Raw genomic sequence first — 144,179 nt, forward strand, 5'->3', positions numbered from 1 at the left:
TCTCTTTGACACAGGTGTCTTCCTAAGCCCACTTGCATCGGATTCATCAGGGTCGGTGTTCTTCAACAGACGGTCATAATATTAATGTGTACCCGCATCATTGGATACACGCTTCCGACTTCCGATGTTGAAATTCAACAAATAACTATGAACAACCGAAGTTTTTAATATCTTGCCACAATAATTTCAAGAAAAACGTAAAAGACAAAACCTGTTGCCCTCATGTTATTGACCCCAATCGTGTTTATTTCGTAATCTATCAATGAGATCGTTTAGAGGTTATGTGCCTCTTGGAGGTTGATGTACTTCCTTACAAATAATTATACGGTACTTTGAAATATCCTGTTTTTGTTTTCACAGTATTCTTTGTGGAAGTACAGTATTTGTATATCTTTAACGGTGAAAATCATCATGAAAAAATTATAATCACCATGAAGAAAATAATAATCTTTAACTTGATGTCTTTGAATGATAGAATTAGTTTCATGATGATTCCAATGATTGACTCCTCTCAACTATGTTTTTCAATAGATATTCTGGTACTCGATGGTACAATCTGTCATTGAAAATACAAGAGAGCTAATTTCATATATTAAGAGAATAATAATTAACTTTTAAATGGGACATTGGTGATTAATCATTGTTATTGTCACGTTTTATAACTTGAAACATCCAAATAACTATTAATTTATGAACTAATGTGATTAATTTCACAAGAATTCATAAGAGTATCACAATCACACTGTGAAATACAATGTAACTTTTCATGGGATTCACGAATTTTTCATAAGTCTTGTCTTCTGAAAATGAGATCAACTAGATTCTAAAGAAATACGATTATTCTTGATTTACTGAAGCATAATACTGAAGAACTAGGAACTCAAATTTGTAGAGCATACCATACACTGTGTTTAAAACCCTGCTCGCTGCTCCAAATTATTTATTATTATTACTCCTATATACCCTCCTCACCACACACAAATTCTTCAGTTTGATCATTCATAATTCTACTAGGACAATATAAGAATAGTCTGTAAACTTGATAGTCTATATTGGATAATAGCCTTCAATGTATGATTGGAAATTGAAATCGTATTATAATTGGATTTGAAATCAGATAGAAAAATAAAAATCCATCAATTCCAGCATCAATAAAAAATATGTGGCTTATTGGGTATGGAGTAGCCTACTCAGTACTCATATAACATGTTAAATATGGAAGAATCTGGCCATAAGAATAGGAGATTACATCGTTGAAAATAAGAATACTAATTACTAAAATCCAATTGAAAAACGTATCTACGTTTTAGCATAGTAACTATAAATACATGTTTCTCTATGTCTACGATTATTGTCTTTGTAACTGAATCCAATATGGGAAAATGCACTGTTTAATATTATAATACACAACAACATAGAAGATGGGGCGGGCTATCACGAAGCAGTGGTATTTATCTACTAGTGCTAGTGTTGGCAACTCGTCCCATCATCAAACTTCATAATTGGCTTCAAAATCAGAACAGTTCAGTTGTTTTCATTTCAGTTTGCAGTGTCCCTATTATTTTTATTGCAGTATTATCGAATTGAGAATGGCAGCGTCAGCTACGCAATCCAATGACCTAAATCAACATCTACAAAGCGCTTCTAACGACTTGTGTTTGTGTTTAATGCTGAGGAATTAATTATTCCCAGCTAAAATACCGTTCCGTGTAAGTGCATGATATTTTATTAGGTTTGGCCTATTAGGTCAATGACTAATATCTGGAAATAGATCCAGAAAGTGGGACACAAGTGTGTGGATAGATAAGAGAAAGTGAGAGATAATGAGTTTTTCTGTCATTTTGTAAATAGACAGTTTGATAGTATAGAAGGATTAATCACTGATAGTGGCAAATCATTGTAGCATGAAATAATGCAACTATGACCTATATGCAGTAGACCTGTTGTGATATAGATTTCCACATTCGTATCAGATGCTATATTGAAGAGTTTAGCGCGTGGTGTATTAATGCTGTCGTTTATCTGTCAGATTTAAATCTTGTGTAAGAATATTGATGTTGTCACTAGACAAGCTATTAGTAATGTGTCAACTACTAAGATTTTGGGTTTAGGCTAATTATATAGATTGATTTGGCATTCCCTATAAGATATTGATATTCTCTAGTTTTTCTAATATTGATTGTTTCCACTATCATCTTATTGATTGCATTACTATTAGGCTAATTTTTCGCCTGAAGTTCTAATAAATTTATTACAGTATGATATTCCATTTCAGATGACAATAAATTATACGGAAATACCACATATAATAAATTGCCAATGGATTGAAAATTGATTCTAACCTGTTTTTATCATTCAAAGTATGTAACAATACAATTAACAATAAAAATATAAAGAAAATAAAAATCTCAGTACCCTTTTTTTTGAAATATTTTATCACTGATAAAATAACGTACAAGTAGCCCTATACAGAAAAGAGATTTATGATATTCCACTTCATATATGATGTGCAATCAATTCAAGATGTGTATCAATTTATTACAGAATCTAGAAAAATTCAAAAATACAAGTTTTGCTTGAGCTAGAGGCGCCTTAAGCTGTCATCAATTTCAATTACTGTATTTGTAATGATTAAAAATCACTCTCTTTCCCATAAACATAAATTCGTTAATATTTTGATGAAGTTGATCAGTCAGTCATTCCTTCATTTCACATTGAAGTATTATGATATGCGTTCAACCTTCAACTCATAGGGAAAAATATACCAGGCCCATATAATCAATTTAAAATCCTACATAATAAGATAATTATCATCAATACAGTATGAGCCAAAAAATATCTTGTACACGAGTCCGCTAATATCACAACTTCTTTTCACTTGGACAAATACACAAGTCAGTTGACCAGTCAACTTTATAATAGGTTGGCGGGAAGCTCTGTGATTGGCCAGCGTGGCACCAAGCCTCAAGTTGTTGTTTGTTGTTCTTTCTTTTCTTCTTATTATTATTATTATTCAATGTTTAATAACGTTGTGCACGTATATAGCGGTAAGCAAGCTTCCCTTTCCCCCTTAAGATCCCCCCGATTGCCCCTTTCCAATCTAGCTGCTCGTAACCAGTTTTGTAGAGGTTAATAACCTTGGACCCAGTGTCGTTCATCTGGCGATTTTTGTCTCCTTCTCTCTCCCTTTTACTCGCTTACTACAAGACTGTTTTTCCACAGTATTATTACTTGGAGGCTCGTAGATTCGTGCATCGAGAAGTATCAAGTTCAATAACAAGTTTCGGATATCTACTATTGGTACTGATGTGATAAACTGTTTTCAAGAAAAATTATTATTAAAAATGCTTTATTGTTCTTACCAACTTGTTTGTTGCTCTTGATGTGAAGGTAATAATGTTGCGATGTTTCTCTCAATCCATCACGAACCACGGTGATGTTTTATAAGTTTTTCAACTTTGCAATGAAGACTTGCAAACATTGTAAACATCTATAATGACTTCAACTGGCAATACTGGCATGATAATGACTGTCACAAAGTCGTGATTGGACAGTATGAGAAAATTCAGTTTTCAAGTGATAAAATGATGGTAAAAATACAAATTTTTAATTATATATTCAATCGAATTGTTATTTGAAAAAAATCTGTAAGAAAATGTCAAGATCATGGATTGGATTGTGACCACAGGACAAATTGATAATAATTTATGATAATTATATAAGCTTCAAAGACTATAAAGTTCTTCTATGATAAGTATTATCATGGACTAATTGATGTAGAATTCATAACAAACTACTTGCTTTCTTGGTTGCGATCTCAATGTAATAATGTTATATGTTCATGAGCTATCAATTAACTGCAATCCAGCTCAATCTGAATCTGGATTAAAATGAGAGAAATTATTCAATTGATTCATTAAAACCTTGTAATAGCCGCTCCATCATTAATCGGCTTCTTGAATCAGTGGACAGTATAAAAATAAAGTCCTTATTAATTCATCAGTTACAGTTCTGAATTTTTCTGTAAGAAAATTTAAAATGCTTTTTTAGAGTATAAGTTCATGACAATACAATCCCTTTCATATTTCACATGAATTTGATATTGTGTCAAAGAGGAATAAAACTTTTAACGTCAATGCTTTGACAATACAAAGTTGTTATTGTATCACATACTGTGACATTTAATGATGTTTATGGCAATGTGTAATGATACTATGCCCATATATAAATACTATGATAAACGATTATACATCCACAATAAATCAACTTTTCATCAACGGTTTCTTATACATCGGATATAATTATGTGAACAAATAGACGGGTTGAAAGAAAAACAATAATGAAGATGTAGTGGTGTGCAGACATTATTATTGATAGAGGAACAATTCAAAGTACACCTGACCAGGTTTGTTGTTGTTTTGAGATGTACTGAAATTGAAAACGTTTCCTAAAGAAAACAGATACAGCATGTCATGATGAGAGGGGGGAGGGGTTCGTTGAACCGACATTGGCTTGACTAGCAAACAAATAAACAAACGGCAAGCAGCAAGAACCTGAGGGAGTGCGAGAGTGAGAAACTGAGTACTGAGTAGGAAAGAGTTGTGGTGTGAGCGAGAGCGATGATTATAGATGGTGTATAGTATAGATGGTGTTGAGGGGATCAAAAGAGGAGAGGAGAATGTTGATAGTATGATGAAGAAGAAGAGAAAACTGATGTAGGAAACGTTGAAGATCAGTAAAGAGAGAGAAGAACAGAAGATAAGACGTGCGCGAGGAAGGAAAAGATAGGACGCGAATTCTCAGAACTGAGAAAAAGATAGATGCAGGACTGGGAAAACACAGTACACAAACACAAAAAAAGGAATTTTTTAAATAAAAGTAGGAATGATACATTTGGAGTCTAGTCCACCTGTTCCACTTGTTTGTTTCTTTCATCTTAATTTATAATAATAGATTTTATACTATGATATTTAACCCTTCAAATTTTAATAAATTGAAGAATTATTAAATAATCAAAATTAAAAAATGATTTTAAATGAACTGGAATTGAATTCTGACGAAGACTCTCTCAAATATTCATTTAATAGTTTCAATGTTTGATTCTCCAATGTGGTAGATTCACAAATAAACTTTTCTATTTGTATCAATATAAGTTGTCCTAACTAAAGTAAAAATTATTCATCTCAGATTTTTATTTTAAATAGCAAAAAGCTGGATTTCAACTCTGTTCCGGAAAAGTTTTGAATAAACTCGAAAACAACATGAAATAGAAAATATGATATATATTTATGGATTGAAATAATATATTATTAGGCATTAAAAATAATATAAATACGAGGTATTGAAAAGGAGAGCCCAAGTTCTAAACAATAGTTCACCCTCCTAGATCTATAGTATAATCATTTTTGTATTTTCTTTATTTGAATATTTTTTCAAGTATGTAGTTTATGGACAACATGGTTTGTATGAGTGGCATTAGATTGACCTATATATGAATATCTAATATCTAATTAAAAGTGTCTGGACACAGAGATTAAATATTATCAATGTCCAGTCCATGAACACTTCATAGAAAGCAGCATATAAATGTCATTCGTTTGTTACTGTACTCAAAGAAGCAAGTCATTCTAATTTATGACTGTTCCATAAAGTTCAATGGAAATGAATCAGGCATTGGGAGCTGACATTGTTGCAATAGATACCAGGTGAGATGCTGATCATGACTACCAATATATCTCTAATAAGCTTTGTTGAGTGGGTGATATTTGCTCATGAGTTCATGACATTTCCAGATAACTGTCAATTATTGTGTCACGACCTTGCTCTATGTGGTAAGATTTCGCACTTTATTAATTTCCTATATTGAAGGGGTCGGTTATGCAGAGTACTTGACAAATGATTAGAAAGTAGGAATGAGTTACATATTTTGAAATGTCATACAGCATGAGTTTTCATCACTCTTTCTCTATTCAAATAGATTTTGCTACAGTATGAAATAGTCTACTTGAATACATCCTATACATTCATAGGCGCCGACTTGTCAAAATTAATGGGGGGGGGGGATGGTCCTGGCGTAGCCCCCCGGAAATATTTTGAATTTATAAAACCTAGAAATGCTTCATTTGACTACGCAGTACATAGAACATAGGCACACAAAAATCACATTTTACTCTCTTAGACACTATATTAAACTAAAAATGTACAAAACTAAAAAGAACATAAAGACTAAGGTATAAAATATTATTATTATTATTCAAAAAGTCAAATTTTTGGAAGAAAAAAGCCTACGTCTACTTATTAAAAATACAGAGAGTATGAAGAATAAATTACTGTATTCAAGCCAATATGATATATACATAGACCTATTGATTGGGTGTCCCTAAATCATAGACAAATATGACCTAGAAATGACGTATTAAGTTCGTAAAAGCATAACACAGTATGACATTGTGTTGAGAATAATTGGTTTGGTAAACTGTTCAAAGAGTTTAAAGTAACATATCACGAAATGCTTTAAACTTACAAGCACAATGAAATTATCCTTCTCGACCAATTTTTTTTTGGGGGGGGGGGTTCTCGAGCCCCTAGGGCATCATGGAGTCGGCGCCTATGTATACTATGTAGTTTAGCATGTCTGATAGATTCTTTTCTCCACAAAATGCACTAAAATTGAATATAGAAATTCTTATATCTAACCAAAATCAATTATATTTATTGAGTGTTTCTCATTTTTCATTATGTGTAGTACTGGATAATGGGAACAGATTTATGTAGCCAGGGAAAACGGGAAAGGTGTTGGCGTAGTAATCAACCCAAAATTATATCATGTCTGAATGGATTATTTTGATGTCATTTATGACCAATTATATCTATGACCAAACCTCTTGAAATTGTCCAGTAAACAATATTATATTGTTAGAATGATATTGGCATCAATTATCAAGTATATTGATGATCTGATTTCAATCAGATTGCATATCCAGGTTACATCTTGCAAACTATAAAACTTCTTTCATATAAAACCATCCTTCAAACTTGAAACTGATTCGATTTTTGATTTCATACAGGCCATCAGACAACAAATTTTGAAGGCTGAAAAGTCAATGCTCCTCACTACGGCATCCAAAGCTCTCATACTAATTTCAGTAGCCTATAACCCATCAGACAGTTCTTCCACAATATTTTCTTCCCTCTACAAATAAAACAGATCTCTCACGTTGTGGATGATAGAGGGTGTTGTGAAAAGACCATGACCTGGCCAGCTAACAGATTACAAAATCGGTTTGCACTCTGTTAAACCCCAAACAGGGTTTCAAGGACAGGAGATGCTTTTTTCGCTTTGCAGACCGCAGGTGCAACTGATGCTGATCATGATGATTATGGTGATAACTATCCCAGTTCTTTTCTGTTGGATCCCAGACAGGGTAGATACATATATAGGCATTTACATATAGAGACATATTGAATGTACATATAGATCTATAGGTACATACAGACACAGTATCCCCGGTAGGTTGACTAGGAAGGCCTATTATTTCACCAAGGTGATTCGCCAGCCCTTCTACATTGAGATCGATGGGCTCACCGAAGGGTCCACATGAGGGTGGATTAGGCAACAAAGCAATGACAGGTGCTTCAAGGTTCACCCCAAGTCCTAACTTCACCACCGTGTCGACCTTTGACGCAGCCCCCATGCGTTTCATCCTCGGATATCAAGCAACAAACCAAAGTTGTACAGTATAGTTCCATAGGAAACATCTATATATGTGTATTATTCACTGATCTTTGCAACAACCCAAACTCCCCCAACAAAAGTAAACTTCGAAATATGAATGCACAACAATTTCACAACTTCATCCATTCAGTGACAGAAACGGTAGTACATCAATTGGTAGTTAACTAGGCGTAAAGTTCTGGCAACTTTCTGCTCCTCGTAACGGTGCTTCCCATGGATCTTCAGTGGGAGGATACAATCAGCGAATCATGCCTTGATTTCAGTTTGGAACGTTTGTATGATCATCAGGCCACAACGTTATTTCTCATGAGAGATTCTCACCGCACGAATAAAAATTGTTACTGTATAAGTTTAATACTGTAATATTGACAGCTAGTTCAGCAAAGTCCTTACAGTTCGTGCTCTTGCTCTATCAAACAGATAGTAAAATTATTATAATTCATAATGAAAATTTATAAAGTATACGAGTATACTATCTCCTATAAATCAAATTGTGCATAATTCCTGTTTTGTTACTCATAGGTTGAAACAACTGGAATGAAATACCATGAAATTGAATCAGCTTTATCGACAGCTTAAGAATCGCTATTTAATGCATTTTTCCATGCATTGTCTATGGTCTATTGTCTAATTGTCTATTTGACTATTGCATAATTCGAATGTATTGGTAAATATATTATATAATTAATCTTTATTTGTTTGTTTGACTTTGAACGAATCTGGAAGAAGCTTTGAATAGTTATGGATTGATTGATCACATTTTTATAGTGCGGAGAAAATCATCTTGATCATCTCCCTTCAAAGTTGGATTCATCTGAAGTCAGTAGCTCAAAAACTCACTCTTCGGATAATCGTTTCGAAAAAAAAACTGTTTCTCCAAAACCAGAATCTAGTCTCAAGTTGTTGAGAGTTACTTATCTCAAAAAGATTTATTCAGTCGATAATTCCTGAGGTGTTCTCCACTTATTTTTTTATTGTTTGGGGAATAATTCATGCAATTTCATATTTTATATTTCTTCAGAAGAAAATGGAAATTAATGTGAACAGCTTGATGTAATCTGCAGATGAATTCACATCTTGTTCACTTCATTACAATTAATGAGAGCATCGAGTTCACATAGGAGATGGAGGTTGCTGAATTTAATGAAATGAAAAATGAGGAGCGAACTGGCTGGTCGATCGTAAATCATCAAATGCTATCTGAATTATCATTTTAAACGAGAAAATATCAAGCGCATTTTACGTATGATTGTAATGAGGATGCAACGTAAATTTTGAGTGCTTGTTCTGTTGGCATGTTTATAATTTGAAAATGATTCCTTGTTTCTCACCAAGGGCTACTTGGGGCTACCGTAGCAAGTGACGCTCGAAAGCCGCGGGGTTCTAACAAGATGCTACGAACAGAGAAGAGAAAAGGGAGAGGGATTGATAGAGTGTGGGGGAAGATTGAGAGAGACGTCTGTACAACTTCCAGGCTTACGTGTTCTAAGGCTCCCGTTTTGAATTCATTAATATAAACGTGCACTTACATCTCGTGACTCCTGAAATAGCGTCTAAAATGACGTTCAACAGAGTGCGATGAAATTTGAAAGTAATTTTCGCAGTCAAACGGGAGCCAAAAATTGGAGAAGTGGTGTGTATGTTATTATAGATTTCTCCCTGGAATACTCTCATTTGATGAACAATGAATCTGACAGTTTGTTGAATTACATACACGCAAAATATCAAAGGAACTGGTCCATTTGATTGGATGAAGTCGTTGGATTATTGGAGGAGATAATAATTTAAACTGATTTCTTAAAATATTGAATTTATAAATTTTGTAATTTGTATAATGGCATTCGTGACATGCAGATCCAAGCTTCAGTAAGAGCGTCTTCCTGATTTTTCGAAGCTATTGCAATGCCTAGTCAATCGACTTCGATAAGTTTGGGATTTTGAAAAGTTTCTCAAAGTAACGAAAAGTTTGTATGAATGAATTAATTTATTACTGTACCACCTATATTTCCAATAGATTTGTACACCGATAATATGATATACTATAATTGATTTGAATATTATTAATATATTAATGAATCCATTATACACATGAACTCATTCCATTCTCATTGAAACTCGACCACTAAAATTATTCCTCTTCTCATCTAATCAGCATCACTATTATCTCTTACGATTATCAATTTCATCAATAAGAAATAGAAAATTTAAACTTCGATGACACTTTCCAAGTAACTTGTTCAGATGGTTGAGAAATGAACAACAGTTGATAGTTTGGTAGAACAGTAGGACTAAGGAAAGAAGGAGTAAAATATTGGATAGTCTTGGAGGGATGTTATTGATATTAGAATCCAACATTCAATTTATTAGGAATCAAAAATGGTGGTGAACAATTGGGAATTTACTGGCCAAATTGTTGAGAATTTAGGTTTTGGAAACTTGGGATTCATTTAGAACATCATTTCCATCCTATATCATCCGTTTATTCAATGGGTCGAACTTTGTAAATAGTGTGTTGATAATGATTGAAGAAATGATTCTTTCATCCTGTCGACTTTTTATGACAATTTTTCAGTAGCTCACTCTGTTGGTTGGGGAGTTGAAATTAGAAGAGCTTATAGTTGGTAAATAGTTAGGTTAGAAGGAAGAAAATGAAGAAGAGTAGGATTGAGAAAAGGGGAAAACAAGGAAAAAAATAATATGGTTCGAAGGAGACGGCAGAAGATCAAGATGGAGAGAAGGAGATTTCCGAAAGGTCAGCCCAAGAAGAGATAACAGACTAATTGAATGTAACTGGCTGTCTTGTTTATTGAGGCTGGGTTCTTCTCAGCTATTACCCAAGCATAAATACATTTCCTACATTATGCGGATTCTATCCTTCTATTACGACCTGTAATTAAGCTGGTCTCAAAGAGCAGTTTCCTCAAGATGGCGTGAATATTTAGAGACCCAAGTATCTGACGTTTTCCACAACTCTTTAGAATCTGCAATATTTCTAGGCACTTCTGTGGCGCCAATGATAAATATCATCTATCTTTTTTCCTCAAATTATCATACTTTTACCTCTTGTCATGATGGACATTTGCAACAGTTTTTGATTGAAATCAATAAAAATCCATCTTTCCCGCCCAACTACTGCCTGGCATCATGTAATTAACTCTTTAAAAATTGAACACTGCATTTAATTACAATTTAAATTGTAGGCTAATTGTGAAAATGATGGGAGGGATTGTCGGCGTCTTCAGTCGCATCTTTACAAAGCGAGTAAAAATATGGTCGCTTTCTCTGGGCTTATTAGAAGGCGCATGAACTAGACGGTATTTGATGGAAAAAAATGTTGACGATTTAAATATTTTTGTCATGCTTACTCAATTTCAGCTGAGATCACATGTTCTCTTTACAGCCGAGTATGTTAGGACTCTACTGAGTCCTAATAACATCTGAGTAATTAATATACCAACTCAAATAATTAAAGAACTCATTTAAGGAGTTTCAAGATATAAGAACTCATCTGAAATCTTATAATTTGGGCCCTTATTTGAGCTCGAAGGTTCTGTCTGTTATGAACTAGGCGCTACGGGCTAGGTCATGTTTATAGAATGCAGTAGCTCGAGCAGCAGCAGGTAATGGTCTCTGTTTCTCAGCAATATTATTCTTTCTCAGATAAGTATGACAAAAAATATTGTACGAAACTTGTACGGTAACGTATTTACCGCATTCGTATGATAATTCTGCCCTCAACTACGTTTCGGGCAGAAACAATCATACTTAAGCGGTAAATTATTGTTACCGGACTTGATACGTAAAGTACTACTTGTGTCCTTGTTGATCTGTGGAAGCGAACAGAGCATTTTGACAGCATGTCATCAGTGATAGTCCAGGCGCTGGCTTACATTGAGCATACATGAGAGAGGCAGAGAATTTGACTTCGGATTATTGTTAGGGGGTCTTTAGTGTATATGAAACTCGATGTCGTCACGTCCCAGGGTGGTCGACAGCTTGGGGGGGAGGGGGGTAAGTTGTAAAAAACGCGCGTTTATAAAATCGCCTGTCCTGCAGTTACTATTCATAGTACAGCTTTTAATTTTTTCTCAATATCATGTACACATAACTGGCTTTCAATGTGGTCCCATACATTTTTGCGATAAACCGCATAGTTTTTCCGTAAAAAAATAAAATATCTCGAAAAATGTATTTTTTTATTATGGACTTTTTGTTATTTCTCGAATATTCAAGTAATTAGCCGACTTAGAGGAAAAGGCTCCCAATAAACGTTATAGGCCGTTTCTTGCTGAATCCAATGATATATATAGTTTGGGGGTTACGATCATAGATGCGGCGGTGGGAGGAGGATAAGTAGCACTGTTACGCTGCGGCGCGGTCCTCCCCCATGATTAATGCGCGTAATGGCCTGTCTATCGCATCGCTCCTACTAGTCTATGCATTCAAATTATGTATTTCAGGAACGCTATCTTATGTATTTTCGGTTGCTGAACACGATTTTTCAACTCTCAAGCCTTAATAATTGATAATTCTCATCATAATATACTAATTATGGTCAAAATTACAAACTTCATCTCATTATCATTATTTATGATTACATTTTAATGATAAACCATCCTGTTAGGAATCCTATATGTGTTTCTCAGTCGATAAAAAACTGATATTCCATTAAGAGAGAATAATTATTCGATTTAGTTCAATGATCACTTTGGAATTGCGAAAGTCAAGTAATGGAGTAAGTTAAACAAATAATATAGGCTACCCCATATAGAGCACCGTGTAACAGGAGTAAAATATTTTCTTAATATAAATTTACAGTTGAATCACAAATAATGCTAATTACTCCCATGTGATATGACTGAATATTTGATTACAAAGGAAATACAACTCTAAAGCTGCGTTTACACCAACGTTATTAAGGAGATGTTAATATAACTTAATCTTTATAGATACTATTAGATTGAACATAACTTATCATACATATGATGGACTTATGTGTTTGCCAAGTTCCGTTCAATCTAATAGAATCTATAAAGATTAAGTTATTAACATTTTGTTAATAACTTTGGTGTAAACGCAGCTTTATCAACTGATTTCTGTAACTTATATCTACGAATAGATACTTTTCATCTGGCTGAGTTTGACTGATTGTCTTGGGGTGGTAATTGAATGAATGTGGAATAAGAGATATCTTTGTTGAATTTGAAATATTTGGAGAGAATACTGTTGGAAATCTATTGAGGGGAGATCAGTATAATTAAGGTGTGAGAGCAAGCAATCAATTCAATGAAACAACTACAAGGACTCATGAACGGTTCAAATATGAGAGATTGTCAAAGTATATTTGAAAGAAGTCAGAAGCTATTTGTGGAGTTTTATTAGAATCAAAATCGATGACTACTTGAAATTTATGACTGATTATTGTAACATAGTTTAAATTATCTTAAATCGTATTCATGCTCATAAGGAAGGACTCTGGTATTGCACATAGAAACTGTACGAGAAAAAAACCCATACTTTTTTCATTCAATCACACAAACTATGTTTTAAAGTCTGTGTTATATCTAGAAAATATAAAAAAAAACCAAAGAAGTAGAAAATAATTTCCAATAAGGAAACATTAACTCTATACAGTCAATACATTGACTCTCTGAAAATTTAATAAATGTGACAACCGATCATGCTTTGGAGCAAACCCTCATTCGATCATCCAAAACAGTGATTGGAATAGCTAGTTCTTCAAAGGCTTTCCTAAAATGGCTGCTACTATATAAATAAATCTTCCCTCAAAGATATTCTTTTCAAGTTTGTTGATATCATTGTGGATAGTGAAGTCTCACACCACTGGAGATTGTGAAGAAAGTCATCTAATGAAGTAAAACAAGAATAATGAGAGATGAGAATGATCTCCAGAAGCATAATCTTCTCAAGAGAACATAACATTTTTCTTCAAGACTCTGATGGACAATAGAATCTGCATAATGTTATCAATGGTCTGGAAGCAAGTGAAGAAGTGTGTGATTCTCTTTTGAACGTATAGAAAGAAATAGTTATTCGGTCTCCAACGATTTTTATCTGAACATAGTTGTAACAAATTGTAAAAGTGTATTCCCACCTATAAAAAGAAACAGAGTTCTTTCATTCTCCACGATTCAATCAAACAAAAATCCTAGTCTTAGTTAATTCTAGAACAAAAAGATCTGATCTCTGTATTTTAACTAGGTAGCTGTTTAAAGATAATTCAGCATTGAAGTTTTAGTGCAGCATGCATTTCTACAATAACCGCAATCTCTGTCAACATCTGATGGATATTTGAAAAAAACTCTTAATCTCACTTGGCCCATGAAATTGTAAGTGAAACTAGTTGTGGATTTGACTAAATCCCTAAATATCGTTGACAAATTCGCATAATGATGACATGGCTCTCCTGAATTCAACTCCTACTTCACTTTTCAAAACTTCAATACGCTGCAAGATAATGGAAACTTTGTGATGAGAAGAGTTATGAAAATTCTCAATAAAGATGAAGTGATACAGGTGGACATAGCTTTTCATGTCTATGGTCTAAAATCAAACAAAGGTAGTGAACATATTAGAAGCAGCAGAGTAAAAGAATCACTTCAATAATATGCACTCCAAACCATCGAGACTTGATTTCTAAATCTGTGACAGAGATTTATCAATGTGACATCCAAGAATCTATTGTGATGTACCAATGATCGTACAGTCCTCAAAATACAAAATAAATTTGTTCATAGGCTAGTACAAGAACGGAATAGCTTCTATCACCGTAGAAACATATAATCTTTTCTGAGGTCGATAGACTATCGCTATCTTACTTACCAGGCAAGAAATAAATAAATCTGTAATTGTATGCCTTCCAAATAATTAGTCAATGGAAAAAAACCATATATGTTTATATGCCAATGGATTAGAACGGTAAAGTTATATTTGAAGGTTAGTTTCAAAATGTAAACATAACCCCGAAACAAACCAAGGCTAGCTCAGTAACAAGTAGCAAATTGAGAAGGCAGTTCAGCTAAACATCGATCAAAGAAATAATATATTATAAAATTTTTCATTTTATACTTTCGTTTCTAGGCCAAATAAGCCCGAATATTTATTTAGTTTAAACTACAAAGAAAATATACTTGTTAAAAAATATATGAACAAACTAGCTTAGCCATATATAACGTTTGAGGGTCGATATACTAGCGTATAAAAAACAATATAAACAAAAAAAAAAAAATAGGAAGAAATATTTATTTATTATGTTATTCGTTATTGTTATAAACATATATATCTTTGTCTACTGTATCTTATACTAGCATGTCTATGTTTTATAATCATTAGCTGTTCATTGAAACCAATTTAAAAGTATATCATCATAGACGAATTCTATTATTTATGTATTATTATAATTATAAAAAACTATCTGATAATTTGGAACAACTTCAAACCAGGAATTTCACCATATTTAAAGCTTCAAAGTTGGACACAGTGACACCACCCATTCGGCGTATTGGTTACGTCACAGGATCGGACCAATCCCGAATTAATATGTAAATTTGGCAAGATAAAATTTGGAGAAGAAATTGAAGTGAAAATTGGAAGAGGAAGACTCGAGGCCATTTTGCAAGGATCATCGGTAGGATGCAGACCTAGTCCACGTACCTAATTGTTTAAAAGCTTTAATTTCTGTTTCATGTAACTTAATCTTCGTTTTCTGTTTTTTAAAAAGTTGTTTCAAAGTTCCTATAATAATTGTGATATTAAGATTTTAAATTTCATTTAAATAAACCCTGAAATTATATCAGTGAAGTCTGTTCAACATTTTTCGCCACGTGGAAGGACCCAGCCGGAACGATATATTCTACGGCCGAATATATTTCGAAAAACCAAAAAACGGAAACAAAAGTCTACGTAAGTTGTTCGAATATAAAAGGGGATCCCCATAAATCTGCGAAAATTGTACCGCGCATAAATTCGTTCAGTTAGAAAAGTCATGACTATAGTTTTAAGGGTACAAAACTTATCATAATTAATTTTTATAATATTAAATATTTAACTATCCACGCTGTACTTAGCTAAAAGGTCTATTTTCCTTAGGCGAAACCACACCCTGAGAATAATTTCAATTGTTAATTATTTCTATTTTCTGAATCACTATTTCATATTAACTTGTTTTTTCTTGTTGAGCTAATTCAGTTTATGACCCCTTCCAAGGGCTATTATCCATTTCATTTTGTTTAATTGAAGAATACCGAACTTTCTATATAATATTTATAAATTAAAGATTCAAATCTACTATCAACCAATATTTATTTTGTATCTATCGAAAATTATTATTCACATAATTTGTTCATTAATTTATTCCATATTTGCTGTAACAGTTTATCTATCAGAATATATCCATATTACCGTTTTGTTAAACTGGATTTACTTCATTTTACCTCCAAATTCGTTCTTTCTCGACTGACACACATTGATCATTCAGGACACGTCCTGTTTTGCAATAGTCAGACAGTAGCGAGTATAGTATCTATCATTAGACTATTATCTATTCTGGTGGTAAGTGGTGGTCGTTTTTCTTATCAAGTAATAAATTCTGTCATTGGGAGTATCCCACAGAATCAAATAGTAAATCGACTCTCACCGGCCTGCTACACCGAGGTGAAGTGAATCCCGCATCATCAGCCGATCAACGTTGAAAAGAGAGGTAATAGATCGTATAGACAACGTTAGAATTAAACTCGGTGCTCGAAATATTTACTATTTTGGTCCAGCACTTCGCTACATAACCTATAGTATTTATCAGAGACCTGGTTCGCATGGATTTGCCATTCTACCTGTTGTTTCATACGGTCTAATATCTTTCCAAATTACGGCACAAGTATTGGATTCTGGATATATTGGTCATCACTTGGAGAAAAGGTTCACTCCAAAGTTACTATCTCTGTTTGATCATAGTGACAACAGGATTTATTTTCAGCAGATTCAAGTTGCACTGTATTTTATTATTAAAGTGAATTTAATTCCACCTCACTATATTATAGCCACCTACCATATTTAGAAATTCAGTCCCTAGTCCCTTACTTCGGCTACCTTTGTAGACCGACAAACCCTCTGTGTGCAAATTAACTTTTTCAATCTGTCCCATCCATATATTAGTCATTCTGCTTCAATACATCGACTTAAGTGATATCGACAATTCGATTAAACAAACATCAACCGATCTAACCTACAAATACTATCATTGAATCATAACCTCAAATATTACAACCGTTTAATTATCTTATTTAATCAGACTATTCTAATCATAAATCACTTATTCATTTTGCGTCCTCTTCTTTCTACGGAACAAAACAGTGGGGCATTAAACGTTGAGAATATTGCCCATGGTTTATGATTGTAGTTGGTTTAATTGGTAAGAGTTTATAATTATCAATTTTAGTGCATGTTCATGCCCCTCCCAGGAGCAGAACTTGACACATGACGCTCAACGTGAGGCCGATATTTGACACTATGAAGTAATAACCATACGTTACTACGTGCAGGAATACATACATTCATTCATTCATTTGTGGATAAAATTACAAATCATATGAATACTGTGTGGGAAAGAAATAAGGGCATGGCTCAAAACCGATTCGAATCCCAATTTGATACTGAATAACTTGTTACCATTTCAGAACAGTCTGAACGGGATACCATAATGGATGAATCAATCAAAAGTTAGTGAAATATCATTATAATAATACTGTTAGAATAATATGAAGAATATTTAAATTTTCATTTATTTTGATTGACACATATCTATTATTATATTGGATATAATTTATCAAAAGTTCACGACAAACTGAAGATTCACGAAAGATTACATTTCATACTAACATAATCATTATGATAATGAATGAATGATGAATTCCATTTCCACCATGAAGAACTAAGAAATTCCACAAATATTTCTTGGAAATTAACTGACCACTATATCAAGTAAGCGTGGCCAGTGTGCAATTAATAATATAATTAGGCTGCAGCGCATCACAATAAATTAATTTGAGATAAAAACAATAGAACATAAACATATATAAATATTATCTTTATTCTATCCTAATATATTTCTTGAAACCCAAGTTTCGTTTATTTCAAACAGTCATTTCCTAGTTTCCTTGCAGAATGAGATGAAGCTTGTAATTTTGACCATAATTAGTATATTATGATGAGAATTATCAATTATTAAGCCTTGAGAGATGAAAAATCGTGTTCAGCGACCGAAAATACATAAGATAGCGTTCCTGAAATACATAATTTGAATGCATAGACTAGTAGGAGCGATGCGATAGACAGGCCATTACACGCATTAATCATGGGGGAGGACCGCGCCGCAGCGTAACAGTGCTACCGCCGCATCTATGATCGTAACCCCCAAACTATATATATATCATTGGATTCAGCAAGAAACGGCCTATAACGTTTATTGGGAGCCTTTTCCTCTAAGTCGGCTAATTACTTGAATATTCGAGAAATAACAAAAAGTCCATAATAAAAAAATACATTTTTCGAGATATTTTATTTTTTTACGGAAAAACTATGCGGTTTATCGCAAAAATGTATGGACCACATTGAAAGCCAGTTATGTGTACATGATATGAGAAAAAATTAAAAGCTGTACTATGAATAGTAACTGCAGACAGGCGATTTTATAAACGCGCGTTTTTTACAACTTACCCCCCTCCCCCCCAGCTGTCGACCACCCTGGGACGTGACGACATCAAGTTTCATATACACTAAAGACCCCCTAACAATAATCCGAAGTCAAATTCTCTGCCTCTCTCATGTATGCTCAATGTAAGCCAGCGCCTGGACTATGACGTTTGTTTGGACAGAGCTTGGCGGTGTTTTATAGAAAAACTTTATTTAACGATTTTAGTGTGATCTTTTAGTAAGAGCACTGTTCAGTATGTGTTTTCAATGTAAGTGTTGATTATCTTTCCATTATCCCAAAATCTCTTCGTCTTGGAATAAACCAACCAACAACTATAGACAAATATAATTAAAATATTCATCTTCTTAGCATAAAATTCACCATTCAATAATGATTATGCTCCGTTATTGTAATTCTTCAAATTATATGTTTACATTTATTTTTCCTTTTTATTCATGTTATGCTTCTTATTATTTTCATTGATATTGATACTCGCTGTCAGCACTCAAACTTCGGTTATGCATGCAGCGTATTTGAATACAAAAGTATTTGCCCGTTTAATGGGATTTGATTATTCTTTCTTCGGAGGTCAGGTTTCACATGTTAAGTATAATATAGTGTCTTATACTAGTTTGCAGCTGGTTATAGTAAATAGTTTATATACTTCATATGGCCGTTGAAAACTACTATTCAAGACTTGTTGAAGTTTTATTCCAACACTTTTGGCATCAACAGCAAAAATCATTGTAGCGCAGGCTGATAGAAACCATCAACTATACGTTCCGTTCTCTTTGAAGCAATAAAACACTGGCGGAGCAGACTTGCTTTAATTATGGTTTGAGCGAGCTAAAATTTTAGACGTTGTGCATATCTTCCTATATTTCCAGTGGCTACTGTAATTATTGCTATAACTACTGGAGTTCTTCTGGTCTATCTGCTGTGTTACTTTTACATTTTTTGCATTTTTTTGTTGTTTTACTAAAATGAGAAGCACGTGCGGCCTGTTGGCAATTATGCGCTCGTGTCCGGTCACGCGCGTATGCGCATGCGTAGGTTACCAGTAGACAGTGGTCAATTGCTTTCGTAAAAGTAAAGCACTGAATAGCTCAACTTTTCTTATATGGTGTGCGGTAAAAAGAAATGTATAAACGTAATAATATTGGTAATTTATCACGGTTATGTACCGTGTAAGTATAAGTGTGAGTATGAGTATAAGTGTGAGTATAACTGTATACTTGAAGTTTGATCTTATAGCACTGCATTTATATTATGTACCACGACCATTACATATAATTTACCTACTTATAGGGTCTAGGCTTATAGGGATTGAATGTATTCTTTAGCACACTAGTTCATAAGTGTCTTTTTAAGTCTGTCTACCTCGAGAAATCGTATCAGAACTGTTTGTTAGTTTTTACAGAACTGTTAGTGCGCTTTTCCATGCGACGTATTTAAAAAAAATTCCATAATTTAATAGGTGAATTTCAGGTAAAAACTTTTTTCTGGTAACCTCCAACTGAGTTGTAATTTCAGTGCAATTTCAGAAAAGACCTACACTTTCTAATCTATCTTCCTAGCTCTATTCGAATTGGAAACATTCAATTGATTTCATTTTCGATTGATCCTATTATTCTCATTGTCACTATTCCATTGCATTCAAATTGAATGAGTATTTAATCTGATTTTTCATTTTCAAGGTAAAGGAAGAAAACAATTTTATTCCTTTTTCCATCAGGCTTTCTCTCCAACATTGGATTGAAGTAAATGAACAAAATTAGAAACATTGGAACTCAATTATATTCGATAACTACCATCCTAATCTCAGATCATCGGCAGCAGAATCTGACAGATCAGAACTGACTGGTGCGAAGGGAATAAATAGTCGCGGTGATGATCGATGCTAAAACTGCAAAATGTAAACAGCTAAATGATGTTACTTTGAAAACAGTTGAATGATGAAAAAAATCATTGATATAGATGTAAAAAAACGTTCTTTTCTGTATGTACATAACTGAGTATGTTTTACAGTCGTCATTTTAACAATGAATCCCACAATAGCAGCATACAATGTATCACAAAGAAACATAGATATTACGTTAAATTAATAAACTTATTTCTGGAACACAGCATTAATAATTTCCACCTCTTGATTCAAAATGTTCTGTAACACTGTAGAAGCACTTTACGAGCAGCCAGTCTCGTAAACAAACAATTTATCTCTAAACAAAGTTTTTCTCTCTATTGCTAGTAAGCTTCTTGGCAGTCAGTTCAAAATTATTGATATAGAATAATTTTAGCGAGCTGAAATGTACTAACAATAATCGAGACATTTCACACGAGGACCATGATTTAACACAAGGACTAATATTTTCAGCAAATTTCATAAAGAGACAGATGATCAACTCGAAGTACACAGCACCAATATAGCATAGCCTACGACCAAAGATGGAGAATTAGGTAAAAAGTTTACCTAATAAAATGGTGATAAATTCTCCTGCGCTCACCGTGGTACGTTAGGCATAACATCAGTCATCTGATAACCTGATAATTATTCGTTATTCACGAGACAAGTCGTGAAACGCGTACAATATTTTGATGACATTTTTTTTCAAAAAGAATCACCAACATATTACTATCAACCGATATCGTTATAAGTTATCTGATTTCCACACCTGGGCACTCCGTCACGGAGACCGATTATAGCGAACATCGATTTTGGATGAGGTTTCAATATGCGGTCGCCACTCCCCTAGCTCCCGATTTTTTCAACAACTCGAGAGTGCTTAGACGGTGTAATCAAAACCTCGTGAAAATCACGCTTATACCGGTTGTTGTTCATATAGGCCTACACGGTCGGTGAAGATGATACCTATAGTAGGCCTACTTCGGATGATACATGATATTGCATATAGATATAATGAGGATAAGAGTGGCTATTGATAACATAGATGGTTACATATACGTTTATAGATATAATGCTGATGAAAGTAGCTTTTGGTAACATAGGTGGCTGGTTAAATGTAAAGTGTTTTTTACATAGTGTTTCGAGGGACAATATGCTTACTTCTCCAGTGAGTAGTTCCTAGTTAAGCGATAAGAGTAAAATGATACTGATCCCTTTCCATGCTGAATGCATTCAAGTTGAGAAATTTGAAGAGTCCTTGATATCTGTTTATGTGTAAGTGTTAGGGGAATCTCGTCCAATAGTATTACGTCTAGCCACCTGTCTGGTAGGTAGGCATACTCGCCTACTAGTTAACGTTTCATCCACCCACGCATCAACGCATGATAATATGAGGACATCGGATTTTGTAAAGAGAATGAGACCTATAAAAACGGTCTCTCAGTCGACGCATTCAGTTTCGTTTTTTATTAACAATCACTGGGGTTGGCTGCAATTTAGGGATTCTTTTTTCTCGAGAAGCAGGTCTGTCTGATTTGCATGGGAGCTTAGCAACAAGTAATGCGACGTGTGGCCCTCCCTTCCCCATCCACACCGAAGTAAGGTGCGCCCAAAATCAGGGGTTCGAGGAATAAAAAATACCTCGTCGACCATTGTGCTTCCGTACAACAATTTGGCAGCGAATGTCGATAAGCAATTTGTAAGCGACCTCTCACGGAAAGAAGCACAATTCAGGGCTGTCGAGTATTTATGCGGATAGTGGGAAACCCTTATACCCCAAGTCACAACACACAACTACAAAGAACAAAAACACATCCACTTGAAACCGTCATTTCTTAATTCACTCAGCTTCAAAGTGTTTTAGCAAAGTAATTTCTCTCCCTTGTTTTATTTCACCCGAATCTCTCGAGAACGGGTTATCTTTTTTTATACCCCTTCAAGTTCACCTAATCTCTGAAAAGGGTTACAAACAGTCCACTCCCCCCCTGATCTAGAATTCCAGAGCTCCAATTAAGTGCCTGAATGTTAAAAAATTAACTCTTTAATCAGTCTAAGAAGAAACAGGAGTGTTTCTTTGAGTCGTTCTAGAGAAGTTTCAGACGTTGAATTTAGAGCCATGGAATTGAATTTTAGGAGTGTTGTAGGTAGGTTTGGAAGAATTGAGCAGCGTTTGGCTCAGTAATCGCGCTGTCCAATTATCCAATTCCTCAGATTTGGTAAGAGATGTGCGTCAGCTACGACAAATGATCACATCAGCTTCAAAATAGATCTCTGGTTGGTTGTTCGAAACCCATCCAGAACTATAGGTTGTTCAAACATCGTAATTCCTCCAGCTTCTAAGTTGGAAGTGGACATAACCATTAGCAAAATATATAATATTATGCGAAATATGAATGAAAAAAAGATGCTGGTCATTTATATTGCATTCAAAAAACTACTAAACCTTGACACATAAGCTCAAACAAATAAAATAGTTGTAATGAATTATTTTAATTGATAAAGTTTGAACATTGAATAAAATAATCTTATTGTTTTTATAACCAATCGTATAAGTTTTCTCTGGTTTGAACTCAATCCTAATCAATATCATAGCAGCTAGTAAATCTTATGTTGATGAGAGTGTAAACAGAGAAAATTTATACTTGACCAATCACTAATAACACATTTTAGATGAATGTCCATCAACTCGATCTCCAAAAATGGTATAAAAATAACAGGTATAAAAATGTAGAGTTTCAAGAAATCTTCTTCAAATGAGAATGGAAATGACATATTTATCAAGAAAAAAATATCATAGAGAATGAAATTTTTCTTTTGATTACACATAATTGAAGAAATACAAATCAAAATTATTTATCATTGAAGTAGACATTAATTTTTTTGTCTATTATCATTAAACATTATCATGTTTGCCCATGATAATTGGTCAACATGGTACTCTATAATATGATTGTCTTCCGAAATGACATCACAGCTTTCGGTATGACTAATGACTGAAAATTGTGGCACAATGTTTGGCCGTGAACTCTTCCTCACCTCGCAAACAGAAAAATTATTACTATTTGCTTGACGCCGGGTGCCAGCTTAATTATTTCGGCTGTCGCCGGTAGAAAGAGACAACAGTTGAAGGGAAAGAAAGAGTAGTAGTAAGAAGGAATGAGATAGACTGAGAAGGAGTTGATGAGACGTGAAAGAGGAGAAGAGAGACTAGATATCGTGTAGAATTAGTCACCTAATGAGATTTGTAGGCTTTGAAAAGAACGTCAGCTTCCCAGAACTAACAAAATTTATTAGAAATAATTCAGTAGTTATCTTCTGAAAACGCAGTTCTGTTTTTCGAATACAATAATTGGATTTCGTTGAATTTATAATGATATCTGTTAATTACTCACGTTTATTTGCTTTGTTTCTAACGTTTAAATGTTTCATAGAGACTGCAAAACATGATTAACTAGTGATAACGAATGGCCATGGCCAAATAATATATTGTGGATGCTGATTGACTATATTTCTTCGTGTTATTATCAACAACCACATAGTAAAAGTGCTAAGACAAGTACAGCATGTGGTTTCTGGTTATTATCTATAACTTTGGAAATTGAATATCACGTGCTGTTCTGAAAAACAGAGAGCAATCATCGTTTTGAAATGACCGATAAGCAAAGGACACTACTGTACTCAAGTTTGAAACGGATTATTGCTTCCGGATCTAAAACGTAATTGTCTTCGACTTCTCTAAATGTATAATGTTTTAAAAATTTACATTTGTTACTTGCGTGACAGAAACTGCTTTAAAGAAGCAGTCATGAAGTAAATGAGTCAAAAAGTCTCACCAGATCTTGAACGACATACTAGGCTGTTAAAAATTAATATAATTTTTAATGAAAGAATAATAATTATAATGTTTTGAGTTTCATGTTATAGATATTTGAGATACTGTATTATTTGGTAAAGTTACAGGTATTCAGTATCATAGATATTACATAATTCAGTTTACTCAAAAACGAGTAGTGATAAACTACTTCCAATTTCAATAAATTATAATGAACAAATAGTCAGTGTGAAATAACTAAGGACTTAGCGAAGAATTACTACCGTAGCTTTTGGTTTAACTGTAAATCTGAATCATATTTCAATATCTGAACACCCACATTCCATCCAGGCAGTGATGAGAGCTACAATAAATTATAATACTAATTGAAAAAAATCAATCAATTCTCATTGGATGAAATGCATTTAGTCAATAAATTACTCGATTTAATAAATCAATTAAATACTTACTCTGGTTGATAACTTTCTCACTGAGCTAAAATCTTGTTGTGTTTGAGAGTGAGAGATCCTAATGCACTTTCTCACACGAGGCTACATTATTCCCGTGGAGTGAGTTCAGCTAAATAGTCTACTGAGAGCTTTCCGATAAATTTATACGTTCCGCGATTTGAGGATCAACTCGACGAGCGTTGAGACTCCCTTTCTACGCCCCAATCTATTCAATAAGATAGAAAGGCATCTGCTCGCTTGGGCCCCAGGGAAGTTTCAACGATGGAAATTTCAATTTGGCCAAGACGCTTCAAGACGTTCAATTCTCTTCAGAACTATCGTCATGTCTACATAGAAATGTTCGTTTGCGACTCATATGGTTAGTCTGAAAAGTGGGGTGTTTGTTTATATGGAAGCGACTAAGGCAGCATTACCTCGATATACCGTACTACTCATCCGCATTGTTTCGCTTGCTTCTCATCAATTTTCCCCAAAGGATTTCTCAAGCTTCAGTTTCGAGAAAAGCCCACCAACTGCATCCCATATATGAACTCCTTGATACGCGTCTGAAGTTATTTGCTAGATTAGACAGTTTCCTTGAGCCCGGCTTTGTTGTTTATATGCTAAGGCTTTCAAGAAGATTCGATTTTGCAAGAGATTCGTTGAAGCTCATGATATACTGCAAAATAGACACGCCAAATATGACTTTCTATACATATTAAGCTTCCATCATCACTGTGAAATGAAATTGAATTAATTTTGTAGCATGTAATAGCATATTTAGTGTTGGAGATTTTTTATATTTTTTGTATAGGCTATTCATCTCTTCTTCTGTTAATTCACAAGTCTCCCATAACATGAGACAAAATCAATATTGGAAATTCTTTTAAGTACGGTAGTGAAGATTAGTCGAATTAAGTCGGATTCATTCATAAATAAGCAGAACACATAAAGTATTCACTTATTTCAAAATACAATTTCAATGAAAACAGTATACATATATTTCAATCCCTCTATAGCTATTTGAGGGATATTGAAAAAATACACAGCAAAACAAAATTGTAAATTTTCGAGTGTAGAACAAAAAATCAAAATGACTTCTGGCTATGAGCATCTACTAATCTACACTCTGCCTGATAATCATCGGAAATCAACCCATCGAATATGCCACAATTCAACACATGAATTATAATAAAGGATTAGTATATAAGAGTCCATTTATAACTTGTTATACCTTTATTGTGGGGTTTTCTTTCTATTTGGTGGTTGAAGTATTAACTTCAGTATCATACACATCTTAATGAACATTTCTCGATCTCAAAAAAAGATTATTTATATAAATGACAGATATGATAGAAGAGCCGAAATGTCAAGAATGATAAAAATTCCAATACAGGTTTGATAAATTATCGACGAATCCCTATCTGCTTTCATGTAAACAAATTATTTATGGACTCTAGAGGAATGCTATCAGCTCGATGTGAATCAACTCAATGGTTATGCACTTAATCTCCGATCTCAATTGAAAGCTTTTTTAAATTGAATTAGAAATCCCCTCACCTACATGCTCAGTGACTCCCGATGGAAAATATAGTCTACTAGGAATGAGTTATTATCAATAGAAAAATCAATTGGGCATCATAAAAGTTTTGTTAACTATTGCAATTATCATAATAATAATTTATCATAATAATTTGCATTATCATTATATATATATATATAATCATAATATCGGGGCACCGAGCTTCGCTCCTTATTTATTTATTGATAAACAGAACACAGTTCTTTAAAATGATTGGGGAAGGACATGCACAGCACAAAACTGTTTCTTCCCCGAATTTTGATTTATACACTATAAATATTCCAAAAAGTACGTAATGTTCCACACACTTGAATTCAGGTCCAATTTTCAGTCCAAACATTCGAAAACAGAAAAGTTCCAATTTAGATTGTTCACAAACCAAATTGAATAACAAAATAGCACTCACTAATCACATAAATCTGTAGAATAATTATTAGATTTGAAAATTATGATATACTTTAATTTAGAATGATATACCATGTCATGTCAACAAATCAGATTATTTTGATCAAGTCGATTAAAATTTCTAGATAACTTTTCTCGTGAGATAAGCTGATTAATTGCAAATAGTTTAACAGCTGAACATAATAATTCTGTTTCTCTCCCATCTTCCGTTATCATTAGACGATTGAGTCTGATCCCTAGGGTCTCAGCCCTGTTTTCCCAGGGATGAATAATTATTATCCTATTCATGTCTTTCAGCGAGTTTTCCCAGGGATGAGACCTAGTGCAATCGAATTTTCATATTGTAAACCTACTATGTTCCAAATTCCGTGAAAATCGTTGGAGCCTTTTCGAGATCCGTTGAGCATAAATAACCAGATAACCAGATAGAGAAATAACCACATATCAAAATAACCACATATAAAAATAGCTAGATATAAAATAACCAGATAAATATATATTCGGAATTGCTGGCTTAATATAATAGGATTGGTCCTGGCTATCCAATATTTGAATATGAAATCAGTATGAGATGCTCCATCTCCCTCACTATTAACCATGGCTGGAGTACACGCTAACTGTTTAGTGTGATACTGGAGCATCAGTGTTATATTAGGCGAGAATCTATTCTAGAAGTCTACATAATCACTGGTTGTTGAGCTAACCAACCATAAACACTTGCCACCTCTAAAACCCACTGCTGTCATATCAATGAAGGTTATAGCTGCTATCAAATTATACCATAAGCTGATAGGATATAATGACTGTAATGATTAGGAATGACCGTAAAACCCGCAACCGAATCGGTTGTTGACTACTCTATTATGTGTTGATTAACATAGAAGTGATGTTTCTGTCACGAATATCCCAACGCTATGAACAATGATTGAGAAATCTTCATTTCCTGGGGTAAAGGAAATTGAATTTTCATGAATAGTATGAATGACTTGCATTCGGGTTGCACGCAAAATTTTCTTCAATTTCCTTCTGAGGAGCACATTGTGATTATTGAAGAATAATGCGTAATACGTACTTTCCCACGGTGAATGGTCAAGTAGTTGAGTAAAGCAGGGAAGGTCATGTCATCGCCTTTCCAGTTTCCATCAGAGGAAGAGGATAATATTATAGACTATTATATAGAGAATACAATATATGACATCCTATAATATTATAGACTATTGAAAATACAATATTATGACATTTATTAATATATCTCATCGATGACTTGAATTTGAATAAACGTGGTCTAAAGATGAATATTCAAATTTCTTGAACAATAAAACTCTATAGATGTCAATATTTCTGAGAAATTTGAATATCACAAAATAATTCATTCAAATATCTCAAACCAAATGTCCAGCTAATTTGAATGCATACGGTATGTGATGAAAACACAATATTAACCATCCATCAAGTCATAACCTAATACTGTAGGCAAGTTTATCGGCAAAGTTATCGAGTTTTTGCTTTTCTCTTCCCTTTTCCCTCTGATATAAAGACTCAGAATGAATATGTAATAATTGGATAATAATTCTCTCTAAATAACAAACAAATAGAAATTCGAATACTCACTATAATAATTTATACAATGCTCAATTAAAATCATGTTTAACTATGACTACTGATATATTTGTTACTTCCGGTTTGAATTTAGCCATGAATAGCAGCTTTCAACATTCTACATTCTTGCTGTGACCATGAGTAAGAAACGTACTCAAACACTCACCTCCAGCTAAGTATTTTTCCTGAAGTTATAGACGACTGAAGGCAAATCACCAGGGAAATAGAATTTAATTTATGATGACTTATCACTTGCAACTGTTAACTCGTTGACATTCTTGAGTGGCTTTGAAACGCAAATATTTTGTCACACTCATATTTCTTCCTACAAGTAGGAACCAAACCAGGAGGTGAGAAAAAAATTAATAAAAATCCAATGATAGTGTGGTCGATTAGGGTAACGTTTGTGAAAGGGGTTATTATGCCGCTCAATTGATTTCTTGAAAAATATGCGCTTTAGCCATTTGTTAATGGAGGGGTAAAATCGGTGAATGGATGTAGAGTTTTTTTACAGGAATGTAATGAATGTGGACTCCACCACAGTGACAATGAGTATAATAAACAGTAATAATGGAGAAAGAATGGTAATGCTATCGCTGAAAGGTATCGGATGTAAGCCGTGGGTAAGAGAAAGGTCTGTTTTCCAGTTCGGTGGGCTGTCAGTCTTTTCACCTACCCTTCCGTAACCATCAACTTCACAGCTGAAGCTTCATCAATAACTTTGTTGAATGTTTCATTGGACTGATATAATGCGTGAACGTTTGGTTGCTTATTAACGCTGAAGTCAGACCTTTCTGAGTGTCAGTTGTCAAATTGTTTTTTTATTAAGATTAGCTAGCTCTCATCATTCCCACGTTGAGGGGGAAGTATTTGATTTCATCAGGATGAGAATCGAGTGTTATGTTAACGGAAAATGCAAACTTACGATTTCATTTTATTATGATGTGAGTAAATTTACGGTGAATCATAATATTGAACAACATTATAAACGCAAGTATATTGTTCCATACCGGGAATTATATCACAATGCAATTTGCAGGAATGTACAAAGCTTTTGGACGCAAAGATACGGAATCTTTTTCATTATTATGTCAACAGAATCAAAACTAGAGCATTGACCACGTGATAATTTTATTGAATAATTATTCTTATCCACTTGAATAGATGTTGAATTTCATTATTCCTATAGTTTTGTGGTTTCTAATACACGAGGATGATAATTTCAGACATATAGCATGGGCAATCAATAATATGGGGAATCATAAAAAATAGCAGGAATCAAGTGCATGTTTTCATCCAGTTAGGTATCTACTCAAACAAAAAGAGGTGTTCAACCGCATGATGCACATTGGGCGTTGGCAACGGAGAAAGATCACGCAAAAACAAGCGTTGGTCATATGGGAAACGGAAATAAAGAAGGAAGACAAGGAGTACAGGAGGAAAGGAAAAGAAAAGAGTTTCCCTCTTAGCCGAATCGCTCATCCCAATTTACGAGAGCCGTAAATCAGGTATTCATGGAAGAAGGAGGTTCAGCAAGGAGCAAGCAGATGAGTTTAGAAAGGCCTTGATCGAGTTGAAGCCATTAACCGGAAGCTGTCCAAAGGGAAGCGATTTTATGATGTCCATCAAGGGTCTCCTGCAAAGGGCGAGTCTGCCAGAAATAGGGTTAAAGACACTGTGTTATAAAGGGCGCTGTTTGACCCCCGTGGGCATTGGGATAGTGGTAGACCTGGCGCCTCGCTAGATCGTAAAATCGCAAGACGCTGAGTGGATTTTTCAGCTGATAGCCGAAAGTGCGCGTCGTCTGTCTTATCAGCTATTGCACCTGTTGAGCCACTGTATAATATGGTGATGGCAGTGAGTGATTGGATGGTGGTAGCCTGAGATGAGGTCTCGTGATGATCACCCATCTGAGGCTCTGTTGGCCTGAAAAAACATGGATATAAACAAATATAATCTCAGTATAATCAGAACTTGCATAAACACTAGCAAGCGCAATTGCAAATTAAATGACAGAATACTGGAAGATCAAGGAGAATATAACGTAGCTTGTGTAGTTTTTGATGATTGAGAATTGAGTTGAGATGTTCTATTGAAGTTCATATTAATGACCGAGCAGTGGCGCCATTTCACCAAACTGCTAGGGGGGGGGGCAAAAACCAAGAGGTATGCGGGGGGGGGGGGAGGAATACGCCCAAAGGATAGTGGGTCCTGGGTTTCCCCATAAATGTTACATTCTAAGATGTTTTATATGCTTCATTTTCTCCAGTTTTATACAAATGTGGTTGAAGTATCAATGCAAGCTTATAGGCCTACATTATTAGTTAATCATGGAGTATTTATTAGAAATATAGGCCTACAGAGAGGCTCTGAAGTAGGAATACACTGAAACAGATTTCTTAAAAATCATGGAAAAAGATAAATTTTTCTTTTACAATGACAATTTCAACAATTTCATTGGGGGATCGTATTCTAATTGGAAAATAACTTTCAGTTAGAAAGCTAAAGAAACATTAAGCTGTTCCCATAATTCTCACCAACTCTGTACATACATTATTGATTGTCTGATTGTGCCCTTTCTTTTCACTGTGACATCTTGCAACTTGTTAATTCTCACGTTGAAATTTATGCAATGAGCCCAATGACTCACTTATTGTGCCCTCATCAATAATTGTACTCATTCTATATTTGAGCTTCAACTATACCAAAGAGAAAAATATATTCCTTATTACTCCATACCCATACTTTCAAGGCAATTTTGCTACATTATTGATACTGTAGAAGGAATTATACTACTGCTGTTTAAAAAAGTATTAAATCAGTATGAGATTCTAAGGAGTCGTGTAGATAGACCCACATTTACATTATTCATCTGATCCTTGGGGGGGGGGCCTAGACCCCCCCACCCCTGCACCCCTAAATGGCGCCCCTGGTAGTGAGGCCTATGTTTCAACTCGATTTGCTTTTGTTTGTCTGTATGTAACGCGATTACGGTCAAACGCGTTGTATTGATAGAATTCGATGAGATTTGGCAGGAATATTCCTTTTTCAACTGCACGTCGATGTATACACAAGGTTTTTTGAAATTTTGCATTTTAAGGAATTCCTCTATACTTCGATATCACTATATTATTTATCATCTACTTTGAAGATAGGATTAATCAGACTATAGATATTATTCATTATCAATCAGCTGACAAGTGGATTACACAGATGGCTGGAGTGACACAAGAGAAATGCACCGTTTAACGGCGCATGCGCTTTGTATTCAATCGTACTTCATAGACGCTCTTTCATGAGCTGTAACATGCTCTCATAAATATACAGCGCGAATTCGAACGTGTATGGGGCATTCCTATTGCTTTCTCTCTTGAATAAATGAGTCTTTCTCAATTTGAATAGGCTAATAATAATTATTGTACCTGATAAACTGAAAATTCAGTTGAAAAATAACTGATAATTCTGAATAAAAGAAATTGGAGATTAAAGAAATATTTATGATGTTAAATATTGTCTACAACTAAAATAGTTGTTGATTTATTAGTTGATTAATTTTCATGATGATAAATATTGTCCATAGAAATAATTAAATGAAAATTAAAAATTAAATAAATGAAAATAAATAAATTAATAAGAATTGAATGAACTAAATTATAATGGAGAAATTATAATATTTTTGACTGAGAAAAAAATTATCAAATATTTGAGGAATATTTTCATCAGATGGAAAGATTATCACGGAAATGGATGAATACAGATTCAAACGTGAACTGAGTTTGTTAATATTTCAAACAGGTGACATTGAATACTACTTGTGGATGAGAAAACTGCGTGAGGTCTACTGTTCACAGAACTACTTGTGTGAAAGTATTTTGTATCTAATCTAGCCGATGTCTTGTCCTTTGATTCAAAACAATACATTTTCATAGAAGTGATTATATAAAATTGATATTAGTATCTTATTGTATACGGTTTAATATAGTGGCAATGATTCTTAATCTGTAAAAAATTGTTTGATATAATTTCCATGTAAGGTTACCTGCCTTTATTAGGTGTTCATCAAGCTTCAAAGTACATAATCCTTATGAGCTTAATAATTAGTGGACTTTGAACTCTTAATTCAAGTTCCAGTTTTGAAAATATACAGGAATTGAATTTGGTACGTAAATATGGAAACATTAGTTTTGAATTCACCAAGATTTAACGATGACAAATGACTCTTCGCCAAATAAATCTGTTCGAACAAATGGAAAAATCAAAACTCAAATCAAATCAAAATGGAACTGTTTCAAAAATCAATACAATGCAATTTTAAACGAAGAGAATCCATCCAATTGAATAAATTGGATGAATTATTACAATATTATAAGAATATTGAATTCAAGTGTATTTTTACATCTTTCATAATGTTATGTGAAATCTTTTGTATTGTAACCTTCAAAACAGGATATAAGTTTCCAAGAAGCATTAGACAATTACACAAAATCCCCGCATGATTATTATTATATCTGAATACAAATTCTTGTCAAGCTTGAGGTAGCATGTGCCCAGAGTTATTTGGCTCTTAGCTGCAACATGGGACGGAATAATGTGAGCCTCTTATAAAAAGCAGTTGAATGTCGGAAATGTTAACTCTGCCTTGAGCTCTTTTATCTTTGGAATCTCTAGTGAGCGGAATTCTACGATTATGCGTTAACGAATCTCCGCAAAGCTGGTAATACATGAAAACTCTTTTATCCTACATCTTGTACTAATTGCTCAAGCTGTGTAATAATCAAGAATGTTGACGAAACGAAATTTTCATCCTTTGAAGGTTATCACTGTTTATGCATTGTTGATAGAAATTTCAAGTTGGTAGTTGATGAAAGGTCAAAAATGTGATTAGTGTTTTGCATAATGAACTTTAAGTTTGAGTGAATAACTGTTTTCAGTGTAATTCTGAAATCGGCCCTATTTTAGAATGTGTAAATGTGTAGTTACCAGCACTACTGTATGCGTATCTGTATTTGTATCTCTCTTTTACGATTTACACAATTTCAATAGAGGATATGCTGAAAATTCAATTCCTTGGCGTTATAGTGTTATTAAAGTTTAAAAAATCCAATTCAACAATCTTTGGAATGAATTATATGGAAAACTATTTATGCTAATCACATTTTAAAGATAGCACAAAGAATGCTTTTTTTATTTGAATAATAAAGTTTAAATGCAGATATTATTCATGATGCCTTGAAATGCCTTATTTATGAAATCATGACTTTCAATGATAATTTTATAGGAATAAACCTCATTTTTCGTGATAAACAGAACTTTCAAGTAAGACTTCCAAAACTGATCAATATGAAAACAGAAGATTAAAAGAGTAGTATTCATCATGATTTGGTACAACTTGAATACCTTTCTCAATGTGAGGAATATTTTAAATTATACAAATTCTACAGTTCCTAGATAAAATTAGACCCGTGTATGAACAAACATTCAATATTTGAGTTTTGTAGACAATCGAATCATTTTTGAAGCCGACGTTTACTAGAATTCGAATTCACGATTCAGACAAATCCTGACTTTTCAAACATTCATGGTATAGCCAAGTGAAAATCAACTATCTCTTGCTAGGGAGAGAAAATGGATTGCTCCATATCCAAATATATTCAATCCAGCCCTACCAATCTTCAAATCAATTATTCATGTTTGGGCGTGTTACAAACAAGAATCATTTTTGCTATTACTGTGTGATTAGTAGGCTCCATATTACTGTTGCATATCTGAGAGACATTTGCTGAAAAAGTAGAAGAGCGTGTAATTATTCCGAAAGATTGTTGAATAATTTGTCTCCACAGATGAAAACGGAAGAAAATTGCTGAAGAGTTTTTCCAACATTCCATTCAACGGAGAGGTGGATAATGGGTACCATTAATTTCGGGAAAGTCGTACGATACTGTGGACACGCCTGATCGATGGAAAATTATAAGGCATCGGGGAAAATGAGAAAAGACTCAGTTTGAATATTGAAGTAACCGTAATCGTTCAGTTTTTCTGGCTCAATTACAGACCAGACAGTTCAGATCATGTTAGTTAGTTCCATCAAAGACAAACAATGAAAACTCGTCCATATTTTGATCTTCATTCCTCATATAACTCATTGAAACTTCAGTTTGATAGAGTTTTAAGTCGCATGATATTATAAGGGTACATGGAATTTTGATTTCGACTGAGACTACTTGAAATGTTGAATTTATGATTGTAAATCAATGACAATTCTGCATTGTTCTTTCAAAAGTGCTTACTCTAGAAATCTAAATTAACATTAAGCAAGTTATCAAATTGATGGTTTCTGGATAGTACATTCTAGAAAATCTAGTGAAATGGATGAAAGCGTAACCTTATTCTAAACTAAAATGTTACATTACTCGTTTGACAATTTTGAGATAGAAACACTTTCATCAACTTCTAGTTGTTTCTCTGTCAACCATTATCAGCATTCTTGAATTATCACATCCTTAAAATAGCTTGTCAAAAAGATTCTATTAGTTGCTGAAGGTTCTGAAGGTTGCCATCCTGTGATGAATGTAATGATATATAAACTATTGAGGCGTGCCGAACGTAGGTGTAGGCGTACCGGTACTACACTATTCATTACACACGTCTATTAATTAATGAGATCAGTTGGCCAGGGGTAGAATCGTGAGAACAAGGGCATTAAAGGGGATGATTTCTGACCGCACCACCCCCTGTTGCTAATCGTAACAGAGCGTAACGCCTACAAGAAACTCGAATCAACAGAACCGATTAGTATATCCCAATGTGCTTCGGGTGTTGGTTATAATAAAATAATATACCTCCAAGGTGTTCATTCCCCTTTGGATGACAATACATTAATGTATATATACATATATTTATGATTCACTGACGATGCTCTCTAATGTTCTCCGGAAACATGTTATTTGTTGCACGTGCATTTTTATGACTGGTAGATAGCAGACACGGAATGGAGATCCATTCAGAAGACAAGTAATTTCTGCTAGTTTCGATATGGTTTGAAATCATTATCTCGGAGGACTGACTCTGGGAACGTATAGTTTAGCATCATAAATATCACAGTGTGACAAGCAGAATGATTTTCAGCCATAATAGTGCTTCATACTAGCCATACTAATGGTACAATTATTATTACAATCAGAACTATCTAACAATCTAGCTTAATTTTTCCACCACAAATCTCAGTGATTCCAATCAGAATTAGAAAATGAAGAACTTAATGAAGACAGAATTTGAATCAAGTTCAATAAAATGGAAGTAAAACGAAATTTTACTTCTTCAAAAATTTAAATAAAAAAACAAAGTGTATTAAGAGAATAATTTTCTCAAACCATTGCTGGCTCCAAATACAATCATCTCGAAATTCTACACCTCTTTAAAAACTTTCTATACCTCTGTGAAACTAAGCTTGTTATAAGTAGTGCGGTAATCTTGCAATTCAGGATTGATAGCAGTAAACGAATTTTTTCACATCGTAGACTACTGATTCAATGATCAATAACTGCTGTAGGTCTTCCGATTTGAATAGGCTACTATTTAATAAGTATACATACAAACGACTCAATTTATCCATTACAATAGTCAGTAATTATCGTCTACAGCTATCCGGATATTAATAGAGCGGAAGTTAGGGAATTAGGTGTAGGGTTGTTTACAATGAGCACCATTCAATATTAATGATATTCGCCTAGTTAAATCAGGAAGCTTATTGTGATCCTTCCTATCAACTATTAATGATGGTTTTTTGGTGTTCAAGTACTTGAGATTTTTGGTCACACAGGAGATCCTTTGTCAACCACACCTGTTATGTTTAACTCCAACCTTGGTGTTCCCATATTCAATAATAACATGCACGCAGATATGGTACGGATTTTTCAAGTGATAGGGTGAATAGTGGATGAGCATTGTTGATGGTATTGATGTACGTTGTTTTCTCACAGTCAATATGATTGATAGATAATTCATTTATTGTTGGCGACACTATTCAAATTGCTGTCACAATATCATTTATGATGGAAAATTGTAAATCAGAATATTGAAATGAGGAATAATTCAAATATTCATGGTAATAAAATGACAAATATTAGATCAACATTTGATGTGAGTGATTCTGATTCAACGCACGCACTGATATTAAAGTAATAATACTTTATTTAAAGAATAATCGAAAATTTAAAAATGATTTTTTTTTCATTTAATTAAAGCTTTGGGTTTGTTCTGAACAACCAAAGAAACTATTAAGGAATAATTCAAATATTCATTGTAATAAAATGACAAATATTAGATCAACATCTGATGTGAGTGATTCTGATTCAACGCACGCACTGATATTAAAGTAATAATACTTTCTTTAAAGAATAATCGAAAATTGAAAAATGATTTTTTTCCATCTAATTAAAGCTTTGGGTTTGTTCTGAACAACCAATTCAAACCCATGAACAAACACTAGGAGACTGAGTTAGGTAGTCAACCAAAGTAGCAGACTTATGTCTCTTAACTTTTCGGGGTTTGAAGTTCTATCTTGACTTCGGACACAAGCGTTTCTCTAATCGATTCATCCTTATTCCTATTTCCTATTATTGTTTATAACATAATAGAACTGATTTATTAAAGATTATGAGATTTTTAATCATTATCTATTCAATAACGTATTGAAATGTTTTTTTTTGTAAAGCAATTAATTTTCAATACCTATTATGTTCGTCGTTTCTTTTACTATGTAAGTAGATTTTGAGTGGATAAGATGGAACGAAACATAGTTTATTTTTTGATCATATTCTGTTAGAAGATATACAAGAATATATGTTATTTCTCTCTCCGAATCCTTCATCCTTTTAACGAATATGAATATTTCTCATCTTAGGAAACGTTTAGTTCAAGATTGAAAATACGTATTAAGAATACGATAATACTAAGAAGTTGAATACTGTGCTTTGTGAGTATTTTCAACATTTTCTGAAATAACTTAATTTATTCAATGTGCGGTGATAATAGAGTAGAATATTTGATCATAATTTGGTGTTTTAATCCGACTTGATTCAAAATTTCTAGCTTATATCTAATTTTGAGCGAAAATTGAACTTGAACTTTCAACAGTTAAACATAACCAATTTTTTTGGACATGTTATTCATTATCAAAATTGGAAATAGAATAGTTTTTTACCAGGCCTGTTGTTCTTTCTCAATTATATTAATATGATTTGTAATTATTATATCCATGAATGAATCGAAAAGTCATAAATGATAAAGAATCTAATAACTAACTGTATTTTTCGACCTCGGAATCACAAAAAACTTATTGATGGTCCTAAAGCCTAAAACTCTTCCGTGTTTCCATCATCTGAATCTAATAAGTGTTCACCAAACCCTTTCCCCACTGGTCCGTTAACATGAACCTAAATTTGGCACACACAATTTAATCAAGATAAAAAACATACATTTCAAAAATCAGCTAACAATGGACACCAGCGGGTAAATCTCACACACCATTTAATATAACCGGTACATCAGCTAACAAACGAATTTATGTTTGTGTTATTAGTAAGTTATATTTGCTAATGTACATGAATGGGTTGAGGTTTGGTGAATAAGGGAAAAGAATAGGAACCTCTCACTCGTTAAACCGACTGAATTAGGAGTTGACAACAATGTGGAAAGAGGGTTAGATATCGCAGTAATAGGGGTAGCTTGTCACACAGTAACATGTATTACTACTACCCACAATGAGTGACAAAATACTACACCAAGTTTCTAATTCCTTCTTTCACAAAATCAGTCAATAATGCTAGCCAGGTAAGTCTCAACTGGGGTTGATATCAGCCTGCTTAAAAGTTCAAAAGCACCCCAAGGGTTTGCTTTATCTGATTCCATAGATCGCCTATTGTAGGAGAAGACACAAAGCGTCAGATTAGTATCAAACCACAACTAAAACCTTGTCTGGGCTTGTAATCACAAAAAATCCGTAGGAAAAGAATGTTCAGATCTCCAAAGTTTTAGTTAAAAGTGAAATTAATTGAAAGAATAATTTGTTTTTGGATTAAAAAATAATGTGTTGGATTATATTCTTTGAAATTATGTATTAACCATTTATTTTGAGGTACAATAAATAGTTTCTCCAACTGAACTCAATCAAATGTTATGAATTAAACAGGTTCTGCCACGGAAACACGTTTCACAATAAAGGCGTTCCACAAATGACCAATATTTCTCTATTTTATGGCGAAATAGTTATTTGCGCAACTAGTGCGCAAAGTGACAGTTTGCTGCACCGAAAGAAACGTTTACGCCCGAGCCGTAGGCGAGGGCGGAATGGTTTCTTGAGTGCAGCAGAGGAACTTTGCGCACTAGTTGCGCAAATAACTATTTCGCCATAAAATAGAGAAATATTGGTCATTTGTGGAACGCCTTTATTGTGAAACGTGTTTCCGTGGCAGAACCTGTTTAATTCATAACATTTGATTGAGTTCAGTTGGAGAAACTATTTATTGTACCTCAAAATAAATGGTTAATACATAATTTCAAAGAATATAATCCAACACATTATTTTTTAATCCAAAAACAAATTATTCTTTCAATTCATTTACCATTTAATATGAAAAGTGGGTAATTATTGGTAAAATTCCCTGAAATCCATCAAATGCTTTTCTGTGTAATTTTATTATTAATAAAAACCTTAATTTATTTTAAATTGAATAATGTAGTAGTAAATTAATGAAGGCGGCTATCACTCATGTGGTGGCTGTCGCTGTCATCCACAGTTGTCCACTGCCTTCATATTATTATAACCACTGTGCACCACAACACTATACCACACTATACCACAGTTACCAACTTAATTTTGATTTTGCTGCACTGGTGCTCCATATGACCTACTAACTATTTTGCGTTGCCATGTTGCAAATCTGGAGTGCAGAAAAAATTTTTCCCGCACTAGAGCGGAAAAGTGATTCTTTGCGTTCTGTAATCAGTGCAGGAATGGCCACTTTTAAAGGTAACTGTAGGAAAAAAGTATTTTTTTGTCAGAAATGAGATCCTAATATTCAATTTGATTCATCTTTGTACAAAAAATGATATCGTCGAGATGGTGACCATTTAACGCTGACAAATCAACGTTGAGTTATACTCTGAAGTTAGCCTTCTATTCTCCAACGGTGGCGATTGATCTGACCAAGTTTGTGATCTTTCGATGAGATGAGTGTTTTTCAATGTGGGTTTACATGAAACTAAACCTTGTACATTGCCCGAGCTGCGACAAGCGTTATTAGAAAATCGCTCATATCGATGGCCAGTTATTAGAAGGAAAGGAAAGGTTCATCCTTTCAAAACGTTACTTCAAGTGATGGGAGTCACTCCAACCAAAAAACCAGAGACTCAATTTTAATTTGTTTTTCAAATTTCATATATGTATTCCTGAATAAAGGAAGTTAATTTTAAATTTGATGAGATTTGAAGATTGGAAATATCCAATTACAGATCTTCAAATCTTCAAATTGGAACAAAAAACATTATATGCTTTGCAGCCACACTTGAAAATAAGAATATATGTCTCACAGAAAATTGCAGATATTTTTACATCTAATTATAACGACAGTTTAGTTATTATCAATCTGAAGATCCAATTACCAGACTACAGCTACAAGCAACGGAACTAAAAAGATAAATTTTTATTTTCTTTGAAACGAATCAAAAAACATTCATAAGAAAAGTGCAGCAGAGCTCTCTGTATAGACTGAAGCCGTCTAGATAAAACATGCTTAATTCCTTTAATGACGAAGAAATGCACCTTGTTAAAAATGCATCTGCATCGACACCGGAAAGGCTGTTACCTTATTTGCAGCAGTTTATGCTTACAATCTATATATTTATACTGTACTGCGATTCGTTCGCGTGGAAAAAATGTCAATTTATTAGCTTGTTACCTACCATCTTTGGTTGAACGGAGATGCGGAATACTTCGAGTTTGATCCATTGCTGAAGATCTACTCCTGTAGACTGTACACTTTTTCAACTTCCTGTAGTTTTCACAGATCATGGTAATTTGAGGGGTTCTGAGAATTGTTAATTGATTGAACGAGAATATAATGATCTACATAATCCGGTTCTCTGATAGATAGTATTGATTTATTATTGAGTAGTTCAAAACTGTGATTCATAAGTTCTGTGCTCTAATATCTGCTATAATACCTTCTTGATATCAGTTACTTGTAATCTATTGAGTCTTTATGATTAGCGAGTAATGCATGAGCAATGAAAATACAGTAAGCTTACTGTATCAACATTTTTATACTTTTTATTGTACATTATTCCATGACATATGTACATGAATATTATTGTAACAATTGGGAACATGAAGATAAAATTATAATCTAAACATAAATTCGAACGATGATAACTTCAAGCTTGGAAATTTATATAAAACACAATAATAGACTAATAGAAGGAGCCTAGTATAATCGTTTCTCAGTTTCCGATAAAGGAAACCTTACTGTTGAAAATAATAATCAAATTCAGTCACGTTTTAGAGTTTCATTATAACTCCCTATTATCATTTCCAATAATGACACACTCAAAAGCAAAAGGGTTTCAACACCCTTATGAACGGAATGTTAATAACTCTTCACACTCATATGTATGGGTGTTATTTGGGCAAGTCTTTGAGATCAAAGGGTTGATATCCAGCAAATATATGGATGACACTTACAAAATAGGAGCAACAGATTGCTGGTATTAATTTAATCCTCATAAAGATATTTTGGTCTCTATACGTTCTGTATTGCAGATTACATGCTAAGGCTTCTATGTATAGCTCTGTCTCTATTATCTGTCTTTTCTTGACGCATTCTTTCTCTGTCACACCCCTTGTCACAGTGGGGGTTCAGGGCTAATTAGAGCTGAGTGAAGAATTTTTCCATCCGTTTCAGCTCGGGGGGTGAGTTAGTAATTAAGGGAGTCACTAGAGCACAAAGTATGAGGCTTTCTTCTGAGGAGGAACCCCCTTCAACTGTAGCAGTCCACCAAAGACGGTGGCTGCAACATTCAAGGGGATGAGCTGCGGTAATTAGGAATTATACGCATCACAAAGAGAGCCAACGAAAGAAACGAAGAAAGAATGGAACGATAAGAAAAATAATTAGCAACTGTTAAGAGGGTGGAGTCTGACGAGGTGGCGCGAAAAAGCTGATTACATTGTTTCCTTGGTGCGGATTATGCCGACTTTAAAGAGCAATAGGTTTACCACCCCTTCAATGACTATTCTATCCCCACCTTTTTTCACCCTGGTACATCCGATTGATTAGGTTTCTCTAATCAGAATGCAAGGATTCTTGGATTAAAAAATCAGTCCAAGTATTGTAGTTGTATTTTTGTTTCCTTGTTATCAAATCAAATCTTTATTTCGCCAAAATACAAACTACAAAATCACTAGAGAAAAATAAAATCAATTATTACTTCCCATCGATTAGGAAGAGCTTTCATAATTATCAATAACAGATCAACTTAGGGTAGAAACGTTGATGTATTATTCTGTAAATAAAAGTACGTTGATGTATAATACTGTAATAGAATACACTTGCTTTTCACTTTCACTGAAGAAAATCAAAGTAAAACTATCAGCATAATCAAGCAGAGGTTGATGAACGTTGTCAACTAAGCAATTGATCTACCAATAAATTATTTTGATAGGGATAGGCACCAGTGTTTAATTTTTAAAAAATCGGTAGTCCCCTTCTTATATTTTAAAAACATGATAAATTTAAAATTCGAATTTATCATCATTGATTAATGGAAGATTGACAATTAACAAATATGACCAACTATCTCATTGTTCCTAATATATCACGAGAATTACATCTATCTTCAGAAATTTTTCAGGAATAATTGTTGGTTATTGTTATGATTGAACATTTTTGTATCAAATTATTCTCGAAGATTGCTCGAAACTGGTGGTGTTTTCATAAGATAAAACAAGGGTACTAGTGATTTTCTATAATTAGTTTAATCTAAATATGCTTCATTAGAATTTCTAAATACTAGCTTGGAGTATTATAACTTTCAGCGAGAAATAAATAACATTTTGTGAAGCTCTTCTTGGGGAATTACTATCGCCTCCAAGGTTAGGTCGACACACGTATAACGAATCTTGCACTGAGTCACCAATATTGAGGTTAGGAATTTGAAAATGCGTGCGTGGACGCTGAGTGAACACCAGACTGACTGAGTCACTACAAGATTCGATAAAATCGTCTGAATCGCGGGAGGCATAAACACTCGCTCACCCTTGATTCTTCTTATGACTGATTGTATAATGATAAAAATTTCAGAGGAAGTGTAGCGGTCGCTTAACACTGAGTACAGATATCTTAAAACTATTACCTGTGATGAAACAGCATATAAAATCATACAGGTCGAGAAAAAATCCCGATGTAGATAATCTACGGGACTGCGGGACTGCGTCACTAATAAGTTCCGAAGGATTAAGATAGGGTACTAAGGACCAGAGATCATTCGGAATATACTTCGAGAACAGAGTCTGGTCGGGCCTTATGCTCTATTGTAGGAAATTATATTATCTCCAGCTGCATCTGCCATACGGTCGAAAAATTCGCTCCCAAGCCGAAGTTGGTAACAGATAAAAGCTGATATATGAGCAGGTAAGGACAGAGAATAGGTAATCTCGATCTGACCCCACACACTACATCCACTTAGATCTGTTCCAATATCCAGGTTGAATCAATTATTTCAATGATCGTACTTGATCGGTTCTTGATAATATAGAACGTGTCAGACACAATAATTGACAGGCTTAAGAAATAATCGAACTCAGAAAACGAAATGACAAAGTGGAAATATAATATAATAAAATATATGATTTGACAGTGCAGATTTAAAGCTTGGATTACAGATTAAAAATAGTTTAACATCGACAAAATAACTAGAAATTTGCTTGTGCTCGCATGATACCATGCACGATCCAACAGAATTTTATAATTGATAAATATAACAGTTTTTAAAAAATAATAAAAACAAATTATAAAAGATTTTTAAAATTACTCAAGGTCGTGGTTCTGGCAGCGGAGGTTAGTTAATCAACTACAAGTTCTTATAAATTCTATACCAGATAAAATCTAGGATCTTAATGGTTATAAGCGCTTGTTGGCGTGGCCATTACTTTAACAAAGAAAATTTTTTATTTTTCTGCACTGTATTTTCTTTTTTGAAGCGAAGATTGGGGCCCCAAAATATAAAACTCACGTGAATCCTCTTGGCGGTCGTGGTTCTTTAGATCTTTAGATTTTGTATTATCGGTGGCTGGTCCAGGCTTCGGTCTTAGCACATGTGGAATTTTAATTAAATATTTCCTTCACCAATTGAATTAGGGAATAATCAAATTAGAATTTCTAGAACAATCAATTGATGAATAAATTTACAAAATAATAGATAAATTGGCCTAAGATATTGGCTCACAGATAAAAAATACAAAAATCGAATAAAAATTCCACTAATAGGTCTTTGGTAACTTTTCAACAAAGTCTTAACGGTGATGATTTTAAAAGGGAAGTGTCTTGCCTTCTTCTAAGCCTTTGGCTAGAACCTTTTTCTGAGAATCTCTGTGTAATTAATTTGCATGAAAATTCGCCATTGGTAGAATGGTTATGACTTAAGAGTGATAATGCATAGAGGGAGAAGATTTCCATCTCGAACACTATTCTTGACTTTGAAAATTATGCCATTGAGCCATTTATATGTTTTTAGAGTTCTCCGAATATTTTATATGAGAAGTGGTAATATTGGTGTGGAAGCGAATATCTATAGCCAATCCCTGAGAACAACGAACCAATTTAAAGTACCAAGACCTTACAAGGAGTCCTTCCGTAGATCTTTTCCATATTGGCACCAAAACTGTTCAATTGTTACCACCTTATTGTCTTTTATCCCACTCATTATACATATTGCAGAGAAAAGTGAAAGAGTGGCTTCAATCATTGAATAGTGTGGAGGTTATGCTTTGTTAGAAAAATATTATTATGATTATTATTTTACTATTTTTGTAAATATATAAAGAATAACTCCTTCTTGTTTTATCGAGGTATATATTGCCTATGTGTATCATTTGTAAAACTCTTGCAATATCTAATGTCAAAGCGAACAAAATAGTGCCCCCCAATCGGACCTTTTTTTTTTACTTCCAAAAAATGTAAAAAATAATAATGTATGGCTGCCCCAATACAGGTTTTTTTAAAAACAACCTCAGGAGCAGCCTATTCCACATAACCAGGATGGTATATTATGTTATTACAAATGTCTTACTATGTTTTATTATTACTTATAATTTTGTAGTTTCTATATATTTTTTGAAATAGTATGGTCTAAGTTATTATGTAGAGATGTAATTTGTATTTTGTATTTTGAACTTGTATTTTGTATTGTTTGAATTATGTGGAAATAGACTTATTTATTTATTTATTTATTTATTTATTTACTTGGGCTTGACGTCAGTGGCAAGCAGTAAAATATAATTCCTTTGATTACAATAATAACTTAATTTGTATAATTTTGTAAATTGCTCAATTCTCTAGATACAGTTCCCCTATACAGAGTACATGCACTAGCATTATGATAAAGCAAATTTACTGGCTGATAACAAATTAATATATGATGCTTTCAAACGATCATCCCTTCTGGTGCCATTTCTATGACATATGATTGGCTTAGACTTACCAAAGAGATTTATTCACCATGTGACTCATTTGAAACAATAATTTATAATTTAATATTTCTATAATATTCTTATTATATTCGAGACTGTTATACTTAATTTTGCTGCTCTTATCAATGATACAATATTCATGCTATGATCTAGTTCGTTACAACAACATTCGACATTATAATGTAATTTCGTGAGTAATAAATAATTTTAACAATAATACATACATTTTTTTTATTTGAAATTCTTTATCCTTTTCCAATAGTTCTTAATTTTAGAAATAATATTTATTATTATTAATAAAAATAAATAACTTGCATGACATTTATAATATATTGAGTCAGTCAGCTGTGTCTGAGCTGCTACAAAAACATCTGATCATTGTAAACAAGAGTGTAACCTCCAAAAGTTCAATGAGCAATATTCATAAATGATTTGTACTTAATTGGCAAAATAATTATAATTTTATTAAATAATTCTTTGAAAAAAATGCGTAGTACAAAACAGTACTCTTATCTTATACTCAGCTGTTGATAAGGAAGCTTTATCGCTCGGGTGCTAACTGTTCGTTTGGCAAACCTTTAATTTTATAATTTTTCTAGTTAATTCTCTCCTTTCATGAGGTTTACTCAAAAAATTCATCACAATTTATATCACTTACAGCATCTTTCTTTCAATTACCGAACTAAGATATTTTCTATCCTCATCCATAACGATTCGCAATATAATAATGTTTAATTTCATTTTTTACTTCTATTCGCCACTGTAGCAGAGCTTCTAAAGCTCCAAACAACTTTTCATCCTGCTATAGACGCTGTACGCTATAAGTGAGAAGCAATGAACAGGAGGGCCTGCACTCTGAATGTGTTTATTACATAAGTTATGGACTCACAATGAAGATTTTTATCATCATCCCACTTCGTTAGCTGGAGAAATGTCTCGAAGAAGCTGCTACTTCTTCAGAAGCAACAAGTCAGGCTCAGGCAGGCCAGCACATCTGTACCACTAATAACATTTAACATTTTAAGAGGTTAATACCAGTAGCTGACTGCTGGGTGATGATAGCGATGATTACAGCCATGATGCTGATGATGATGTTGATGATAATGATGATGGTGATGTTGATGTTAATGATGTATGGACCAAAGAAGTTCTCTTCAGGTTTACATCCAACTTCTCCTTCTCAAGCTCAACACGCGTTCTTCATCATGTTTCTTTTTCAATGTGTCTTTTTGTGTTCTCTCCTCTCTCCTTATTTCTTTCTTCATCTTCCTCCAATCTTATATTTTTCTTTTTTCTGTCTGAAGCATCCCTACGCTCACGCAATCTGTTTCGGGTGCTGAGTTTATTTCAATTCATTTTCCTGTTCTGCCTACATTAATAATAATTACTATCGGGTGTGTTTTTTCTTTAGAATTATTCTTCAATTGCAGCTGTATGAATGCTTATATTTTAAACCACACTTTTGAGTGAAAAGAATCATTTTTATAGTTATTGCAATAATAATCTGATAACATAATCATGAACACATCATCTATAATTAATTAATACATTAATAATCAATCTGCCTACATTTATAATACTATCGGGCATGATCTTAAAAAATTATTCTTCAATTATTGCAGCTGTATAAATGCTTATATTTAAAGCCACACTTTTGAGTGAAAAGAATCATTTTTATAGTTATTGCAATAATAATCTGATAACATAATCATGAAAACCTCATCTAATATCAATAAATGTGTATATTATTTCATTCCATTTGGACATATTTTGTTGACATTCCCAATCAAACAATACATTGAAACTCTGAACAGGCATATTGGTAGAATGATACTATTGCAATGCTGAATGTTTGAGTAGAAGTTTTAATTTATTACTATTAGTACAGTAGTAGACTGGAAGTCACTGAAGTTGTTTATAGTAGTACATGTTACAACATTACGTTCACAGAATCATCGTAAAATATACGTAAAAAATAAATGCGTACTTTATGAAAGATATTATTTCTAGGTCTTGAACCTAGGCTCCCAGGGTATTGTTCCTACAAAAAAAAAGAAGAAATTTCTGAATTGATATGCACTCAATGTGTCCCCTTTAGTAGGCTACTGACCACCCTGATTTCTTAATTAGGAAATCCTCCCTCGTCCTCACCCTTGTTTGACAGCATGATCCACACCTATATTTGAATTTAGTCAATCCTCCCTTCGACATCACGTAAAAACTCTTCCCTTCTCTCTTCTTCCTCTGTTCGGTTCGCGCCAGATGTGTCCGTGCGCTGCAGATGCAAATCAAGTGGCCAGGTTAATTAAATTTTCATGGCGGATCTGGTTGCTCAATTTTGGTGTATTTTAATTAGCGCAAGCAAATGTTGCTTCCACCCTTGCTCAGACAAATTTATTGGTGATCGAAAATTGAAAAAAGTAATGAAGATTGTTTCGTTCGCTTGAAGAAGCAGTAGATAGGCCTACTATGATATCAATCACTGAAAGTGGGTTTTCATAGCTCTGAGCTGAAATAAGATAGGTTTCCTGTTAAATCATTCTTCTTTGATTAAGGAAGTTTTATTTTATTGCAGAATTTAGAATACTTTTTCCTTGCATAAGCTCCAGGCTTCATAAGCTTCCATACGGGTTTTTCGAATTGAATATTATTGATTACTAAAATATTGACAACTAATGATAAAATGATCAACTATTTTATTGTTAATAATAGCTTACGAGAATTAATTTCATCTCCTGACATTCTTCAGAGAGAATTGTTGGATTGTGTTATAATTGTAAAAATCAACATTATATTTTGTTATTATTATTGCAAATTTTGAATTGGCATTAATTGATTCATCATACATTGAATAAATCATAGTTAATGATCTGTTTCTTTGAATTTCCTATGTAATAAGGTTTTTTCTTTTTTCAAATAGATTCTAAAGAATTAATTTCAAGGAAATAGATTCATCAATTCATTTTCATAATTTGAAAATATACATGATTTTTTTAGATAATTCAAGATGCCAAGAAGACCCAAGAATATGAATTGAGTAGACACTTTTCTAAAGTCTAATATGAGATATTAAATCATACCCATGGCTGAATTTTTTATAATATAGTATTGTGATATTTTTATCACTCCAGTGCGTGTTCAATCCAGCAGTGGAAAAGGTGAAGTGATCTGTTCATCCACTGCATAGCATAGTACATACTATGGAAAACGCTTCCATTTATACTCGACCCCACTGCAGACATGCTAACAACAATAAAGTACACTCAATTTTTCATGTCATCACATTCTCACAATAGGAAATCATAGTGAAGACTCATCATTAAAGCTATTTTTTTCGTCCTCATAATAAAATAGGGGGGCAATTTTGGTTTGTTTCCCATCAACTCCGTTAAGTTTACAAAACAAAATAAAGGATGAATTGGATACTGCAAAACTGTAATTCTAAAACAATCAATCAAGACTTCTTAGTTTACTACTATTGTATCATTGACGGAAAAAATTATATGTTTGTTGTTGAGATTGATTATTTGATCACAATGTGTCTCTATGCAGATGAATACCACAATAATACTAGACCAATCAATCAAAACAAATCAGTTGGAGAATAGAATTCAGTTTTTCTGTTACTTTGAGAAGATTGATTCATCATTTTTTGTTGGTGTTTATAGTTGGTGAGTGAAGATAGTTGAATCATACAGGTTTCGTTTGATGAAGGAAGATTAATTCTATGTTTTTTTTGTAGAGTTTGATCTCTTGATACAGTTGAATACCACACTTATACCATATACCTCTATGACAATCAATCAAAACAATTGCTATTCTTGAAGAATATGTAATAAAAAATTTTGACTATTGAAAACAATACAGATAGATAGTGAATGTTATATGATAGATGGTGAATGATAGATAGTGATAGATAGTGAATACAGTTGGATAGTGATGTTTAGAAAGATTAATTACGGTACTTATTTTTTTTTTTTGGTAGTAGAGTAAGAGAGTATAATTTAGGTTTATGTTACTAGCAAGAGATTAATTTTCTGTTTTTTGTTTGAGATGATTGTTGACGAAGGTCAGTTAGCGTCGCAGACGGGACCGTGGAGTGGGGCTCTTGAGAGGGTGTCAAAATCTGGTTTCTGCTTGGTTGGGCTGAGCAGGTGCTGGTTACATGCAAATCAGCTGCAGCAGCTCTGAGCCCCTTCCTAGTTGGGTTAGCCGATCGGCAATCGGCAAGAGTGTACGCGGATGAGGCACGTTTATCCGCTCATTACTTATGTATGCACGGAGAGATTGATAGCGGCAATCATTATTGCTATCTACCCGATGATTTCAATGATGGTTTCCATGCTGTTACAATGATTCCAAGGCTATGACGACTATGAAGATGATTAAGATTATGATGATGATGGCATGATGATGATGATGTTGAGGATTCTCTCAATGATGATCACACTGATGATAATGATGGTTGCTGATGACGAAATCCGTTGACCAGGTGTGCATCTATGCAGTGGCTAATTATTGTTATGACCATATCTCCAGCTCGGTAATTGTGTAAACCACGTGCACATCAAAGTTTGTTTCATTGTATTGATTATTACTGTCGCAGTTCACGGAATGTAAGATCGAGGAAAATTTCATGAATAGTTTTTTTTGAAGATATTAATATATAATGATATATTATGCATAATAATAATATATATCCTGCATTATGGTTGCTACTCATCAATTCAGATACAAAATAATTACGATGTATATCGTATTAAAAGATTTGTGTTATTTTTCACCGGTTTTATCCCATTCCGAATATTAATATTTTACATTATCAATACACTTGTTTTCTATTTTAAATCTCTAATAATTTGGTAGCCTATCTTTATAGAAATGTTTATTTTAGTGTCTTTCTTGTCCTTTTTTGGAATTAATTCAGATACTATGAAGTTGTCGCTGGGTGTTAGTGGGATAAGTTTGTTTGTGGGATTTGTTTCATGATTGGCGAGTTAACTAATATAGTTTGTGGAAGATTGAATTCTTTAACTTGAAAACAAACTGATGGTTCTAGAATATCAACAGTAGAGATATAAGCGTTCGTATATAATCATATAGACAAGTGCTGATTGAAAAATAATGGATGCACAACTTTCTTTTTAAGGAAATTTTCTTTTTAGTAGGCTACAATTTTAGACTAGTGGTGCAATGTTCATTTCATATTGACATTCTACAATTGAGTGATAAATATCTGCATGGGATGATTATTCAGTTAAAATCAGAAAATCATCACAGGATCTTCTACCGTCATTTCAAGGAAATATCACTTGACTTCTGAGAAGTCAATTCAATTTTTTTATTTGAACTTCAATTATTAATACGCTGCAAAATACACGAGCACGTTAAGCAGTTTTTTTGTATTTATGCTGGAAGTAAAGTAATGTATGATATATCTGACATTACTCTATTCTCTATCGAAGCCTTGATAGAACCGGGTGCTTTGAACTTTTTGAGTGCAAACGCGATTTTCACGTTGGACATATTCCACTTTAGCAAGTAAAACGTGCGTAGAAAATATACAACTATCATTTCATTGGTTAAGCCTACCATATAGAAATAATGATGCTTTAGGTGCTAGAGCAAAGTACTGTGTCTTCTTTGGCAAGCTTATTCTTATCATTTGCAAGCTCTTAATAGCTTAGTTGTGTTCCAAGACTAGTGTCTTAAAAGATGACCTTATGAAACGTGTAAGCACCTGTATTTATTTTTATAGTTGAAAGCGGTTCACATCATTGAACTTCGATATTTTCACTCGAGATATCCTCGCGTGTAATCTTTGGAAGTACATTGAACCAAGAAATATTACTTCCCTGTACATAAATCCCAGAACCTGCATCTTCAAGTATAAGCACTGCACTGCACTTTTCTGCACTTTAGGACGTTTATAAGGTCATGTATCTGGTACATTAGCTCTTTGGAATGCACTTTAACTTGTTTATCTTATTGAAATATGAAATATGACTACTCGAACATCCATCAAGAGTATCGAGGTCCATTTTCAGAGTATTACATGTCATAGTGAATAATAACATCTTTCAGAGATTAAAGATCACTTTAGTTCTGTCAGAAAAATCAAAATGCTCTATTTCTGATACTAACACATTCCTTACAAGCGACTTTTGCAAACGTTTCCATTATGAAAAAGCTTCATGGATTATATCACAAATAATACATGAATTCCTCTTTGAACATGCTATATATTGTACTATGATAAGATCAATGTGTTCTATTACTTGTTTTCATAAAAATTAGGTTATTTAACGAATAAACAAAAAATTTCGAATCTAATTCGAAAATCATGTTGAATGAATTCAATACTTGTAATTTTTTCACCAAGCAGAAATTGATCATTTTTATTGCGTATAGTTGATTTATGAGTAGCAGCTGTGTTGCAGAGAATACATTATAATACAAAATACATTCTCTAGTTGCTGCTCTGTTGCTAAATGGATTCATTTTCATGAGGATAGTGAATGATTGTTTTTTTTTGGAATTTTGAAATTTTATTGTTGCGTTCTGGAATAAAGATTTCATCGCTCAAATAAAAGCTAACTTGGATGGATGTTGATCCATCTTTATTGCTTAGCTTTAAAGTTCAATACGATAGAAAGACCTTTCCCTCTAATATTTGAAATTTTGTGGAATACATTCAAAAATAATAAAACATTGAATATAACCGGTACGACATGGAATGCTGTATAATTATTCTCATATCACTCCCATGCGTAATGTAAATCGCCTCCCATTTTCAATAAAGGACAAATAAAATTTTAAAATTATGTGTCAATTCCCCTTTTGCCTATTCTGTCAGAAGAGTATTTTGATTGAATAATCGCACTTAGAGGCTGATACTCATAATATCAGCTCAAGTACTGAGAAACTGATTTAACCCTCCCAGGAAATCACGCTCCTTGTTATAATAATACGGTGGCCTACTATAATCAAAAACAAAGCATCATCATTTGAACATTTTCTCGTTATCTAAAACACGGCCAGATATTTTACTTGGAATCTTATGATATGGACTTTATCCTATATATCTGTGAAGGGGTAGTCAACCGAATATATGACCTGATGAATAATAAAAAATGTATAAAATTAAATGGCTCTACCATTGCAATGGTGAGCTTCAAGAATTTGTCTAGCCGAAGATATTTATTTATGAAAAGGCGACTTGGCTTCCTCTGACACCGGAAGTCCCTGGAAGAGAAAAAAGAGAAAGGGAGAGAGAGAGATTGATTGATTGATTGAGTACTTTATTTATGTAGATTACAATATATACTGGCTTATACACTTATATACAATAGCTTACAATACAGCAAAGTTATAGATGAATTTACATAATATAGACTAAGAAAATAACTATTGAACTGTATATGACATGAAAAAGCAATTTGTAATATAATAACTATAGATAATAATCATATTGTTATGCATCTCCATAAATTGGCGGAGCTTTGGACATATCAATGTCCATTCTTTGGGAAGAATATTAAAAATATCCTCCCCACTAACTCTCTACCAAAACGTTAATTTCGTTATTTAAACTAAGGATTTATTTATTAATGGAAATATTGTAAAAGTTTTAATCAATATGAATATTGAAGAGAAAAAAAAACAGTAAATTGATAAAGTAAAATAATTATATAGGTAGATAAGATCAAATAATTGATTATTAAAATGAAGTAGGCTGAAAGTAGATCAGGGTTATCAAATTTCAGTAATATACAGCAGTATGCAGTGGATAATTGAAATAACATGAGTTTATATAATATATATATATACAATTCGTTCTATAACATGGTTTAAAGGTTTATATTGGTGGAATGGGTGAGGGATGGTTGTCATGTGATCGTTCTAGGGCCGGACAGTTTCAGTCATTTGTTCCAAAATATGTTTTTTTAAAGTCAGGTTGAAGCTCGCTCGGCTCTCGATAGACCTGATAGAAACAGGAAGTGTATTCCATGCACGACAGGCACTGACTAAGAAGGATTTTGTGAAAATAGTAGTTCGATGATTGGGTATCCTTAAAGTACTTTCTCCGGAGACAAATTTGAAATCATCTTTAAAATAGTTCGGATTACCGTATTTCAAGATATCTCTAACAAGCTTGACTATTCGAAAAAGCCTCTGATCGGGAAGCTTCAATGTTGAACTAGCAATGTGGGCTGGGGTGATATGATCATGGAATTGGAGAGAGTAGACGAAACGTAGACAATAATTTTGGCAACGCTGTAGTTTATCATTCAGAGTGACTTGCATATCATTAAGAACAGAATTACAATACATTAAATGTGGGAAGATGAGAGATTGAACCAATAATAATTTAATGTTTCTAGGGAGGATATCGTGCATTTTCTTCAATGCATGCATGGCTGAGAATACCTTTTTACAAGTTTTGTTCACTTGTTCTGACCAGTCAAGAGTATTATTCATAATAATGCCTAAATTTTTAACTGAGCTACAGTAAGGAATGTCATTACCGTCTACACTAATTTTGTGAGAGAGAGAGAGAAAGAGAGTTAGAGAGTGAGGTTTCTAGTCGGACGAACGATAAAAACATTGGCTTTCAATGGCTTGAAAGGCAGAGGAGGAAAATGCGAATCATGAAGGGAAGAAAGACACCATTAGCAAAGGGTGGAGCCGGGTTGGAAAATTTAGAAAGGAAAGCGCAAATAAAACGCAATGGTTGAGATTCGTCGTTGTAGAGAGGAAACGCTCGTCAGAAGTCTTATGGTGGTACATGGACTGTGGCGATAGTGCTAATAAGAAAAGGCAGTGGCAGGAAAATGGGTGAGGAAAGTCATGTCGGCGGCAAATGTGGCCATCTTCCTTCGCTTCGGATTCGAAACGTTGAACAAACCTCTAGACAACAACCCCCGCAATGATTGACAGCTTCTCCCAAAACGGCTAAACGTCTTTTTTCGTCTCCCTTTTATCAGTATCTTGGAACGACCTCCTGGTACTGTGCTACCCAAACGACTGTGCAGCTCCAACCAAACAACGGAAACGTATTCAGAGCACCCCACACATCAGCATGGATTATCTCCAACTGGTGTGAATTAGTGTCCTGATAACGAAGCTTGGTGACATTAGATTCAGACGATGTCACCCAATGTACACACTCTGCAATGATCTGTTTGCCAGGGTAACAGCAGAACGAGACTTATTTGCGACTGAACCTGCTGATGAGCTGCTAACTATTAAGCGAGAATCTTTGAGGTTTCACTTGACTTGAGTTTGCAAGCCTTGAGTTCCGTAACCAAAAAACCATAACTTAGAATATGAACAATATGATTGGAAAGTATAATTCAAATAGTTGACGAATTTCAGTTAGCATAGTTTAGCAAGTTCAATGAAGTAATGAGAAATTCAATACAGGTGGATGTAGAAATATTATGATATATAGCCTACATGCATTATAATGTAGCATCTTCTATATAATAAGAGAGAGTAGGGTTGTGTTTGTTCGTTTGTTCGCATCAAAACATGTCAACTTGTGGATTGTATACCGGAAAAACGGGAATGATTTAGATCTCCAAATTTTGCACATGGATTCTAAAAATATCAAACTCGTGCACCTGGATGCCCAAATTTCAATTTTCATTCTAGATTTTTCAGAATTAATGTTCAAATTTCATTAATGGTACATACGATTTCATAAAAAACCACCAAATCATATGGTCGAAATTAAAAAAGGAACATCTGTTTCTATTATTGCTTTTCACCTGATACCATTAAACCTCAATAATATTGTTCTGATAATTGATACATATTTTTAATAATAATGATGATATTTTTATAATAATAATAATAATAATAATAATAATAATAATAATAATAATATAATAATAATAATATTGTTTGATAATTAATAAAAATTTTCATTTTCACAAACTCTATAATAATAAATGGTGAATGTGAAACAGCTGCATCAAAGAAATTATCTCAAAAACATCTGTTTAGAAAAAACTTTCCCCAGTTGCACGAACGTCGGTTAACGTTTAATCGCGATAAAATGCTATACTTTAATAATTGCAATAAAATGCTATACTTAAATCGAGATTAGCGCTATGGTTGCACAAAGAAGAAATTTCAAGCGATAACGCCGATTGAACTAACTGGTGTAAAAAAAAATTAATTCTGATTGGTTGGCACCATTTTAACGGCGATTAGCTGAAATGAAAATTTGGTTGCACAAGGTAAAATCGAAAAATAACGCCGGTTAAACTAATTGACGAAATAGTATATTTCGCACCTAGGGCCGAAAATGAGACTTTTCCGGCTCGAAATCGGTTTTCAAGTCCGAGGCGGTAGGCCGAGGACTAGAAAACATTGAGAGCCAGAAAAACATTTTTGCCCATGGTGAGAACGTTATTTTTCGTCACACAGAAAAATAAACAATATAAATATGAGAATAATTGTTTATTAGGCACTTCCGAAAGCAAAACAGGAAGGTCATAGCTCTAGAAAATCTGAGGTAATCTGAATATCAGGAAATTGTCCAAGTATTTTTTTTTTTATTCTGATTTGTCTAAATAACCTAAAAGATTATATCAATTATGTAAGAGGTTGAGTTTATACTTCTTATTCTTCCAAATGACAATAAGATGATATTATTATAAATGTTTTGATTCTTGAATAATAAACACAAATAATGAAAAGTTTTTTGGTCAGCTGTTTTAGCACACTTGAAATTTGGCCAATCTGAATGTCAACGTCAACAATGCTTGTTGTCATTGACTTCGGAAGTTCAGGTTAGAAGTTCTTTCCTACTCTGAAAATCGAATTTGAATAGTTTATAATATATATCTTATCTGTATTTTATTCATCCAAATAAAATGATAGTATCTTATTGCAGAATACTTATTCAATTCTAGAAGCATAAACTGATTCCGTTTCATAAACCATTTTGTAAACACGTTCAAATCAAATCAGATCAGCTGACTTCAAGGTTATTTTACAGCCCTAGGGCCGTAAAACTTTTACTAGCCTGGTCAGAAAACAATCATTTTCGGCCTCCATATGATGCATGAAAACCAGCTCATTACATCCAAGTGGGGCGAAAATAGTATATTTCACACCTAGAGCAGAAAATGAGATTTTTCCGGCTCAAAATCGGTTTTCAAGTCCGAGGCCTTAGGCCGAGGACTAGAAAAGATTGAGAGCCAGAAAAACATTTTTGCCCGTGGTGCAAACGATATTTTTAGCCACATTACAGGTATTGCTGACAAAATGAATAAAGAATACTCGTTAAGTTATTGTTACCTGTCTCTTAATTTTAGTGGTAGAAGATTGTCAGTCAGGATTTCAGATTCTTTTAAAATTTCACTTAGAATATCATGGGCGTCGTCATCTTCTAGCATTTTTGAAAATTTGGAATGCGCTAATCAACAATAAATAATTGAATAAAAATGGTTGCAAAGCTGAATTAGTTTGATTCGAAACTCGAACTGAAATAATTGCAACTTCAGATGAAGAATGTTGACACTCGCCCGATCTAGCGGATGACTTATTAACTACGGACTTCCATGTTAACGGCTAGAAAGAGTACGTTTTCTGGTCTAGGCCTGAAAGAAACCCTTTTCTGACGTCAACAGAGAGTCAGACGAGAGTCGTCTGCAAACAAGGTCTTTCAGATCTAAGTAGGGACTGGAAAACAGCTGCTTTCTGTGCAGTGTGGTGAAATAGTATATTTTGCACCTAGGGCCGAAAATGAGACTTTTCTGGCTCGAAATCGGTTTTCAAGTCCGAGGCCGTAGGCCGAGGACTAGAAAAGATTGAGAGCCGGAAAAACATTTTTGCCCATGGTGAGAACGTTATTTTTCGCCACACAGAAAAATAAACAATATATATATTATATATATATATATATATATATATATATATATATATATATATATATATATATATATATATATATATATATATATATATATGCTTTCTGTGCAGTGTGGTGAAATAGTATATTTCGCACCTAGGGCCGAAAATGAGACTTTTCTGGCTCGAAATCGGTTTTCAAGTCCGAGGCCGTAGGCCGAGGACTAGAAAAGATTGAGAGCCGGAAAAACATTTTTGCCCATGGTGAGAACGTTATTTTTCGCCACACAGAAAAATAAACAATATATATATATATATATATATATGAGAATAATTGTCTATTATAAGCACTTCCAAAAGCAAAAGTGGAAGGTCATAGCTCTAGCAAATCTGAGGTAGGCTAATCTGAATATCAAGAAATTGTCCAAGTATTTTTATTTTTTATTCTGATTTGTCTAAAAGATTATGTTCAATTATGTAAGAGGTTGTTGAGTTTATACTTTTTCGCCCCACTTGGATGTAATGAGCTGGTTTACGTGCGTCATATGGAGGCCGAAAGTGATTGTTTTCTGACCAGGCCGGTAAAATTTTTACGGCCCTAGGGCTGTAAAATAACCTTGAAGTCAGCTGATTCTGATTTGATGTGAACGTGTTTACAAAATAGTTTATGAAACGGAATCAGTTTATGCTTCTAGAATTGAATAAAGTTTTTGCAATAAGATACTATCATTTTATTTGGATGAATGAAATACAAATGAGATATTATAAACTATTCAAATTCAATTTTCAGAGTATAATAGAATCTAACCTCAAACCTCCTAGTAAAGCGTTTATCACGGAACATGGTGGATAAACGGAATCATTTCATGCTTCTAGAATTCAAGAAAGTATTCTGTAATAATATACTATCATTTTATTTAAATGAATAAAATACAGATAAGATATATATTATAAACTATTCAAATAATTCGATTTGCATAGAAGAATAGAACTTCTAACCTTAACTTCCATTGACATTCAGATTCAGATCACATCAGATTGGCCGAGTTTCAAGTGTGCTAAAACAGCTGATCAAAAACTTTTTCAAGTGTGATAAACCAGCTGATCAAAAACTTTTTCAAGTGTGATAAACCAGCTGATCAAAAACTTTTCATTATTTGTGTTTATCATTCAATAATTAAAGCATTTATAATAATATCATCTTATTGTCATTTGGAAGAATAAAAAGTATAAACTCAACCTCTTACATAATTGAACATAATCTTTTAGGTTATTTAGACAAATCAGAATAAAAAATAAAAATACTTGGACAATTTCTTGATATTCAGATTTGCTAGAGCTATGACCTTCCACTTTTGCTTTCGGAAGTGCTTATAATAGACAATGAGAATAATTATTATTCTCATATATATATTGTTTATTTTTCTGTGTGGCGAAAAATTACGTTCTCACCATGGGCAAAAATGTTTTTCCGGCTCTCAATCTTTTCTAGTCCTCGGCCTACGGCCTCGGACTTGAAAACCGATTTCGAGCCAGAAAAGTCTCATTTTCGGCCCTAGGTGCGAAATATACTATTTATTCTTCCAAATGACAATAAGATGATATTATTATTAATGTTTTAATTATTGAATGATAAACACAAATGATGAAAAGTTTTTGATCAGCTGTTTTAGCACACTTGAAATTTGGCCAATCTGAATGTCAACGGAAGTTTAGGTTAGAAGTTCTATCCTACTCTGAAAATCGAATTATTTGAATAGTTTATAATAGACTATATATCTTATCTGTATTTTATTTATCCAAATAAAATGATAGTATATTATTGCAGAATACTTTATTGAATTCTAGAAGCATAAAATGATTCCGTTTATCCACCATGTTCCGTGATAAACGCTGTAACTAGGAGGTTTGAGGTTAGATTCTATTATACCCTGAAAATTGAATTTGAATAGTTTATAATATCTCATTTGTATTTCATTCATCCAAATAAAATGATAGTATCTTATTGCAAAAACTTTATTCAATTCTAGAAGCATAAACTGATTCCGTTTCATAAACTATTTTGTAAACACGTTCACATCAAATCAGAATCAGCTGACTTCAAGGTTATTTTACAGCCCTAGGGCCGTAAAAATTTTACCGGCCTGGTCAGAAAACAATCACTTCCGGCCTCCATATGACGCACGTAAACCAGCTCATTACATCCAAGTGGGGCGAAAAAATTTTAACAGTCCATTCACGGGGAAATAAATCCAACTAACGCCGATAGTTGGATTACCTACTGATAGCTGTCTTCCCATTAGTTTTTGGTAAAAAAAAACTACAGAATTCAAAGTATGAGCTGAATATATGAATGAATTTCATACGTTGATAGAATAGAAAAGAGTATTTAGCTGATATTAGCATTCAAAATTAGCTTCTGATTTTTGAGGTTAGTTTTTGATCTGGTTCGTCTGCAGATATTATGACACTGGCGACAGAAAGAACATTTTTATGGCACATCCGTAATGAATAGTCACCGCTTCAATAACATTACCACACTTTTTTGCCATTTGTTTAGAATAATAATTCTAATAACATCACTGTCGCAATGTCGGAAAAATTACAGTGTTGCCGAATTGTGAAACCGTAAAAATCTTGGTTAGTTAACCAGAAAACTTAATCGGAATTAAAAACTAACCGATCTTTGTGGAACAGAAATGAATCCGTAAAACTAACGCTAATTTGTTGATCGGCGTTTGTCCATATTTAACGACGTACGTGCAACTGGCCCATAGCTTCGTTTTCCTGATGCAATTAGTATAGCACCTGAAGCTTTAGACCTTGCATAAAATTTTCTCAGGTTTATTTAAAACTTTTTGTAGTTAAAATGTTTTGTTAGTATGTTTTAAGTATTCGCTATATATTTTAAGGGTGGGGACTCTCCCCCCGTGGGGCGGTAACCCCCCCCATAAGCCTTAACCGGAAAATAAAAAAAAATAACGGAATCGTATTTTACATATTATTTGAAGAAAAAACTTTCTTACGACTTTTCCTGAAGATGCTTTCCCTTGGAGTTACAGCGGTTTGAAAATTTGAATTTTCACCCCTCAAATCCACGGTTTTCCCTTAATAAATCGAAAAGTACACGTCAGAAAATGAAGTTTAATGGCTTAAAAGAAAGCTAATTGAAACTGGAAAAAATCAGCTTTTTTTGCGGCTATTGGGAAAATAGTTACAGTTCATCAAAGATGGCGCTGTCACTGACAACTCTCATTTTTCACTCTTTACCCCCAATTTTCTCAGAAATGGCAATTTGTACACAAAAAATTGTAAGGACCTTTTTTTTAAATATTTAAATTTGCTACAATTTGAGACCAGTTAGAGGTCTCTAACATTCTTCAAAGGAAAGTTATGACCAAAAAAAAATAATTTTTTTTTGGCCGGAAGAAAATGACCTGTGGAAAGCGAGGGAAATTTCCGAACTGAAAATCCAAATCGCAGGTGCTCAAACATATAATTTCACATACTCACACAAATTTTGATGTACTTGCTAAGTACACTTTTTGATCCAGACAATTTTATTCTTCTTATATAACTGGTGTTATAAGAAATACTATCAGAGGAAGCTTGAAACTAGAATCTTTAATACCAACTGAAGATGCTTGCTTACAACATTTTAAGCGAACATATTTACAGGTTCAAACGTGGTTAGGACAGAATCTAGACCCTACCCAATGGGGTTGGGAAATGAAAAACTCTTTACTGCTTCCAATTCCAATGGAAAAAGCTGCAGCTCCTGATGAACTACTGAGAACTTTATTTTGCAATTGTGAGACAGGATGTGGATCCAGATGCGGGTGTAGAAAGGGAGGTGTACACTGTTCACCAGCTTGCTTAAAATGCAGAGAATTTGGTTGTACAAACAATCCACAACCAATCCTCAACAACAACGCTGACATTCTAGAACAACAATTAGCAACTACTATGGGAGACGATAATACTGTTTAAATATTTTAAATAATGTAACTTTTTAAACAATTTAAAAAAATTGTAAAAATATTTTATTTATTAATAAAGTGTACTTCGGTTGCATTAATTATTGTTTCAAATTATTTTTTATATCGGTACCCTTTAAAATAATAAAAAAAAAATTTCATGAAAATCGAATGCAATTTAGCACTTTTGCCCTTAAGGGTTGCCCTTTGACCCATAAAATTGCAGGGGAAATTAAATTTATAAAATTTTTGTTCTAATTCTTTAAGTTGCTTCCCATTAAAACAACATTCAAATAAATTTTTATGATAATTTAACGCTACATACACATTTTGCCCTTAAGGGCTGCCCTTTGGGTTTTGGATGATGGAATATATAAGTTTCAAACATTTCAATTCATTTTTTAAATCGCTGCCCTTTTAAACACACGCAGTAAAAATTTTATTGAAATATAACGAAAGTTACCAAATGTTGCCCATAAATGTGCCCTTTTTAACCCTTACGTTGGGCTCATTTTGTATCTCACATTGGTATTTAACTAATTTTTAATATTTCAAAAAAATTTGGGCCTTTAATTAATTATTTTCGCATTTTTTTTCGAAATTTTATAACTTTTTTTTATTTTACCCATTTTTACCCCTTTTTCAACCCTTAAAGGGTTAAATTCAATTTTCGCCCTGAAAACTTATAGCGTTTTTTCTACACATCCTAACGAACAATTTGAGCTATTAAAGATTAAAATCGAGGCTGTGGTTTTTTTTTGTTTCACTTTTCGATATTTACGGTTTCAGGTGCTATACTAAATGTTTAGGCCTACACGTGGCATGCATTATTAATTTTTCAGCTGGAATAGCTTTTTGGGACAAAGTGCTAAATAAACGTGTACAGTTTCATCAATGCTTTATCGGCAATATGAAAACGCATGCAGTTAATATGTCTTTGAATGAAGGTGTTGATATTTACATCAAAAAACTATTCTCTTCACTTTTTATTTAATTAAAATTTCAAAATTATTCGAGCCCTGATAGAATGACTGACTCACTGTACAGTCAGTCGAAAATTTTAATATTGGAATGAGGGGTATTTTGGCAAGCTGAGCAAAAAAATAACGTCATATGCACCTTTTCGTTGTTTCTTCAAATGAAAAATGAGTTTCGTGGGTTGTCAAAACTCCATCTGAAAGGGAAACTATTCAACTTATTCTATCTTTTAGTAAAATAACAATGATCATCCATCCATCTATTATCTTCTATACTATAATAAAGGAAAGAACTGGATTATACACATATACAGGTGTAAAGTATAGGAAAATTATGTTTGACGCATCATCACGTCTGAACTACTGGACTGATTAACTTGTATTTTTGCGTATAGATTCTTCCTTAACCGAGGATGGTTATAAACCTATTTTAAATTCTTCAAGAATTTATTACATCAAGTTTTCAATTATTTGTCATGCTTCCAGTTTGTATGGGAAGCAGCAGAACATTTCTCTTAAAAGGGAAATTAGAAGAAAGGTATGATTGGGGATCCTTTTCGAATGATAAAAACAGGGTTTCCTCTGCAGCCAAATTTTTTCCGCCATTTTGAATCCAACTTTTTTTTTTTAATTGAAAGGTGGTCATACTGATTCACTTGAAATGCTGTTTATAAATTCTTAATCACCTGAGGATTCTTATAGGCCTATTTTGAATTCTTATTCTATTCGTATGATAAAAACAGGTTTTCCGTCTCACCCAAATTTTTTCCGCTATTTTGAATCCATTTTCTTTTAATTGAAAGGTGGTCATACTGATTTACTTGAAATGCTGCATATAAATTCTTAATCAACCAAGGTTTCTTATAGACCTATTTTGAATTCTTCTAGATTTGATTACGACAAGTTTCAAAAAAGACCCTTGTGAAGCACGGGTTACCTGCTAGTATTATATAATATAGGTGAAGTTCTTGTAGAGAACGGAGAGGAGAGTGGGAACCTAGGGTATGATTATATTATTTATCAATGAAAGACAGCAATAGTGAAGCTATTAATTACTAGCTTCAGCAAATTTGTTTGATGTCTCGCATTGTGAATGAACGATGAAGTATTGTAAGAAAAGAATAGAGGTAAATAAATGAATGATTTATATCAGTGTCACTGCTAGTGAAAACAGAGACTGAAGTGTCAAATCTATCAAAATCTCAATATGAGCTTTATTTTAAACACAAACTAATAATTGTATGGTCATATCCTCCATTGTATCAATTCAATGTATAATATAAATATAAATCAATGTATTCATTGCAGTTCTTAGAGAAAACTTGATACTTGAGGCCATCATATTGTGGCTGGCAATGGTCCGACCAATCTTTGAAACTGAGCTTACATGCGTTTGTCATGTTTACATGTATATGCAAATTCAATTCTAAATATTCATGAAGCTCCACCGTAACAGATTGTCTGGAACCACAAGATATTTAATTGCTGCATTAAATCATGCATACGTTTTGTTCTTATCTTAATACGTCTTATAGGAAGAGAGTGTGAGAGGAAGTCAGTGGAGAAGTAGATGGAAGAGAAGAGAAATGGATGAAACATTGAACAAAGATGAAAACCGGGCGTTGTAGGTCAGTTATGCAGGTAACTGATGAAATATAATCTATTATCGTCTTTGCAAACAAATGGTCTATCATTGGTTTATTATTCCATTCAGGCTGTTCTATAAAAGGCAATAAAGATTGAGGACTGTTTATGATAACACATAAAACGTCTTTAAATAAACAGAAATGAAGTTCTTTTTCTGGAGATTTGCCAAACCGTTAATTCCAGATACTGTACTTCAGATTTATGGACCACTGTCAATTTTATACGGTTCACGGTAATTTGTGTCACATTCATAGCGCTCTATGTCACTCTGTACAAATCGTAACCTTCGCAAAGTGCTTATGTAATTTTTTCATATTGTATCAAGAGACACACGAAACAAATTAAAGTTAAAGTCTTGTTCAAAGTTCAGTCTGTTGTTGTCTTGGAGGAAATTGAATGTTTTCAGCATTCAACTATTGGAGGATATTGGTGGAATTATTTACTCACTTTTACAATTCAATGATTTGAATTTAGTATTTCAATTAAATTGAGTTTCAATCAATGATGCTCTGGTTGATAATGTTAAAATAATTGAAAAGTCTCAGGAATCTCAAAACAGTGTCTTCATTATATTAAAGCTGCAAATAATGACAAAAAATTCACAGCCAATACGGCTTTTTGTCTCTGGTTATTTTATTAGCCTTGACTTGGAACTTTACTGCTGAAAATAATTCTTAGTCAAATCAATTATTATTCAAGTAAAGAATTTGCTGTACACGTTTCGTAATTCATATTTGTTCAAATATAACAAAGGATAAAAAAATCATGTCATTAGATTTATTAAGGAAGCAGCCTTGAACATTTTTTCATGTTCTCACTATGTATATGTACCGGAACGGTTTTTAATAAAAGAATCAAAACTGACCACCCGCATGAGTTCTAATCATAGTAGTTGATAGTTCTTTGTGATTGATAACAAGGAAACCAGACTAAATTTTACCAGTTACAAATAAACTTTATCTTCACTCTATGATTTTACTTTATTACTCATCGATTGAATTATTGGAATAATCCACACATTGTAGGCCTACTATTCAAATTTATATTACCATGCTGTCTTGCGAAGAATCCATGGAGAATATGAATTTCATATGGAAGCTAAACGAGGAACTATTCATGTCATGGAATATTGAAAACCTCAATATTGTCAATGAATTGTGATTACTCGCTTTTCATGATCAAAGTATGTTATGCTCATAAATTTATCCAAGCAATGTATTCTCATTGTATTTCCATTCACTCATTCCTATTTCAGAAGAATTGCATGAGCTTGAAAATATTATTGTATACTGTTTAACTGGATTATGCCCATATTCATTCATAAATTCTGCTCGTGTGTGGGTGATGGGATAAATGATCAAGCAACCCCAATGCCTAGGTGGGTCTTGAACCCACGACTCGGCCCAGCGATAGCAGTATCAGTAGTTACGACTTTTCAGACTAACCCTTCGCAAAGCTGGCAGTAATATTGCAGTTTTTAATATCGAAGTGAAAATTGTTGGAATAGATAATGAATTGAATATTGTTTTTGATGTTTATCACAATAAAAGGTTTTATCAAATTCTTTTGAATCTCAATGAATCACAAAAGTTCTTTGCATGTTTGTAAACCCACGTCTATTCATTTCTCATAAACATTATCATCTTTACCATTCTACGTACAAACCTGAGGTTGAATACTTCATTGATGTTGAATGCTTTCATTATTATAACTTGTCAAACAAATTGTCAAGTTCTCAGATTCATCCTAGTGGAATTATAAGGAATAAGTTCCCGGGCTGACAACAATTTTTTTAATAGTCATTATTTCATCGAAATTCCATCTAGCTGTTCACCCTGTTGTCAATATTTGCAGTAGCAGAAGTCTTCGGGGTGAATTAAAGAATTTTATTCGGATTTTCGTTCAATAATAATAATTAAAGAATAAGTAGTCTAAATCCTATATAAAAATATAAATCCAATAAAACTTGTTTCGGAATAAATTTCAACTACATGGAAATCTCAGTAAAATCTTAGCACAAATAGTATAGAACTATTTCCTCTTTCCTCTTTCCCAGAACTATTGGAAACTGTACATCAGACGCCTTCTACATAATGAGGTCATAGACAGTTGATGTCAGTGCACCGACGTTTGCTTTTACGACTGTTTCACCCCAACTGACCATACTCATAACTTACCACACCTCACCCCTCGTCTTCATCACATCCCCTTGATTTGCTGCTGCTTCAATCAAATATCTTAGCGGTTGCATCCTTTTCAACGGCTCAAACGTTATCGTGAGTCTATAGATTATACTGATCGACTCATTCAGTGGTGCTTATTGATAAGAGATACAAGTCTGCAGAATGATATATAAAGCTATAGAAGAGGTGCTATGTATACTCTTATATCAATATATATCATGTTGTACATACCAAGTTGATGATACAGTATGTATGTTATAGTATTTTCTCTTAACATTTCAACTAGGCTGAGTGGATGATAGCAATTTGGGTGGAAAAATCATTTACTCCAATTCATTCATTCATTTTAATCGATAAAACTGATGTTGATTGTTCCTTATACATATTTCACAATATTAATAATCCTTGCTTGTAATTTTATGTCTTATTTCATCTCATTAGAAACATTAAGAAATAAGATGCAGTTATTATTGTCACATAAAAGTGAAAATTGAAAACAAGAGTATGGTACCTAACTTATTTTTGTCTTCGAACCAATCAATTAAATTGAAACCTTTTTCGCTAAGGCTGCTAACTATTCTACATAACTTCGCGTCTTGTACGTAGGCTATGTGAAGTCTAATGATGATGATGATGATGGTATTGAATGAACTCACATTGTTATAGATGTGTTTCAGATATGACTGGTTCAATTTTACTCCATCTAGTGAGTTGATATTCAATGTATTTGATTCGGCTATTACAAATATTAATATCATGCTATTCATGGTAGATGTTCAAAAATAGTGAAGGTACAGTATAGACATAGATTATGGACAAGACGAAATGTATAAAGGATACAATCTCGTCATAAAACAATAATAGTATAAGCCAGGAAGTAGATACTGTACTTTATCTCCATGCAAGGATGATTTCCCCAGAAATGCCTTGAAAGGAGGGTTCACTCTCTTTCTTTTAAGTCTACGTTCTTGGATGTGAGGGATACACAGGCTCATTTTTGAATCTTACTTTACAATTCATTATTGACTGCAATCTAATCATAAATGGATGAATAATTTTCAAACGTGGATGAAACAAGGTCGGCTGGTTCATGCTATACCACAGATCAATCATCAATGTTTACCAATACAACATGTATGGAATAATAGAGAGCAACCGACTTGAAGAGAGATAGAGACAGCACGCCGTCAGACAAAGTGTCCAAGGGGTCGTAATTAAACACGTGTCACCACCAACACGTGTGTGTGAGTGTGTGTGCTCTCCCTGACCAGGAGGCCATGTTTTCCACAAGAGAACGGCGATTTTCTAAATGCAGTTACGTCATGCTGTTGCTATCTTTTGTTTGATGACCCTTGTGGGGGAAGAGAGTGGGAGAGGAAAGATATACCACTGTATAGGTGGGAGAGGGATGATGTGGGATGTTGTAGGAGAGGGCGAGTGGAAATTAGGGTGTGGAGAATTATGAGAGAAGATGAAAGACGGGAAAGTGGATCAGGGAAATTTGACATGGGGGAAAGATGAGATGAAAAATTAAGAAAGAGTTTTAGTTGAAGGAAAATTGAAGAGAATAGTAAATTCACTATATAAGATGATCTTCACTTTTCGAGTTCTCTGTAATATAAATACGATTGTGTTATATAATAATTGTTGAAGTGTTGAATAATAATGTAATGATTATCCTCAATCCATTCAGTTTGATTGTGCATTATAACTCTTACTAGTTAGGAATAGAAGAATTATTAATACTATTATTGTTCAATTTATTATTTTTTAGTGAGGAATGTTCTTTATTTGAGTTGATTGTGATGCATTGCATTTGTATTTTATAGTTAAATGTTTGTACCCACTTTGTGAAAATAAATTTGAATTTGAAGCAAAATGTAATGGAAATATGGGGATTGGAAAAAAACCTTGACTTGAATATGAAATTGATTGAAGTCAATAAATTTTCTGAACACGAGAAGTTTCTTTACTTTCTTCAGTTTTGATATAATATTTGGATGAAATAAGAGTAAGAGAGTGGAAGTAGAAAGCGAGATAGCCTGTAGGAGATAGAGTATCTTTGAAAGAAGCATAGGGCAACGATTGTGAAAAATAAAATGAGTTTATGGAATGAGGAAACAAGAATGTGTAGGTGGAAACAGTAGGCCTACCCACAATCCTGGATGAATAATTGATTACACTTATTATAACGTGGAATAACTCTAATAATAATATTATTATCCATAGAACTCTTGAAAAAAGACTCCGAGTTTTGATTTGTGGTTGTTGAGGTACGTACAGATTAAATTCGCACATAAATTAACACAGATTATATATTCGCACACAACTTTGACAGTGGACAGTGAAAATATAATTCACATGAGTTCTAATTGGACTATTCCCATTAAGCCCGACGGAGAGAGTATGAAAAATCCCATTTGAACTTGAAGAAGTTATATTTTCACTTTTCACTGTCACTGCAGTTGTGTGCGAGTCCAGCTTACATCGCCACGGACATGCGCATATTCATTTTCATCAGCTGATGTTATGCTTACTATACACATAATATTTGTACAGAAACAGTAATATACGGATATAATAAGCATCAGCTGATAAAAAGCGAAATGCGCGTCTTCGTGACGCATATGTCTGTACGTACCATAAACATTTTATCTTGTTTCTCTCAATGGATAGGGAATAAATTATTGAGTTCGATAAACATAAAATAATCGTGGATGAAAATCCTCAACTTCCTGTGAATCGTGAAGAACAACTCATTTGCTCGTATTCCTACTTGAAGTTACTCTCAGTGCTTCACCCTCAAACTGTCAGAATACTCATTGACGAATTTATGACCTAGCAGAGCAGAGCAGAGCATCCCCACCCTTACGACCGAGGCCATCATAGGGACAGCCGGCCAGCCGACCACATTATGTGACCGCATTTCCCCTTTCACTAGTCCATCCAAGCCATGTGATCAATGTTAGTAGGAGGCGGAAAACAGTAATATTTCGATGGGGAACTTGTAATATCATGCTGAGTCGAAGCAGGACTATTTCAATAAAGTCCATCACGATTGTGAGTGAAGCCCTTCTTGCCTTAGTCATAGGCGTTTCGCTAGAATTGTCCCCTGTCAATCATCATTGGACTTCTGCAATGAGCAATGACCCGTCCATCATGCATGTTTCCATCTTGATCTTCTCCCTCACCCTCTCGACCAACACCCTTCACTCCCTTGTCAGGGTCATTCTGTCCCTTATTCCAACTACTGCATCACATGCACCCACGCTTCCCAAGCTTATACAAGTCACTCATTTATCTACAGAAATTATTAAATTAAAATGAATTATCAATGTGAATCCTCATGAGATTTTTCAATTTTGTATGGCCTTGATCCGAATGAATAATTGCAAAGTTTGAGAAGTTGAGTTTTGTGGTGAGCATATCATCCAATTTCTCAAAATGAATGAGTGTGAGTTTTTCGTTATTCTCATGGTCGATTGACCTCCAGAGACCAGTTTCACTATGTATTAGCTACTAAAATAACAACTAGCAATCAGAACATGATAGAAATGCTTAATTGACCGAACAAAGTGAGGTCTAAGATTCAAGTCGACGGTTTGGCATTTCTCTTAATGTTTAAATATTTATATGTTTATATGTTGCGCATTTACGGCGAAACGCGGTAATAGATTTTCATGAAATTTGACAGGTATGTTCCTTTTTTAATTGCGCGTCGACTTATATACAAGGTTTTTGGAAATTTTGCATTTCAAGGATAATATGAAACGAAAAAGGAGCCTCCTTCATACGCCAATATTAGAGTGGAAATCAGACTATAGAATTATTCATCATAAATCAGCTGACAAGTGATTACACAGATGTGTGGAGAAGCCAGTCTATTGCTGTATTTCCATTAGGTCTATAGTTTCAATCAGGATGAGAATACTGCGTGAGGTCTACTGTTCACAGAACTACTAGTATTATCATTGCTACAAATCATGATATCCAGTTATAGTAACTTGAATGTGCACTTTTGAAGAACTCATGAAGTACTCTATTCATAATAGCTTAAAAATTGAGCATTGAAATTGAAGAGTAAGCTAATTGTAAGATATTGTGTTAAGAGTTTTCTTGCATTTAGGTCCCCGTTCAACCAATTTTTTTTATCAAGAACAGGTGATGAGATAAAGTAAAATTATCATTTCACAAAATATATAGATACTTAACCTATACAGCTAGTATTGTGACAAATACGATTTTTACTTTCCTTGCCCTATTACCATAGGTAAGGAAAGTATTGCTTTCCGAAAAAAGTTAAGGTACCCTATATTTCTATACGTTTCAAGGTCCCCTGGGTCCAAAAAAATGGTTTTTGGGTATTGGTCTGTATGTGTGTGTGTGTGTGTGTGTGTGTGTGTGTGTGTGTGTGTGTGTGTGTGTGTGTGTGTGTGTGTGTGTGTGTGTGTGTGTGTGTGTGTGTGTGTGTGTGTGTGTGTGTGTGTGTGTGTGTGTGTGTGTGGTGTGTGTGTTGTGTGTGTGTGTGTGTGTGGTGTGTGTGTGTTGTGTGTGGTGTGTGTGGTGTGTGTGTGTGTGTGTGTGTGGTTGTGTGTGTGTGTGTGTGTGTGTGTGTGTGTGTGTGTGTGTGTTGTGTGTGTGTGTGTGTGTGTGTGTGTGTGTGGTGTGTGTGTTGTGTGTGTGTGTGTGTGTGTGTGTGGTGTGTGTGTGTGTGTGTGTGTGGTGTGTGTGTGTGTGTGTGGTGTGGTGTGTGTGTGTGTGTGTGTGGTGTGTGTGTGTGTGTGTGTGTGTGTGGTGTGTGTGTGTGTGTGTGGTGTGTGTGTGTGTGTGGTGTGTGTGTGTGTGTGTGTGTGTGTGTGTGTGGTGTGTTGTGTGTGTGTGTGTGTGTGGTGTGTGTGTGTGTGGTGTGTGTGTGTGTGTGTGTGTGTGTGTGGTGTGTGTGTGTGTGTGTGTGTGGTGTGTGTGTGTGTGGTGTGTGTGTGTGTGTGTGTGTGTGTGTGGTGTGTGTGTGTGTGTGTACACGATATCTCATCTCCCAATTAACGGAATGACTTGAAATTTGAAACTTAAGGTCCTTACACTATAAGGATCCGACACGAACATTTTCGATCAAATGCAATTCAAGATGGCGGCTAAAATGGCGAAAATGTTGTCAAAAACAGGGTTTTTCGTGATTTTCTCGAAAACGGCTCCAACGATTTTGATCAAATTCATACCTAGAAAAGTCATTGATAAGCTCTATCAACTGCCACAGGTCTCATATCTGTAAAAATTTCAGGAACACTGCACCATCCATGCAAAGTTTTATTTTAGATTCTCAATTATCAGTCTTCAGATGGGTAGAATTCAAACAAAAAATTCAAGTGGAAAAGATTGAGCATAATAATCTCTACAATTAATGTTCAGTAGCATTTTCACCTAAAATTGAAAATAAGCTCGAAATTCGAGAAAAAAGATTATTTAATTGCAAACTGTTGATTCTATTAAATCATTCACTATGAAGAAATAGCAGTCTTCGTGTAACTGCAGCGCTATTGTCCTGTCACCAGCTGGCTCAGATCTTAGAAAAGTAGACCTGAGATGCGCGGGAACACTAGCGTCAGTTGATCAATTTTCATAAAGGCAAGGAAAGTTGTGTGAGTGCACCACACCAGATTTTTACTTACTATTTTCAATGTATTCATACGTAATCATTCGTATAATCATAATAGTGTTAAGTCTGCTAAACATGATGTATGCAACAAAAATCTTCATTTTATGTCTAGACCTCGATCATGTTCCATCTTAAGGGAAGTGGGTGAGAACAATTTCCATAATAAACTACATCTACAAATTTCCTGATATGATATAATATCGGGGCACCGAGCTTCACTCGTTATTTATTTATTGATAAACAGAGCACAATTCTTCAAAATGATTGGAGAAGGACAGACAGGCACACCCCAAAACTGTTTCTTCCCCGACTTGATTCATGCACTATAAATGGTCCAAAAAGTAGGTTATGTTTCATACACTTGAATTCAAGTCCAATTTTCAGTGAAAATTTTAAAAACAAAAGTTCTAATTTAGATTGTTTACAAACCAAATTGAAGAACAAAATAACACTCACTAATCACTTAAAACTGTAAAACAATGATTAAGTTTGAATATTATGATATACTCTAATTTAGAGTGATAAACCATGTCATGTCAACAAATCAGATTATTTTGATTATTTTAAAAAAATTTCTAGATAATATTTCTCGTGAGATACGGTAAGCTGTTTGAATGATTACACAGCTGATCTCCCACACAGGCACACGCATCTTCTGTTATTGACAGACGACGAAATCTGTTCTTCCAAGGATGAATTATCCTTTTAATGTCCTTCAGCGAGTTTTTCCAGGGATGAGACCTAGTGCAATCGAATCTTTATATTATAAACCTACTAAGTTCTGAATTTCGTGATAATCGTTAGAGCCGTTTTCGAGATCCGGTGAAATACAAACATATAAACATCTGAACATTCAAACATTCAAACATCTAAACATATAAACAGAAATCGCTCATTTAATAGTATAGGATATATCCAAGTGATACCGTGGCGATTCATGAATGGAAGGTTACGGGTTCAAGACCATCAATCAAACTCATTGCTTCGGCTGAGAATTTTCAACTCTGATGTAGATTATCCAAGTACAAAATGATAGATCGAACAGGAAAACTCTACTTAGCCAATGATGACACAATATCGCACTTGTGCAATACTTCACTCGTTCTGGGAGAGTCTCTTGATTCGAACCGGGGAAAAAAGAAGGGAGAAAACTCAGCGGGGTACGAAGCCTTGCTTCCGGAATGAACGTTGGCCATAGTTTTTGAGTGACAGCGTTGAAAAGTGCGTCCCTTTCATATTCTAATAAAAATGCTTTCTATCTATGCTCGCCATCTAGTGGTACCCTGCTGAAACCTGACGTTCAGGAAGCTTTTTCGTCGCTTTTTTATATTACTCTCATTTTTCTCCCTGATGGGACTTCCGACCCAGACAGACTACTTGGGGAAACAATCACGGCTGCCTCTCTCTCGTCTTGTCAACATTATTAGAAACAATTTTTTCACTACAATCGTACAAACAATTCAACTCCATTCTGTCATCAATGGTTATCAGTGATCTGATGGTGATGGGAGTACAGGAGCGTAACTGATCGAAATTTGCATAACAATGCATTTTGTTTATTTTTCCATCGACGTGAGTGTGGGGCTAAATGGATATTTTTTGTGGTCCAAGTATGTGAATGTTACTTCAAATTTAATCAGTCAAGTGCCAAACCATGCGGAACTAAAAGGGCTGACACCGATGTACCGAAAATATTAGATAATGGTAGCTGCTGATAAACACATTCCATGATCATTCTCATATATTGATAGTAACTTTCTATAAACTTTTCAACTTTAGTATCCTATCAACTTTGTAGTGTTCATAATATTATTATGATGAACACTGAAGAGGGTTATCAGTAGATTAACTACTCGTACATTCTTGTTGATGAAGCTGTTGATTTTGCATTATAGAGTTGGAACTTATAAGGTATAATGAAATAATGAAATATTATAGTTTGAAAGCAGAGGAGAGTAACGCCGTCAGTTTTACGTATATAATTGAAAATTTACAATCTTTGTTTATTAATAGTACAAGAGGTGTAATCTCTGTTATCATTGGAATGAGTTCATCTCACATTTGGAAATTTGTATTGAATTTAGTAATTTCAATGTTTCCAAAATATATTCATTACCGTACTTGCCTTCCACTTTTTCTTCCCAACAATCTTATATCTTTCAAATGTAAGTTCTTTTTTCTTTCCCTGATATTGAATTGTTTGAAATTGAATCATGAAAATTCAAATCTAAGGAAAATTTGACGAATAAGCTGCTCACTCTACAGTGACAAAAGTGTAAATTTGACAATCATTCGATGAATGATTTGTTTCTCAATTGAAATTTTGAACAGAAGTTAATTATTTCTGTGGTATAAGCCAGTTATTATCTTGGATATTTTCATAGCGTGATTCTTAGGTAGGCCTACAAGTTTTCATGATTACTTGAATATTTCCATATCAAGAAATATGAATTGAGTAAAACTTCCCAGTTTCAGCACTACAGCTATAATTATGGTTGTTGTTTAGTTCTCCCGAATCCAAGCAATTTTGTACCAATAAACCCGTATTATGATTCCCCAAGCTGAATTTTAATTATAAGCCATCCAATGACATCAATTAAAGTATCGCTTCTAATCTATAGCTAAGAAAGTGTCCACCTGTTATACAACAAGGAAATATTCTGATGATTTGAGGCCAACTTACCATTTTGAGGTCAAAATAAAAATTCCTGAGAATCCATCACCTGGCCGAAATAGATGAACTCCCCACGCGTTCCTATTGGTTTTAAAATATTCATGCGATTTTCCATGGAAATAGGCTTTTGCGTAATCCATTACACATTAATGTGGTGGTGAAGAATGAAAGTTTGATGAAGTTGTGTCTGCATACCTCACGCTGGCTCAAAATTACAAGATGTAACCGTTCTTTAACATCTCAACGATGATCGAGTCCAGACGATAATAATTATTGTTTTATGACTATTCTTGTTTAACTTATTGATAAGACACGGAACAAAATGATTCAGACAATAAAAGTTAATTTCAGAATACAGGGCACAGCGGACCGTTGTCTGCCGTCCCTATTCTTCTTCTCCCAGGGCACAGCGGACCGTTGTCTGCCGTCCCTATTCTTCCTTCTCCCCAGGGCACAGCGGACTGTTGTCTGCCGTCCCTATTCTTCCTTCTCCCCAGGGCACAGCGGACCGTTGTCTGCCGTCCTATTCTTCCTTCTCCCCAGGCACAGCGGACCGTTGTTGCCGTCCCTATTCTTCCTTCTCCCCAGGGCACAGCGGACCGTTGTCTGCCGTCCCTATTCTTCCTTCTCCCCAGGGCACAGCAGACCGTTGTCTGCCGTCCCTATTCTTCCTTCTCCCCAGCGCACAGCGGACCATTGTCTGCCATCCCTATTCTTCCTTCTCCCCAGGGCACAGCGGACCGTTGTCTGCCGTCCCTATTCTTCCTTCTCCCCAGGGCACAGCGGACCATTGTCTGCCGTCCCTATCCTGTCTGTCCTTCCTTTTCCTACTCTACTGGAGCGGAACCGAGGCCGTAAGGCCGATACAAAATTACTTCAAAGTGGTGTCATCAGAGAAGAGAGCGACCTTCACGCCGTCAGAAGCACCAGGAGGTGCTGTTCACGCCAGCTGAGGCACAAAGCAGAAGGAAGAGGAACTTCGACTTGCCTCCTTTCCCCGCCCACATTACGACTGAGCGAAGTCATCCAGGAGCAACACCTGGGTATCAATCACCCACCTCTGAAGCTACTCAGGGTGTACGTGATAGATTGGCGCCCAACGTGGGGCACGAGGCAACGAAGTAAGAACCACTCAGCGACAGGTGCCCAAGCTGGGTTCAGAACCAACATTAACACAAACCCCACCCATGGACCCAGGCGTGGTATGTGACAAAGTAAGAAGCTGGAGACTGTCATTCGACGGCCAGTCAGATGCTCCCAGCTTCTTAGAAAGGCTAGACGAGCTACAACAAGCCTATGAGCTCACTGGCAACCAACTACTAGTCGCGCTACCTGAGCTACTAGTTGGTAAAGCTACTCTATGGATGCGTAATCGTCGTGACCAGTGGAAATCGTGGGACAATTTTGTGACAGATTTCAGATCACGCTACTACCCACTCACCTATGAGGAGGACCTCGAGAATTTAATACAGGCAAGGAAGCAAAGGGAAGGTGAATCGTTTGACAAATTTCTCGAAGATGTACTGACACTCATGAGGCGACGAGGAGGTCTCACAGATGAGAATAAATTACAGAGAGTGTATAAAAATCTTCTCCCACGGTACAAATTGTATATTCGGCAATCGGATGTTCATAGTATTGACGAGTTGGAAAAATTCGCGAAAGAGTATGAACAAATCAAAGCAGAGGAGAAACAGAACATACAGAGTTTGAGAGTTCACATGATTGAGGACACGAAAAAGATTACAAGGCTCAAGGTTGAGACAGTTATAACCCCTACTAGTAACAGACCATCTCTTAGTGAGTCTGAACCCATGTGTGGGCAATACAAGAGACCGGGGCACTGGAGATCACACTGTCCCGATATCCCACCATGTAAAAGGAGCGGAAAGAGAGCACTGAAATGTGTCTGTGATGTGCAGAAGGAGAATAAAACTCCAAGCAAGACAGCAGTGATGCGAACGGCACACAGGATTCCTGTGATTGAAGAGTCATAAAGGGACAACAGACTATTCATTACTGTGACAATCGGTGGTAAAAAGTGTCGGGCATTGCTAGATAGTGGTGCTGAAGCTAATTATATGAGTAATGAGATTTATGAAGTTATCCAAAAAATAGGGATGATAAGGAAGGTACCAACTCATCACCACGTAATATTAGCTGATGGACGATCTACCCCATTAAATGGGAAGCTGACAACTAATGTAACTATAGGACAAATCACAGTTCCATAGTGGCGTCTATAATGGAAGGACTTGAACAAGAGTTGCTATAGGCATGGAATTATGCGTGAAAACAGGGTGAATATTCACACATTCACGAGAGAGGTAGAGTGGGATCCTCCCCAACTGAATCCTACAAGTCTGCTAATAATGTCGCGATCTCTCTTATTGGGGACTAAGACAACAGCAGTCCCAACAATATCTGCTGTACAATCCGAATCTCAGGACAACAAGGATCGCGACAAAAGGATATTCATGCAGGTTGGTTTGAATGGAGTTGAACTCAATGCTTTGATTGATGCCAGGGCGGAATTGTCATTTATTCCAGAACAAGCATCTTTGGGCAACATAGTGATGGATCACAGGAATGAGATGAATGACTCTGAACACCAGGCCACGATTCATGCCCCAGCCACCAACACTAGTGGTGAATCCGAGAGGGATGTGGAAGAGTCAATACCCCCCCCTACTGTCATGGATGTGGAGGAGACAATACCTTCCTCAACTGAAATGGATGTGGAAGAGCAAACGCAGTCTTCAACTACCAATGAAGTAGTCCCACAGTCCCAGGATCCCGAACCAGGACTCTCAAGGAATAAGGATCCAGTGTTGTGTCACCGAGTCTCAACACCTGGTAAGCGTAAATGGGCTGGCAAGCCACGCATGAAAGTCCAATTTCCAGATGGACGATGTAAATATGTACCTAGTAGACCGGGTGTAGATGATGCTCATAGTGTGTGGCATACACCTCTAAAGGTGATGCCTGGGAGGTGTACACCTCTTAAGGTGATGCCTAGATGGCTCACGCCTTTTAAGGTGGTGCCATAGAGGGCTCCGAACACCCCCCCCCCCCAAGTAGGAGTGGCGTGTCACAAAGTAAAATTGAGACGAGAAAATAGTTAATAATATTACTGAAAGACGCTCGGCTATCAGCAAAGCTAGCCGACCGCGGAGATAAGGAAGTTACTGATAGCGCACCATCTTCCGCACATCGAGACGATTTCCACCGCCTCTGGCGGCGGCACAACTCCATCCCCTCCACTTTGGGGGAGTATTTAAAGGCCGGACGAGCCCCAGACCAGAGCATTCCGCTCACAACCTTCCTGCTCCTGGTACAGCGGCCCGTTGGCTGCTGTACGTCCCCGACCTCCTGCCCTGGTACAGCGGCCCGTTGGCTGCCGTACGTCCCTAACCTTCCATCTACCTAGGGCACAGCGGACCGTTGTCTGCCGTCCCTGTCCTCCCATTTCCCCAGGGCACAGCGGACCGTTGTCTGCCGTCCCTGACCTTCCATCACCCTAGGGCACAGCGGACCGTTGTCTGCCGTCCCTGTCCTCCCATTTCCCCAGGGCACAGCGGACCGTTGTCTGCCGTCCCTGACCTCTCATCACCCCAGGGCACAGCGGACCGTTGTCTGCCATCCCTATTCTTCCTTCTCCCCAGGGCACAGCGGACCGTTGTCTGCCGTCCCTATTCTTCCTTCTCCCCGGGCACAGTGGACCGTTGTCTGCGTCCTATTCTTCCTTCTCCCCAGGGCACAGCTGACCGTTGTCTGCCGTCCCTATTCTTCCTTCTCCCCAGGGCACAGCGGACCGTTGTCTGCCGTCCCTGACCTCCCATCACCCTAGGGCACAGCGGACCGTGTCTGCCGTCCTGTCCTCCCATTTCCCCAGGGCACAGCGGACCGTTGTCTGCCGTCCCTATTCTTCCTTCTCCCCAGGGCACAGCGGACCGTTGTCTGCCGTCCCTATTCTTCCTTCTCCCCAGGGCACAGCGGACCGTTGTCTGCCGTCCTATTCTTCCTTCTCCCCAGGGCACAGCGGACCGTTGTCTGCCGTCCCTATTCTTCCTTCTCCCCAGGGCACAGCGGACCGTTGTCTGCCGTCCCTATCTTCCTTCTCCCCAGGGCACAGCGGACCGTTGTCTGCCGTCCTATTCTTCCTTCTCCAGGGCACAGCGGACCGTTGTCTGCCGTCCCTATCCTGTCTGTCCTCCTTTTCTACTTCACTGGAGCGGAACCGAGGCCGTAAGGCCGATACAAAATTACATCAAAGTGGTGTCATCAGAGAAGAGAGCGACCTTCACGCTGTCAGAAGCACCAGGAGGTGCTGTTCACGCCAGCTGAGGCACAAAGCAGAAGGAAGAGGAACTTCGACTTGCCTCCTTTCCCCGCCCACATTAAGACTGAGCGAAGTCATCCAGGAGCAACACCTGGGTATCAATCACCCACCTCTGAAGCTACTCAGGGTGTACGTGATAAGTGAGATTCTTATTTGTTTAATTTATGTAAATGTTAGCCTATATCTGAGGCAATATTATTCGTTATATTTGTAAAATTATTCTATCAATTGATTAATTCCATGAATCTAAATTCTACTATTCATTTTGTATTAGTGAAAGAAATAATTAATTTATAAAAAATCTCCCATGTGCTGAAGATTGAAGTTTGGACGAACCATCGAATCTGAAATAATTCAAAGAAACTACCATACCAAGAAGGATCACGTGAGTTTTCTTTTTATTTTATGGGGCCCACCCTTCGCTTCGAAAAGTATAAAAATTACTCCCATTCTACTTCGCTAACTAAACTGGTCACGTCCAAAGCGCTATTAAGATAAGTGTACTGAATTATAATTGTAAGTTTTGTGGTCGTTTAACTGTCCTTATCTGCCTGAACCATGACCCTGATTAAATTTTCACATATTGTAATATTTTCTAGTAAAATCATTAATTTGGAAATATAATTTATCATTAAGAATTTTTAAACTTTTTAAAATGAACGTGCATGATAGCCCAGCATCATAGCACGAATTCAAATAAGCCTGTCAGTAGAAAATTATTCAAAACCTGTTTATCAAATCTTGAAACTGTACTGTTTATTAATTATTATTATTGCTGCTCATTATATTTCAAATTTAATACTTCACTTTCTGAGTTCGATTATTTCTTTAGCCCTTCAGATTTTGTGTTTGGCTCGTTTGTACTTGTTAAGCACCGATCAAAAAACGATCATTGAAATAATTGATCCAAATTTAACTCAAGGAACAGATCTAAGTGGAGGTATTAAGAGGGGCAGATCGAGATCATACGTTCTCTGTCCTTACCTGCTGATATCTCAGCTTCTATCTGTGCCCTTCATCGACTTGGGAATAAAAGTTCCCACCACAGAGCAGTTTCACTATGTATTAGCTACTAAAATAACAACTAGCAATCAGAACATGATAGAAATGCTTAATTGACCGAACAAAGTGAGGTCTAAGATTCAAGTCGACGGTTTGGCATTTCTCTTAATGTTTAAATATTTATATGTTTATATGTTGCGCATTTACGGCGAAACGCGGTAATAGATTTTCATGAAATTTGACAGGTATGTTCCTTTTTTAATTGCGCGTCGACTTATATACAAGGTTTTTGGAAATTTTGCATTTCAAGGATAATATGAAACGAAAAAGGAGCCTCCTTCATACGCCAATATTAGAGTGGAAATCAGACTATAGAATTATTCATCATAAATCAGCTGACAAGTGATTACACAGATGTGTGGAGAAGCCAGTCTATTGCTGTATTTCCATTAGGTCTATAGTTTCAATCAGGATGAGAATACTGCGTGAGGTCTACTGTTCACAGAACTACTAGTATTATCATTGCTACAAATCATGATATCCAGTTATAGTAACTTGAATGTGCACTTTTGAAGAACTCATGAAGTACTCTATTCATAATAGCTTAAAAATTGAGCATTGAAATTGAAGAGTAAGCTAATTGTAAGATATTGTGTTAAGAGTTTTCTTGCATTTAGGTCCCCGTTCAACCAATTTTTTTATCAAGAATAGGTGATGAGATAAAGTAAATTTATCATTTCACAAAATATATAGATACTTAACCTATACAGCTAGTATTGTGACAAATACTAATTTTACTTTCCTTGCCCTATTACCATAGGTAAGGAAAGTATTGCTTTCCGAAAAAAGTTAAGGTACCCTAATTTCTATACGTTTCAAGGTCCCCTGGGTCCAAAAAAATGGTTTTTGGGTATTGGTCTGTGTGTGTGTGTGTGTGTGTGTGTGTGTGTGTGTGTGTGTGTGTGTGTGTGTGTGTGTGTGTGTGTGTGTGTGTGTGTGTGTGTGTGTGTGTGTGTGTGTGTGTGTGTACACGATATCTCATCTCCCAATTAACGGAATGACTTGAAATTTGAAACTTAAGGTCCTTACACTATAAGGATCCGACACGAACATTTTCGATCAAATGCAATTCAAGATGGCGGCTAAAATGGCGAAAATGTTGTCAAAACAGGGTTTTTCGTGATTTTCTCGAAAACGGCTCCAACGATTTTGATCAAATTCATACCTAGAAAAGTCATTGATAAGCTCTATCAACTGCCACAGGTCTCATATCTGTAAAAATTTCAGGAACACTGCACCATCCATGCAAAGTTTTATTTTAGATTCTCAATTATCAGTCTTCAGATGGGTAGAATTCAAACAAAAAATTCAAGTGGAAAAGATTGAGCATAATAATCTCTACAATTAATGTTCAGTAGCATTTTCACCTAAAATTGAAAATAAGCTCGAAATTCGAGAAAAAAGATTATTTAATTGCAAACTGTTGATTCTATTAAATCATTCACTATGAAGAGATAGCAGACTTCGTGTAACTGCAGCGCTATTGTCCTGTCACCAGCTGGCTCAGATCTTAGAAAAGTAGACCTGAGATGCGCGGGAACACTAGCGTCAGTTGATCAATTTTCATAAAGGCAAGGAAAGTTGTGTGAGTGCACCACACCAGATTTTTACTTACTATTTTCAATGTATTCATACGTAATCATTCGTATTATCATAATAGTGTTAAGTCTGCTAAACATGATGTATGCAACAAAAATCTTCATTTTATGTCTTGACCTCGATCATGTTCCATCTTAAGGGAAGTGGGTGAGAACAATTTCCATAATAAACTACATCTACAAATTTCCTGATATGATATAATATCGGGGCACCGAGCTTCACTCGTTATTTATTTATTGATAAACAGAGCACAATTCTTCAAAATGATTGGAGAAGGACAGACAGGCACACCCCAAAACTGTTTCTTCCCCGACTTGATTCATACACTATAAATGGTCCAAAAAGTAGGTTATGTTTCATACACTTGAATTCAAGTCCAATTTTCAGTGAAAATTTTTAAAAACAAAAAGTTCTAATTTAGATTGTTTACAAACCAAATTGAAGAACAAAATAACACTCACTAATCACTTAAAACTGTAAAACAATGATTAAGTTTGAATATTATGATATACTCTAATTTAGAGTGATAAACCATGTCATGTCAACAAATCAGATTATTTTGATTATTTTAAAAAAAATTCCAGATATATTTCTCGCGAGATAAGGTAAGCTGTTTGAATGATTACACAGCTGATCTCCCACACAGGCACACGCATCTTCTGTTATTGACAGACGACGAAATCTGTTCTTCCAAGGATGAATTATCCATATGGATTAATGTCCTTCAGCGAGTTTTTCCAGGGATGAGACCTAGTGCAATCGAATCTTTATATTATAAACCTACTAAGTTCTGAATTTCGTGAGAATCGTTAGAGCCGTTTTCGAGATCCGGTGAAATACAAACATATAAACATTTGAACATTCAAACATCTAAACATATAAACAGAAATTGCTCGTTTAATAGTATAGGATATATCCAAGTGATACCGTGGCGATTCATGAATGGAAGGTTACGGGTTCAAGACCAATCAATCAAACTCATTGCTTCGGCTGAGAATTTTCAACTCTGATGTAGATTATCCAAGTACAAAATGATAGATATTCTAATTTTTCATGTTTCCTGGACATAAGAAGATTGCATTTTACAACACAAAATTTTCCCCGGTACAAAGTGTGTGTTACCTGCAAGTTTTCATGTAAATGAATCATAGTAACCAAGATTGTTGAATATAATTTCATTTAATTTATCAATCCAAAAACTGATTGAGCATAGATCAATGATTCATTAACAAATATAACACATGATCAAAGTTATCAAATAATCAAGTGAACAAATTATTTATAGGAGTATATTTGATCAGTTATTTTATAAATGGATCAGTTATAGATTTTCAGGCCAAAACTATAGATCTTCTTGGCAACTCATCAGAGTATCTTCAATCACAGTATGTATCTTCAGAACGACAAAATCGAACAGGAAAACTCTACTTAGCCAATGATGACACAATATCGCACTTGTGCAATACTTCACTCGTTCTGGGAGAGTCTCTTGATTCGAACCGGGGAAAAAAGAAGGGAGAAAACTCAGCGGGGTACGAAGCCTTGCTTCCGGAATGAACGTTGGCCATAGTTTTTGAGTGACAGCGTTGAAAAGTGCGTCCCTTTCATATTCTAATAAAAATGCTTTCTATCTATGCTCGCCATCTAGTGGTACCCTGCTGAAACCTGACGTTCAGGAAGCTTTTTCGTCGCTTTTTTATATTACTCTCATTTTTTCTCCCTGATGGGACTTCCGACCCAGACAGACTACTTGGGGAAACAATCACGGCTGCCTCTCTCTCGTCTTGTCAACATTATTAGAAACAATTTTTTCACTACAATCGTACAAACAATTCAACTCCATTCTGTCATCAATGGTTATCAGTGATCTGATGGTGATGGGAGTACAGGAGCGTAACTGATCGAAATTTGCATAACAATGCATTTTGTTTATTTTTCCATCGACGTGAGTGTGGGGCTAAATGGATATTTTTTGTGGTCCAAGTATGTGAATGTTACTTCAAATTTAATCAGTCAAGTGCCAAACCATGCGGAACTTAAAGGGCTGACACCGATGTACCGAAAATATTAGATAATGGTAGCTGCTGATAAACACATTCCATGATCATTCTTATATATTGATAGTAACAAACTTTTCTACTTTAGTATCCTATCAACTTTAACAACATAATATTATGATGAACACTGAAGAGGGTTATCAGTAGATTAACTACTCGTACATTCTTGTAGATGAAGCTGTTGATTTTGCATTATAGAATTGGAACTTATAAGGTATAATGAAATAATGAAACATTATAGTTTGAAAGTAGAGGAGAGTAACGCCGTCAGTTTTACGTATATAATTGAAAAATTACAATCTTTGTTTATTAATAGTACAAGAGGTGTAATCTCTGTTATCATTGGAATGAGTTCATCTCACATTTGGAAATTTGTATTGAATTTAGTAATTTCAATGTTTCCAAAATATATTCATTACCGTACTTGCCTTTCACTTTTCCTTTCCAACAATCTTATATCTTTCAAATGTAAGTTCTTTTTTCTTTCCCTGATATTGAATTGTTTGAAATTGAATCATGAAAATTCAAATCTAAGGAAAATTTGACGAATAAGCTGCTCACTCTACAGTGACAAAAGTGTAAATTTGAAAATCATTCGATGAATGATTTGTTTCTCAATTGAAATTTTGAACAGAAGTTAATTATTTCTGTGGTATAAGCCAGTTATTATCTTGGATATTTTCAAAGCGTGATTCTTAGGTAGGCCTACAAGTTTTCATGATTACTTGAATATTTCCTTATCAAGAAATATGAATTGAGTAAAACTTCCCAGTTCCAGCACTGAAGCTATAATTATGGTTGTTGTTTAGTTCTCACGAATCCAAGCAATTTTGTACCAATAAACCCGTATTATGATTCTCCAAGCTGAATTTTAATTATAAGCCATCCAATGACATCAATTAAAGTATCGCTTCTAATCTATAGCTAAGAAAGTGTCCACCTCTTATACAACAAGGAAATATTCTGATGATTTGAGGCCAACCTACCATTTTGAGGTCAAAATAAAAATTCCTGAGAATCCATCACCTGGCCGAAATAGATGAACTCCCCACGCGTTCCTATTGGTTTTAAAATATTCATGCGATTTTCCATGGAAATAGGCTTTTGCGTAATCCATTACACATTAATGTGGTGGTGAAGAATGAAAGTTTGATGAAGTTGTGTCTGCATACCTCACGCTGGCTCAAAATTACAAGATGTAACCGTTCTTTAACATCTCAACGATGATCGAGTCCAGACGATAATAATTATTGTTTTATGACTATTCTTGTTTAACTTATTGATAAGACACGGAACAAAATGATTCAGACAATAAAAGTTAATTTCAGAATACAGACTATTATGATCTGATGTTTGTTTTTGGACGAGTTACTGTTGAATTCTGTGAGAACTAGATTCATATTATTGTTCTTTCTGGGTTTATTCTCCAAACTCTCATTGTTGGAGAATTGCAAATACCTTATCGAAATTTAATGAAAATAGATAGTTCATTTAGACTATCTACTAAAATCATATACCACAAAATGGAACTATTAACATCTACCAGAAGACTACATGAGAGAGCCACTTTGAGTAGTGATCAATCACGTTTTTTTAAATTAAAACAATTAAATGCTTTTTTACAATACTTCACAAGTTTAATAACTCATATGACACATTTTTAATTGAATCTCATTCTCTCTCTGAATACTTTTATTTTAAGTTTGTTGTCAGGAAAGCATGGAGAGTAACTATGCTACATGTGGTGAGTATGGTAATAACAGCTAAACGTACTATGACAATAAGAATACTCGTGACGTAGGCTAGAAATGAATAGCGAGGATATCAATTTCACAACTGAACGATCACTGAGGTAAACGCCAAAAATTGCGTGTTGCCCACCTACCTCAAGTTCATCAAACCTTCCAGACGACTCACTCATTATCTTCTTTTGTTGTGCAATTAAATTTTTAAACGCGACTCGAATTATTTGTCAGAAATCGCCAGACACGTAATAGCCGTTTCTTAGGAAAAGCAGGTCATTACGATTTCCGCCTAGAAGCGTCTAGAATCTCGTGTCTAGACGGACGTATTTATATCAATAAATGCCTCGATTGAAATTATTTAGAAGAATTGGCCGTCAATTGGTGTCCCCAGACCACCCTGTCGGGTTATGATGAGGGCTGCTCTTGGATTTGAAAGTTGGCCTGAAAGGTCACATTGTCTGGCAAAAGGAAGGAGGGCGAAAAGTCAACGACTGTCTACGGTCATCTGACAAAAATAAGGTAGACGCTTGTATTGATCTAATTCTTGGGCTAAAAATAAGAATAATTTCGCTAGAGGCATGGGGTGAGTCGATATCTGACCCCATCCATTGACGGTAATCTTTTGTTTTTCTAAATATAGAGGAATAACGAAATAGACTATAACTCGAATGAGGAAGAGTTAATGTTAAGTGTAGAGAAGTGGTTTGTTTTGTGAAGATAATAATTGTAACTTCTAGAATCATCAGATTCTGTTAAAGATTTTGTATACCTGAGTTTGGTCCCCATAATACTCTAACTTCCAGAATCAACAGATTCCAGATTTTCAGATTATGTTGAAGGTTTTGGGTTTTTGAGTTTGGTCCTGAGAAAGAATAGAGTTTGGGCCGACATCGTTAACAAGTGACATAGCGTTCAAATTAGAACTACAATATAAATTGCAAGCACCAACGTATACAGTGACTGTACTATAAATCAATAGAATGTTTTTTTTCAATAAAAATACTTTACTAGTTGAATTTGATCGAAGACATGATTTTTTCGAAAAATGCAATTCCATTTACAATGTCAAGAAAAGTAGAAGTATTGATGAAATTGAGCAGACATTTTACTCACTTCTATCGAACTGAATAATAATAATATAAAAATATAGATGTTTTCTTTCTTCCACTCACTCAATGCTACAGCCTACAAGCAGCCTATTTGGAGACAAAGCAAGCAGAAAAAGACTATTTAGAAAATGTCCTTGACATTAAACCAATCCTTACAACTTATGACGACTGTACTTGAATGATACTGTAGTTGTCAACTCTTTCTGATCTGATTACTAAATTTAATTTGGATATCTCATTACTCTCGTAACAAACAAGCCAATGAGAAGGATCTCGGAGAATCATGGAAACACGAATTGTTGCAATAAATAATATCAAAATGTAATATATTTATGCCCCGCATAATATATCTTAAGCCCCGCACACACATAGCTTTTTGTTCGTACGGTATTTTACCATCCTTATAAATTATACAAGATTAAACAGATGATTTCAAACAGATGATATTTGTCAAGCTCCATTCAATCTGATAGAATTTATAAGGTCGGCAAAATACCGTACGAAAAAAAACGATGTGTGTGTGCGTGGCTTTGCTGTTTCAAATGAGGTATTCGAAGCATTTTCATATTTATTTATCTCTGAAGTACGTACAATAGGTTACTCCGCAATATTAATTCAACCGAAATAAAAACGATGTTGTTGATAGTTCTTGATAGATGTTGGACTTGCATTTCAGAAATCCAGATTGGTCAGTGCTCTCTCTTACAGCATCCATTCCACTGGTGGCGCACACAATAATTATCCCTTTCAGTACCATCAATAATTGAATTTAAGCTTCGAAACAGTTGTTAACCTCTCGTTAGCGAATTCTGTGAAATTGTCGGCAGAGTCACGCGACTGTTATTAGTACTTGCACATCCACATCCATTTGTCACGGAACAGCGTGGTCGACCTGACCTCAGCGATGAACTGGACAAAGAAGAGGTTTACAACCAACAAGTGAACATCCACTCACTTTACACTACAGATCGATCATCTTTACTCCTCTATAAACTTCCATGGCCAACTCTCTAGACACCTGACTACTCTGCTTGACATCAACGCACGTTCTCAATAACGTGCCAGCTTTCCATTGTCTACTACTAATTATTTGCATTTTATGTTGTAAGTTATTCAGAACAGTTGACTTGAGTTGGGCTGATCTCATTTAACGTAGACAAGAGATTATCTAGAATCGGTATTGGTATTACCCAGATAGTATAGAATGTTGCATTCTATACTCTCTAGTATTACCTCAACCTCGAGGCATTGAAGATTAATAGCTCCATCAATAAAATAAATAATTATAACGACAACACTGTTGTCTCTTCCGAGAGTGTTGATATTCATTTAGAATTACGCACTTATGAAAAATCAGAATGTTATAAAATGAAACGATTGTCAACTTTAATTGGATATCCTTCTCGGGTCATGCAATAAGGTCACCTGGAAACTGGCGATTATTTTTTCAATAGTCGAAAGTAGTAATTGAGTTACACTGTCATACGATGAGCAGTAGACATTCAGGTTCAATCATCAATAAATCCTCGGCTGTACCCTGAACCGTGGTACGAAACCGGTCCAAGCGGAGCCTACGCAGTGAGTAGCAAGTTTGTAAGAAAACCAGTTCTTCGCTTGGGCGAAGAAAGGCTGAAAAAAGAAATGCGAAAACGAAGAATATTATCATACGGAAGAATAACGGATGAAAAAGAAACTGGATAAAAGAACAGAACTATTGGAACACTGTTATGGAAGGTGTGATTACTAAGCAGAGATGAGTTGGAAAAAAGGTATAGCGTTGATTAGATTTCAGGTAACGTGTAATTACGTTCTCGCTGTAAACTGAAAAATAGATAATAGATATTCCAGTGAATCAACAGATAATTTTCTTGTCAACTACAATAATTTCTTATTCCCATTCACGCGGATTTTCCATCAATATTGATTGTTGTGGAACAATGGGAGTGTGTTATTATGAAAATGGCCCTATAGGGCTATAGGGCTCATGAGGAGAATATAATTTATAGGGAAATTTGTTCCTCTGAAATCAATAAAAGATTGTGCTCTATCCCGAGAGGGAAAGATGTAGCAAAGGAGTAGAATTGGGAGATCAATCAACAAACTCCTATGTTAAGATCATGCTAGTATCATTCATATCCTGTACCTCATTGTAATATTGTAATTTTGCTCATGGAAAAATTCAGAGTTGAGTAAAGACATTGACTATAAATCACTATTCAAATGTTAATTTACTTCCTTATCGATGTGACCTGATTATCAATAAGATTCAATCGAATTAATGATAATACAAAGCATAACTTTACACTTATTGACCGAGCGAAGTTAGGTCTAAGATTCAAGTCGACGGTTTGGCATTTCTCTTAATGTTTAAATGTTTATATGTTGTCCATTTACGGCGAAACACGGTAATAGATTTTCATGAAATTTGACACGTATGTTCCTTTTTAAATTGCGCGTCGACGTATATACAAGTTTTTTGGAAATTTTGCATTTCAAGGATAATATAAAAGGAAAAAGGAGCCTCCTTCATACGTCAATATTAGAGTGAAAATCAGACTATAGAATTATTCATCATAAATCAGCTGTCGAGTTGACTATAAATTGCATGCCATGACGCATGCAACTCAATATCTCAATGTAACTTGGTAAAAAATTAGCAGCTGTGTAGACTATAAATTGCATGCCTCATTGCATGCCTCATTGAATGCAATTTTTATGCACTATTAATAATAGGATGCAAAGAACTTATAACAGCTCGTCTGGGCGCCTAGATGTCTTCTGGTTTTCTCGCGCTAAATTCCGGAAACCGTTATTAAGATGATTAAATCTTGTGTAAGCATGATCTGTCAAATTAATAGTTAGTGTATCAGTGTGGATGTGCTTATGGTTTGGGACGTCGTTATAACTGCGCGAGGTCTACTGTTCACAGAACTACTATTAAGTTTTCTAGACAGTATCATTGTATTTTTTGAGCCTCTATCAAAAGCCATGTGAGAGAATTTCGTGATTTGTTATTATATTCATAGCTTTGAAAAGTTTTTATCGTATGTATTAGGCTTAGGTTATTATTAGTTGTTACTATTATTAAAATTTTAGCAGTCAACAACGTTTTGTATCAATTCTGATTTGCAACCTATTCTTGTTAAACTCTTCATGTGATTTGTTATTCTTGTGAACATTATCATGTGAATATCATAAGTGATTCTTTCTCAAAACAGCAAACACTTTTATTATTTGTTCCTGAGATAATAATCTTCTTTCTCTACGATTAGTATGCCACTGTTGGGCTCATCTCTTACTCGAGAATTGGGGGTTCATTCACGATTTCTCTATTTATTTCATACAAATGTGAGACCTGTTCATTTCACAGTTTTCCTCCGTTATCTACTAACAGAGCTGGACAATAATTTAAAAGAAAATTGCAAGAAAGCTTTGAGTATTCCACAGCACCACAGCTCCACAGATCTGAGAACATGTCACAGCTCCAAAATAGCCAGGCGTTATTGAAGGGTATCAAACAATAGAGTGCTCACACGAGATAATGAGAAAGGGTAATAAAAAGCAGATTGGCAGAGGAAAGGCAGGTCGAATAAATTCGTATAGCCTCTATTACGGCACGCTCTAAGAATGATTTGAATTGAAGAGGAGTGCGAATCGAGTCGGCAGGGGGAAATTGAAAAAAGATTGGAGAGTACCTCTATCCTTGTCACAGAGGACACGTTATTGGCACGGCGTATGTGTTCCGTGTCCCCCGCGGGTGTTGAAAAAACCCGGAAAGATCCCTGATAGGTTTGAAAAAAGGGTGGTCGAAGAGCCCGGGTCTTCCATGCAGATGCGTTGTAATTTGATTTGGAAGCCAGGGTGGTACTGGAGGGGGAGAAACAAAGTGAAGAGTTTTCTAAAACAATATGTATTCATGGACTGCACGAAAAAGTAGAGGCAGACAATCCACTGCGACAATCTACGAAAGCTGATTGTGGATCAGTAGGAGAGGGACAGAGAGAGAAAAAGGTACTAGATTCCCAGGGAAAAAGAGAGACAAGAGTGGCGCAGAGTGATTGTGTGTGTGTAACCCAGGGCGATATCAGGTCCTCGTCTGTAATTGGGCCTGTACTGATGGATTTCAATTGAACTCCCTACTAAAAACTGGGACCATTTTTACATCCTGCGAAAAGATGTGTGCTACCCTTCAGGGATATCAGATAACAAAGCTATCCGGTCAGTATCTCTCCAGTAATTTTCGGGCTCGAATTTTATCATTATTAGTGGTGTTTTTTCATATGGGTGAGAATGAAAAATAAGTGAATGTGTAATTAATCCACAGTGTTGATTTTATATCTGCCCACAGTGAAGTATATTCTTTAGTAATTACCACCAAATTGAAAAAAAATTGAGAAACTTTAAATTTAAAGAATTGTACTTTGGATTTGACTAAACTTTTACAATAATTTTGATGAGTAATTTTAATACTTTTATTTGTGATCTGCATTAATGGCATTGATTATACCCTACTGTATGTGAGGAACAATTGAGCTCATAGCATTGAACCTCTCAAAGTTCTCGATAACATAGCTCCAATTATAATCATTTATGATAGTTTTAAGTAGCGTTTCAGCTGCTACCTGAGGTTGAATCCAGTTAGCGGTTGTTGGTGAAGTGTCGCTCTGGATCAGACCCGGCACGTGCTAGAGCCACGTGCGCCTAACCACTTGTTACAATATGGAAATCTCTCGTTAATCTCCGAGAACAATAAGTTTACCGCAAGAAAACAATGAATTGATTTGCATACCACCTTCAAACAATCAGAGCTGACTGTAGTTTTTGAGTGGTGAAAAGGTTACTCTGCCCAAACTTGGCTTCCAGTCACCTAGTGTGTCGTATTCATAATCACAATATTTGCTGTTTGTTCCTGAGATAATAATCTTCTTTCTCTACGATTAGTATGCCACTGTTGGGCTCATCTCTTACTCGAGAATTGGGGGTTCATTCACGATTTCTCTATTTATTTCATACAAATGTGAGACCTGTTCATTTCACAGTTTTCCTCCGTTATCTACTAACAGAGCTGGACAATAATTTAAAAGAAAATTGCAAGAAAGCTTTGAGTATTCCACAGCACCACAGCTCCACAGATCTGAGAACATGTCACAGCTCCAAAATAGCCAGGCGTTATTGAAGGGTATCAAACAATAGAGTGCTCACACGAGATAATGAGAAAGGGTAATAAAAAGCAGATTGGCAGAGGAAAGGCAGGTCGAATAAATTCGTATAGCCTCTATTACGGCACGCTCTAAGAATGATTTGAATTGAAGAGGAGTGCGAATCGAGTCGGCAGGGGGAAATTGAAAAAAGATTGGAGAGTACCTCTATCCTTGTCACAGAGGACACGTTATTGGCACGGCGTATGTGTTCCGTGTCCCCCGCGGGTGTTGAAAAAACCCGGAAAGATCCCTGATAGGTTTGAAAAAAGGGTGGTCGAAGAGCCCGGGTCTTCCATGCAGATGCGTTGTAATTTGATTTGGAAGCCAGGGTGGTACTGGAGGGGGAGAAACAAAGTGAAGAGTTTTCTAAAACAATATGTATTCATGGACTGCACGAAAAAGTAGAGGCAGACAATCCACTGCGACAATCTACGAAAGCTGATTGTGGATCAGTAGGAGAGGGACAGAGAGAGAAAAAGGTACTAGATTCCCAGGGAAAAAGAGAGACAAGAGTGGCGCAGAGTGATTGTGTGTGTGTAACCCAGGGCGATATCAGGTCCTCGTCTGTAATTGGGCCTGTACTGATGGATTTCAATTGAACTCCCTACTAAAAACTGGGACCATTTTTACATCCTGCGAAAAGATGTGTGCTACCCTTCAGGGATATCAGATAACAAAGCTATCCGGTCAGTATCTCTCCAGTAATTTTCGGGCTCGAATTTTATCATTATTAGTGGTGTTTTTTCATATGGGTGAGAATGAAAAATAAGTGAATGTGTAATTAATCCACAGTGTTGATTTTATATCTGCCCACAGTGAAGTATATTCTTTAGTAATTACCACCAAATTGAAAAAAAATTGAGAAACTTTAAATTTAAAGAATTGTACTTTGGATTTGACTAAACTTTTACAATAATTTTGATGAGTAATTTTAATACTTTTATTTGTGATCTGCATTAATGGCATTGATTATACCCTACTGTATGTGAGGAACAATTGAGCTCATAGCATTGAACCTCTCAAAGTTCTCGATAACATAGCTCCAATTATAATCATTTATGATAGTTTTAAGTAGCGTTTCAGCTGCTACCTGAGGTTGAATCCAGTTAGCGGTTGTTGGTGAAGTGTTGCTCTGGATCAGACCCGGCACGTGCTAGAGCCACGTGCTCCTAACCACTTGTTACAATATGGAAATCTCTCGTTAATCTCCGAGAACAATAAGTTTACCGCAAGAAAACAATGAATTGATTTGCATACCACCTTCAAACAATCAGAGCTGACTGTAGTTTTTGAGTGGTGAAAAGGTTACTCTGCCCAAACTTGGCTTCCAGTCACCTAGTGTGTCGTATTCATAATCACAATATTTGCTGTTTGTTGCATGAATAGAGGCACTTGCTTAATTTGAACTCTTATTCATATTGCATACATCCAGATTCAGATCTAAGAATGGAGGTTCAAAGCGTAATTGAAGTATTGAGAATAATATGTCATCATCGTGGAACTCGGATTAACTTAGTTCATTGAGGAAGCACACCTAACCAATGATAAATTACAAATATCAATGTAAGAGCTGATTACTAGAAGATAAGATTTGAAAAGTCAAGATAAACTGGTAAACCAGAAATTTTCTTATTATTGCTTAGTAGATAATATTTAATGCATGTGAGAATGAGCTATTAGAAAGTGAGCGAACTATCAATTATATTCATTTTCGATAGGGTTCATATTCGATCTAAAATTGGGAGAAAGGAGGTATAAACATCAGGAGTGCAATTGAATATACTACTATATGAATAATGAGCCGTCAGGCTCGCTTCGCTCGCCATATCCGTCTATCCGTCCGCTCCGCCCCCTGGACCCCCGACTGGATCGTCCAAAAATGAGATCAGCGGGCTCGCTTCGCTCGCCTGCATTTTTCATTCGAGCATGCTTCATTCCATCAGAAAGTCAAAGTACTGAGGAAACGCAGAAAAGCTGAAAAAACGCTGATGTTGGGCCTATCTTTGATGAAATATTAAAGTCACCTCATCACAAAATTTTTAGACCCTAGCTAAACCTCTGTACCAAATTTGAACATTCTCTGTCTATTACTTGATGAAAGAACTGAGAAAACGCAAAAAACGCTAATTTTGGGTGTATCTTTGGCGTTATTTCAAATTCCTTCTAACACAACATTATTAAACCCCAGCTGAGCTTCTGTAGTAAATTTTAACATTTTTTGTTCATTTGTTCTCGATAAAGCTGAGAAAACGCTGGAAAAACGCAGATTTTGGGCGTATCTTTGGAAATTTTTCCAAATCCGTTCTTAGTGCGCCTCTAAAGGGCCAACTAAACATACCTTCCAAATTTGAACGTTTTTGTGAGTGAGTGAGTGAGTGAGTCAGTCAGTGAGTCAGTGCCATTTCGCTTTTATATATATATCTATATATATAGATTGATAGAAAATTAATGGAGATTCAAAATGCTAATGTTTCTGGAAAGTACAAGGAGATTCGTGGAAGTGAAGTCCAGATTATCATTTTACCCAAATCCATATCAATATCCAATAATAAGATAAAAATCCAAACTTCACAACCTTTCAAACAAATGATATTCCTTCATATCAACTGTACTCCCATAAAAGTATCATTTATAGAAGTTCTACACAGTCAAATTTAAATTTCACTCGAAAGAACGCAATATGGAAGAAATTTCTAGTGACGTTTTATGTTTATGTGATTCGTAGTTTGTACATTGCCTGAATTGAAAAATGAAAATTCGCAGCTACACGAAAAAGTCAACACATAATCGTGGACATTCTGGAGCCAAACAAATCCATTGTGACCCATTAAAACCTGATTTTCCTTTTTCGTGACAGCTGCATAAATTACATTGCCCAGTTCATCCTAGGTGTGAATATATTCGCCCACAAGAGGAAGAAAGATCGATAGGCTAACAACACGACCGTGACAGTCAGCCTAAAAACCGGAAAGTTATTTTTAAAATACTGCTGGTTTTGATCAACTGATATGCAAACACCTTTTTCAGCTCAACGAAGAGGAGCATAAACACTGGGAGCCAAGATTGTGATATTTTATGGGCAAGTTGTGGAAAGGTCTTTCAACCTCTACGATCGTTGAAGATTTAATCTAATAGTGTTATCGTTCTCAACAAACGTATTTTTCGAATGGAGACAGATGAATTGAGATAAAAGATAATCTACAATTTGAATATAGGCCCAGATGTGCTGACTTGCTGTTTTATAGTCTACACTCTGCTTGGAAGAGAGGTCTATGGAGGTTCATAAACAATTGGTTTTTTCATTATCAGCTGTTTCATAATACATAAATTTACAATAAATATAATAAAATGAATATAGACTGTTCCTATGACACTCACATAATTTTTGTAGTCTTATGTCTGATTCCACTGATCTCGGTCAAGACATTTGAACATGATCCCCTAAGGTCCCCTATTTGACCATGTTCATGTGTCTTGATCGAGATCAGACAACCGGGCATCAGAATCACAGTTATCTTCCCCTTCCTCGTATATTTTTTATCAATCGTAATGCCACTTCATGGTAGTGCATGATTCCGCATTCGTGAAAGAATGAGATTCGAAGAACGCAATCGCAGGATTTATTGCAATTCATGCAGTAACATTACCTGTTTCAATAACATTCCAGAAAATGCCGAATAGTTTCTTAGTTTTTCATAACTTACGTGAAACGTTTTAAGAGTGTGAAGAAGCAGACATATTGCTGGCATATTCATTGGTTATGAATAATACAATTCGAACAGTACCATTCATTCAATCAGTTGCTTAGCAATAAAGTCTTGCTCAGCTGAGTAATATATTATTTATTATTTAATATAATATTCTCGGAATAAAATAGTATTGAATTATTATATATCAATAATCAGTAACTTGAATATCCTGTGTTTGTGATAAACACGTTAATTCGTCGGTCCCGGCTGCCTGAAACAGTCGTTAGGTCATGTCAGAGGCCCTTAAATTGATCAGATATGATTTGGATACAATTATTATTTAACGAAAATCCTAAATAAATGTTGCAAATAAATATGATTTGCAACATTTATTTAGGATTTTCGTTAAATAATAATTATATATTAATTAGCATTTGAATAAATGCATTCTCTATTTAATTCCATCTGATTTGGATACTCTGACATCAAACCTGAGCCAGCCAGGTCGATAATTGTCATGTAGATAATAGAATGAATATTGAGGAGGCATAATTATAGTTGTTATTTGTCTCTTGTATATTATTTTTTATGTTATTGAATTGAGTAGAATTGAGAAATTGAACTGAATTGAACTTTGATCTCTACTGTGTATTCTAGTGCGTGAATCGTAGTTACTAGTTGCTAAAAAAGGTGTCAATTATATAATGATGAGAATCTGTGCATTTGGAAGAACGAATCCACTAACCTCGCAACCAATCAAAGATTCAAATAGATAGTAGTTTAATAGTAGTGTAATCTCAGGAAATATTATAGAAGAGAAGAAACACGACAGAGTCGTGTTGGTGTGTCGCGCTGCGCTGTCTGTTCCCAGCTTTAGAAGGTACACACTCACTTGAATTTCAAAGTTAAAGTCCATTAATGAGCTTGACATACCTGTCATTTATCAGAAAAATGTCTAGTGACTTGCCTGAGAAGAAAGGGTTGAGTGAACCCTTCTTTGCTTGAAAACCAACAATAGCCTGAATTATTTCTGAGCTGAAAAAATCTTCAACAGACATGTGAAATAGGCCCAAATTATGCTAATAAGTGTTCTCAATTGACTCAATATTTACTAAGAAAACACCTTTTAACAAACGGTGACAGTGATTTATTCGAAACTAAGTGATCTGTCAAACAGTAGGTGGTCTGAAACTCACACACTCACTGTGCAATAGTTTTTGAAAGGTGTCTGTCACTCATACTTATAATACTGGTTACAAAGGTGTAAATATACAAATACTCGTATAATTCCATTTCCATCAATCTTGAATGGACCATGAACTTCCAGAATGTTATCAGATCCACTTTATATTGTGATACAATATTCTTTTTATTTATATTGTGATACAAACTTCTATGTTCATATTAAAAAATGTTAATTAATTAGATAATAATTATTATTCTGTACGCAAAATAATTGCGATATTTTTGGAAAATGGGATGATATAATGTTAGTTATCATCAATCTCTCTAGGGAAGAAATTTCATTTGTTTGATCCTTGGAATTATTGTATTGAGGATCAATTATATGAAAATAATAGAATAATATAGGCTACCTTGATTCCAAGATCAACTCCTACTAATCTTGGAGCAAGATGTGGAATAAACATCAATTTTTCTTTTTAGTAGCCTCCTAATAATTAACAGTCAAAACGAGAAGTCATTTTTATCAATTCTTCAATTTCAATAATTCTGACTATTAATTTAATTTTATTTTTTCAAGAGGACCTTATGGATAGATGGTATCCAGAATATTTGGAGAAATTTGTTAGCCAAATATACTTATGGAGAGAGGACTACCATACTGAAGTGATTGAGCTACTAATCCAAGAAAAATAAGTTAGTCAGCGCGTGTGTATCCCTGCGCCTGCACTGAGGAAACAGTAGTGTGATAACCACTTTAGGTGGTTACTATCAATGACATCAAATGGAAAATTATAGAAGTTATGTACGATATCATTCTTATCAATCAATATCCTGATACAAATCAATAAAACTTATCAATTCCACACATCCACATTTTATATTTTCTTAATCTATTCATTGAGCTATTTTCCTAAAAACTAACTTGTTTATCTATTAATTTACTATGTTGCTTTTTGAATTAATCACATGACTACTTTCATATAATGATATTATATCATACTAGCCGTCAGGCTCGCTTCGCTCGCCGTATCCGTCTAGCCAGGGGGCGGAGCCCCCTGGACCCCCGACTGGATCGTCCAAGAATGAGATCAGCATTTTTCATTTGAGAATTTTTATCATATGTTAGGTCGATCCAGTCGGGGGTCCAGACTAAACGTCTGGCTAAACGGATATAGCGAGCGAAGCGAGCCTGACGGCTAGTAATATAATATTCCCAGGATTGAAGTAGCAGTGCCCAATCAATTTTTCCGCGATAAATGCATTTAAATCTTCAACTTGGTGCCAACCTAACAAAGTCAACTCAACTTAATGCCAACCTGACAAAATTATTAATTTAGTTGCCAGTTAACAACTGTTTCGAAGAGATACTCTATCTAGATTATAATTCTATAGTAATATATGATATGGAAAATTTCAATTATAATTAAGAGATTGGGAGAAGAAGAATATACATGCTAAAAGACGAACTTTAAACACTTAAAAACAACCCTTAGAGTTTAAATATTGCCTAAAGATTTCTTAGTGCGCCTCTAAAGGGCCAACTGAACATACCTACCAAATTTGAACGTTTTTGGTCCGGTAGATTTTTAGTTATGCGAGTGAGTGAGTGAGTGAGTGAGTGAGTCAGTCAGTCAGTCAGTCAGTGAGTGAGTGCCATTTCGCTTTTATATATATATATTTAGACTATAACAGATTATTTTGAATAACTGGCAAAATCGCTGAATGAAAAGATTTTATAGGTCTCTAGCAAACAGCTGCTTTGTTATCGCTGGGTGCGATATCAACAAACTAGATAATAACGGGTATCCTGGCTACAATTCGAACAGCCAAATAGAAAAGAATATTATTGCTATTTATTTAATTATATAAAAATAATGAATTTTTGAGGTTAGGCTCTATGATACTCACTGGTCGGCAACCTAAATAATCGGTCAAGCCGTATAATTTGAAATTTGGCCAGACACCTGAGGCAAATTTAGTTGTAAACAAATAGCATTCGCTTAAGATGTGACCAGAGGATTTGGTAACCACATGGCATGTTAATGTAAAAGGAAAAACAATTTAATGAACACAAACATATTTATTATGTCAAATGAGCATGTACAAAATATGTAAAATAAATAAAAATATTAAAGAAGTGTGTATATTCTGTGGTGATCCTGTCCCTTGTTGAAGCGTCATGTGTGGCGGACCTAGCTCCAGGGAGGGCATGGACCACACAAAAAATAGATACTCTTATGTAAGTGCTCACTTTTACGGGTACATGAATATATGCCCCTCTGTGTAATATCAGACCTGAGAATTTATTTAATTGGTGGAGAAATCTGTAGTTTATCCCAGATGTAGGATTGGAGTGTTCCAATAATATTGAGCAATATAAAGCAATCTTAAAATTATTACCTGGTTGTTGTTCCGATAAAGAGCCAATGCAACCCAAACAAAGATATAGATCACAAATCCATGCATGATTGTGCCTCTTACCGCTATCAGAATGGATGATGAATACTTTATTAAATAAATATAATTTCCGAAAAGGGGCTCGAGTACAGAATCTAATCCTATCAGTGTTGGATTACATTGACTCAAATCCTGCAAAATGCCGCATACACTGTTTAATTTAGTCTGGAAATTATAAGCTAAGTTGCTGACAGTGACTAATGTAAAAGCAAATGTAAGCAGAATTATATTTATTAATCCTGCAGTGATCCACCGATACATCAGCAACCATCCACAACCTTCCACTCAATTAATTTCCCGACTTGTTACACTGACCATATGAGGTCTATCACAATACCAATGGTAACGTGTCAAAGACGATATCAAGGTTTTCAGAAAAGAAACGAACTGGAAGATATGCTCAGTTATTTCAATATATTGACAATTTTCAAGATAAGCAGATAGTAAAAAATAATTTTTAAAGTTAATGATGATGATCAGTATAACGTGTTCTGGTTTAACAATACCAGACATGTACAGATTACAATTTAATGATGATTTAAGAATTGAAAGAAAATGTATGTTAAAATAATAATTACAGGGTTGTGAGTTCTGCTTTGGAATAGCTTGATTGATAGACAGATTATTATAAATTAATCTAATTTAATGATGATTATTATAATGTGGATTAACGTTGGATTTCCCCTGATTACAATCTGGTCATGACCATTAATTTTCACTAGAATTTTTTTTTTTTTTTTTGAGGGTGATGCCCACATAAGCTCTTAGGCTTGTGCGTAGGTAATGAGTGAGAGGGATGATGATGAGAGATGACGACTACTTTTTAGGTAGTCGGGACCGACGGCTTATCGTCTCCTCCAAAAGACGGGATGGCCGTATTCATGTGATTGTGCTGTGATCAAAAACTATTTATATCACTCATGAATCGTAGATGGGGCTCCAATATATTTACTAGAAGAACACTCACGCGACTATGTTTTCCTTTTTCCTATTATTGTACATCAGAATACTATATCTTATTTATAATTTGTTTTTCAAAAATAAACTCATTTATTGTGCTAATAATTTTGATTAGCTTATTATTATAGATTCCTTTTTTCCTACACAATAACGAAAAATAATAATTTATAAATAAACATGCCATCACAGTATATTATACAATAAGCAGGTCTGAACGATCTCGACTCTATATTGGTGTTCTAAGCGTTCGCACGTTTTAGGTTACAACATTTCCTTAACCTATAGATGTGATTTTAATATAATAATTCTAAAAATTAATAGAATAAATAATATAATAAGCAATATGAACTCAATTGGTTTACTGGAAGAGACTGATTCAATTTGATATTGTTATCAGCTAGGGGTAATGTTGATAACTTTTATATTCCGAGATTGTTTGCTGCCTCTGCCTTGATTTTCACAATATGATTTAAAGAATTAGTTTGTTTTTTAAGTAGCCACTGGAACGAGTCGTCACAATTCTATTCGGCACATGGATACATAGTAATTTTGGAATAAGCCAATCAAAATGCAGTAACTGACTGGCGTTAAAAGCAAGTCAATTCAAAAATATACTTTATTTATTATATAAATGATAAGAATTTGTAAGTTATACACTACTCAGTTCATGTAACAGATGCAATTTGAATAATTATAAAATATAATGTGTAATATTTATGTAATAACCTAGCAGATTGACACAGACTATTTTGATTATGTAATGGGGTAGTAGTTGATATCTAAATAATATGCAAATTTGGAATACAGAAGTATGATAGTAGAAGAATAGGGGAGATCAGAGCCCACTTGCTTGCCAGAGGTCACCGGGAACAACCACCAATTTTGTAGAGCACAAGTCCCTTTGTTTATAATTGTAAGTTTGAAAAGTTTAAGTTTGAATTCAATAATTAATTTCATAAGACTCAGTGAGGTCGTATAAAGGCGTGAGTCATATAGAATATTTTATTATTTCCTTGGAGAAGACGACTTCAGCCCACCAGAAAGCCTAAGACGTCGGAAGAATTCGGATCCCCATCATACTTTGTGAAATTCGACACATGAGTTTTATAGTTAAAAAGAAATATCCAGGGTGCCCTCAGTGCTTTGAATAAAACAAGATTCATAAAGCTAGCTCGATGAGGGGTTATTCAAATATTGAAATTAATATCAAACTTGTGCAAGTCTTGAAACGTAAAAAGGGATTTCTATTAATTAAGAACGTATATCAGATTTACATGTTTAAATATGCACAGATAAAATATTTATTAAATTTGGATGTTATAATTTATATGCTCACTCGACCATTCTCTTTATTAGTAAATTATAGAGATGTAAATGAAGCTCATGTTCACTGGATAAATTGATTTATCTAATTTCCACCAGAGGCCGAATCTTAGCCTGAGAAATACATATTAATATATTTTAAGATTTATAATTTATAATTAGTTATTTATATTAATTTGGAAAGAAGGTATATGAGATTTTATTCGACAAGCAACATCAAGTCGATAACCGACCTGCATAATTTAAATGCATATGATTGCTGATTTAAGAAGCACATGGTAATATTTCGTGCTAAAAGCAAAGTCGATAAGTGAGCTATCTGTGATATTTTTTCTATATATATATATATTGTTCTTATTTTTTTTTTATACTTGCTGCTCTATATATTCATTTATTCGTTGATATTTTGTGTAATATATTTGTGTCATATTTTGAATGGTGTACCCTTCATTTATTATCCTATCTCCATGCATGACCAATCTCGCTATTAGTTAGTTAGTATATTAGCTATTATATTTAGTTACCAGTATTGAAATATTATCAAGATTAACATACAACTATTATTCACTGAATAAGTTGGATAAAACAGCGATATACAGCATTGATTATCAAATCTTTGGGAATGATACGTTTCCGAGATTTATATAAATTATCCAGTATCAACATATCTGATTTGAAGAATCTTAAGGTCATAGTATTAAGTTGCAGCAACATAAATTACTACATCTGTATTTATGGAATTTGTGCCGAGCACTATTTTTAATTCAGGCCTTTTCCCAAGTTATAATAGTAAATTTAATACGCAATAGACTAGAGCCATTATTGTGAGTTAGCGAAATAAATTATTTTCTCTCTCTACTATGAACGGCCATGACTTCGAGTTTCCATGATAGATATTTAAAAATTGTGGCTCCGAGTCGTCGAGGAATGTAGATTATGGAATTATCTCTAAAACTTAGCCTTCCTGTCGCGACATGGAGTGCGATAAGCTGGAAAACAGCAAGCATTGAAATTATAACAAACTACCGATTTTTCAGTTACTATTTGGTCCAAAGGCTCTAGAAGCCACGCGACGATTGGTCAAATTGATTCCCTTCGCCCAATAGGAGACCTGTTTCTAAATACAGTAGTGGGGCTATTCCCCAGCCGCGAGACCAGATTACGTTTCGGAGGACACTTTGCTAGGAGCACTACGAGAGTAAAGATGTAGTCATTATGTTTCGCCCTTTTTGGGCAGGTTTACAAGTTTATATCATTAGTTAATGTAGGAGCTAGTTTTATTTTTATTAAAGTTAAAATTTCCTAGTAGTGCCATGTCCTGAAAGGTTTAATTGTGTTTCTTCATCATGTACGAATAATTGTTTCTTCAAATAACTGCTAAGGTACGTAAAATAAGGTTAAAATATAATTTAGGGAATTTAATTGATTGAAACTTCCATAAGAGTATTGTATTAACAAAGCCTGTTATTTTCAAGTTAATAATATTGATTGAGGATAATCCTTTTGATTTTATTAGTGATGGAAGATAATTATAATTTTTTTTTAAAGAAGTATAGAAAGTTTTCAGTTACGTTACATTTGAGTTATTGTTTCTGGAAATATATTATCGTAGAGTATTGCTGAAAGTCAGGAAGATAGCCTTTAAGTTGGAATGAAATTTTTAAGATTATGTTCATATTGAGTTTAAGACTCAATTTTATATTTTTCTGACTGTGTTTTCTCATGGCGTTAAGGCTTTTAACTGAACGCTAATTTATTAAATTATAACAGAACTTTTGAATTATTTGTGAAGAAAGACCCATTAATTCTGATACAAAGAATCAGTAGTTTAAAGATAAAAATCTATATAAAATGAGGATTCAAATAGAATGAGAGAATTTAATTAATTGTAATCAATAGATAACTCCTGTTTCAGCTTTTGACGAATTGTAGGAAGAGTTAGAAATTAATGCTGTAATACATTTATTTACAGCGGTTCATGTGTGTCCCCAAACCAACTTCATGTACCACCCCTTTGGTTCCGCAACTTTATGTAACACCACTTCAATACACCCGGTCAGACGACAGGTCTGGGGACGTAAGAGGACGTCGCCGTCAAGCCAAATTCAACCGGTAAAAGTTCACCGCCAAAAACAAGGTACTGTAACCCCGACGATAAAGAAACGTACAGACCAATGAAAGTGCAGTGTAGTGGAACAAAGGTTCATTCGAGAATGTCAATCAAAAGTGGGGATTCAAAATTATTATGAAATGGGTTATATGGGTTACTATCGACGAAATTTGGGTTCAACGGGCTTTTCTTTCTTGAGTAATTTCATGTTGAAATTAATTTGTTATTTTATGACTGATATTGTTTGGTTTTGTGACGTATTGCTATCTAAACGGGGATAGTAATGCGCCCCCGAATCACATGAAGAATGTCAACAAAGTAACATGAAATTGTTGTTTCTGTTGTTCGATTTTAGTTGCCAATGTTTATTGAAGCTGTTTGTATTTTTTAATTATTTCAAAGTGTAGTGTTAGTTTATAGTAGAAACCTAGTAAATCAGGCATGGCAAGATTAATTGAATTTTTCTTGACTCTAGCCCGTTCACCTGCATGAATTAGGTATAGACTCAGGTATTTTCTAGATGTGTCGGCCTATTTCTAAATTCTAAATTTTATTCAAAATTTATCTTTTTATCATCTTTTAAAAGGTCAGGCACAAATTCAACAAATCAGTCACAGAAATTGTGAACTGTTGGAGCAGCCGACGTCAGTAACCAGCAAAAGCAGAGAATTGCGGGAGCTCCTGGGAGAGCCAGTAAGAAATTGGTATTATTACTATTCTAGGAACCACAAAAAGGGTTATATATCTTACAATTCATGCTCTACCGACTGCAGCCAAGCAGGGCAACACGTTACTGAAAAATTAACGTTAAAATACGTAAAAATAGAATTACCATAGCTAAAATCTCATATCGGCCATTCTGACAAATTGGCTTGCCCTCAAGCCTTCACTAAATAAAACAAACATAATAAAATAAACGCATTACACAATCCTCCAACATTCCAAATCGTCTCTCGAGTACTGAGGATTATCCCCAACCAAAGCACCTATGTCCTCAACATATCTGATTTGAATGGTTTTATTTGAGTTTAATTTCTTAATCAGCAACTCGTTATTTCTGAACCACACATACTTGAGAGCACGCCTCTTCATTGAAGATCCTTTGCAAGTTTGAATAGCGAATAAAAGTAGGGTGACATCAATTCTTGAACAAAAATTAGTTTATTAGGTTCCATACCCAGCAGCCCAGTCTTCAGAATCTCAGATGACTTCCGCTCCGACGATAGGAATCCTCTCTTGTCCGATTCGTTGTTGAATTTCAATATAATAGGAGAAATAACCTTCGAGTTCCGAGATGGCATTCAGTAGCATCGATTGATTGTGTTTCCATTCAGGGGAAAATACAATGGGTATTGTTGATTGCTTGCATATTTATTTTCGATTTATTTCTTTTGATTGTGTTGCTCTCCTTAGTTGATCTATCTATTTTGACATTACAAGCGCCAATATTTGATTTCAATTTAGTTTTTGCATTCGTAAGCTCTTTCTTATATGTATAGTATACAAACTGAAAGATCTTCTATATTATTGAAATCAAGATTTCTTCCTTTTTCAACATATGATACAGATAAATCTGTTTTTCTATCGGTACTTCCTTCATTTCCTGATTAACATTTTGAGGTACAGAAAGAGAATCAACTGAATTCGAAATTTCACCACTGATGCATTCCCTTCTAAAAGTATGTCTTGTTGCTTCGTAATCATCTAACTTATTCACAACTACTTATGTCTTCACGATTCTAGGTAGATCATCAATCAGATTCTCACAAATTTCGTTTGGTATTCTTTGTCTAATCTGATCAACTACACTTAACTCTTCCAGGCTTTCGTAGTCATTCACTTGTAATCCTTCTATCCATTCATTAAAAAAGTTTTTGAGTTTAAAAGCAAAATCTCGCCACGTAGAGGAACTTCCTTTTCTATGAAAAGCCAATTTCTGTCGAAGTTGCTCCGGACTAAGCTTAAATCGTTTGAGCAATTAACTTTTTATATGATCATAGTCGTTTGCAAGTGGGTAAGGCTCTCTTCACTATTTCTAGTGGCAAGAGTGCCATTAGATACTTGACCCAGTCCTGTGGTTACATTGTGTTTACTAATTTGTCTTTCAAATAAGGTCAAATAGATGTTTATATCATTATCCATGTTAAATCGTGTCACAAGTTTTAAAAAATCATTATTTCTACTTACTATTGGAATGTCCGCATCATTCCTTCCTGCCTCCATCTTTTTTTTTCAATTCCAATTGTTGCTCAAGTTGTAAAGCAAATATTCTCTCTTCTCGTTCCCTTTCCTCACGTTCTCGTCTCTCTTATCGTCCCTTTTCCTCTCGTTGTCGTTCCCTTTTCTCACGTTCTTGTCTCTCTTCTCGTTCCTTTTCCTCACATTCTCGTTGTCGTCTCTCTTCTCGTTCTTTTTCCCTTTCCTCTCGTTCTCTTCCCTTTTCCTCTCGTTCTCGTTCTCGTTTTTCATCATTTTCTCTATCTGTCTTTACTCTCTCCAACAGATTCTTGATGAACTCTTCGTTGTAGCCTTCTGATTCAGTAACCAATCTACTCAATTGTACTACTTTCGGATTAGTAGGTAGATCAATATTCAAATCCTCTGCTATTTTCAGCAAGTCACACTTTTTTGACCTTACTAAATATGACATTTTTCACACAAAACTTCAGATATCCCGTTCAATTCAATCCAATCTCGGACGGTCCCACAAAATGTAGGATATTATTCTTTAAATCAATATCCTGATTTAACGTTTTCGAATCAATGAAACGTTTTTTAATTCCACACATTTAAATTTTATATTTTCTTAATCTATTCATTGAGCTTTTTTTCCTAAAAACTAACTTGTTTATTCATTTAATTTACTATGTTGCTTTTTGAATTAATCAAATGACTACTTTCATATGATGATATTATATAATACGTCAAAATAGAATTACCATAGCTAAAATCTCGTATCCTACAGTTATAAATAATAATGATCTTCACTGTCAGTATTGCACTCTATTCTGACTGACTGTGAACTCAATTCAATAGGATACTCATACATTGAAAAACTGTGGCCTGTATGAATGAACTGTATGTATGTAAAGTATAGCTCAACAGAAAATCATATTTTGACCCAATAGGGCCCTGTCGTATTATTATAATGTGAGCATTTTGGTAATGATAAATTATAATGATTGTACGATTATCCCCTAAAAATTCAAATCAATCTTTAATAATAGCATAAGTTGAAACTAGAGAACCATAATGTTTTTTTTTGTGTTTCATTCAACTGAATCCAAAATCATATTCTACTCGAATAGATTCTATAATATTGTGATGTTAGCATTGTGATAATAGCAAATTATCATAATTGACACCAAAACGTTCTAATAACTCTTAAAAATAGCTTCAATTGGAGGTAGACTATTAATTGTAGTATTAATGGAGTGTTTCTCAAATATTTTAATAATAATTGTTTCCAAACGATACATAAAATTGAAGTATCGAGCTCTATGTTTCCCGCTCTTTTCACGTTGAGGAACACCAATAACCGGTAGAGTGAGAAGGGAATATGGAGATGTATATAGAGATAGAGAGCAGAATTCTGGTGTTAGAGAGTAAGAGAGTTGTAGAGTAAGAGGAGACCCAAATGAGGAAGGAGTCGGTGGAGTCTGGTTTGTGGTTGATGGCTCGCGCTGGCCCTGAGGACGATGCAGGTGTGGAGTGGCCTAAAGCCACTGAAAGTGAATCCTCGGGGTTCGATGACCGCCGCAGCTCACAACCCAGTTGTAGAACAGCGAAGGGTGCCGGACTAGGAGAAACGAACAACTTGAAGAAATGAAGATGATGGTGTTTGAGGATAGGATGGTGATGAGGAGGAGAAGAAGTTGAAGTAGACAGAGATGGAAAAGAAGAAGGTGGTTTGAAAATGTTGTGAAGTGAGAGTGGAAGAGGAGGAGGAGACGGTTTTGAAAAAGAGGTGGAGGATTGGAGAAAGAGAGGGTGGCGGAGGTGGATGAGGTGTAGGAGTTACCGGCCTCATAGTAAACTCACGAAGATAATCTTGGAAGAGGTGGAAAGGTGAGGAAGTCAAGAAAAAAGAGCAGGAGGAAGAGGAACAAGAAGCGGAGAACTCGTAGTAAACTTACGCTGTTGTAGAGAGTATTGCAAGAGGATTGGAGTGGAAGTGAGTAAGAAGTTAAGATTAGGAGGAGGAGATTGACTTGTAGGTTTGGGGCAAGAAAAGGAAGAAGATAGTTTTTGAGGAGGTGAAGAGGTGAAGGAGGAGGTGACGGTGGATGAGGAGGAATAGGAGGCAGAGACCTCGTAGTAAACTTACGTTGTCGAAAGGAGTAGTGGAAGTTGTAGTAGTAAAACCTGACGTGTGCTAAGAGCATAGTCATCATAGTACAGTATCAGTTGCGGTCAAATGAGGAGAGAAAAAAGACTGTAGTTTTTTCGCTAGCCAAGTAACAGGATTAGAGGATAATTTTGAGGCGAAACGAGCAAAAAGCAGGAATTGGCCTTGACTGTTACAGGTGTACAAGACGACTGAAGGGGCCCTCTTTTCCAGGATTGGATTACACCACAACATCAGTATTCGATACCTTAATTGGTTTTGGAAATGTTTAATTTTTCAAAATATTTAAGGCAATCCTTCTTTAAATTAAGTAGATAGGATGCTGAATATATTATATTCTGATTTGAGAATAAAATGAAAATGAGTTTCAAAATTGAGAAGAAATATTCAGCAGTCAATCTACATTCAATTTCAAATATTTTCCTTTAAATCAATTATTTTAAATCGTTCCAAAAAGACAAAAACAAATTCTATTATAAGTTTAACTGCAGTAACTTAATTGCTGAGTATAAAGGGACCGCGTCAAACTGGGCTGGCGACAAAGTGGGCCGACGACAAACTGGGCTGGTTTTCTGGCCCAGTTTGTCGTTGCATGCACCGTCAAACTTGCACTCTGAGGAATGCAGCCCAGTTTGACGACGTGCAACTTTGTCGTCTGCTGACAAAATCTGAAGAGTGCCAGTTTGTCGTTGCATGCACCGTCTAACTTGCACTCTATGGAATGCAGCCCACTTTGACGGCGTGCAACTTTGGCGGTAGCCCACTTTGGCGGTAGCCCAGTTTTTCGTCAGCCCACTTTGTCGTCAGCCCATTTGTCTTCAGCCCACTTTGTCGTCAGCCCACTTTGTCGTCAGCCCACTTTGTCATCGTCACAATATAAACGCATTCTACAATAATATAGTAGCATTGATAAAATAATGTTAAGAAAATAATATACATTTATGCTAATGAATAGTGATTGGCGTCTCAAGTCAAGTCAACGATGAGCTCCATCAACTTTATACCTACTCTACTTGCAAAAGGATGTGGCTCCTGGTGCCCTCTAATATGTAAAAATAAACCAAATATATAAACAATAGATTATAGATTAATATTATCAATGGTCGCAGAGTAATAGTCTAAATACGTATTTGATAAGAAAATTACCCAATTGAATAACTCAAATACACATTTGATATGGAATGAATATTATTTTTCTCCTATCCCTGAGGGACGATCTTCCTATGTCTCTTAATGTAGATCTGGTTACTTCAGGAGTAACCTTAGAAACTAAGATTAAAATTCATTCATTAGCGTCATTTAATAAATCGTGGATATCATAATTATAGAACTCTTATTAAGTAGCTCAGTACAATCAATTCACTAATTCTGATTGAAAATAGAATAAATTACTGAAGTGCATCTTATTTTGATTGAGACTAATGCTTCTCAATCAAAATAAGATGCACTCCAGTAATTTATTCTATTTTCAATCAGAATTAGTGAATTAATTGTACTGAGCTTTTGATGAGACAACTACCTTCCTGCTTAATAGTAAATAATGATCCTTTGTTATTTATTCATCCTGCAGTAGTTTAAGAAGCCAATGATGATGAAGAGATGGTTTAAATCGAATGACTATCTCAAATCGCAATTGATGAGTGAATTATTCCATGTTAAATTTATTTGTAATTGCTCTCTAAAAATCTTATTACTGTACTTCATAAACATAACTATTATTAGTAAGTAGCTGAAAAACCTATCATCATTAGATGGCTAAGCAACAATCTAAACTGCTTTCAGAAATTATCACCTCGTTAACTTATATTACTGAAACCACCACTGTAATATCCTCAGAGAGATTCACTTAACATGACTTTTCCAATTATCGTATTGGTTGAATGTCAATTCAATTCCTTTTCTGAATCGTCATCTGGAAATGCATTTGCATGCAACTTTTCAATACTCAATCCTTATTTAAAGTGCGTCAACATTTTACCATAATGGAGTCACGACTTGTATCCCTTCTGTGATAGAAAATGAAGATTCTAAACACTTATGGAGACTAATGCTTCTCAATCAAAATAAGATGCACTCCAGTAATTTATTCTATTTTCAATCAGAATTAGTGAATTAATTGTACTGAGCTTTTGATGAGACAACTACCTTCCTGCTTAATAGTAAATAATGATCCTTTGTTATTTATTCATCCTGCAGTAGTTTAAGAAGCCAATGATGATGAAGAGATGGTTTAAATCGAATGACTATCTCAAATCGCAATTGATGAGTGAATTATTCCATGTTAAATTTATTTGTTATTGCTCTCTAAAAATCTTATTACTGTACTTCATAAACATAACTATTATTAGTAAGTAGCTGAAAAACCTATCATCATTAGATGGCTAAGCAACAATCTAAACTGCTTTCAGAAATTATCACCTCGTTAACTTATATTACTGAAACCACCACTGTAATATCCTCAGAGAGATTCACTTAACATGACTTTTCCAATTATCGTATTGGTTGAATGTCAATTCAATTCCTTTTCTGAATCGTCATCTGGAAATGCATTTGCATGCAACTTTTCAATACTCAATCCTTATTTAAAGTGCGTCAACATTTTACCATAATGGAGTCACGACTTGTATCCCTTCTGTGATAGAAAATGAAGATTCTAAACACTTATGGAGACTAATGCTTCTCAATCAAAATAAGATGCACTCCAGTAATTTATTCTATTTTCAATCAGAATTAGTGAATTAATTGTACTGAGCTTTTGATGAGACAACTACCTTCCTGCTTAATAGTAAATAATGATCCTTTGTTATTTATTCATCCTGCAGTAGTTTAAGAAGCCAAGATTAGGAGGAGGAGATTGACTTGGAGGTTCGGGGCAAGAAAAGGAAGAAGATGGTTTTTGAGGAGGTGAAGAGGTGAAGGAGGAGCTGGCGGTAGATGAGGAGGAATAGGAGGCAGAGACCTCGTAGTAAACTTACGTTGTCGAAAGGAGTAGTGGAAGTTGTAGTAGTAAAACCTGACGTGTGCTAAGAGCATAGTCATCATAGTACAGTATCAGTTGCGGTCAAATGAGGAGAGAAAAAATACTGTAGTTTTTTCGCTAGCCAAGTAACAGGATTAGAGGATAATTTTGAGGCGAAACGAGCAAAAAGCAGGAATTGGCCTTGACTGTTACAGGTGTACAAGACGACTGAAGGGGCCCTCTTCTCCAGGATTGGATTACACCACAACATCAGTATTCGATACCTTAATTGGTTTTGGAAATGTTTAATTTTTCAAAATATTTAAGGCAATCCTTCTTTAAATTATGTAGATAGGATGCTGAATATATATTCTGATTTGAGAATCAAATGAAAATGAGTTTCAAAATTGAGTAGAAATATTCAGCAGTCAATCTATATTCAATTTCAAATTCAAATATTTTCCTCTAAATCAATTATTTTAAATCGTTCCAAAAAGACAAAAACAAATTCTATTTATTATAAGTTTAACTGCAGTAACTTAATTGCTGAGTATAAAGGGATCGCTTCAAACTGGGCTGGCGACAAAGTGGGCCGACAGCCAGACAAACTGGGCTGGTTTTCTAGCCCAGTTTGTCGTTGCATGCACCGTCAAACTTGCACTCTGAGGAGTGCAGCCCAGTTTGACGGCGTGCAACTTTGTCGTCTGCTGACAAAATCTGAAGAGTGCCAGTTTGTCGTTGCATGCACCTTCTAACTTTCACTCTATGGAATGCAGCCCACTTTGACGGCGTGCAACTTTGGCGGTAGCCCACTTTGGCGGTAGCCCAGTTTGTCGTCAGCCCACTTTGTCGTCAGCCCACTTTGTCTTCAGCCCACTTTGTCGTCAGCCCACTTTGTCGTCTTCCCAATATAAACGCATTCTACAATAATATAGTAGCATTGATAAATAATGTTAAGAAAATAATATACATTTATGCTAATGAATAGTGATTGGCGTCTCAAGTCAAGTCAACGATGAGCTCCATCAACTTTATACCTACTCTACTTGCAAAAGGATGTGGCTCCTGGTGCCCTCGAATATGTAGAAATAAACCAAATATATAAACAATAGATTAAAGATTAATATTATCTCTGGTCGCAGAGTAATAGTCTAAGTACGTATTTGATAAGAAAATTACCCAATTGAATAACTCAAATACACATTTAATATGGAATGAATATTATTTTTCTCCTATCCCTGAGGAACGATCTTCCTATGTCTCTTAATGTAGATCTGGTTACTTCAGGAGTAACCTTAGAAACTAAGATTAAAATTCATTCATTAGCGTCATTTAATAAATCGTGGATATCATAATTATAGAACTGTTATTAAGTAGCTCATTACAATTAATTCACTAATTCTGATTGAGAATAGAATAAATTACTGAAGAGCATCTTATTTTGATTGAGACTAATGCTTCTCAATCAAAATAAGATGCACTCCAGTAATTTATCCTATTTTCAATCAGAATTAGTGAATTAATTGTACTGAGCTTTTGATGAGACAACTACCTTCCTGCTTAATAGTAAATAATGATCCCTTGTTATTTATTCATCCTGCAGTAGTTTAAGAAGCCAATGATGATGAAGAGATGGTTTAAATCGAATGACTATCTCAAATCGCAATTGAAGAGTGAATTATTCAATGTTAAATTTATTTGTTATTGCTCTCTAAAAATCTTATTACTCATAAACATAACTATTATTAGTAGGTAGCTGAAAAACCTATCATCATTAGATGGCTAAGCAACAATCTAAACTGCTTCCAGAAATTATCACCTCGTTAACTTAGATTACTGAAACCACCACTGTAATATCCTCAGAGAGATTCACTTAACATGGCTTTTCCAATTATCGTATTGGTTGAATGTCAATTCAATTCCTTTTCTGAATCGTCATCTGGAAATGCATTTGCATGCAACTTTTCAATACTCAATCCTTATTTAAAGTGCGTCAACATTTTACCATAATGGAGTCACGACTTGTATCCCTTCTGTGATAGAAAATGGAGATTCTAAACACTTATGGAGGTCCAACTTAATAAGAAGAACATAATGGTCTCCACACGATTCATTGCAATGGATGTGGAAAACATTAATACACTAGTTAATGGTTATAAGCCTCATGCTGTTCCTACAATGTTCTAAAAAGACACTTGTAATAGACTATTACAGAGGTGTGGCCTTGGGGGAGGTGTAGGCTACTCGACAACATTGTACGATTTGCTGGTTTGGTTTTCTATAATCATTTTCAACTGTGTGGATACTAGATTAAAGAATTATAATTATTTCTGTCAACTTGATCTTATAACTTTCTCTACCTTACATGGATAATATCTACTCAAATGCTCATTGAACTCTCCAGGTGAACTTTTAACTCCTGTTGTTTTTATTGTTTTCATTCTGTGTTCCAAACTGTTTTTTTTCTAATTTAATAAAATAATTGATTTTGCATTTTGCAGAGTGTGTTGAAAAATACACATACTGTTACATGACCAAGCTGTGAACCATTTCTCTTTAGTAGTGCTCCTATTGATACTATTATTTTTGGTGATTGAATATTAAACCACATATTCCATCCCTCGTTTCAAATGGATCCTAGTGAAAAATTCTTGGGACCTTTTTCCACAAGAGACAGCATTCTCTATACGGATCATCCTCCCAAAAACTGGAACCAATTATAATTCTGTTTCTATTCTAAGGGTTCGCTTGCAACTTGTCGTTCTATATTTTTGTAAATATTTCGTATGAATTTCGAGTGAATATATTTGAAATAAATTTAATTTGATTATTCATCATTTCGAAAGAGAACACTTGTTGTTCTCTAAACTTTCCCTAATCTCTTTAGTGATGCACACTAAAGGCGCATTTTCGTTTGTGCGTAAATTTCCGCAGTCGACGATGACAAGTATTGTTGTTGGCATTCATATTGTCCAAGATTCAAGTGTGCTAAAACAGCTGATCAAGTAACTTTTCATTATTTGTCTTTATTATCAAAGAATTGAACATTTCTAATAATATCAACATTTGAAAGTATAAAAAAGTATAAACCCAACCTGCCCCATCTGACGTTATTTTTTAATGAATAACGATTTGCCTCGGCTTGGCTGCAATCGGTAAAGCATGAGCGTAAGAATATATAAGTCTGGTCGTGGTTTTTTGGAATATAATTTCGATAAAATCCTTATAGGCTCGCTCAGGAGCTCCTGCAGTTTATTGCTTTTGAACAATTTATATAAATCTTTGGAATGTATTATTTCCAGAGAATTTCATTAACAATGCAATATATTGTTGTGTAAACCAGCTTATTCTATTACTGATAAAATTGGATGGTAACTCTCTTAATAATTTAATGCTGATAAGTAATAAATAGATATGAGATTTGTCCTGCATGGTATTGGGGAATAAAATAAATGGTACACCATAAAAATTTGATACATATATTGTACGAACAATATTAAAAGTCAGATAAATATGGAAAATATATAGAGCAACAAAACATACACAACAAACAAGAATAAATATATCAAAAGAAAATATCACAGACTGGTACACTATTCTTTAGCTCTTTAGCACGAAACATTACCATGTGCTTTTTTAATTCATTGATAATATGCATTCATTTGTATGCAGCTTAGGTATCGACTTGCTGTTGCTTGTCGATTTAGGCAATCTCATTTTATATCTTATTTCAAAAATCATAGAATAATAAATTGATAAATCATAGATTATAAATATATTAATTTCTGTAGTTTCCAGTATATTTATGACCTTTCCGACGAGCTAGCTTTTGTATTTGTTTCACTCGAAGCACTGAGGGCGCCCTAACTTATATATTTCGATGGTATATCACTCATGTGCTGAATTTTTATAAGCTGTTGGCGGCGATCCGAATTTCCTGGTAGTCCTGGATTTTTGGTGACCAAAGTCGTCTTCTCCAAGGGATTAAATATAAATATTCAAATGACTTTCGCTTTAATGCAGCATCACTAAAACTTATAGAAAATTAATAAACGAATTTAAACTTCAAGTCTTTAAAAAGTACAATGTAATAAAGGGTCTTGTGCTCTACAAATTTTCGTGTCCTTCCATAGTGGTGTCTCGCAGGCAAGTGTGGCAGGTTCTCCTTTTATTTCTACAATTTTCATTTCCGACTTGCAAATTTACATAAATTTAAATAATTCTCCACTACGCCATTTAAAGGTTCAAATAGTCCATGCCAATCTACTAAACCATTACTTATATCCCCAGGTCAGATACCTTATATTTTCTCGGACCATATCCGATACATAAACTGAGTAATAAAAATTTATAAAATCTTATCATTTATAGAAATATTTATAAATACATTTCAATCGGATCTCTATTGCCGCCCATCGATTACTACAATTTGATTGGTTCATGCAAATTCACTACTGTATACATGCGCTAGGAACATCCCTTCCTTAATACTCCAATTTATTTTATTTGTTGGTTTAAGTCTATTTATTCTAAATATATTTTTATAAGGTTATAAGTTGTTTCTCCCTCTACAACAATTAGCCATGTGCTTTCCAAAGTCCTCCAGTTGCATATCATTTATTTACAATAATTTTTGCCAAGGTGTCTGGCTAGATTTTACGTTAAGCGACTTGATCGATCATGGTCGCCGATCAGTAGGTATTTTAAGCCTAACCTCAAATTTTCCAATACTTTATAAAATATAATATAAGTAGCAAATAACTTTCTTTTTCTATTCGGCTATTCTAATTTTAGCCGTGATACCTGTTATTATCTAATCTTTTAATAATCGTTATCGCATTTGGCGATACTAGACTAGCTATTTCACTTCAGACCTATTAAGTTCTCCCAAATAGGAATTTTGTTTACCCATCAGATTTTAATATGTTACACCCATTAAACCATAATTGAACATAATGTTTTAGGTTATGAAGACAAATTGAGATCCACCCAATCTGAGATTCTCTCCCTGTTGTGGTCGACGATGGCATTTACGCATAAACGAAAACCCAGCTTAAGAGGCTACTGGCCTAAAAGATTAAGAAATATCCTATTTCCATTGTCAAGCCCAATAACCATCAAGAAATATAATCGAGTCAGTACTGGCAGTTTCAACGATATTCCACCAAAAGGTTTAGGGAAATTGTTTAAATATCAATAGATATGCTGCTTGAAAAAAAAAATTATCTGAATTTCTGAAAGAAATAATGACATTGTGGCTGTAGTTTATTGTTCTGAAATGGACTGTACAGCAAATTCATTATAGTAGTAGAACATAGTATATTGCAGTGAGACTCACGATCCACTCATCTGTTAGTATCCCCCATGGATATCATCAATGCTTCCTATTCGTTGAACGTGTGTTTGTATGTGTGTGTTTCTGTTCAAAGTTGAGTCATTCTATTTACTAAGTATTTATAGAATTTTAGGTGTATTCTTATTTCTATTCTGTATGTAAAAAAAAGTTCCATTCTTTGGCAATGAAAGTTTCCTACTCATTTACACATTTATTCTCTGTTTAAATAAGTTAATTTTTTCATTTGTTTCATTAAAATGTAGAATTAGTGAGTAGACTCTTTATTAGTGTAGAATGCAATGGGTCTTGCAAAGCCTGGCAATAAATTGTCATTTGTGATAGAAAGAATGAAAAAGAATTAATAAATTAATAAATATTCAACGAATTCTGACAGTTCACTGTAGTACTACAAAATATATATTACTTTGAAAAACAGAACACAGTAGCAGTAGAGGTGAAGCAGAGCATGATAGTACCATAGGCTGGTATAGATAATATTGAATAATAAATTCAACTTACGTTCTAGCGTTATAAATAAATACAAGTAGCAGTAAAATAACAAGGTGAATCATATCAAACTAAAGAGTTCTACAATAATATTGAGCTAGAAAAATGATGAAATATGCGAAAGTTAAGGTACTACTGTAATGTTTTCAAACGAACCGGTGAAGTTTGGACCTTAAGAAATCCATTCCCCCCTTCAGCACTTAACCATAGATAAAGAATGTTGAAAATTCAAACGAAATATTATGTCTAAGCGTAAAAAATTAAGACTAGAAATATCAATAAGTAAAAACCAAATCATATAAACGATAAACCATTCAGAGTTGAATCAATTAAAAGAAGAGTAATAATTAATAATGAGGATAAAAATAAAGAAAAAGCTGATTCCTAATAATTAGAAAATCGATAAGATGGATGAGTATAATGGATGGATATAATGTTGTAGCAGAAGACATTAGTTGTGAGATGCATTTGCGGTGATGCGGCAGCACGGCAGACGTGACGTGACGTGACGTAATTGACGCATCTGGTCTGTGAGACCAATTCAGCAGCAATTGGCGGCGGCGTGGACGCTGGCACCCGGTAGCTGCTGTACTGATTTCTGTTACAATCCTTACCCACGGTCAACGCTTCCCATTCAACCAATGGTGACAGAACAAAGTGAATCTCATTTGCTGCTTCTGATGGATGCTGCATGAAGAGGCACGCCATCTTCACAGGCAGCCACGCGATAGCGATATTGCTTTGCCACCGAATGCTCAGTTGTGGAAAAGGTCGCCGGTGGCTAGACATATGGGGCGAAGTGGACTGATAAAACATGTTCGATTATTATCAGTCATTAATAGCAGATCGTAGCCTATCCTCCTATATTCCTCCAAGGTGGTACATCAAGACTATCTAGTCTTTAATCTATATATATATAATAATCTTACTTCGCACATTAATGAATAATGACGAAGATTTTCATTTACTTTAGAAAATCGATTTTAATGTCAATTATAATATAAATAATCTCAATAACTTAAACTGTACAAATATGAACATTCAATGATAGTTTGATAAACAGCATTAGTAATTATTAACAAGTCATATGGTTCATATGATTAGAAAGAAGAAGCGTGAATGTAGAGCAACCAGCTTCTTACATATATATATATTCAATTTATTGAATCAATTGAATTAGAATTAAGACTGAAGTGATTTGTATTTTACTGAACATTTTGTTTACTATTGAACATCTGTAATAAAAATTGTTTTGTTAGTTTTACTGAACATCTGTAAAGTTGAGAACTAACTATCCCTGATTTCAACCGATTTCCCGATTGAATCAACTTCTGGAGCACTTTATTTTCCATTGTTGATTGGATAGCACACGACTAGCGGGATCCAGACCTTCTGTTTTCTCTCACTTCCTGTATCAAAATAAAGTACATATACGGCATATAGATAGAGATATACGTTTCGACTTGGTGTTGATGTTTGGTGTGACGAGGCAATAGTAAGTTGATGATCTGAACAGAAGCGAACAGCAAAGTCCAAAGTTCAACTGGACCATAAATAAGCTCATCTGCCATTGTTTTCTAATGCCTCCAGCGGCTGCAGCTTCTAGGCTTCCAATAAACTGAAGAGCCTACCAGGCTATTTGGAGGCACACTGATCACTGGGTGCTGCTCGGTCAAGGACACGTTAAAATCGACCAGGCTCGCATGCAACTGATGCAGGTATTATTGTTGGCCAGCTAACTACTTGTTCTGGTCAGCTACAATTTGAACTTGCAATATGAGCCCACAATGGAGGAATTTGGGCCGTATTTATAACATCGCTCAGTCAAAAGCAATAATATTACTTTATAGTAATATTAATGATATAGTAATACTTTATAATATTACTTTTATATTATTTAATATTACTAGTTTTCAGGGTTTTCAGGAATTATTACCAATAATAAATTATATTCATCGCACTAATAAAATTTGCAAAATAGAAAATTATTCAGAACTAGCAGAAACCCGTGCTCCGCAAGGATCTATTTTAAAACTTGACAAACTGAAAACTTGATGTAATGGAAATTTGAAGAAATGAAAATAGGCCTATAACCATCCTTGTTTAATTAAGAGTCTACATGCAAAATTGCAAGTTAGTTTCAGTCTAGTAGCTTAGACGTGATGATACGTCAAACATAATTTTCCTATCCCGTACTTAAGGCAGCTCTTTACTTTATTATAGATATAGTTAACGACTGCAAGAGATAGGACTGTGGAACAGAGTAGTGGTGAAACTATGATAGCGTCAGAAGTATCTTAAACACAATAGTAGGTTACTACATTAAATTTTTTAAAATGATTTGAGAAAAAATGTTAAAACAACAGAACTGAAAGTTGTCAACCTTATCATTCTACCTCCATTTAGAGAGACTTTTTTTAGCCTAATGTAAATCTATATACATAGAAATGAATGTCTGTTTGTGTGTTTCTATGTTTGTTTGTTCCCTATAGACTTGAAAACTTTTTGACATAACGGCATGAAACTTTGGGAATATGTTGTGTGAATATTGAGGATGGTTTCTGAAGAGAAATTTTCATAGGGGGGATAATAATAATTATTCATTAATCCATTTTACAGACCTATGTTTTCGAAATTGTCGACAGAGCGGCTACCGAAGAACGGAAAGATGATCATGATTCAAGATCATATTGTGATAATATGATTGAGCATCTGAAGTTACCGGCTGTATAATAAACACGTCACCCTGTGATAAATTGTGTACTGGTATTAAAACGGTAGTTTGGAGTTGAAGTTAGTGTAGTTGATTGGTACCAGCTGTAGATAATCGTTCCTTGAAAGACCTATACAAATAATTATTATCACTCCCCTATCATTGAAAAACTGGAAAATGTTGAAAAAAAATATTCACCTCATGAAAGAGAGTTGTACATATTGCATACATTAATTACTGAAGAATGAAAGAATAATAATATTTTTTTTTGAATTTAGCTTAGCTTATATTCATCCTAAAATGGAAGATGGAAAGAATATGGAATTCTGTGTGATTCATCGTACATCGCATATTTCCTGGGCCATCTATTGACAATCAACAACTATGAAAACATTGAATTCATTTCTGGAACACTGATTTAACCTATCTATTTTTATTTTTTTTTAAATTCAACACTTAACTGATAGATATTACTACTAATTGATTGAGTAGAATATGTTTTCGGAATAATGAATGCTGCATGACTAAGTAAATAGGAAGTCCGTATTGAGATGTAAATAAAAATATTGATTGTCAGATGTATTTCATGATTCACCAAATAAAGTCAGGTGTGATGTGAGATACATTGACCTTTTGGCGGTACAAATTTCGCCGGGTAGGCTAGTTGTAAATAAAGCTTTATTATTAATAGTCAACGCTGGAAAAAGACAGGCTCTATCACCAGGAATACTATAAATTCTATGAGGGACCAGTAAGCCATTAATTTCGAGTAGTTCAATCACTTCAACTATGGACACTGGATACATTATGGACAATCAATGAATCATACGCTTTAGTAATTTAATTCAAAACTACGTATAAAATTTTCAGCCACAGAATAAAAAACTTTTGATTGCAGTGACCCCGACTATTACAATATGAATAACCATTGGATTGAGCCACAAATGGCGACTACGTGCTCTCCTAAAATTTAAAATTGTAGATTTCTTTATTTGGTGTAACACGTGCTCTGAACATATGTATTTGGAATATGAACGCTCGAAGAGCTAGAATAATAAAAAGAACCGTTTCTCGAACTATGGAGAATGCATTTGAATAGCCTACCTAGACAGACGCTGGGGCATTATTCTTTTCAAAATAGTTTGAGACAAATCATTCTGTCATAGAAACTTGCTAACATATATGATAACAGTAACGTCAGTCACAGACACGTTTACAATAGAAACCACATGGCCCACTGTTTTTTGTGTCAACCCTTGTATATCTATAGCATAAGTTGATGGCAGGTAAATGAAGATTGTGAATAGCATATAGATATATAGTTAGGAGAGAAGTAAATATAGATATGTAGTTTTCAATGTAACCACGTGGTCAGCATATGCTACAATTTTACCACGTGGTCAGCATATGAATATTATTGAAGCAATTATTTGATGATCAGTATTTGAATGGTGATCACATAAAACGATAAACTAGATATATGAGTAAATGTATTTATAAATTAGGTCATGAAGTAGATTAGGCTATATGTATAAAGTATTCAACAATATAATGTTGTACAATAAATTATAATTTAATAATTATTTAAGCTAATTAAGTTAGTTGAATCCGAATTCATAGGCTAAGGACAAATTTATAAATAGAATAAATTAGGTATATTTGACTGAAACATGTTGACAATGAGTATAAGAACCTGCTTAATTAAGTAGTAATTAATTGGTATCTCATTAATTGATTTATTCAACTCAATTGTAATGATGACTGTATGACTTGTATTTGTTCATTTCAAGTATTTATTATTAAGTATTTGCCATATCAGATTTATAAGATTGATTACTGTATTAATCAAATCAATGCATTCATTGTCAGTATCCAAACTTTAGAGTTTAAATATTGATAAAATATATGATATCATTTGTTTTAATAATGAAGGGGAGCCATATTTTAAAATGATATAACAACAGAACTGAAAGTTGTCAACCTTATCATTCTACCTCCATTTAGAGAGACTTTTTTTTAGCCTAATGTAAATCTATATACATAGAAATGAATGTCTGTTTGTGTGTTTCTATGTTTGTTTGTTCCCTATAGACTTGAAAACTTTTTGACATAACGGCATGAAACTTTGGGAATATGTTGTGTGAATATTGAGGATGGTTTCTGAAGAGAAATTTTCATAGGGGGGATAATAATAATTATTCATTAATCCATTTTACAGACCTATGTTTTCGAAATTGTCGACAGAGCGGCTACCGAAGAACGGAAAGATGATCATGATTCAAGATCATATTGTGATAATATGATTGAGCATCTGAAGTTACCGGCTGTATAATAAACACGTCACCCTGTGATAGATTGTGTACTGGTATTAAAACGGTAGTTTGGAGTTGAAGTTAGTGTAGTTGATTGGTACCAGCTGTAGATAATCGTTCCTTGAAAGACCTATACAAATAATTATCACTCCCCTATCATTGAAAAACTGGAAAATGTTGAAAAAAAAATATTAACCTCATGAAAGAGAGTTGTACATATTGCATACATTAATTACTGAAGAATGAAAGAATAATAATATTTTTTTTTGAATTTAGCTTAGCTTATATTCATCCTAAAATGGAAGATGGAAAGAATATGGAATTCTGTGTGATTCATCGTACATCGCATATTTCCTGGGCCATCTATTGACAATCAACAACTATGAAAACATTGAATTCATTTCTGGAACACTGATTTAACCTATCTATTTTTATTTTTTTTAAATTCAACACTTAACTGATAGATATTACTACTAATTGATTGAGTAGAATATGTTTTCGGAATAATGAATGCTGCATGACTAAGTAAATAGGAAATCCGTATTGAGATGTAAATAAAAATATTGATTGTCAGATGTATTTCATGATTCACCAAATAAAGTCAGGTGTGATGTGAGATACATTGACCTTTTGGCGGTACAAATTTCGCCGGGTAGGCTAGTTGTAAATAAAGCTTTATTATTAATAGTCAACGCTGGAAAAAGACAGGCTCTATCACCAGGAATACTATAAATTCTATGAGGGACCAGTAAGCCATTAATTTCGAGTAGTTCAATCACTTCAACTATGGACACTGGATACATTATGGACAATCAATGAATCAATACGCTTTAGTAATTTAATTCAAAACTACGTATAAAATTTATCAGCCACAGAATAAAAAACTTTTGATTGCATTGACCCCGACTATTACAATATGAATAACCATTTGGATCAAATATAAGGAATTACATCTCTCATTATTCACATTTTAATTCACAAAATATCAACAAAAAAAAAGTTATATTGAATGAACTAACGGCTAAGGTTTGCCTTTTTCTGGCCGTGCTACGAATAAATGTAGGTATATGTTCGTCATTTTTTTTTTGTAATCTTGTTGTCTATTAAGAAAGTTTTCAATGTGATTTTTGATGGCAATAGAATTTGAATTTGAAAAAAGAATTATCAACAAACTCCTAACCAAAGAAAATCTCTGTGCTCTGTTCTAATCGGAATGTATGAGACTCCATAATATACTCCATATACATATTATATGATAGAAGGCGCAAACCGAACTGACCAAGAATACAACAATGAAACACACACTTGGCAAGCTTGCGCTCTCGATTTACGAAAAATTAATTCGATCAGCTGATTGATAAGATTATTTTAAGCATTCTAATGATTACAACATATGTTAGAATATCATGTGTCAAGTATTTCGGTTCCATATGGCGTTCACCTTACCATGTTCATAACCTTACTTAATAGGATCCTTTTTCATTCTTTGAAATCCTTAGAGGCAAAATATCTCAAAATCCGTTCTTAGTGCGCGTCTAGCATGTTTGAAGAATATTTGTGCAAAGTTTCAAGTCTGTAGGCCAATCAGTTCTAGCTGTAGTGTGATTTTACATAAAATTTTTCGAAAAAAGCCCTCTCCTGAACCTCCCTGTGTTCCTGATCAGAATTTTTCTGCATAGATCTAATCATTTTTCGTAGCTGAACAAAAAAGCTCCTCATGACTTTGCTGTGGAATGGGTGGTTAAAAAGTACAACATTTTTGGGGGGCCCCAGCTCCCTCGTGGGGGGGGGCAAATTTCTGAAAATCCTCTCTTAGTGGATGTTTCGAGATTACCGTAAACAATTGTGCAAAATTTCAAGCTTTTAGGCTCAGTAGTTTGAGCTTTGGTGTGATTTCAGTCTGTCGAGGCTTAGCCTTTTATAGATATAGAGATAGACACTTAAAATTCTTCCATGTTACACCAAATAACTCATTATATGAGTACCAAGTGTTGGTTTTGGACTTATGTTGATATTCAAGAAATATTCGGCATGTGAGCATTCCTAATGTCCTGACTATACACATCATGGTTGAAGATCGATGGATATCTGAGCCACTGTGGCCACATATGGTTTCCAAACTGACAACTCATCACCCTATTATCTTCATCATTAAATGCAACCCGGTGAGCGCTCAGATCCATCTGAAAAGAGCACAGTGCTTAGTTGATGTTTTATTTCGGCCCTTCAGAGTACCGTACTCACTCTCTACTCTAAGCAGACTCTCCTCCGTTTGTTTATCCCATCTCAGTACAGCATTATGGAAATTAGGTTACAGGTTATCATCCTTCTTTTATAGGCAGCAATCGGACCGAATCGAGGTAAGCCTATTGCAACCTGGCTGGTCCAAAGGTTGGTGAGTGAGGGTGGGGGAGGAACAGAGAAAGAGAAAGTGTGGCGAGAAGGCAAGAAGAGTGAGAGAGAGTCAGTGAGTTTACCTCTTTTCAGTTTTCAAGCACTCAACTGGTCCAAAGATGTACCTGGAAGAGGGGATGTAGTCCACCTGCGTTTACTCTGTAATAATCATAAATCATACCCTCCATTCTGTAACATCATTGCTGTTGCTACTGTGTTATTTACACAGCAGCATTTTACATTGGCAAAGCACAGTAGCCAACATCTGTTTGCACGTTCGTTTTTTTCTAACTCTCCACGTTCGACTGAACAGATTTATTAATGTTGGGTCTCTGTCTGCCCACTGGTCCAATCAATGTTTCAAATTAAATTGCTGGGTTTTGCCTGATGATGCTCCTGTATGCCCTGCTGAGTTCACTCGTCACTTTAGATCACAGTGTAGTCTATGACTTCACGTAACATAATAATCAGCGATACCTCATACTCATTATCATCCTATTTGTATTTTTGAACGTTCAATGAAATAATAATATTGTGTGCTGAATAGTATGTGACCAATGATATTACAGGACTCTAGAATTGAGAGAGTTTTGGACTTCACTTCTTCACTTCAGCTTTCACTTTGGAAAAATGAGGCGATAATCTCTTTTGAATTGCTCAGATAACTGATGAGAATTGATGATGTAATTGAGTTCTATAAATGGATGTGAATTGAAGTGAAAAGATCTCAATTACTTGAAACTGACGAGTGATCATGAAACCAAAAGGTTTGAAAGCGCTTCCACAGTAATTAATTATATGCCAAATACTGTTACAATAGAGTCTTTAGGATCTTAAAGATTTGAAAATTGAACTGATCTCTGATGTTCTTAATCAGTCGATAGAGTAGATCCTCTGCAGTCGAAAAATAATTTTGTTGTGGATAATTAAGAATTTTCACGCATTTTCTGTAAGGTTCTTATATGAATCACTCGTGCAGGGTGATAAGAATATCAATTTAAAAATAAATATCACCACTAACATCATATTTTATATTAATGGTATTGATATTTCATAGCTTGTCATCGATTGCAGGATTTACTCTTGAAAACCAATCGAGAAATGAAAACTTTTTCAAAAACTAATATTCCCTTACATACTGTACGCTTATATAATTATTCCACCCTCAGAACAATTATGTAATGATGTAAAATGTTTAGTGTTTTTTTGTTGCATGAGCTTTGCGTACAAAGAATTAACTATCGATCAGTAGAATAGAATAATCAATTTTAGCGGTGTGCCAAACATTCTATATTTTTTTGAGACCCAGCAGTTTCCTGCAAAAATTTCAGTGAATAATTAGAAATTGTAAATTGGTAATGATTGTTATGTTGAGACCTTTTTCAATTATATGGATTCAGGATTTTATCTAGTCATGCTTGAGTGAATGAATCTCTTAAGTTATTGGGGGGGAGGGTACAGGTAAAATCCTTGTATGAATATACATACACCTCTGATCCTTTCATATCATGGAATAATCCGATGGATCATTTTTGACGGGATGTTGCTGTGAATAGGGTTGTTTTATGTGGTCAGCTGGGCCCATTTAGTGAAAAGTATCCATCTGTGATGTATGGAAGGGAGATTATTCACATGGATGGGCGACTGAATTCAGGTGAATAACTCAAGCCACCTGTTCTCTCAACTATCCAAAGTGATATTTTTCATTTTCCTTGCCCTATTACCATAGGTCAAAGTAAATCATTGTAAATTGAATTTTTCGGAAATGGTTATACTAATAATAATTCATTGCACATTGAACGTTGAACTGAAATTCATCGCAAGTGTGAGTTTGGAATGCAACAGATCTCTGAAAGTGATATCACCATGATCCAAGTAGCTCTACTACAAACTTGACTTATAACAGTTTTGATAAATTTATTTGGAAGGTTGATGTCAGTCGGATAAATGTGTTAGCCATGAAAACACAGTGGTATTAACATTTCTACTGTTATAGGATAAAAAACAAAATAATGATAAAATCTTCTGAGTAGTAGCGCACCACAAAGGAATTCCACAAGATTTTTTCAATATGAAACTGCCAAATACTTCCATATTCAATGATACTTACTTCAGGCTGTGAAGAAAGGGTGGAATCCACTTGAGGCCTAGTTCTTCTGCTATGACGACATAAAGGACATTTGATCTGGTCGTATTGATGAACAAACTTTTTCTCTATTTTCCTTCGGAGATTAAGATCTCTATCGGTTTTTGTGTCACGACAATAAGCAACCGCAGATAAAAAACTGGAACAGAGCAGGAAAAAGTAGAGAAAGAAGTAAGAGAGACAGCAGGGGAATCTGTGTACGATGAAGTGTGTAGGGGAGACTCATGATAAAAAGTATAGCTTCAGGGCACTCTATCAAAATAATATTCTATTTCTTTTTCGAATATGTCAAAGTCCAGACGCAGTCTATGAACTTAATCTCCGGTTGAAAGGGATTTGTGTCAGGGACATATTCCTGGACCGATTGAAAAGAATACGGATCTAATGGAAAGAAAACATTCGGACTCGGGGACTTTGAAGCGTATTATGTGTTTGCTCAATCAAAGCTTCAAAGGACTTTGAGATATCCTTTGATATTCTTAATAGATATCCCTATCTTCGTGTATGATGATGGGTGGGGTAGCCTATCTGAGCAAATGAAGGTTGATGTTTCTACTTATGTGAGCAATATTACACAAATTCCTTGTATCACCCTGAGCTTTTCAACTGATATTACTGGAATAAATTGTTTGATAATTTTTCTTCCATATTATTCAAGTAATAAAGGAGGTGAGGTATGAAAATTTTTGGTTTTCAAGTTATGGGTAAAGTGGTTATGTGTGGTTGGTATAACTCTCCACAAAATGTAAAATACTAGCAATAGTCACCTTGTAAAATGACCGCCTTAGTATTGTGTCGGAATTTTTCAGGTTGCAAAAATATCAATGCCGCCCAATATCCACGCAATGAAACTTGTATCCACTTCCGTGATTCCCAAAACATTTAAATAAGGTGCATACATACTTATGCGCCATGGAAATGCGTATTTTACTTTTCATCAGCTGATTCTTATTGGACCTGTATTTTACTGTTTCTGTACAGATATAATAGGACCAGCATCAGCTGTTCAAAAGTGGAATGCGCGTGTTCGTGGCGCATAAGTCTGTACGCACCTTTACGTGAACAAATCGCTTTCAACAACCTTGAAATCACTTATAATCTTGCCCAATTGATTGAAGAAGAGATACGCATTAGAATATTGATATTTAGATCTTGATATTGGTAAAGTTTGAAGTAGATCTACCCCGAGCTACTTACTGCCAATGTATAATGAAACGAATTTAGATTATGAATCAAATTTAATTTCCCTTCCTTTTATAATATGGCAAATAAGTATTAACATTTAGGAAGAAGAATAAGAACAAAGAGAGCATTTATTTATTTGTGCTTACTCAGCCAAATCTGGGTGAGCACCCAGCCAGTGCGAGGCATTAGTAGAGGAGAGAAATCATTTTCTCCTTATTCAGTTGTCGGCAAGCAGCCCTAGGTTTAACAACTCCACGATGTGATTATTCATTTCAAGTTTCTTTCTTTCTATTTTGTTAAGTGATTTTGAATTTTTCGACATATGAAGATATTTGTATATAAGCTATACTCAAACCCGCTATTGAAGGTAAACTATTTGTTATATTTTTTTATTATATTTAAGGTTGTTCATTATGAGAGTTGACTAACTTCATAAGTAATTCACTCAAGTAAAATAGAAATGTTATTATTAATTTGTTTTGATGAATATTATGTCATGTTCATTGGGAAAAGTAATTATCAATAGTTTTCTTAAACGTTATAACTGGATTATTAACTTAAAAATGTAAAAGTAGAGTGTACAATTAGACTACGTTACAATTCAAAGGGTTAAAGTCTGAATGTACTAGAGATAATCATTCACATTAATGTAATAATTGAATTGTTCCTTTTAGAAAGATAATTATTAAGTTTAAGATTCAGAAATTATTCTTGGCTGTTTTATTTCACAGCGGTCCATGTTTGTGGCAAACTAATTTATAAACGACTGACTATGGAAGAACGATCCTTGTTAATACCAAATCAATCCACAATTATCATGAATAGGAGACAAGAAACTCCAAGTGCATCATACGAGGAACAGGTTAAAGCGGATATGGAGGATAGAAGGTAATTGCCAAGCTGTGTTTTCTTTTATGCAATTATGGAACATCATTATCCAATACTCTGCGACGTAACTCGGTACCGAGGTAATGTGACGATCAAATTATATTTTCCGGCATTGAGATTCGTGAAAGACTTTATTGAACAAATATATGGGCCCATCATAATTTAGAATAAGGATATAGGATATTGTCCTGTATATGAAATTTTGTGAAGTGGTAATCCTTTTTTTAATAATGAATTTCTAAACATTCATTGTGTTTGATTTGATTTTTCCTGAATTCATTCCATTAGATGAGAATACCGAATAATTAGTAATAGGGTTTCCTTAATACTGATTATCAATAATTTATAAATTATTTCAATATTTTTTTAGAAAATCGTTGTCTTAACAAATTTTTTTTATTCAAAATTTCTTTTCAAAACTCATACGACAGCAGTTTCAATACGAAGCAGTTAACTATTCTTGAGTATTTTTTGCCGCTTCAATTCATATTCATTAGTTCAAATAAAATAAGGGGCGATACACACGAGGTGTTTTTCAGAACCAAATTAGCCAATCGGAGAGCTCCGTTTCCAGTCGTGCAGTGTTGACTCGTCTGAAAAACGCCTCGTGTGACTCGGCCCTGAAGATATCACATACTATCCAGTTCCCTTTTATATTTTAATATTAAATAGTATGTTCCAGCTCATGAGAGTCATTTACAACAATGCCATGGTTCTCATGAGTTGAAACATTTTATGGACTAATAAAATATAGAATGTTTTATTTATTCAGGTATCAAGTTATGGATTGAATTTGGAACGGCAAAAGTACTGCATTATACAATATAGGTTATCAGGAAGTTGAAGATCGATTGCCGCTTCAACACAAACTACCTGTAGCCTGGTTGCCAATGTCAACCTTCAGATCACTCTTGTTTTCTCCTGTTCTACTCTTGAAGATCCAAGAAGCAAGAAGTGAATATGGATCTTTAGAATAAATAATTCTTTAATTTCCTACATCTGAAGAACTCATAAGCTCAGGCTAGAGTAAATATATATTAGCGGTGATAAGCCATACGAACAATTCTGCCTATGTGGGACATAAATCTTTAACTTTTATGAAGTAATGAAAGTTGAAAAATGAATTGCACAACCAGTTTACCAGATGGCAGCCTATGAAGAGAACGTTAGCTGCCAGAATTAATGAGGGAATTCATAGAAAAATAGACAGATAACACGCGATCATATTTATTTGCTAGGATTAGGATCATGCAAAGGTGCAAAATGCAGTGTGCGGTTGAATGCAGTGCAGCCTGCTTCGAAATGCAACAACGCTAGGCAGCTCGCAGCCGTTGCATTGGAGATAGGCATTACGTCATCCAGGTTATTAGGCACCTGCACTTCTTCATACAATGTTTTAATTTAAATAGTATCATCTACATTATTTTCTTCTGCTGGATGCTTTTTTGAAGATATAAACATGATGGTTTCGGGGAAATTCTTTATAAAGTACTGTTAATAACGTCTTGATACTTGTCGTATAGTTTATTGTGGAAACTTTAGCTTATCACTTACTTTCACAGTTTACAGTAGTATTCTACTACTTGTAGAGTTGGTTAAAGTTTGGCAGTTGTAAGCCAACATAAACTGAACTGCGTGCTTGTCCTTGGCCTAACTTACTTCACATAATATTCAAGGCTGCAAAGTACCAGTCAAAGTAATGGAATTAATAATAATGATGTACATGGCAGCTCAATATTCCAAGTGTGCAGTAACTTTTGTTGGTAAACGATATGGAAAACCGCATCAGTTCGGTCTTCAGAATGGGTAAGATCTTGTGTCAAGGTACATTGAAAACTAGTCCATAAATACTTGGACCCTGAATGGTGAGGCTGTAGTCCGTACTCAGTGAAGCATGACGCTGGTGTAAGTAGAAAATGTTTATTACGGACAAAGTACAGCGTAAATAATTTCCTGTTTTATGACTACGGCTCTATTATGCTGTACTCTGGTCAGTATAACTCGTGGATATGGAGAGACAGTGCTTACCTAGAAGTGGAGAACTGAAGGACTTATGGTACATCACTATAAAGGCCAGAGCTGTTTGCTAGGTATCGTTTTGTATGGATTTAATTTAGTAAATTGAAACTTGAACGTTTCTCATTTTGAAATGACAGCTGTTACTACTGACATCGTGATTTTATGTCTGGACCTTTGAGGTGGTCAATTGACAATCACGGGAGGGTACCATACTCATGCTACTTGAATAATAATTTGATTTACATTATCTTGAAATGTGTCATAAATATTTGTCCAGTATTATTCATGTGAGTATGTATTGAAAGATAAACTATCTATGGAACTGTCACTTCTCTCAAACAGGAAGCTCTTGTGAAGTGAGAATTATTTTAATGATAAATCAACTGCTGTAATTCATTCAGTACAGTGAGTATTAAAGCAACAGACATTCTAGTGCTAATAACTTTCTCACATATTTGTTCATGGTTTGTCGATGAATATTATTCCATTTTATTTCTCCCAGTGTTTAGTTGCAGTAACCCATATGTTTCTCACTCACTCTGGTGAATCTACCGGAAAGCTGACTTCTATCACGCTGGAACACAACCTGTAAAACAAAATTACATTATAAATGTAAAGTTTTGGAAAGTGAACTGTTTTTTAACACTGTCAACTGGTGAAACAGACTATTTTCCTCTCAACAATAACAAAATTGATGATTATTTTATTTATTATCATTTGTGCTCACAAGTGAAGTGCATTCTGTTGACAGCACAACGCGCTCAAAAGCATTGCATCAGATTGATGACTTATCAAGGCAGGAGGGTGGAATCCATTCCTCCATTCATAACTTTAAATATTCTACTTTTAAAATATTCTTACGTGTATAGAGTATCACAATTGTTTTACAAATGCTGCTATGATTGCATTGATAGTATTTTACGTCACGTGGACGGGAAGGACCCTTTTGCAGGGCAAGAATGATGTTTATAGTCAAGGCATTAGCCGAGACTAGAATTTCATTCGAGCCCTACAAGAGACATTCACGTCCAAGTAACATACACTATTTTTTGTTATAATAATCTGAAGAAGAAAAATTGGGAAATAGAAAACATTATCTGCTTGTGCTGAAGTTACTATATGCATTCTATGAACATAACCTAGTTTACAAATTCCGAATCAGGAATTTCTTGATTGTAGTTGTCAAAACTTCCACCTGGAGCGCTAAAAGGCAGTTTTTGTACCAGTTTTATTACCTGATTGCCGGCCGCAAAGAATCACTTTACTGCACTAGTGCGCAAAGTAAGTACTTTGCGTACTCCAGATTTGCAGCATGACAACTCAAAATAGTTATTAGATTATATAGAGAGCCAGTGCGGAGAATCAAAATTAAGTTGGTAACACTTATTGTGGTAGTCATTTCAATTCTTACATAAGATAAACCCCCTTGAAGCATTCAATCATCTTGTGGCTCAGTAGCTCGGTTAAGAGCGTACTGGACTGGTGAATGAAATATTGATAATGATGATGAGGTTGGGAGTTCGATACCATTGACAGTCTCTTTTTTTGGCTGGGAATTTTAAACTTCGAAAAATTACTATTTTGACTTTATAATTTTGATTTTTTATTCCACTGCCAAAGATTCAAAATTAATTATTATGTTATTCAAATAGCATTTCTCTCTGTTCTGTCATTCAACATTCCTGTACTTACAATAGTCAAAGTCTATTTTTTAATAAAATCAACTCATTCACTCTTTTTTCAGTTCACATGGACTTGCATCCTCAGAGGTTACCACGAATCTTCTCACGTTGATGTATTTATGTTCAATCATTCGTATTTATGCTTAGTACATTGTAATTCTGTTTCATTCAAAGTTTAAGTGTTGTTGTTTGTATTTGTAATCTTGTAAAATTCATTTATTTATTTGCTATTCCTACTGTGCAATTTGTCTCAATCTGTGCAAAACCTTTATGAAGGTAATCAAATAATCATTTTGAAGAACATTTTTAGAATTTTAAAGTAGGCCGGCACATCTAGAAAATGAATCTGAGTCTATACTATTTCAATTCATGCAGGTGAACGGGTTAGAGTCAGAAAAACTACAATAAGTTTTTGCCATGCCTGATTTAATCGCCGTTCACTATTTTAATACTACAATATTTCAAAACAAACAAAATATCAACAATACTGACACGAAAGAGAAAAAGAATCATATTAAATTTAACACGTTACATTACCTTTATTCTCTGATATGGGGGCGCATTACTATCCTTACGTTAGATATTAATACGTCACCAAAACAAATAATATCAGTTGCAAATATTAATTTCAGAACAAAACTCAAAACAGAAAAACCCAAAGAGCCCAAATTTCGTCGATAACCCCATACACCAATTTCAAACCCGCACTTTGATTGACATTTTTGTATGACCCTTTGTTTCACTGCACTGCACTTTGTTGATGGTTTCTGTCGTGCTTCCTTTCGATGTTATTTTGTTATTTCGGCGTTTTCTTCTAAGAGTTGAGTTGATGATGTCGGGAAGTCATCTAGCGATGCGGGTCTCTGTCTCCCGAAACGGCCTTACGTCAATTCTGGTCAGGTATCATCCTCGGAACCTCTTACGACATGCCTTGCTCGTGGAGTCCATGATGGTATGAGGTTGTGTCGTAAAGCTGTATTTTGAAGGGGTGAAACATGAAGTTGGTTTGGGGTCACACATGAACCGCTGTAAATAAATGTATTACAGCATTATTTCTAACTCTTCCTACAATTCATCAATAGCTAAAACAGGAGTTATCTATTGATTACAGATTATTTAAATTCTCTCATTCTATTTGAATTCTCATTTTATATAGATTTTCATCTTTAAACTACTGATTCTTTGTATCAGACTTAATGGATCTTCCTTCACAGATTATTCAAAAGTTCTGGTATAATTTAATAAATTAGCGTTCAGTTAAAAGCCTTAATGCCATGAGAGAACACAGTCAGAAAAATAAAAAACTTTAGCAAGTCACAAACTTGACATAATATTCAAAATTACATTCCAAATTAGTGACTGTCTCTGACTTTCAGCAAATCTGTACCATAATATATATCTTTAGAAACAATAACTCAAATGTAACGTAACTGAAAACTTTTTATACTTCTTTAGAAAAAAATATAATTATCTTCCATTACTCATAAAAACAAAATGACTATTCTCAATGAAAATTATTAACTTGAACAATAACAGGCTTTGTTGATACAATACTCTGATGGAAGTTTCAATCAATTAAATTCCCTAAATTATATTTTTACATACCTTAGCGGTTATTTGAAGAAAAAATTATTCGTACATGATGAAGAAACACAATTAAACTTTTCAGGACATGGCACTACTAGAAAATTTAAACTTCAATAAAAATAAAACTAGCTCCTACATTAACTAATGATATAAAACTTGCCCAAAAAAGGCGAAACATAATGACTACATCTTCACTCTCGTAGTGCTCCAAGCAAAGTGTCCGAAACGTAATCTGGTCTCTCGGCTGGGGAATCGCCCCACTACTGTATTAAGAAACAGGTCTCCTATTGGGCGAAGGGAATCAATTTGATCAATCGTCGCGTGGCTTCTAGAGCCTCAGGACCAAATAGTAACTGCAAAATCGGTAGTTTGTTATAATTGTAATACTTGCTGTTTTCCAACTTATCGCACTCTATGTCGCGACAGGAAGGCTAAGTTTTAGAGATTCCTCGACGACTCGGAGCCACAATTTTTAAATATCTATCCTGGGAAACTCGAAGTCATGGCCGTTCATAATAGAGAGAGAAAATAATTTATTTCGCTAACTCACTTACAATAATGGCTCTAGTCTATTGCATATTAACTTTACTATTATAACTTGGGAAAAGGCCTGAATTGAAAAAAGTGCTCGGCACAAATCATATATAAGTGTTATTTACTCAAGTTAGTATCATTTTGTTGGGATTTTATTATGAAATAACAAAAACCTATTAGCACTCTAACCGTGATTGATCACTAGACTGTCAGCCAATATCATTCTTATACAAATATTTCCAATGAATTAAAAATATCATCCATTTAAAGCTCAGTTGAAGGTTACAACACACTCAATCCCAGTGGTTCCTTCAGCAAGAATTTGTTTTCCAAAGAATTTCATTTTCTCTTCATGAATATCAGTGACCGATATCAGGTATCACTGACTCCATTGTGATACAGAATGACTCAGATAAGAATTACGTTTTGTTTGGATGGAGAAGTTAGGGCAGTAAAGTCCCATCTAACACTCAATGTTTTTGATATCTATTTGATATTTTTGACAAAATCCCAGTGTTTTCATTACAAATGAAATTCCATATAGGATGATACTTATGACAGCTACAGTAGTTTTTATTACAGTAGAATCGCAATCTAGAAGCATCACACTAGAAACTACACTTTATTTGAGTACAATCACGCTGCAAACAAATCACAGCCCTCACGATGTTACATTTTCATTTTCACCAGCCTACTTCCATCAGCTTAATGCTACTATCATCATGTTCGTGGCTCATCTACGAACAGTAGCTCACGTACAAGACGTCAGCCACTGGTTGCTGGATAAAGACTGGTGCCAGAAATGATCCTTGCCTTACACCAGCTTCTCCGCATAACCTACAAGAGCGAGTCGAGAGACGAACAAGTCACTTGTAATTCTAGTTATTATGATAGTAATTTATTTTGATTGCACTCCTACTGTATGTACGTAATACACACTCACACCAATACACGCGCACGCACTGCGTAGAACGCAAGCCTGAAGTCTACAAGTGGGTAATCAAAATCTAAACGAAATACGGACTACCTGCGTTTGTTTTTGCTTATGATTTCTACTCTTCCCGATAGGAGTGGTCCAAACAACGTGCACTACTATATTGTTCATCCACAGAACTACAATCTTCCTGCTCCGTATCTAGTAAACTTTCCAAGCCACGTTCGATACAGACAAGTAAGTAGTTTTGTCTGATCGCCTCAGGACAGCTTCCACATTTACAATATGATTCACGGTCTACCATTTCGACTGTAATGTTCCTTCTCTTAATTTCAACCTGTGCCACTTCCTTCCTTCTGACTAGGCCTACTACCAATTCCGATTAGGAAATCACGAGCGCACTACCGAAGTTTTCGAAGATATGTCCTTTGTTCAATGCATATTATTTCAAGCAATCCCATTCTTTGTTTGATCGGATATCTAGTGATTGATATTCGTGATGTAGGAAATCAAATCTGGGATTATAGTGAATCGTATCTCATCGGGTAGATCAGATTGATGTGATTATTTCTAGAGGTTTGTCAGTATTGATAATTGATAGCAATATGGACCGATAAGATTATGTATTGGCTATTATAATTATGACGTATTCTAAAAATGTGATCATAAAAATTAGTTTCTCTTCGTTCCTTGTGAGTGAGGTCTATTCTAAAAAATTGATTGATCATATTCAACGTGCTCTCATTTTTTCAAATGTATTTTCTCTTAATAACCAACCCAACATTTCATATAACCTGAATTACCAAATTTTTATTTTTTTATAATTTCATGATTCATGGTTATATACAATTTCATTCTATTAATATTAGATTGCTGGAATACAGGTTGGAGTAACGATGATAATTGTATTGTTGTAGAATATAAAAACGTTACCGCAATGAGTTTCCTGAATCTCAGATAATCTCAATACGGAGTACTTTAATTGAGTATTAAAAAATGATTAACTTATTACTGATAATTTTCCTATGGGAACAAATTCGTTAATCGAACATAGAGAAGTAGAGGGCTAGTCTTTCTTTCAAAATAGAAATGATGTATTCACTTCTGATGTATTGGATCAAACTCTTGAAAAAGAAAGAAATCTAGATTATAATTTCGGAACACTCCAGTTAAAGTCATTTCATTTGTTACTAATCCACTGAAATACATGACTTTGTATGAAGGACTCGGCTGACAAGGGCCATTCAAACAATTGCGGCAGGAATAAAGTACGGGATTATTCAAAACGACGAGCGAGAAGAAGAAAGAAATAATCCTTTGCCGAAAACGTTGTCCTCTTTTTGCTCTCAGTAATAAGCCAGGTCCTGGTTAGCTAGCTGTAATTATCGCTGCAATTGTATTCAGGTCTCTTCTCGGTGTATCCGACCGTGATTTTTGGACCACGATAATTATTCTTCCCCTCTCATATTATCGGACCAACCCTCTACTCATTTCTCCTGCTCCGTTTGGCCTTTTTTCTCTCGTCTCTCAGAGAGAACAACGCTTTTATAAAAGATTAAAGTAGATCTGTAGGACGTGCACTCCTCTTCCAACTAATGGCTTGCTATTATCATCCCTTCAGCAGAGAGAATAATTCTGCTCCTGTTTCTCTATTTACACAAGTTTCGCCCCAAAACCAGTCGTTCATATCCAATTATCTGGAATCTGACATATCTATCTCGAAAAGCGTCTCGAAATCGGAGGATAGGTAGCAATTTAATGCGTCATGTTGTGATTATCGGATTCAAGAGCTTTTGCAAGTTCCTAGAAGTGAGGGACCGACAGTGTAGAGATCTATTGTGTAAAAATTTAATTTAATCTATGAATTTCGTAAATTACAGTCCTTTCGAAATATGATAGATCATGCCCGATCAGCAACCACTGTAATGTTCAATTTATAAACGTTCAACTATGTATATTGAATTAATGTTAACTCTAAACTTGAATTGAGACAATTTAGATTGCAGCTCGTAAGAACATTATTATATTGATCGAGTTCATTGTTAGAAGTTTGTGATTTTTATTATTATAAGTTGATATTCGTTATACATATGTGCAGATCAATTTGATCATCAAAATTGAATTTTTCTCTCTTACTATCATATCAGTGGATTATGATCAAATCTCCATCAGCATTCGTTCAGCAGTTCGATATGCTCCACAAGCAGATATCCATCACTTTCAGCACAGAATTGAGAATCTCATAGCTCATTGTTGCCTGGCAGATAATAAGGTATCTCAGATTATATCCAGAGCTGAACTGTATCGTTGGAACAACGCCTTTTCTGGAAGAAGAGCCTCGGGGTTGACACGGACATGCAGGACTGGTTGGAGTTGGCTACTTGATCCTCTCAACTGAGCCTGCGGACATTTATCAGTGAAGAGGCCCTACTGAATAATACGAGAAAGATCTAATCTAGAGCTTGGCTGCAGTGCACTCACATCCTTGGGGTACGGCAGTTAGCTGAGCTGTAATTAACAGGTCAGGCTACTGGGCTCCAGCCACGGTAGCTACTACCGTTGACCACGTTCATCCCATATGTATACATATGTTATACCCATAATAGCTGGTCTTAGACCGAGGCATTAAATTAATTTTGGTCCACAAATATGGCTACTCGGAAGACTCAGGAGGAGGAGGAGAAGGTTGTTGAGGATGATGGGGAGAACAAGAAGGAGGAAGAATATGAGGAGGAGGGGAGTATGAGGAGGAGGAGGAGTATGAGGGATTTCCATGAATGGTTCGCTGTTCTTCTCCACGGGCAGTAAATGGGATCCAGTAAATCCAATTAATAACCGAGAAAAGAAACTCAAGCAACTGGCTCCGATTCTAATTGCTCTCTTATTCCTGCCTCCATCGGAGCCCTAATTCAGGGAAATTTCGTATTTTACATCAGTTAAATATGAGAATGTTAAATAGGGATGTATCCCACCAAAATGAGACCTAAATGTTTTCGTGGCGAAATCAGTCACTAATTAGCATCTGTCATATTTTCTTGATGTTGAATGAGCCGAAAAAATATATAAAAGATCAGAGAATAGCACAATGATAACTCTGAGCTAGACAGAGTGGTCTGGTGTGAAAGGACTAAGGTAGCAGAAAATTACAGATAGCACTATCTGTTATTATAGTAATATTTTCACTATCTGTTAGTAGATTGGAATTCCAGATATTGAATAATTATTATTAAACGAGAATCCTAATTAATAAGAATTATTATTCATTAATTAGGCTACCATGTGAACAATATATTGCTTGTATTGCTTTTGTTGGTTGTAGCCTACCGAAGTTATTCATTTTCCTGCATGTGGTTGAAAAGTGTGACTGCCTGTATAGTAGTTCATATTTTACTTATACAATGCTCCAGAAGCTTTTTCCAGTGAGTACCTCTAAAATTTCCCAATAAAGATCAAAGGGCGTAGTTTTCACCGTGGACAGTGGGGACAAATTCCCCAATATTTATGGAGATGGTTTAACCTCACTCAAGCTCGAGCACTCAAGTACGAAACAAAAAACTTGTAAAAAATTATGAGTCATGTTAAAACTAACTCAACTAAACTAATCAAGTTTTAGATACTATTCACCATTGAAAAGCGTCTGGAAAAATAAGTTGAAATTTTGAAAGCAATACCCAGCTGAAATAAGTAATGACTCCATGCCTAAAACGTACCGGGTTACATTCACTTAATCTTCATCAAGACTTCAGTTCATCAAAAACCAACCCTACTAGGCAAATATTGAAAGGCCAGTTTTCAGTAGTACATCAAGTTCCTGTTGCTTCCCAAACAGTTCGGTTGATACAGTATCATATATTTATTTATATTATTTCATTATGCTGAATAATACAAGCATATTACCATTTGAAAGCAAAAACCTGGCCTGTAACCCCTATTTTGAACTTTAACTAACTTCTCCCTAATTAATTCCCTAACCAGTGTGCAACGGTACAGCTGACAGCGTATCAGCCTGCAACGGAAGCTTGATTCCGTGAAAAACTTCACGTACAGAATGGCTCAACTCTCCATTCCTTCCAGTATCTCGAAGACTGATCGGAATATGCACTTGACAATCTGAAAACACACCTATTGGATGAAACCATCACTTCACCATGACTTCAAGGCGCTGAACATTATTTCAATTGATGTGATATTACTACAATGCTTGATGAGTCATCTATTTTAAAGATTACTCTACTTCCTATTTTTGTTATATTTTTTCAAACATTTTCAACTGTTCAACTCTTGTTAACCTTATTCTGCCTTGTTCATTTTATCTTTTCTCCACCTTCTACTTAATCTTTTCTCCTTTTTCTCATCATGTATTGCAAATCGAATCAAGCACTCTCAAGATTTCTCCAACAGCAATTCAAAGGGTTTAAGGATTTCGTCGAAATAATAATCTATATTGTTACATCCCTCATCAAGTCTTTCAATCAAATACACAAGTAACAGAACATAGATGAATCATGTAGGATTTCCTTCTCTCAATAATCACATCACAAATGAAGAGCATTTTTCTCACGTACTGTATCATTAGCACGAGAAGTGATACTATGGGTATGGGAATGTTATGATACACAATCATCTCATTATAATCCTGCACTCACGACTTTTCCTATAATATACTCCAATACAATCTACTGTTGTATACAGAGCATACCTTCACTTCAGGATAATAATTGAAAGGCTGTGTCATCAACCTCCAATCAACATCAAGTCTCTTATTGTAACCGGACGTGTCAAGACCTGAAAAATCATTGTGATCCTTTTTTGTAATTTGTAGGTGTACCAAAAATATACTCTTCGTAATCCTTCTTAAGGATATATATCGATGTCTAATATACTCACAAATTATGATCAGGAGTAAAATAAATGGAAAAATTAAAAGTTACAATGAGTATCATGAAAGAAGCCGAACGCACAGAACATTTTCAAATATGTAGCTCCGATGAATTGGGAAAAGAACTGAAACAAGAATTCAACTATATTGAATGAGATGATTATAATATCAAGGTCAATCTATATCAAACTTAAAAGCTTTGATGCAACTTGAAATAAATATCGCATCATATTGAAGGGACTTGTGTATATTACAATAGATATTATTTTATTGTATATAAATTCTTGTAGGACTATATATTACAATAATTTGTGATAATAAATATGGACTGAACATTTTATGAAGTGACTTATCTATTTCGGGCTATGTTGATGAATTTATCTTACCTTATCTAAATTTGGGAGAGGAATAGCGCAAGGTTACCTTATTTTTTCTCTCCCAATCATTTTGATGATGTACTTATTGTATGAATAAATCAATAAAGAATAGAAAAACTACTATGGAATAAGTTGAACATGTTCAAAAGTTGAGTAATATCATCAACTAATGATATTCTAGCAAGAAAGTCTAAAACTTATCCAGTTGCAGAGAGATGCAAGACGTAAAATATAAAAATAAAAAGATAAGTGGAAGTGGAGAGAAGAAAAAAAAATGAGATAGAAGTGGTTAACCCAGTTTGAGCTGTACGTGACAGTAGCAGTTCGTGAGTAATGATACGATGTGGCTTGCACGATGTGGCAACACTGCAGCACTCAGCTGATCGCACCTGAGTTCAAGAGCAAGGTTGCCACGTCCAGGATGTCTCTTTTCAATGTTGCAGGACAATGTACTGTATTTAGCATTCTGGAAAATATCCCACAGTAATATTTTTTTTAAAGATAAGAGAGTATAGAGAATTTTGGAGACGCCACATTAGCTCAGGATCTGATATTGTACTTGTATACATTATTATTTTGATAGAGTAAGTCATTATCAAATTCGATACGCAAGATTTGAACAGTGGGTAAAACTGCGTTTTCACTATCGATAATGAATGTAAATGAAAAAAAAAATTACTGAATATAAGTATGAAAGGATGCACAAAGTTAGACAGATTCCGCAATTATGACATTAGAAATGAGTTAGGAATATCATCATTAGCTGTACAACTTGAAATAAACAAATTGAACTGGAAAACCCATGTGAAACGAATGTCAGATACTAGGATTCCAAAGGCTGTCATGAAATATAGACCCTACGGTAGAAGGGATATTGGCAAACCTCTAAAAAAATGGTAAGATAAATAGCTTATATCCTTTGAAACCGGAACAGGTGTGTACGCCTAATCCTGAAAGAAGAAGAAGAAGAGAAGAAGAAGAAGAAGAAGAAGAAGAAGAAGAAGAAGAAGAAATTTTGAATGTAAAGCTAAGGTACCAGCAGGTTTCAGAGCATATACTGGAATTGGTGGTGGAACCGATCCTACTCGATAACAATATAATGTAAATACTCAAATTTGCAGTGCAAAGTTTAGTCATGACGCTTTATCGGCTTTCAATAAGTGAAATATCAATTCAACTTGCCGGTCAGGTTAGCCGAGACAAATTTGCACCATTCAGTCTGCAAGGGCTACCTCGTCGTGGGTTCGAATCTCGCCGATAAACGTGGACGTTTAATTATCGCATCATCATCATCATCATCTCACCCCATCACACAAGTACGGACAAGAAGCTATGTAGGCATCATCCGTAATAAAAAAAGCAAATAAGAAGGAGTTCTCAATATTTTTCAGTTATTATTTGAGATAATGAGGAACGAACAGAAAGGAAAAATAAATTATGACTTTGTGAAGAACGAGTAGGAATATGGTTGGAAATGGTATGAAAATTTTATTCTTCGATAGAAGAGAAGGCTTTCTTAACAATATGACAGTATTAATAGGGAGTGAGAGTTAGATACCTAATGCGTAGTGGGACTTGCTCCAACATATGAAAAAAGAAAGAGAGGAAGTACAAAATTCCCTTCATAATAGTTCTTCATATTTCCAGTTGCTGAACTATTTATATGAATATTTTCTTCTTTCTGTATTTGAAATCTCATTATTTTCATTCTCCAACATTTCATTTCAATTCTGTACTTTTATTCATTATTATAATATTTTTTGTGGTTTTATCTATAAAAAAAATACTTGAATACAGACATATGACAATATTGACAATTGTAATATAACTCCAGTAGTAACTGACATTATAGACACTGTAATATTATTTTGGAATGTTGCTTTAATGTAAATAATGTTTACATGTTAGAATTGGAGAAATCCAATATGTAGTCAGTATATTCACAATTATTGTAATTAAATGAATTTAGATAAATTCTATTCTGTGGTGATGGAAGAGATAATAACGGAGAGGACTGATCATAGAACTAAGGAAACACAGAAATATAAGAGAAGAAAAAAATTAGCTGATAGAGAGTGAAGAAATAAAGGAAAGGAATGGGAAGAAACCAATAGGCGCGCACCAGTTTGGCTGTAGAGACTCTTGTGATGATGATGTTGATGCTGGTAAGTATGATAGTGAGATGATGATACCTACGATGATGTAGGGAAAACCAAGGGACTGGAGATGGAATAGGAGAGGGTGGGTTGATAAATGGGTAGACACCCCTTCCCCCATGAATCCTCCTCTGCTTCGAGGTCAATCATCTCCATGCTGTTCTTCTTCTGGGACTCTCTCTATCTTCATGGTGGAGTAGTCATCAACTTCGTCACTATCTTGAGCATCAGTGACATCAGCAACATGTATATACATGGAGTCATCACTCGGTCACGTAGGTTGTCCCCACCGCCACTGCAACACTCTTTATGACTACCTCCAATATGAATTACATTTGCTATTACGTGCCTCAACCTCATATTTATGTCCTAGTCTCCCATAATACCAATCATAGGTTGTATCTAATAAAATGCAAATATATCATGCGATGATATCGTATCATAAAATTGCATCCTGGCTAATAAGTGAGAGTTATAGTATACTAAGTGTAAATTCTGTATTTCAGTCTGGTCAAGTTGAATTGAAAAATAAATGTATTCAAATTGAATTAGAATAAGAATATCCAGCATGGAAACTCAACATATCACAGGACTTGCAGAGCAATCAGTCAATCAGTACAATATTGAAATGACCCATGTAAACAAAGCAGGTACTTCAATATTTTTAGAATCTGCGACTTTTTTCTGGAGGTGATTCATACAATAGCAGAATGTGCGTGGGTACATAGGAGTATGATAAGTGGACCTACTGCTTTAGTTGAGCTCCGGAAAACCATGAAGCGATTCTCCAATTAAATGACATTTAGTGGAGTCAGCTCCCAAGTATTTACCCTTCCAACGCGGTAGCATATCTCTTAACCAATTTGAACAATAAGATAACAGCACCACCACAGTGCCAACCGTTTCCCTAAACTGGTTGTAACAATAAATTATTATTGAAACTTGTGAAAATAAAACAGCATCTTCACTTGGATGCAGTCAGCATGGCCAAGGTCACACGAATGCACTCTAGGTGAATTAAAGTGCAACGCAATATCAATGATAGAAAGAATGACAGCTGATAAAGCGAGATAGTCATACACATAACACTTGATGATGATTATGATGATGGTGATGATTCGTTTCAGATAGTGTTGATGTACATGATAATACCATACAGTAATAATGATAATGAAGTCTTGGCATGGTGCAATCCTGCTTGAGATAAATCTTACCACCATTCCAAGGTCATCCTACTATGGCTCACGTTATGTCAGCGTCAATTTTTCAAGCTCAACCCGGAAATAAATCAATTTATTCTGAGCAGAAATGATAAACGATTTTTAAATTGCGCGGTACATTGAATAGAGTAATTACATACAGTTTGGTTGATCATTTTTGTGAAGTAACTACTCTATATGGCATAAAACTAGTTGATTATAACTCAGAACTGTTGTAATCTGCACGTTATGAGCCGCATAACGATAATATCCATATAATATCCATATTATATCATATCGGAATAATGATAATTTTGATCCAGAATTATTGTGGCTAATGAAATTCATATCATGAAATATGAGGATATAAATTACAAGAATAGAATGCAAGCAAATCCATCATGAAATGCATGATGGATTGATTGCATTATGTAATGATTATCATTCTTTAAAAAATATATTCAAAAACATCATGAAGAATTGGAGCATGATCTTGTGAGATAAACATTAGAAGAAAAAAATACCATCATAATAAAAGCATATTTATTTAGGCATGCTCTAACCTGTCAAAAGTATCTTACTTGTAATTTCTATCTCTTCATATCATATTGAATTCATCTTATCTGACAAGAATTGCACCAATAAATCAGTTATCAAGACAATATACAAATAATAATTATAGCAAATCTTCAATTTTGTGAAAAAATTTACATCATCAGTGTAGCCTACTGTATACCGAATTTCTGAAGTACAAAATTCCAAGTTACAGTCATAAAATGAATTCAATCCACTGAATAAAATGAAACTAATTTTCCATTATATTAATTTCAGCGTAGTTCCAATTTTATTTACGTCATGACCAGTTATTATAAAATTATTTATTGTCAATAGAGAATCAATTTGTCGACTCTTTTCTTCAAGTCATTTTCATAAGTTACACATGATGACCCATAAGATTTGAACTTGACTAATTGGGCACTTGATCATTATTGAGAAAACGATATGTCAATAGTCAGATAAGAAAGGTTTCTTATTGAAATTATTCGAACCAAAGCTCTAATCAAATAATTGTACTATCATCTCAACTGTTAGTGACATTGACCTCATATGATTTAATGAAATGCGATGCGTAAATTCTCTGAACTCAATTGAGGGAGAGGCACGTGCTTATCAACAATATTTTGGTTTTATTCTCATTTTATCTTTTCCAACAGTACAATCTCATGAACTGATTTTAGTTTTTAGTTTATTTGTTTCAATAGCAATTCGATCTC

The sequence above is a fragment of the Nilaparvata lugens genome, chromosome 7, assembly GCF_014356525.2.
Source record: "Nilaparvata lugens isolate BPH chromosome 7, ASM1435652v1, whole genome shotgun sequence".
Classification (NCBI taxonomy): Eukaryota; Metazoa; Arthropoda; class Insecta; order Hemiptera; family Delphacidae; genus Nilaparvata; species Nilaparvata lugens.